This window comes from Brachionichthys hirsutus, unplaced genomic scaffold, assembly GCF_040956055.1.
Source record: "Brachionichthys hirsutus isolate HB-005 unplaced genomic scaffold, CSIRO-AGI_Bhir_v1 contig_1421, whole genome shotgun sequence".
In the NCBI taxonomy this organism is placed as follows: domain Eukaryota; kingdom Metazoa; phylum Chordata; class Actinopteri; order Lophiiformes; family Brachionichthyidae; genus Brachionichthys; species Brachionichthys hirsutus.
Window position 1 is genome coordinate 1 of NW_027180334.1, and position 119265 is coordinate 119265.

The window sequence follows — 119265 nt, forward strand, 5'->3', positions numbered from 1 at the left end:
AGCACGACCCGCGACCAGTAACCAGCAAAGCGGTCAGGAAGATGAATGATTATATGTTTATAATAACGCATTGGCTTTATGTAGCGCTTTTCTGGACATTCAAAGACACTTCACATTGTGCATTATTCATTCACTCCATACTTGGTGGTGGTGAAGCTACTATTGTAGCCACAGCTGCCCCGGGATGAAGTGCCTTGCCCAAGGACACAATGACAGTGTGCACAGTGGGCTCATAACGTTGCCAATCCCACATTTTAGAAAAGTGTTGCTTTATAAAACTAAGAATAAGTAAAATTTAATTGAAATATGTTTTAATAAGGTACAATTTTAGATACATTGTGGATAATTGTTAATAATTAAGTTATTTCCATAAAGCATAAATTCAACTTTATGGACAGTTTGGACAGAACCTATTATGCAATTGGGATCCCTTTATCTGCTTTTAATAAAGTAATCACTCAAATTAAGTGCACTCATTTCCGCGTGTGTGTGTGTGAGAGAGAGAGAGAGAGAGAGAGAGAGAGCGAGAGAGACTCAGGACTACACGCTCACTGGCGCGCAGGGCTGGACCGGACGGGGGGGGGGGGGGACACCCCAACCAATGTGACATTTCTCAGGAGGAACTGATCTGAGATCATCGTCGGTGTCACTGATGGCTTGATGACACCGTTACGGTTTGGGATTCGGCTGCGCGCGTGAACTTTCAATGGTTATTTGGATCTCAATGCTGGAGCGCTCGTTTATTCACACGAGAATGGACGTGGACGGATTTAACCGGGTCGCGTTCCGCAGGAAACAACTGAGCCTGGGCGCCGAGCGGCTGGAAGACGCAGGTCAGTCCCCCCCCCCCCCATAATTAAGCCCACATTAAATAACTAATTAAGAGCCCCTTTCCTCAGCTGCAGATGTTTGAAATTACATTTAATCAGGACTGATCAGTCACGAGTCTTGCTGGTGACTCAGTTTTGTCTTGCAGGCACCGTGTGTGTGTGTGTGTGCGTGTGTGTGTGTGTGTGTGTGTGTGTGTGTGTCCCCTGGAATGACCAGACTAACACACACCTACATTACAACCATTGTTTACACCACTGACTTGCTGGCTCCTCAGCAGGTATGAAGGTTTCACGGCAAGCCCTTGCTTGTTGTGTAACCATCTCCACGCTGGAGGCCACGTCGATTCCATTCTAGAAATCACAACAAACACAGGAAACATCTGGAACCTCCTCAGCTCAGGATGAAGCTGAGGGGGACTCAGTCTCCAGTGTTTGGATCTTTCAGGGGTTTTATTCAAGTCAAGCAACCAGTTTTTTGTTTGGTTTTTAAACTGATTTCCAAACACAAGTCAGCACATACTGGTTCTGTCTGGGCACAACCCGTCCGGGACGGATCCGCCTTATCGTGCAGCTCCACCGACTGCTTGTGCAAACATGCAGCTGAGGCTTCTGTTCTGTACATGCAACTCTAGTTGTGAACTTTGTTCAGGGGTTTATAGCAGGCCTGGTTTTGTATTTAGCTCATAAGGTGTGTCAGCAGTCACCCACGTCTCAGGGCGGGAGCTGCACGGCAGATGTGATTGGTCAACAGTGTTGGGAAAGTAACTAAAGTAACTAGTAACTTAACGTAATAATATTACTTTTTACCAGTAACGAGTAGTGTAACGAATTACTTTTTTCATTTTGAGTAATAATATTACATTTTATTTTAAATTAAATGACATTACATTTAGTTACATTTTTACTGTGTTACGGTTTAGATTTGGCCTTTGGAGGGCAAAAATAATGCTAATGTGGCCCTTGGAGAAAAAGAGTTTGGCACCCCTGTTCTACAGCAAGGAGAGTTAGACAGTCACCAGGGCTGCATGCAAAGACAAAGATTAAACTAGTGAGAAATAAAATCTAAAAGACACAATTAGTGCACTTTATCCACAGAATATGGGGTCTAATTTATACTGAAAAATATATTTATTCTGTATCAGGATTTGCTTTTACAATTTAGACATTTCACATTCAATTTTAGAATACAAAATGTCGATGAACTGGCCCTGCTGTATTTATAGCACCTAACAATGCTGCACCGAGTCCAAGGATGCGGGTTGCTCCATTGGAATGTCCCCGGTTTCCTCCATCCAGCTACTGTAAACATGCCCGATATGTTTTCATGTCATGCACACATTTGTTTTCACCTTGCAATGATCTGTCAGACTGCTGGACAGAAACAGCAGGAATAAGGACAGCCTGTTGTCCTTTCATGCTATTGACGTCTTTAAATGTAATGCATTATTACCCCTAAAGCTCTTGGGTAATAGCGTGAGCTTGCACAATTATTCCCTTGCATCTTCTATCAATGCTTTCTTATTATTATAGCCTGGCGTACATTGAGCTGAGGATTCTGCCGCCGTCTCCAACAATGAAGCTATGTGTGTGTCTTCTGTCTGCTCAGAGTGAATCAATGTGTGGTCTGCTGGCCTCTGGTATTGCAATGAAGTGTCTTCTGCTTTTCACTTACTGTATTTACTGATGCAGGTCAGTTCATAATGTGGATGTTGGATATGATTAGAAATGAGAATAATAGGGACTGTGAAGGTTAGACGTTTTGGAGAGACCAGCCTTTGATGGTTTGGTTGGACATGTCCAGAGGAGAGACAGGGACTATGTCGGTAGAACAGGGCTAGAGGTTGACCCAGGAGAAGATACATGGACGTAGTGAGGGAGCATTTAAATGTCAGTTCATTGATCACTCTTAATGCTCTAAATGTGACAGACACCTCTCTAAGATAAATTTTAACCAATGTGCTCGGTCTCCTTGTTTTTTTGTCTTTTTAATCATTAAATAATTTTAAAATGTTGACAAAAATGGAAACATTCAAGTTTTAAGCTCCTGGCTTTATCTCAAGTAGCTTCATCCTACTGCCTCTACCTCTTAAACCTTATAGTAAATCCTAATAAAAGGGCAAATCCAGGATTTTCGTGTTTCAATTTCTTTAATATTTTAATTTTTGGATGGTGTGTGTGTGGGGGGGGGGGAGGATTCAACATTTCCACATCAGCAGCACAAACATTTCTCACCAAAACTACTGAGGATGCAATTTGAGACACTCCAGTTTGCAAACGTTCCAGTAGGTGGAGGCAGAAGCTCATAAACATCTCACCCGTCCATCAGAGAAGGAACTTCCTGCTAGCTGTGAGACGTGGACGCCCCATGGACATCATGTATTGCTTTCCAACAAAGCAGCCATTCACTTAAACTGCCTCCCGACATCATGGCTGCTCTGCTGCTCCCAAATCAGTTAGAAACCAGGCAACAGTTGCTTCTCTGTTCTGATGTCTCTATAAAAAAAAACAAGTCTTTTTTTTTCCATTTTGAAAGCAGATTATTGTGTCACTCACGGGTGGGTGAGAAACAACGCCTGCTGGCAGGTCCTTTAAGTGTTTGTGCACATGGAGCTTCATGTCGCACGCCGTCCAAGGCCAGATTGCTACTATTTATTTATTTTTACCTCCAAACCTTGTCAGCAGAATGTGCTGCAAAGATGTAAAGCTGCTTCCTGATCTGAATTCTAGTATACTAAATCAGTAGGGGCCGAAATAGTGTTTCCATTTTTTTTGTCTAACCGTGTGTGAGGCAGGGTTTCCTGGCTGCAGTGTGTGTCATTTCCTCCTGAGTGGCACTGAGAGCCTGCACGCTCCATCCCAGATACTTACTGTACTCTGGTTTGATACTTCAGCTCAATCTCAGTTCGGAAAAAGCGGAATTCACACCTGGAGCTCCGGCCTCTGAAGGAGCAAGGGGGGTCTTTTGAGGAAGTAACTTTACAGGGAGGAAGCTGTGAGGCAACCCTTTTTTTTTCTTGTCTCACCTTTTGCGAAAATGAAGACATAATTTGCAACAGAACACAAGCATGAGATGGTGTTGCTGGTCGGATGTCTCGTCTTCCCCTTCTCAGCGCTGCATCCGTCCAGAGGAGCTATTCTGCCTCTTTGTTTTGTTGGTGGAGGTAAAGAAGGAAGGAGGGAAAGTACTAAGAGAGGTGTATTTCAATTTAGACAACAGATGAACGTATGTTTTAAGAGGAGATTCTGGTTCATTTTCCTTTTTCAAAATTCAAACAAACAAAACAAAACACTGGACTGATGATGAAACGACTGCGCAAGTACTGGTTTTGGAGCGGGAAAGGTAAAAACGCAAAGATGTGTCTGCTCTGCTGTTACGGTAAGATTGTAGACTCCGTATTTAGTTTTACACTGAAAGATCAAGCATGAGTTTATGTTAATGTTAAAAATGATTATTTGTACATGAAGCTTTTTTTTTCACCATCCTTTTGCAAACATCATTTGTGACTCCTCTCATCCTCATAAATCATTTCCCTGGCTTGTTTCATTTCTCCCACTCTGTCAGTCTCGTTTGGCATTTAGCTCATCGCTCTTGTTTTCCAACAAGCGGGTTCAAGTTGATGACGATTGTTGGAATTTGCCACAGTGCTGATGCCTTGCTGAAGTGCCACAGCGGTACAAAATGATGTAGCAATGTTCCTCCCTTCTACAGTGCACATCTGTCATTCCTATCTCCACCGGGTTTTGTGTAGAAGTGTTTCTTCCAGTGTTGCTTGATGGATTGTGTTGATTTGAGCTGCACCGCTGGTCTGCCACTGCGAACCGATACAGAGTGTGAGGTGAGCATTTAAATCCACCGTGCTTGAAAGAAGACAGTTTTGTTCTCGGAGGCCTGGGAACTGCCCCCCCCCCCCGCCTCTTAAGACGCTCTTCCAACCACTCCGGCCTTTTTGGCAAAGTCCCTCATGGCCCGACACCCAACTGTGTTTGTGTTGTGTGTATTTACGTATAAGCAGCAAACTGGGTCATTGAGGGTGTGTGTGTGTGTGTGTGTGTGTGTGTGCTGTAACAGTGTAACCCCTCAACTGGGCACCCTTTCGAAGATGGTATGTGATGTGGGCGAGGAGAGGAAACCCTGTGAGGAATTCTGATTTCATTCTCATTGACAGGAAGGAAAAGGCTGGGAACGCCAACAAGCCCAGGACCACGCTCATTGTTTGAACGTGGGAGAGTGTGTCACTCGTGGTTCTTAACCTGCTTGTCAGTATCGACACGTACACACCCGTGCGCATTTGATTTTGAGGGGGGGGGGGTGGCATGTTGCTTTGGGAGTCATTATGACCAGCGTGCGGTGTTTGCGGCTACTATGGCCAGTATTACGTTGTACAGTACAGTACTTTTATGTCTCTCTCTCTATCCTGGACTACAGTAGTCCCTCGTTCACCATGAGTGTTACGTTCCAGGACCCCCCACGATAGGTTAAAATCCACAAAGTATTTTACATGTATTTTTACCTATATGAACCCACCCCTCTACTGTAATCCCTCCCTTTTCTACACTCCTACAAACACTTTTAACTAATACAGTTACAGTAGTGGATATTTATTCTCAATACTATAATAATGATGTTACAAGACTAATATGTGAGAGCAGAGCGGGGTACTCGCCGTTGAAGATACAGCTTGAATGATGACGATGATGATGAATTTGCTGTGCAGTGATGAGAGCATTACAGCTCTTCGGATGGCACCGTCGCCGGTACTTTGTTAAACGATATATGAAAAAGTATTTCCGTGATACAGTGAAAGTGAACCGCGATATAGATCATCAACATAATGGATGATGACATTTTCTGTGAGTACAAATCTTTTCTAAACTTCTGAACCTCTAACGACCACACTACTTTTTTAAGGATAGTATTAATAATAATAATACATTTTATTTATATAGCGCTTTTCTGGACACTCAAAGTCGCTTCACATAGTGTACATAATATAAAAACAGCAAAGAAATACAGAAATACAGACAATAAAAAATGAACACGGTTTTAAATTCAATAAAATGTAAAAAGTAAAATTAGACATTAAAAGCAAAGTTGAACAGATGGGTTTTGAGTTCTTTCTTGAATGTGTTAAGATCAGAGCAGGCTCGTAGCGGTTGTGGTAATGTGTTCCAGAGTGTGGGGACAGCGATGGAGAAGGATAGCCATGTCAGACTATCTGCCTGTGTATGTACTCTAGCACAGAAATTCATCGTCTCCAGATGATGATCCCTCGCAATGACGTTTTACATGCTGTCATCTGCCATGATGAGGATTTGTTGTGGATAATCATTGTCCCAAAATATTTATATATTGTTTTCTGTAACACCATCATCAGATCACCAAAACGTTCCTATTTATAAAATGAATGTCAAAATGTGAGTAAACAAAGACCGAATGCCCGAAACACATTCAACAGACAATAATTAGTCCACAGCAAAAACAATATAATTTGAGACGAATGTTTGAGTGAAGCATTTCTGGTCCCGAGGGGACACACTCTTTTGATATTCAAATTCACTCGAGGTGCCTTGTCCCCTTTTATTAAGAACAAAAATAAGAGAGTGGCACAAATTCATTGTTCATATTAGATCACTTTGTGCGGTTGAGTTGTTAGCTGTTAGGAATAAAAAACATTGGGAACGCAGTCGGTCCTGTTATCCAGCAGGGCTGTGTTAAAGCTTATTGTGTCAGCACAGACCTGCTGAATCATTAACAGATGATAATTACCGCGCGCCATCTACTTGACTGCAAGTTGCTCTAATTGCACTTGACACGATAAACTGGCTTCTTATTTGGTCAGTAAATCAATGACATCTTCCTTATCCTGTGTGTGTGCATTGTCTACACGCACACACACACACACACTGATAGCTCTCAGCTCCTACTTTTAATTCAGGTTGGATTATGGTGGGATTTATTGTGTGTGTTTACTGCGAGGAATGATGAGAAAGAGGACGTGTGCAGTACAGGCCACTGAGCGTCTTCTGCGCTGGAATGGCTTTGCTCTAACTATTCTAATCGTTTAATTGATTTGTTGTTCAGATAGACGATATTATCTGGCGGTGCTATTTTCTAGCTCACAGCTCTGATCAGGCCTGACTCTGCACAGCATTGATTTGTTTTCGGGGGTGTTTGGTGCGGCTGTGTGCGTCCCGGGTTGGGCCCGACCACAGTGGGTTGTTCCTGAGATGTAGGGTCAGATGCTGGACGGTCACCTGCCTCGTCTTCATCACAGATGTGCCCCACTGTTAAAGGCTCGTGTTTGTGCACTTGTGTGTTGTTGTCTTGTCTATGAACGCATGAGTCTGCAGACAATACCTGTCATTCATCAGTGACCTTCATAATGTGAGTGGAGCAGTGGGGGAGGGGCGAGTCAATGAAAACTGCAAAGGCTGTATGTGCATGCCAAGTGTGTGTGTGTGTGTGTGTGGGAGGGCAGTGTGTGAAGACAGAGAAGGATGGTGGAAGGAGAGGTGGAGTGGTGTGGGTAGATGTGTTTGACAGACAGAAGGATTTTTGTAGGTGTGGGGGGGGGGGGGGGTGTCAGCAGCAGTGTTAGGTAGGTAGAGACAAGTGTGAGGTGACAGTGATGCGTAGGAGGAAGGTAGTGAGGAGTGAGAGGACAGGAGAATATATGCACATGTATTATGTTGTTGCATGTTTGAAAGAGGAGTTACAAAAACAATTAATTTGCACTGAGATGAAGTTCAAAGCCAGCGAAATCAGTCAAATGAATCAAGTTGTGGGGGGGGGGTTCCACTAACCTATAGTCCTTACAGAAATACTGATGAGTTCTGGCTGTCTGAATGAGTTTGTTTTAGACTTTGGTTTTGAGTTTACAGAGATTTATTGCGTTTCACCACTTTTGAATTTGAACAAGATAACAACAGTGAGAGTTAAATTAGGCAGTGCTTGCATGTGTGTGTGTGTGTTTGTGTGTGTGTGCAGATATACACAATGATTCTGATGTTCACAGTGTGAGAACAGACTGATCTGGGCTTATCTGCCGCCAAGCATTAAGCCAATTTATTGCTGTGTGCTTGTTTCTGTTTCTGCATTCATTATTTCTGCCTCTGTTGTGTTCTTTGTGCATGTATTTGTGGGTGTGACGGTAATGTATGTTTGCAAATATACATGTGGACACATCATATTGCACATTGCAGGGGGAATACTAAAACAGGCCCATTGATTCACTGTCTGAAAACCGATGCCCCCGATACGTGTCACCATGGAAACAATAAGGCACTCGGTTGATATTAGTCGGTGGATGTTTTTGGCTCAAATGAGGTTTGATTTGTTAGTATAATATTTCAATGTTCACCATATCCCCTTGTAAAATAGAGGTCCTATGGTAAACTCATATTTATGTATATTCTTAATAATAATAATAATAAATACTGTATGTTATTGTTTTGCGTAGGACAGTAATTGCATTGCTTAATTAAGTCCTGGATTAATGCTAATCTCAACTTGTTTGATCTTATTTACTCTCTTACCTTAATAAGGACGGATCTTTATCTGTTGCTGTCAGGACTCCTACAGAGTAAAGACTCTCCGGCCTCACAGTTTGCATGTGTGTGGTGTTTTGGAGTGTTTGCGTGCGTGCGTGCATAGCTGTGGGCTTTCTGACCCTGGAGCAGCAGCACTGACCTCTTGGCGGTAATGACTCTGCAGCAATATTCAGGAGTGTCTGGTAATTTCAGTTGCACCATGATTTCCGCATGTGGTGCACACACACACTCTTATCGTCCACAGGGACAAGCAGGCAGCACATAATGCAGGTCTGGATGTAGTTACTGCTCTCAGTTCTCTGGCCACTAATTAGTGGGTAATGGAATGAGGTTTGCACAGTGTGTCTCAAGGTGTGTGCAACGACGTTAGTGTGTGTATATAATGTACATGTAGGCTGCGTGCAGGTTGTTTCATGCAGCCTCTTTCACATTAATGAGCGTCTGGGTCTTGTTTTAGTTCTGAAGGTTCAACAGTAAAGGCTGCGTTGAACCGTTGCACCAATTATCAGCCGCTCACATGTTTCTGCCTTTGATAAAACCTTGGTTTGGGGAAGTGACAAGGGAAGTGAAGGGAAAAACAGATGGCGACAAGTAGGGAAGAACAGGTTCAAAATGGTGTGAGTGAAAATGAAATGGGATGCCAGACTGAATTGGAAAGCAAATGTGAAGTCAAGCTGCTCGTTATGTTTGCGTTGTGTTTGTGTGCATCAACCAAAATCATATTTTATTCAAGCTACTTGTCAAAGTAGCACTCATCAGAGCCGGGAGCTTATTTTGACAGCTCTGATGAGGATATGAGAACAATGGAGGTCTGTTTCTCACTGCGTGAACACGTCTGCCACGCCAGCCAACCACATCAGAGATCTGTCTGCACTTCAATCTATTGGATTCTTCTGATTACCATAGTTTGAAGTAACAATGGTCAATGGAAATAAAAAATAAAAAAATACATCAACTGCAAATTTACTATTGAACCTTCATTTTATCTATATGTAATTTTTACTTAATAAATAAGTAAAAATGATGGACATTCTGACAACTTCAAGGCTAGAATTCTTCCAGGTCATGGTCAAACCTCAAAAGGTTGAATCTCAAGTGATTGACTCCCATAGAAATCTACTGCAGATTCAGCTCGCAAGGCAAACCATGAATTGTCATTGATCATAAACGAAACTGACAAGTCCATAGATATGAGTCTGTGCTTGTCTGTCTCTGTGTGGCCCCGCGATGTGCTGGCGACGCATTCAGGGTGTACCCCCACCCCGCCTTTCACCCATAGCAAGCTGGGATAGGCTCCAGCAACTCCCGTGAAGTAGTAGATGAGATGATAGTCTTATCTACAAGAAGATGGATGGATGGATGTGAAAGGAGTGGGTGGACCCCAATATGAGTTCTCCCACTAATACCTCCAACCTACAGAATGCAGTGCAAAGCATATCACACAAGATGCCTTTACTTGAAGTATCTATTTCACAACACACACACCTCTTCCTCCGTCCAGGTGCCTTGCCTTTCCCCTCCTCCTCCTCCTCCTCCTTGAGGGGCTTGTTTTATGTCACTCTCAGCACCTCTATCTGCTGCAGCCACCAGCAGCAGCAGCGACAGCAGATGAGTATATGGCCATTGGCTTCTTCCCCTCTCACCGGCCCTCCCCTTGTCCAACACAATGGGACTGATTGTCCATGCCACACACACACACACGCACACACAGAGGGGGCTTTACTCTGGGCGGAGGCTGAGTGTCGCTCCCCTTTACCATATGCCCCCTCTCTCCACTGGAATGTAATTATCTTCACTCACTACTGAGGGGAATGACAAAAGGGTAAAAGACGAGAGGAAGCATCGGGGAGTGAAAGGGCGAGTCAGTGTGTTACAGAGAGAGAGAGAGAGAGAGAGAGGATGCAACCAATGCAGCGAGGCGGCAGCTTAACACTAGCCTGAACCTGCCAGTGCAAGCGACAGAGTGCCGAGAGAGGAGGAGGAGGGAGACGAGGGAGAGGTCTTTCTCTTTAGTCCAGGTTTTCGTCACTGGACTCCACCTTGCTTCCCACGGCAGATGCAACCTCCACTCAGGTTAGTGCTTCTCTCTTTTCAGACCGGTTCACCAAACCGGCAGCAAGGAGGCGCATCCACACAATGCATCCACGGGGCGTTCCACGGTTAACGGAGCTGTGGAAATGTGGGTGGTGCTGGTGGGTCGTGACCACAGAGACACTGGGAAACGCTGTTTGCTGTTCGACACACACACACTGAGACACTGTGTGGCTGACTGAGGCTAATCATTAACAATGGTGAGCTGACAAAACAGAGAGCAAACCATGGGTCCCGCCACAGGATGTTCCTTTGGTGGGTTGTGTATAAGGGTGGTGTTGTTGGTGTGTGTGTGTGTGTGTGTGTGGGTATGAGGAACCTGTGTGTGTTCTAAGCAGTGTGGCTATATGGGCTGACGGTCACTATTCGCTGTCTTTAAGGCGTTGTTGGCGGTTTTTCTGAACCTGCCACTCACACACACACATGAACTCTTACCTGTAGGGGGGGGGCTACGTCTGTGATCAGCCTCATGCATGTTGAGCTGTGAGACTGAGCATATATAGAAGCTGCCATCTGGATGTGCAAGTTTTGTTGCTATGGAAAAACTGTGGTTTTAATTCACCTTGACATCTGTACTACTCCCTCTTGACAAATGTCACCCTGATAGAAGTCATCATACATTTGCAAAATACATTGAGAAAACAGTCAACTCTTGCAGCAGTGTTTTTATCTTTAATTACCAGACAAGTGAAACCCTCGTGTTTTATTTCTCATTGGGCTCGAACTCCTCCTCCATCGCCGTCTACCTCCCGTGTGAGCGCTTTGTAGCGCATTTGGCTCTGCAGTTGAAAATATAACAACAGGAAAATATAAAACAGGAAATGAGCAGGTCAGAGTTCAACACTGGTAATGAAAAGACTCATTGTGGATACTCTGGACTGTCACCTAGATTATTTTGCTGAAAATGGGCGATACTGTTATAAATTGTTCAAAAATAGAACTCCATTCCCAACGGCGAAGCAATCTGTCATCTGAGCCGCAGGGGCCAGGTGCGTTCAAGAATTCAAATAGCTGGTTGTTTCTAGAGGGAAGACGATCATTCACAATGACCTTCTTTGCTCTGCGGCCTGTTTCTGCGTTTGTCTGATGATGCACTCATGCATGGACACATGCACTCGTGCATCATACATGTGGAGAGAAGTCTGTGTCTTGTCAGACTCCCTCATGTGTGGCATCAGAGGCTGCAGCTGTGTCATCCTGAGGTTCGTCCTTGTCGCCTTTCTCTCTTCTTGGACTCATTTTATTTTCACCTTCTCTCTCTTTAACTGCTGCAGGGAAAATGCTGTGTCATTTCCCCCTAGAGGCATTGCTGGCTCAGTTTGTGGCAGCTGATCATCTTGGCACGCTGTCTTCTTTGTGTGCATAGCTTCGTCTTTCTGCTAAGCCCTCCTACAGTCTGCGCTGCAAATGCTGATCCTGCTTGGCATTGATGCGTTCAGCCAGGACGACCGGATTCCGCATTGCGTGCATTTATGAGAGGACATTTGACAAACATGGTGAAAGAAATGAGGAAGGGAGGACATCATTTCAGTCCAAGCGTGACCCGTTAAAGAGGAAGCTTAAATATTAGTGATCAGCGTCAGTCTGTTTCTCCCTCGTTAGCCCCTCGGCCTCAGCTTCACGCTGGCCTTCAGGCCTGCTTCAGGTTTACAAGGTTTTCCTCTGCACTCCGGCTCTGTCCTGAGAATACGGCCTCCAGTGCTTCCCAACCATAGAGCCTCATTCATGCAGGGCACAACGGTCTTGTTTGAGACACATGTTTTACCCACACTGTTTGATTAGCATCATAATCACCATCTATTTGCTACATTCATAATGCAGTGAGTCAGATCTGCGTCGCATTAATATGTGTTGCTTCCTGCTCCTCCAGTTTCATTGGAATCAATAGAGGAGATAAACAACAGAGATGTTTAGGACCGATCAAAATGAATAGTCTGTCCATTAGTGAAATTCAGTGGCTCAATCTGAATTAAATGATGTGTTTATAGTTTATGTCTTACACAAGTAGACAAATGTGCATTTCTAGCTGGATTTCTTGTGTACGTTTCCTGAAGTACCAGCTAATCCTCATGGATTTAATCAGATGGCTAATAAAGCTAAAAGTGGATTTACGAGCAGGTTCATCGACACCGTTGACTTCTGAATGTCATGACCCTTCGCTCTCATACACGTTTCCTGCCTGCTCTTTAGCTGTGTAATGTACCAGTATGCTTAAATTCTGATGTTACGTCAGTATTTGGCCAACACGAAGGTACTGGGTTCGAGTCCTGTCTGTGCTGAGTTTGAATGTTCTCGTCGTGGGTTTTCTCCGGGTTCTCCAGCTTCCTCCCGCCTCCAAAAACATGCAATTTTGGTGAATTGATTACTCAGTGTGGGCGTGGTTGTTTGTCTCTGCGATGCGCTGGCGACGCGTTCGAGGTGTACCCCGCCTCTCGCCCACAGCAAGCTTGGAGAGGCTCCAGCAACTCCCGAGACCCACAAAGTGGAAAAGTGGCTGCAGATGAGGCGATTGAGGGCGTCTCATCCACAAGAAATTGGATGGATGGCTAGACAACAGTATTTAAAGAAATGCAGGGTTACACCACGTGTTTGGAAAATGCAATGCTCTCATTTAACAGTTTTTACTTGACTTGCTGGATTATGCGGCTGTAATTCTCCAAATCCAATAAGAAAGCGGAAGCTGAAAACATTTTAGGTTTGAATATGAGACGCGAGGTGCAACAAGGAACTGGCACTAAAAGGAAGAAACGCACACAACTTAAAACTCCAGGAAGGTGTGAAAGGAAACACAGGTGACGTCTCCAGGGCAACAGCAAGGGAAGGAGACTGGAGAGAATCATGAATGAAGCTTAATGAATATAGTTAGCAGGATAGGCTAATCTTGGAAACTAACATGCAGTTTGATCCATTTCCTGTATTTTTGCACATTGTTCTGGGTTTTTTTTTCTGTATCCTCAGTGTAAACAGTGAAATAGTCAGACTTACTAGCAGAAATCAACTGAGAATGATTTCAAAATGCGTGTCGATTGCAATCTTTTCCAAATTTGTATTGTGACACTTATGCATTTTACTCAAATATTACCAAATGCATTGCCTTTGTTTTCGTCATTGGACAGCATGAGTTGCAGCCAGCATCAGATAAACGATTTACTCATCAGCGTCGGATTGTGAGAGGTTCTCATGAGGCTATTTTGGGGCGGTGGAGCTTTATTTTTAATTTCAGGATGTCGTCTACTTTTGCCAAGATGATGGGAAATGTAAAAGCTATCTTTGTAACTGCTTTGCTTAAATATGCTGCATAGATACTAAATGGACGCTTAGCTAAGTGGGGCATGTGACTCAACATGACTGGATTAATACAAATAGGAGATTGAAGTGGGTGTGTGTGGATGTGGGTGTGTGTGTGTGTGTTGTGTACACACCAAGACCGAAATGATCTTTTAAGCTGAATATAGGTCACATACACTTATCTGTTCTTAAATCGGTGAGACATTTGAAATCCATTCGGGCCGGCCTTATCACAAAGAGCATGCTGTGAATAAGGACTGGCTTGTGAAGGGACCGGTCTGCTGGGTCCCGGTCGGACGTGGTGATTGGGTGGATGGGGATATTGATTGACACATTTGGGAACTCCTGCCTTACAGCTGCGACTTGCCTTTCCAAACTAGAAAGGCAAGTCGCAGGGAAGACAGAGGAGGAGATAGAGGGAGTAGAAAGGTGAAAGAGAAAGAGACGACAGCACAGTCGAGACAAGAATACAGGTACAATGAAAGGGAGGAATGAAGAGAGATAGAGAATGAGATAACGACTCAACGTCAACGTTATCATGGGTTCTGACTCCAACAATCGATGCCCTTTTTCACTGCCCAGGGATCACAGAGCCCACCGTCCCTATGGAAACCAATCATGGGACTCTTATCACTCCTTTTCTCCACCAAAAATACTATCTTTGCACAAATATGTTTAAATGAATGAAATTAAATATGTCTGCCATCTGACACCTAGAACACAGTTTAAGGCATAGCCACGGCGCTTCTCCTCTGGATGCTCGGTATACTGCAGTGAGAATCAATTAGCCTCTTTCATTCTTCCGTTCATTTCCTTCCTCTTTAGGTTTTCCCTGAAGTATATACCGGAAGAGTTAACGGGAGCAGTCGCTCATTTGGTCTCGTTAGGGGTGGGCCAGAAGACAATGTTCAGGTCAATGCTAAAAGCTTACGTTCACATGCCGAGGCGGCGCATGCGCTGTGCTGGGAACCACAACGGAGATGAAGAGCATGTGCACACGATGTGTTAAAGGCTTTTTAAGTCCTTCAATTGAAGATCTGAAATGTTTGAAGGACAATAAAGTTAATTGCATGCTCATGTTTGCTCCCTGAGCCTCATCTGGTGGTCTTGAACGCATTAAAGCTTTACGAGGCCATTTAATTTTCAATCTATTATGTTTGTGACAGGAAACTATAACTCTGATAAATGTATTTCGTTGGAGGAGGAGGAGGAGGTGAAGATGCATCTGGTCTCATTCAGTAGCCAATTTCCATTGGGTTAAGCGTGAAAACCTCAGCTATGTGTTTGCACACAGACACACACACGCACACACTCAGTGTGATTAAAGGGGTGTGCGTATGAATACATTCTTCCCTCTCCATTATTTATGAGTTTCATCTGAATGGCTGTTATCTCAATCTCCAGCAGCCATGCAAATGGAGCTCAGGTCACTTTGAATTATTTTTTCCTGATGGAAGAAAACTTTTTTTTTACTTATATCTATTTATCATAATTATGGGAGGATATGTGCAGATCCTCATCTGTAAATTATGAACCTTGTAATGTTTTTTTTAATATGTGTTGTAGTATATTAGAGCAGACATCAGATCAAAGTTAAGGTTTTGAGTATAATACAGTATGACAAAAATAAATTGGGTATGATAGGAAAAAAAGTTAACATGGCTGGATCACAGGAGAAATTATCTTTAAAGGTGGGTTGTTAGACTGGCAGGTTGGTTTAATATTAACTGTTACGGCTGGTTAATTTTTACTTCCCACTCCTCTCTCTGGTTAAAATGCCCTCCTTCCTTCATGTTTCTGTGCCAGCAATTGATACACACAAGTGTTCCCGCCTCCTCTTCTCAATCTGTTCTCCCATCCTTCAGTGCTGGCCCCTTTGAAACATTATTCTGGACTGTTTAGAGGTGAATAAACATGCACCTTGAACACAATCTTAGCCTCCTCCCACTCAGTCTCGGCCTCACCTGGCGACTCCGGTTTCCAGGAACCGGTTTGTACAGGGGGGAGGCAGCCTTAGAGCTGGATGGATAAATATAGTTTTAATCTGGAATACTATTTCTAACAGGACTGCAGTTAGTTTGGTACAGATGTCGCTAAAACTGAGTTGAAGAGACGTTCAGAAATGGATAACAAGGAGGAGGAAGTCCAGTCGCATTGGCGAGGTCTGTTCACAGGTAAAGTACCGGCAGTCACGTCGAGGCAGCAGTTTTGGTTTTGGTGAAGAGATTCCTGACGATTGAAACCCTCGTCTTGGGGAAAAAAAAAACCCGTTCATATTATTTATATATTGTCTTGCTCATGGTGTGTACGAAAAATAAATAACATGTAAAAAAGTAAAAAAAAAAAACAGTTTTATCTCCACTATGCGAGGAATTCATAATCTATAAGGTTAAATGTCCCAGCTTTTCAGGTGTGAATTGCAAAGCAGCCAGCAGCATTGAGGAGTAGAGAGAATGGGTACAAGGGTGGGTAGTTTAGTTTCTACTGGAGCTGGTGCTTTTCATCAGCCCCCCACCACAATGGTGTGACATCAACCACAAACCGCACATAAAAACCACTTTACGTGACGCCATAATGATGGTGGCGGTTGTTTCAGGTGTTCGTTCATTGGATTTCTGTGAATATAACTGTTAAATTACATTTTTGTTTCTTCTGATGGCCATTGATGTAGGATTTGCTGCTGTTTGCTTCATGCATCGCTGTGCATTGAATTCATATTCAATTGAATAGTATTGAAATACTTTTATTTGTCATTTTTCCTGGGCAACTTGAGTTTCCTGTAAGAAAAGAGGCAAAAATGAAGGAAATCAATCCAACGTTCTCAGTTCTTCATTTTCTATTTTCATAAATGTGTCACAGATACTGTGGACAGAGTTCATCGCTCGGTTTCATTCTCAGTGTTCACATGTTGTCATGAACTGTGGGGTTTGGTCCGTGTTCTGAAAGTTTGTCTTTTGTCCTGAGGTTAGTATAGCAGGATTATTGAATTAGACAAACAGGAAGTAGTATATCAGGAAGAGGAAGTTTAGGGTCAGCCCAGTAGCTTGACCAGTAAACTCTCTCAATCATACCTTGTCATTAAAGCAAGATTCCCCCCCCCCCCCCCCGCACACACACACACACCACCCTTCATGGATGGTGTCACTTCTGCCCCACTGGACGTTTTCTCCTTTGTGTATTTTCACTGCTGACATCATAACACATCCCCCACTTCAGGAAACAAAAGGCATATGATGATTCTGGTCACAAGGCTGGGTGGGGTACTAGGGGCGTGGGGGGGGGGGGGGGGGGGGGGGGTTGTGAAGTGTCTAATATTAACACAAAGCCTTTTATAAGATGCTTATGAAAGTTGTTTTCTGAAGAGGAAACATATACCGGTATAACAGATTGGGGATCAAAGTATGTACATTATACAAATACACACATACTGTATAGCTGTGATGTGCGTGCGTGCGTAAAACAGCAGGCAGGCCTGTCAGGAGGTGGGTCCAGATGGTGGGTGGAGAAAACCCTAATTTAATCCCAGAGCCAGGATATTATACCCCCCCCCCCCCCCCTCATTTTTCTTTTACATGACATTATCAATACTTCAATCTCTTATTACATTTTGGCCAACATGCAATACAGTGGAACCTCGGTTCTCGAACATAATTCGTTCCGTAATATTGCTTGAAAGAAATAAGAAATAATGTAAACTAGATTAATCCATTCCTAAGCACAAGATAAATGCGTACATTTATATCACTATGTAACTACGCGTCTCTGAACAACAGATAACACACAAAAGTGTAAATAGTACAAAAAACAAAAGCATAGTAAAAGTTAATTTAACACAATTCTGTTTTATTTGCATTCTGTTTTGCCTGCGTGTCAGGAAGGACGTGGATCGTTTATTTATCCATAAAGAAGCAAGAATGTTTTTTCCCCCTACATTTTTGATAATTTCCTTCTTTAATTCAAAGGTTGTTCTCGCTGCTTTCCTCTCTCCTTTGCCAGGCGTCTTAGCCTTTGTTTAGATCCATTACTGAGCTCAAAATAATAAATCTGAAAAAAAACAAGCACACGAAGCGAATTCGGTGCACAGTTACTTCCTGTTACAGCAGATCCGCTCAACCTGAACCTACTCCGGTCGACGCCGTCTTTGTTTGCGTGTCTTCGTTGTTGTTTTTTTGTTTGTTTGTTTTTACCTTTATTTAACCAGGTAAGTTGGCCTTGGCTCCTCTCATGTGTTCGAATTCCAAAAATCTGTTCGACTTCCGAGGAATTTTAAACTTTGTTTTTTGGTTTGAGAACCGAGGTGAAATAAGCGTCAGGACATGTGGAGATGAAGAATGATATTTCACTCTGTTGTGATTGGCTGGTGTCATCAAGTGGAAAGACGTTTTGCATGTTGCTACTCCTGTGTGTGTTTCTAATGGCGTCTCAGTCGTACAGCTGTGCGTCGGGGGGGTTCTCTCATGGTCATGCGAGTCAATCATTGCTTTTATGACCGTTTCTGTTTCCCCTTTAATCTTTTATGTGCATATTAAAGGATTGTGTTGAAGGAGTGTCGGCTCTCCCCTCAGACGATACCCTACACTTCACAGACTGGCTAATTCGAGTTTATGTCTCCGGGGACCTCGTATGATTATTTATTCTCTGAACAAGCACAAGCGTAATCCTGAGCTACATAAAAGCAGCTGCCATAAGAATACAACAAAGCCAAAATGTCCTCTTCCGTTCATGTCCAGCTTATTGTCCCAGCTGCTGTTTATCCCAGAGAGCCCGTTGGTATGCCTCTCATTCCCCCTGCCCATCTCCTTAAATAAAACATGGGTTCCCTTGAAACAGATTGAAGCTTATGCCTCAGACGCAGGTCGAATGTTAGAGCATCCTTCTGTTGTTTCGTTTTCTTGTATCGTGAATGATGTGGGTACTTTTTTATGGGGGGGGGGGGGGGGTACAGAAAAGAAAGACAAAGCTTCCTGTTTCCAGTCCAAGAACTCTGATGAAGAGGCCTGCGTGGCACTGAAAATCAAACACTCCATGGGTAGGCAGCCTCACCTTTATTCGCTTTTTGAACTTTAATCTCGCCTCAGTGGGCTGCTGTCGCTGGTTAATGCATCGCTACATAGTGACCACGCAGAGGTTGTTCATTTCCTACAATTCAGTGTTTCATTGATGCGTCATTAGAGCCATTCTGATCCTCATCTTGCAGTATGTGCATCGTTGTAAACTGTATTAACACCCATGCTGTGCAGGCCAGCGTGAACGCACCTCCCTGCTGCTCACAGCGATTCAGAGGTGTGAAAAAAGCTGCTGGTCTCTGCTCTATTTTTATGTCTAACGTGTGTGTGTGTATGTGTGTGTCGCTCTCAGACGGCATGTGTGATGAATGGGTGCTTTCCTCTCGCCCTCAATGTCTTCCTTTTTCCACTTCCTCTCATTTTCTCTCCTCTTCATGGGTATAGTCTCTTATCCCGTATGTCCTTTCACTCCTCTCTCTGTCTTTTCATCGGTCCATCGTCTCTGTCTCTTTCCAGCTCCCTCTCATTCTTCCCTCCTGTTTCATCCTGTTCTTGTTTCCTTCCCAACTTTTGACTGGATATTGGTTGTTGAACACAAACTGATAATACAACATGCCTGGTGATAATGGTTGTCTATGGTCATCCTGTCTACCGCTCTCTCTCTCACACACATTCACACACACACACTACTAGAATGATGGATGTAATGGAAGATTAATATCCAGGACAAAGCCAGATAATCCGGTAATCTCATTCATTGATTCAGGCCAGCAAAAAAAAAGGTTATAAAGGTTATAAACTAGATTGTGTGTTCCTGTGTGTGTGTGTGTGTGTGTCACTTTGTCTCAATGTATCTGCATTTCTTTAAGTACTCTTCCTACTTTTACTGATTCAGCAAAGCGTTTATATATACGTACTTACTTGCTGATGTGTAAACATTTCTTCTTTTTCATGATGTACTCGGTTCTGACCGTCTCCATCGTATAACCAAGAACCGCTGTAACCGCGCTGTGGTGGCGTCTTCTCTCATCTGCATGTGTATATTGACATTGCTGTGCATACATGATGAACGGCTCAAAGGAGAAAAACGTTGATGTCAGAAAAGTGGAAAATGGATCAAACCTGCAGGTGATTCTGCATTACACAATTAAATGTTTTATTTACTCATATGTTGGGAGCATTCGTGGTTCAAGACATAGAGTTGCTTGTTTCATTTCTGAAATCTACTAATGGCATTTTTCTGCAGTGGCATAAGACAACCTCGAAAACATTCTGCACATGGAATTTCTACTGGGCAAACTGGTTTACAGGGAGAGCAAAATGACGCAGGTCCCTTCTTGTAGCCCTGCTGCTTGTGTGAATGTGTACACACGGAAAGTACACATGTGTCTCTCCCATGTTCACAGATACCATTCATTTAGTTATTGTAGACTTGCTGTGTTGGCTCAGGTGGGTGTCTCTGATATATAACTCTACAGATCGAAGGCTCCACACAGACTATAGAGAAGCTCCACTTTTACTTCCCTGTATTTACTTCTGCAAGAAGTTTACCTCATTTGTGGAAATAAGTTGAGTGTTGCTGGAACCACTGGTTTCATTTTCATGTATAAACTCTTAAGTTGTTTGTCACTTTTCACTCAACTCTCTCTTTATTCCCAGTTTTTTTTTCTTCTTGGTTTTCCTGTTTTTAATCTTAACTATTTGCCGAAGAAATAATTAGCCCGAGGAGGAGAAGAGGTCGTGTTGGACTGAAATAATGGTTTTTTTTAAGGCTTTGGGAATCATTTAAATGTCAGGTGATGAGCGAAATCCGGTGCTCAGCTTTAGTGATCCTCCCATTGTGTGAGAGTGTGTGTGTGTGTGTGTGTGTGTGTGCACACCTTTGTACTTGTTGAGCAGCACGAATAGAGGGTGCGTGAACTCGAGTGAAGGAGGAGTCTTCCTCGGCTTTCTCCTGGCTGAGCTGAGTCAGTCAGTGGCAGTTCTATCTGGGAAGATCGCTTGGAACCTAAACTTAGTGCTCTTCAGGGGCCCCACACACACTCTCACACTCACTGCGTGTTCAAACCCTGACCATCCACGTGGGCAATGACAAGGTGAGTTTGGTGGTTTAACCTAAGGGATTGGCCTCATTCCACTGACATGATGCGTTACCTGTTGAACAGGTAACGCTAAACATCGCTAAAACTGTCCGAACGTTTCATGTAATGAACTAGTTGCCTTTCTTAACGGGATCAGATACTCAGCCGAGTGCCATAATGTCTACCCTTTTGCACTTCAACCATAAGGAAGTGCTTACAGGCTGATTTATGGCAGACTGACGACTAAGCACGTGAAGTGTTTTTTGAGATGACGTTCTGAATGGACCTCATCTCAGTCAGATTCTCGGGAGTGTAGAATCCATTCAATTTGCCATTACGTGTGTTGAGAGCAGAATAATCGAAACGCCTGCGCCATTAATTCCTCATCAGGTGAGTGTCATTCCTGTGAGTCTACAAAGCAGGCTTTTAATTTCATGCCATTCCAGACACGCCTCTGCTTGAGGTGATTGAAGTGCTCGCAGGGTGGGAACACATGTCGCATACAGACAGGTGTGCCTTTTGTTTTTCTTTAACCTGTAGCTCTCACACTGGGATATTGGTGCATATTTTCCACAAGGGCATTTTGCGCGGACAAAGAGTGACACGAGGACGTGTAAAAAGAAAAGCCAGGTTGGACCGGCCTCCTATCAGGTGACAGTGCTGCTGGGGGTGTAATGAACAGGTGGTAGAGAAGTGAAGGGGGGATATTTGTGATGCCAAAAGACGCAGCATCCTCTACAGACCAGAACGGGCTGTTCTCTCTGACCCATTCATTCTTTACTTTCACTATGCAGTTTCTCTGAGAAAGAGAAGCAGATGAGGTCAGGCATCGGTTTCACTCTGCAGTGAAATAAATGCTCCGAAGGTAATGTGCTTGTTGCCATAGCAGCAAGGGTCTCCATCGTCCAACAAGGACAGAGTCGATGGTCAGTTTGACGTTTCGCTGGCCAGCGGCGTCTTTCCTTGCATCACTGGCCCAACAGCGTTCACTGTGTAGATGTACTGATCTAAGTCTATCTCTCACCTGTTGCTGAGCCAAGCCAGTTTCCCAGTTTCACTGAAGTTGAGATCATTTAATACACAGTTAACAAGCTGCATATATATTATTTGCAGACATATCAATGTCTGTCTAAAATGGCAGCAAATGTCTTGGTATACGCCTCCAGCACAGAAGTGATGCACATATGGGGGGGGAGGGGGGGGGCGGGTGTGTGATGCAGTTAAAAATGACCCCAGGAGCCAGGCTTTTTGTGCAACCCCTGCAAACTTGCTGCTGAAATGCCATAAGAATCCCGAATACGTTCTGCAGGCAGAGATGGCCAACTGCATGAGAAAAAAAAAAAAAGTTACGGCCTCGTTCAGAATTTGAGGGCCATCTTTAGAAATTCTACATTCCCAAACACAGCGTGGGACCGTTTTCAGTCAGACAGTTGCTGGTTGTTGTCTTTAATTACGGTCAGCCTGACCGTAATTAAAGAGGGTGAATATACGACTCTGTGGTTGTTGTTTGACCTTTCTGTTTCAGAATTGGAACGATAAACATCACTGCTGCTGGGAAAATAAACAAAGGGCCACAAGTTAAACTGTGCCTCGGTCCGTAAACATCGCCTGTGACTTGTTCAGTCTTTACAATGTCAGAAAATCCCTGTCAGCATGTTAGCATTTATAGCATTTAAAAAAAAAAAAGACTATTTCAGTCATTTTTTAGAGATATTCTTAGTGCAATAATGTCTTTTGGTGCTGATTTTTCTACTTATTGGTCACTGAAAGAAACATATGAACTTTATATAATGATGCATTTGTTGCTGGGGTCTGTGCCAAACAAGCATATGGTGCCTTAAATCTGCGGAATGTAATTTATAGGACAGCTGCTACGCAGCACTACAATTTAGAATGGCACGTTGGGATACGTTTTACACGTTTCAAACCAGCGGCCGGTGCTATTTATGTATTGCTCTCGGCCATGTTGTGATTTTTGCAGAATTCTTCGGCCGTATTAGCATGCTAGCTTTTAGTTCAAGGTCTGCCACTTTGCTTCAACACACACAGCACAGCTCCAGACCTTTGCTTAGAAAAAGGTACTGAAACAATGAGTCAATTATAATAATAGATTTCTGCAAGAAATTAATCATGAAATTGATCAAGCAGATATACTATGCTTGATCTATTTTTGAATATGTAAATAGCCCTCTCAATGAAGCTTCATGAATAATTAATACTACAGGAATTAATCGTGTCTCCGTCTTTATTAGCATCACTGAAGAACACACGGTTCTGACTCTATTGTCAACGTGAAACCGGAACAAATACAGACTCTTGTCATAAAGTCTCATTTATGAATCTATCGGCTCCTCCGTGACCGTGTGTTTGTGTGTTTGTGTGTTTGTGTGTGTGTGCGTGTGCGGTGAGGTCAGATTCCGGCTACTATAAACACTGTCAGATTAAATCAGTGTAAATACTTATGCTGTACCAGCTGAGATCAGCTGTTTGGGTAAAAGCCTCGCTGTAACTGATCGACTGGATCATTAGCCAGATAATCGACTGAGCCATCTGACACTGTCGTATATTTAACATGCAGCTACTTATCTTGAATGTATTTGTTAACAATTCATTCATGCAGTGTGTCTTGTGTATAAAATATTCCATGATTACTTGTTTTGATTAATATTGACAAATATTATAATTGATTCATAGGTTTGGGTCTTATAATCCCATTAAGCATTTTGTGGTTCTTAATATTTGAAGTGCTCGCATCCACCTCCAAAATAAGAATAGATGAATCCATACTTGTCAGTATTTGGATTAGATCCGACAACCGAAGGCGTTTTCCTTCGGTGCAACGATAACTAGCATCATGCATTTCATTTGAAACAGAGATGTTGGATCTACCTTGTGATCATCTCTCTGTCTTTCTCTGTGTCCATCAGCTCTAGGCAGCAGCCCATCCTGTGTGGATAGTAACCAACCCAGCGTGCAGGAGTGTCTGAGCCGGGCGGGCGGTGGGTCCTCTATCACCAGCAGGGGCGGGGTCAATGGAACAGACTCTGGCAGCTTTCGGCAGTTACTGTCTAAACCAGAAGGTGAATATAAAAACAACTTTAGAGACAATTGTAAGGGTCTTGTGATTCATAGGGGACAGGACACCGGTATGAACGCCCTGATTGTCTCCCGGTGACCTTTAACCCGCTTCCTTATTGTCCTTCCATGATTGTTTGAGCTCTGTAGAAACATGATATCATTAAAGCTGCCAGCCTGTCAGATGATTTATGATATTCCACACCTAGAGGAAGATTTTGTCTCGGTCTGTAATCCTTTACACTAATCCATACTGCATCAATTATACATGTAACTATCCTGAGATTATTATCGGTCATGCATTAAAGGAAAATTAGTGGCAGTATTACTAATTTTTATTATTTAATTTTTTTCATTGTTTGATTTGTTATGAAAGTTAGAAATTGATGGCAATTTTATTGAGCCCGTCTTATTCAGTCTAAAACTTACAAAGTCATTGAAATAAAATGAGAATGAATGAAAGGTAAAGCAGGAAATACTCACATATTTAAATAGAAGAGAATTTAGTTTTTGAAGAGAGAATTTCGTTTTTGATTTGGTTATGTTATGATGTGTGCCTTAAGCCGTGGGCCTTCTCACGATTTTATTATGTTCGCATAAATAACTCCGGTACTTGTGCAAGTGTAATTGGTTTTATGCTCTACATCGGAGAGTTACATATTAAGCTGTGTTGGGATCAATGAACCCTGTTGCTTCCTTCAGTCCTTCAGTCAGAGTAAATAATTGGAGGCAGATAAGAGGAAGCGTTCCTTTCTCTCTGCAGCTGTTTATCATGCAGACACAATTCCCTGCACATAATTAGAAAACCTAAATGAGAAAACTCCAATTGCTTAGCTCCTATTTTGGTATTACATAGAACACTTGTTAGCATATACCGCCCCCTTCAGGTCCATATCCGGAATTGCAGTGACATTATTGATTTGCATATAGACCATCATGAAGATAACTTAACTCTTCCTCGGTCTTCTCTCCAGTGCCTCCAAAGCCACCGCATCTCCAAAGCCCGGTGACGGAGCTCTCATCTCCTTTAAGCCAAGTCCAGAGATCACCATCCAGATCAAGCATGGAGGAAAGAGGAGGAGGAAGAGGAGGGGGAAGGGGAGTTGTGACCCGAGAGAAGTCCTCCAAAGTTTCAGACCTCATCAGCCGTTTTGAGGGGAACAGGTATAGGTGCTTATTATTCCTGGTGATGGATGTGGTTCCTAGAAAGCAAATCCAGAAAGTAAAAAAAAGGTGAAGCTGATAGGGGACTCATCCAGCAGCAAACTGTTGTCTAACGTTAGCCAATAAAAGTAGCTCTTGAATATTGCTTTTCACAAATTACACTTAATCGCTCTGTCTGTGACCAGTGTGGCAATATTTGTCATGACAAAACGTTAAATTGCCCCATCTCAGTCAGGCTGTTGTAAGCACCATGATGGAAAACTTTTATATTTTCTCACGTTTCCTATGCCGGTTATTTGAAGGGGGGGCAGAAGTCCTTCGATCAAATTCCCCAGCCTGACTCATTGATAGAAGCTCTGATGAGTGCCGTAGACAGAACAAGACGAGATTAGCCCGAGCTTTCCAAGCCAAGGGGATGAAAGCAGATTTGTACGGTCCAGGGGGGGGGGGGACACGGTTCCTCAGTCAGCTGTGGGACGGGACTCAGTGTTGCGAGATGAAGCCCAAGAGAATGAGGTAGGATCTCTTCATAGTGATGTAGTGATCCACGATGGCATGTTGTGCTATTAGAGAATTAAGCGTGAAGTGAAGTGTTTGCAAGCTATTTTAGTGCAATAAATCTGGTTTCATTACAAGACATGTAGGTTTTGAGTGCAGTTGCAGCCGTTTCTGTTCCGGGGAGGCCCTTTGAAAATGCTTGGAGGCACAACAATGAGAGCCCTTGTCCCGATCGCTCGAACGGCAGAGCCCAACAATATTCAATCCACAGCGGTGGCACGTCGACCGAGAGTTCCCTCCGTAACTGTCGTTTCATATTCCGTCTCATCTTTGGTTTGGATCTCTGAAAGCAGAATGAATAAACTCGTATCACATGTTGTAGCGTTGCGGTGGTGAGTTTTAATCTGAGCAAGTGGGTGTATCTGTTTTATTGAGACTGTGCAGGGCTGCTGGGATTATCCCTCTCGTGGCCTCCCAAAAGAGAAAAGAGAAAGGCCCAGCAGCCTCAGAGAATTAACCTACTAATACACTTATCTGGTTCGCATTGGAACTCGGCTGCCTACGAGGTGCAAGTGGAGCCGTTTCCGAAATCTTGTCCAATTTGGCCTGTTTGAAAACACACCGGAAGCCTGTGCTGCTTATATGAAGAGGAGCGTTTTATAAATCAGTATCTGTCAGTAATAGGATTAAGCAGTCTTTATTTTAGGGTCCAAAAACTCTACACCCCAGAAGTGATTCGTCTGTACAGTGTTTCATTTGCCTCTTGTTGTTCCTCTATTTATAAATACTTCCTCTTCTGTCGATGGCGAGTTTAAAAATCTGTGATGTTTTTTTTCTTTTTCTTGCACAGGTTAGATCATGTTCGTGTAATCTTTTATTTCTTTCCTGCTTTATTTCTCGCGTATGATCTGTGGCCAGTTTTACAATAGATGAGGTCAGTCAGCTGGAGCAGCTGCTGACTGTAAGACCGGAAGGAGATTTAGAGCCAAACATCTGGACTGACTGTCGACACAGGATGTCGAGCGTGGTGACAGTTGCACGAGGAGATGTGCATATTTTGTGCGTTTTGTGCAAGCAAATTTCATTCAAGGAGTGAAAGAAGCATTACAGCACAATATCTAATGTGGGTTCTCCATGGAAGTAGGGCAGAATCCTTCTCTGGGGAGCCGTGTTGAACCCCCCCCCCTCCTTCCTCCTGTGCTCCTCATTACCGTACCTCCATTTGCTCGCGCACACACACACACACACACATACACTTCCTCTGCACCGCACCAGCTCTCAGCAGCATCAGGAGAAGTTTGTGCACCTCCACGGTTTTATTTTTAACTCTGGCGCTAATGTGCAAAAGGTCTCTGCTTACTGCCGGCTCCCACCCTCCCTGAGCTGCGTGCCGTCTTTGAGAGACTCCTGCCGTCTTGTACTCTTTATTTTTTGCTCAGCTGAGTCTCTCTGCGCTCTTATCGCACTGGCAGACTTCCTCCTTCACCTTTTCCTCTGTTCCTCCAGCAACACAGACGGCAAGAGAGACGCCTTGCATCTCAAACAGAGCGGCAAGTCGTCCAACTGCAGTCCAGCTCACCTCGCCCACCAGAAGCAGACGGAGACCGGTGGGATTCGGGAGAACCACTCGCCTGCCGCGGCCGTGCTGCAGGATGCCCACGGCCCGGCGTCTAACGGGACGGTGGCACAGACGGAGCAGGACAAACAGGAGACGGACAGCGACGGTGTCGGAATGAAGGCTGCCAAGCTGGTAAACGGAGATATGGAGGAAGGGAGCACGGAACAGAGTGAGGAGCTGTCACCTCCACGCACGAACAGGACGGGCACGGAAAGCGATTCTGAGAACGGGACTCAAAGTCAGCAAGGACACGACGAAGCGGCCGCCGACCATAAGGTTAGTCCGTGTCTCCTGGATTTTTAGTCCGTGTCTGCTGGATGATTGTCGACTTTGTGGCTGCTCCATTCCAGTTTTCTGTGCGCTTACATCCTCTGCGTCATCAGGGAGCTGCCTCGTTGTTTGTCTGATAGACGACCCGTCAGCATTTATTTATAGTCCTGCCTTTCCCTGAGATTACATCCTCAAACTATAATTCAACTCCACTGCCAGGGTAGAATTACAAGGGTGGGTGTCTCAGAGGGGTTGTTATTTGTGAAGCAGATGTCCGACGCTCAAACAGCTGCGTTCAACCCCCCCACTTCCCCTCCCACCCCCGTGGGAGTCTGCTGTTGTCTCCAGGCTATAAATATAGAAATAGATTGTAAATATCTCAGGTTCAGAACTTCAAATACATCGTCCCTATATATATATATATATACAAGAAAGTGCATTTTATCATTCTGGATTAAATTGTTCAGTGGCTGTGGTATTTATCCTGAGTTAACGTCAGTATTTCTTGATTGATCTCCAGTAACAGATTCAGACTTCAGAAAAGGATCAAAAGTGTTGCAGCAGAACCAGAGATGTGATTTTATCTTTTAGGATGTGTAAACCTTAAAGACCTATTTATTTATTTATTTTTTACTTAAAGCGGAATATTGATTGGCATATTTAGCTGTCAGTTCAGTTTAGTGGAATGAGGTGCAGTATGTTCCCACGGCATCTCAGCTGCTGTCATAGTGTCTGTAACTCCTCCCAGAGCGCCACATGTCATCATGCGTTTGAATGAATGAATGAATGAATGAATGAATATATTTATTAGATAGAATGTTAGAGTACAAGTACAGTCACACAGTAGCATTTATTACAGTACAAATAAAGTCAAACATCCTGTCTAAGAGGAGCATTTCAAAGAAGCCCTTGCGGTCTTGTTTCCGTTGAAAGTCCTTAGTACATAAATCATCCACAATTAACAATACAAATTTAACAATACAAATAAAAATAAAACCAATATTCAATAACTCAATTGATGTGTAAAGTCTTTTTGAATTCATTTTGAGGCTGTGCAGTTATTATTTTATTTTACTGATTTGTTGCACACAAAAACAGCTTTTCGTGACACGTCCACGACTCCGTTTCATTTGGTGTCATTTCCCGTATTCTATAATTCCACTTCCTGTTTAGAAAGCCTCTTCAGCCTCTGACGGACACACACATCCTGTGAGGCTGCACAAGCCTCCACTCCTCAGTCATAATACCAGTCATTCATCAATAAAGAAGTATTGGATTGAAAACGGTCGATGGCTTTCACACATCACTGAGCCATTAATGATCAGAGGCAATTTGAGATCTCAGTTGTCCCACTCACACTAACGCACCCTCTGTTTTCAGGAGACCAATGAGCAGAAGCTGTTCAAGATCGCCAGCGAGCTCTTACACACAGAGAAAGCGTACGTGGCGCGACTTAACCTGCTGGACCAGGTGAGGACGGCCTGCTGAGTGTGCAAACGTGTCTCTATTCCCCTCCAGTGAGACCGAATTTCACATTTCAGTCACCTCACAGTTCCGTATTGTATTGACTCCTTAGGAATTCTGCACCAAGTTAACGGAGGAGGCAAATAAAGGAACGTTCCCCGTGGAGGTAGTGAAGAACATCTTCTCCAACATCTCCTCCATCCACATCTTTCACGGCCAGTTTCTTCTTCCGGACCTGCAGAAACGGATGGGAGAATGGTGAGCGTCGGCGTGAAATGGGACGATAGCAGGGTCTTGCATCACTTTGCAGCTACCGTGTCTCTTTGCACTGAAACAAATGCACAAACACCAGTGATTGAAGGTGTGAACGATGGCGGTGCCGGAGTCCCGCACCTGTAAATGCACTAAATAGATGTTTAATAATTAACAACCTTAGGGTATTTGCTTTATAGTTAACAAACACCCTCCTTGCAGGGAGACCACACCTCGCATCGGAGACATCCTGCAGAAACTCACGCCCTTCCTCAAAATGTATGCAGAGTACGTGAGCAATTTCGACCAAGCCATGGAGCTGGTGAAACAGTGGACTGATCGTTCACCTCAATTTAAGGCCATTCTTCAGGAGATACAGGTAAAAACCAAGCAGCATCCAGCCATGAGACGTGCATTTCTGCTGTTCTCAAAGCTTTGAGTTTGTCGGAGGACGTAGACTCATGCAAATTGCTATACAGCATGCTATACGTTCTTTTTTATTATTATTCTGGACAGAGTCAAGAGGCCTGTGGTTTCCTGACACTTCAGCATCACATGTTGGAACCCGTGCAGAGGATTCCCCGCTATGAGATGCTGCTTAAAGACTATTTGAAGAAGCTGCCTCAGGATCACTCGGACCGCCAAGATGCAGAAAGTAAGTCAGAATACCCCCCCCCCCACCCCAAGTCAGCCTATATTAAAATAAACCACGTCCTTCTTTTCCGCAGAATCTTTAAAAATCATCGCCACGGCAGCTACTCACTCCAACAGCGCCATACGAAAAGCTGTAAGTGCAGCGGTTTTAACCAAGGCGAGCGTTATCCTGGTGCATCGCCATCCAACCAGAATGTCCCGTCTCGTTTAGGAGAATTTGAAGAAGCTGGTGGAGATCCACGAGATGCTGGGTGAGGAGGAGAACATCGTCAACCCCTCCAACGAGTTCATCAGAGAGGGACACATCTTGAAGCTTTCGGCCAGGAACGGCTTGGCTATGGAGATATACCTCTTCCTGGTGAGAGAAACCGTTCCGCCTTCTGATCTAATAGAGGGCGCAGCTGGGAAATATGCTGCAGCGAGACTTTGCCTGCAGAAGTTAATTGAAACGAGTGAATCATTGTAAGCCAGGGCCCCCCTCTGCGAGGTTGCTCTGGAGGAACATGAACAAGTCTCTCAATTACTGAGATTGCCAGATGATGTGATTACGTTCTGGCTACGTCTTATTAGCTTCCGGCGGAACGTCTCCCGTCTGAGTCATTCACACTCCCTGCTGTGTGAAAACGGCACCCTTTAGAGGGCGCCGGCGCCGAGAACAAGAATAGCGCTGATCCATACTCTTATGCTGCCAATCCATGCGCTGTTTTGTGTGTTATTGTGATCCTAGTTCAACAACGTGTTGTTGTACTGCGTACCCAAATTCAGCCTGGGAGCCACGAAATACACCGTGAGGACACGGATCGGCATCGACGGCATGAAGGTGGTGGAAACGACAAACGAGGAATACCCTCATACCTTCCAGGTGTCGGGGAAGGAGAGGACGCTGGAGCTGCAGGCCAAGTACGTGTTATGCAGACATATCACACATAATGCAACAACTCCCAGCTCATCCCACATTGAAGCGTGTGCTTGTCTGTCATCTTCATACAATGAATGTACAGTTTAATTTCACATGCAATGACCCAAACAAGTACACGTTTAAATCCTGTAAATCTCTACGTAAAGCCGATGACCACAGCTAAGTGCTGTTTTGGTGTGAGAAGGACAGGAAGATGAAGTTCTGCTTTCCCTCCTCAGGTCAGAGCAGGACAAGGCGGACTGGATTAAGGTACGTGCAGCACCTGCGTGTCTTTTAGATGTGTTTGGATCGGGCAGTGTGGAGGGAGTCACACGTGGGCTTGTATCTCTTTTCCTTTAGGCTTTCCAGAGGACCATCAACACCTTCCAGCAGAGAAACGAATCCTTCAAGAGCGCTTTGAAAGAGGTGGAGGAAGTATCGGTGAGTCGCATCAGGGTTCATCCACGCGCTGGTTACGCCTCTCGACCGTCGTGCTGAGCGTGCGTTTTTTTGGCTTGGACACAGAAAGCAGAGCTGGGAAAGCGTGCCCCCCGCTGGATCCGCGACAACGAAGTGACGATGTGCATGAGGTGTAAAGAGCCGTTCACCGCTCTGACGCGACGGCGACACCACTGCAGAGCCTGCGGCTATGTGAGTCGTGTTGGTGTCTTCTTGTCCGTTTACTTTTGGCCCAAGAGCTCAAATATTGAGAGATGAGTCAACTTTAAAAAAATAAAATAAAAACTCAGGCTTTTGGTTTTTTGGGGACTTTTCTTGCCTTTAAATTGATATTAAAGCCTAAGTTTTCTTGATCAGAATTATGGGCCAGATAGTGAGAGCGACCCGTTCCTTATTCCGCCCTGTCAAAATGCTTCAGCTATAAAACATTGTCTTCTAAAACAGCAATAGTGGCTCAGATATCCACATGAAGCCAAATAATGCTCAAACTGTTTTAGCTTTAATAAGCATAGGTGGTACATCTTATCTCCTCCTCCTCCTTACAGGTAGTGTGCTGGAAGTGCTCAGACTATAAGGTGCCACTTGAATATGACAGCAACAAGATGAACAAAGTCTGCAGGCACTGCTTCTCCATTTTGACAGGAGAAGGGAACACGGAGGGCAAGAAGAAGGGCATCCTGGAGGTGAATGGGATGCGTCGTGCACACAGATACACATGCTGGCGCCCTTAATAAGACATAATTGATGGCGTTGAAATCGTGTTGCTTTATCGATTGCGTTGATCTTACCGTGTGCAGATCGAGGCAGCTCAGTTGACGGGCAGCAGCATCATTTGTAGCTTCCTTCAGTACTGCGAGAAGAACAAGCCATGGCAGAAGGTGTGGTGCGTCATCCCTGAGAAGGAGTCCCTGGTGCTCTACCTCTACGGAGCTCCACAGGTAAAAGCGCCGAGAACAGGAAGCCAAACATGAGAACATCTAAATGAATGGGAAAAGTCTCGCTTCAATCTCCTCTTCCCTGGCGACTCTCCCCAGGATGTGAAGGCCCAGTGTACCATCCCCCTCCTGGGATACTCTGTGGATGACAGCAGCAAGCCCTCGGACCTCCCGGCCAGCTTCCGCCTTTCCCAGTCCAAGTCCCTCCACAGCTTTGCTGCCGAAAGTGAGGAGCTGAAGCAGCGCTGGCTGAAGGCCATTCGAGTCGCAGTGAAGGGAGAGATGCAGGAATGCTTTCAGACCGGCGACAGCAACACTAATGCAGACGACAGCAGCACACAGGAGGCGGCTTCCGATAGCACTTAAGGGTGCGGCGAACTGCTGTTGGGTGTGTACAGTTAAAAAACAATATGAGCAGACGCTCTCTCCGTGTTGTCCTGAAATCCAAGCCGTGAAGTGGAGAAATCATTGCTGGATAAGCTGCCTTGTCTTTCCACCCTCCTGCATCGGTTCCTTCGTGGATGAGCTCAAACCCATAAAAGAGCTTGATGGAGAGTGTGCTGGATTCCTAATGGACCGGCCTGGTGCAATCAGCACTAGAGCACAGTGGCCTCAGGATCGATGAGGACAGGAAGTAGATAGGACAGCTCAAACTCATAACCGTGTCGGCTCCACTTGAGCCTGGGGACGACCACCGATGTGAGGCGGTGCTTTGAGAAGGACAAAACTCAAGTGTCCTGGTGCTGTAAACGCCACTCTGTACCTCTCCCAGAACCCGCTGGAAGGATTATATCTCAGATCCTGTTGGGATTCCCCCGGGAGCCGAAACGTGTTGCTGGGAGACGGGAAGGGATGTGTAGAATAACCTTACTTAGCCTGCTGCCACGGCGACCAGACCCCCCCCCCAGATAGAAAATATTTTCAATGTACAGAAATCCGTCTGAAACGTTTCGATAACATAGAAAGCAAGCAGTATATAAGTATTTAGAGTATTCCTGCTTTTCTTTGCTTGAGGATGCTTTTGATCGGGAAACTATTCAGGTGATTTGATAATGATGGTCTCGCCTCCCTCGGTGAAAAGTCACTCATGCATGTTGGCAGATACGCCTGCAGCAGCTGAAGAAAACTAATGAAAACCAGTTTTATATCTGAAATATGACCACAGGAGCAATAATTGGTCCCATTTCTAAAATACCAGTTTCAGGTGATGCTGCTGTATATGGGTAAAAGTCTTAATTTATTCTATAGCAGAACGGCAACACCTATTGTGATACCAGTTAACGCCTTTAGCTCCATCCAACCGAGGAGCAGCCAGAGCAATTCAAAACGGCCTCCAGGAATTTGATGCTGGTCCCCAACAAAGGATTGGATAGATTTTAGAAACGCAAAAGAAGCCAAATCCAAATATTCAAATGGTTAATCAAGATTCTGCCATATATTTGAACTACCAACCCAACCCTGATGACATCACAATTAAGTTGGTTTCTCCCACGTTATAAGCTCCTACCAGAGGATGTTTATGACAGGCGGAGTCAAGCAAATGGGCCTTCATTTGTAAAAATGAGCAGCGTGCCCCTTAAAAGGTACAAAAAACATGAGAGCGAAATTACACAAGTCTCTGGTTTCACTATAATATAGTACATATAGTGACTATATGTACTGCCATCCGCTCCCGAACCCGCGACCCAGATAGAGCCGTCTGCGATAAAAGCTTGTCCATTTTGTCCGAGGTGAGCGGGGGATCGTCGTTCTCGTGTAACTGCGGTTTTCCATTTAGATGGAAATGCAGCACAATCAGATACAGGAAAGCTGGTGTGACAAATGTAAATGTGTTTCTAATGCTGTATGTAATTGTATTTAAAGTAATTTATGGAGTACGACAAGCACGATTAAAAGTAGCACAAAGTTTTCAAATGAGGTTGTTTTTTTAGTCGTCAAACATGCCACTTGTGATTCAGCCCCATCCCCACACAGCTGGATACTGGTCTCAACCCTCTCCTCAGTATTGAAAAAGCAAGAGCACAAAACTTCCCATTCCTTAAATCTGAACGTAAATCCCGATTGTTTTATAAATTCTCCCATCCTCCTCCCCAACGGTGTAAGAAGACGTGCACTTCAGTCTTTTAAAGTTTACCCTTAAAGAAAATAAAACCAGATGAAGTGGTGTTTTAGTCTGTTTTCATGTCGTACATCACTGCTTGAACGACTTCACCTACAAACTGAGGACACGGCAGCACGTCTGAAAAGAACTTGGAATCAAATCTCTAAACGGAACATTCCCACTCTCTTCTGAACGAGTCCGCAAGAAATAACTCCACATGACTATAATTTGCCGTTACCCACGAAACAATTTATTTTTTATTTATAATTACTGGTGTGAGTTTGGCAGTTGGTTGCGTGTGAGCTATAAAAGTATGTACCAGACTTAGAAAACATTTATTTTCACACAAAAAGAGAGAAATGAAACGAATTATCTTAAGTAAAAAAAATTCCATAAATGTGTGGAACAAGTTATTCTTCTTTGACGAGTGCTCCTTGCAGTGTTGGTCAATTTGTCACACAAACATTCGGAGTGAGCAGTAAATTGAGACTTTTCCAGAGAAAGTCGCTGGCAGAAAGTCCGTGGCAAGTCTTTTGTACTGGTCAAGACCCGCTCAGCTTTTAGGCTGTTGGACGAGGCCACGGATCCTGCGGACCAGGGCCTGGATGAAGGTGTAGCGGGAGCGGACCTGGCTGTACAATCCCTCCACCTCCAGCAGCTTCCTCTGCAGAGCCTCTCCGAAACCTGCGGCCATGTCGCTCTTCAGCTTCTCACGCGTAAAAGGAAAGAGGGATCAGGAACAACTTAGGAGCTAAAAACATGGAAACAGGAGCAGCTGTTTCTCACCAGATCAAGGTCTTGCTGGCTGACCCGAGACAAACCGAGACCACGACCTCCACTTGTCTGCAACCCACCAAAGGATTCTGAAAATAGGGAATCTTTAGATCAAATGATTCCATCAAGTTCAACGGACTAAATTTTAAAACTCGGCTTGAAGGTCTCTCACCGCCAGCGAGTTGCGATTTGTACAAACCGGCTCCAGGTAGCAGAGAATCTTTCAGATCAGTGGGAGTGCAATGCAACAGGTAGAACTCCAGGTGGCGCCACAACACAAACAAACAGGTCTCGATAATGTCTGGGGAATATTCAGGTCAAGGAGATTTCTACAAGAACTCGCAAAGACGAACATAAACTAGCTTATTGAGTAACAATAAATGATTCTTGCTTTCTAATGTGATGAACAGAGGTATAAAAAAAAAAAATGCTTTAATCAAACGCTGAAATCCTCCGACAAGTGTGCAAGCAAGAGGCCAACGGATACAAGAGCACAGCGCCAGCAGCTTGGCTCTGCTGTTGATGAGCTGGACCAGTCGTCTCCTGGCCAGCAAGCTCCTCTGGACGGACGAGATTTTCTCCACTCCCCCGGGGCCCGACACAAATCCTTGGCACAACTACGGACAACAAGTCTGGAGTTGGCATACGAGTTGGATCCAATAGGCTGTTTGTGTCAGACGGAGCAATTTAATCTCCTGGGCCATCCTTACCTCCTTGAGCTCCTCCGGAGGCAGCTGCTCCAGGCCCCGCAGCTTGCCCAAACTCTGTCGGTGACTCTGGTGGAAGCGGAAGAAATCTGCAGCGCTGTTCTTCAGCAGGTACAGGACCAAACCCAGGCTAGGGGCCTGGGAATAGGCCAGCGATGGCAGCGTGGTCGAGAGGTCTGAAATATACACTTCGTATTGGGTTGTGTTTTAACACGCTATAATACAATACTTCTGCTAATTCCCCTTCCTCGTTATTAGCAGAATGCCACTGACCTGCGCGTCCCCCTTCCCTGCCAGCTGGCTCGCTGCCCGACGGGCTGAAGAGGCAGAAGCTGAACTGGGCCTGGGCTGAGCTCTGCAGCAGCAGGGTTTGGCAGTACTCCATGATGTTAGCACACACCTGAGTGAAAGCGGAAACACAACCTCAGACAACGGACTTCCTGATGGATCATCGCGAATGTCGCTAGTCCAAGCAGATTATTTCAGTGCTATTGTTCCAGCCGTTCTCTGAAACCACCGCCGTCTATCGCACGGGAGAGGAAAGACATTCCGTCTTCTTATCCAGGAGAACTCTACTTCATTTACGCAAGCCGCCACGCACCTGTTGCATGGCAACCTCCATCTCCTCTCGTCTGTCTGCCGGGTCCGTCGGTGCAGCGATCTCTGCCTGCTTCAGCAGCCGCTCCCGTTCGCTTCCTGCCAGACGGCCGAGCAGTGACAGACACAGGCGCTAGAAGAGAAGAGCGTTACAATCACAGGTGGAGTCACCACACTGGGATGGATGGGCATTAGATTCAGCCGATGCCAATGACACCAATAAAATAATAATAATAAGATAACTTTAAAGGTGCATAAGGCCATCTACCGTACTAGACAGGGATGTGTAGCTGGTTGATAATGTAAATGCCACATTAATGGTATAATAATTAATCTCTTTATTCCATTAATCTAAAAAAACAAAAAAAAATTCTAGCAATTAAGGAGCTATCAGACCTGGAATCTGTTTATGTGACCCTGGAACTCTGGAAGAGCGCCACTGTTGACCTCCCCGTTCATCTCAAGGGCACCTGAGAGACCAAGCGTGCACGGTGAACACCATCCAGTGTGTATGTGTGTGAAAATGTGGATTGCAATGGGAAATGGTAAAGGTGAGGAGTGGGCTGTTTCTTCATGTACCTGGCAAAGCCGTCTTACTGATGATGCCTGTAAGCAAAGAGAGTTCCTGCAGAACTCCCATGCTGAGATCCTGACAGCGCAGCAACGACTGAATGGTGTCAGCATGAACTACCAGCCATTGGAGAACCTACGCACACACGCACGCGCACGCACGCGCACACACACGCACACGCACACACGCGCACACACACACCAAAATGGAAAGTTAGAATGCAGTTTTCATTTTATGATGAATATACACCATAATATTTATTCATGAAGAGTTGATCTCTTATTATGTAAAAGCTTAATTTTGTGTCATTAGCATTAGTTTTGTTTACCTGCGCCGCCCCCTGCTGGTGGTTCATGATGGTGGATGTAAGGATGACCTGAAAAAGCCTCAAGGTTGGTAAGAGAATCTGCCTGTAGCGGTCCACGGGGCTGGGGATGAAGCCTGATGGATCCCTCATCGTCCTGCAGGCCAAAGAAGGAACAGACACGCGTCTGGTAAAACTACAGTTAGAGCCCAAAAGAATAAACGTCATTTGGACAAGAAGTCTTTAATCTGAACGGTCATTTGTAAAATCATCTGATTTGTCTGAGTGAAAAGAAGAAATGTGCCTATTTTGGGGGAAGATTTTATCAAAATAAGCAGGTCACAAACAAAAGACCAACATTATACTTATAGAATAACTTGGAAGTTACAGCACAATCTCATTCCTCTCTGCACGGCTCTACCTGTGTGCATCGCTGTCCGGTATCATGTCGAACACTTGGCACTCTATCAGCTGCGCCACCAGTCCAGAGCGCAGCAGCTCTACGGCTCCCTGGCCCGTCGTAGCAACACGCGTCAACAGGGCCTGAAAACACGCGTTGTAAAATTATAATAATAACCAGTGCAAAGCGCAAGTGTGTCGGTTTAAGCGCACGCCGTTCTCACCATCTTGCTCTCGTAGATGTAGAGAGCTTTGAGGAGGGGCGGCTGAGGTGTGAGCAGGCTCTGCAGGGCGACGTCATCCTGCCTCAGGCTCTCCACCAGCGACCGCAGGTACCCACTGTTGCAGATGTAGACGAGCCACTGATTCTGCCTGTCTATGGACAGAATCCGGTCCAGCACGGCCAGGGCTAACATCTGACAGACGGGGAGAGGAGGCGGGGATAAAGCGAGCAGTGAAAGTAAAACCGTAAAAGTATCGCCAGGGAGTCCAAAAACAAACACAGGTCTCCACCCCGTAGAATAAATTTTGAAAACTGAACTTTCATGATATTTTTGGAACCTCACTCCACCCCGAACACATCAATGAGGTCCCTACTTTTGTTGTTTAACTCCTTACCCTGCTAATCTCATGGCCGTCGCAGGCGTCCCGACACACCACCTCCATGAGAGCCTTGCCGTAGCTTTCAATGATGGAGAGATTCTCTCTCTGCAGCTTGGAGAAGCCATCCTCGGGGGCCGTGAGGCGCTCCCACATCGCCGTCCCTGCTGGATGGATAAGGACAGAGGTTTTGCTCACGTGACCCCATTTACACATCTGCATAGCTGCGCGTCATGATGCGTCTTTGTTTTACCCGTTTGCAGAGTATCTGGTTCTTCGGGTTTCTGGGAGATTTGAAGGTAGTACAGCAGCGACCCATACAAGTGAGCCCGCAGACGCTGATATCCGCCTCCTTAAAATGTAAAAAAAAGACGTAAAGGTTTCATCAAATATTCAAACCTGGCTTTTCACAAGTCAAAGCGTCTTTAATGTTGCCACTAACCGGTGCAAAGGATGAAGTCCAGCAGTTTACGGAGAACAAGGTGCAGGGCAGAGTTGGCGATGGAAGCGAAGCCTGAAGATGCTTCTAATCCCACCCCCTGCTGCTGCTCAGACGACACCGATTGGCTGAGGTGGGCAGTCAGAGTGAAAACTGCTCCAGCGACGATGGGCATCAGTTCTCCAGCAGCGTCGTCAGACAAGACCTGGATGACACAGCAGATACATTCGCAGTGAATGGAGATAAATTAAAGCTACGGCACCCTTAATGACGTTTCATTAAGGGTGCCTAAAAACTATATATCCCTAATAGGAGTTTCACATTCCGTCTGACCTTATCGTGGAGGTCTAGCAGCAGCTCCCTGATGATGAGCTGCCTGTCCTCGGCAGGTATGAGATCAGAGGGGCAGGCAATCAGCAGCGTCTCTACCAGGCTCCTCCAGGAACGCAGGGCATGTCGCTTCGCACTCAAACTGCGACGCACGCGATTACGCTCCACCACCTGCTGCAGGATGGAGTTCACCTCCTAGATGAATAAACCCCGGGATGGAGAGGAGAGAAGGCAAAAACGTTTTGTATTCCAGCTTTCTATCCAACCATCTAGGAGACAAGATGACCTCAATCGTCTCGTCTGCAGTCACTTTATCCGCCTTCCCTTCTCAAGTTTACTCCCTGGTTAAAGGGAGTAAACTTGAATTTAAATAGCCTGAACTCACATTTCTTCCTTCCGTCCTGCAACACGTTGCTTAATTACAGATCAATTAGTCCCGTCCGTTTTAATTCACGTACCTCCATTAAGAGGGGCCTCTGTCCAATGGCAGCCAATCCTTGCAGCGCATTCACCTCAGCGACCAGGACTCTGTGGAGCAACTTTAAGGAAAATCGAAGGACAATATGAAAAACCGGAGGATGATGAAACGCTAAAGACAACAGCAATGATTGGAAGCCCACCTTAACGTTGCACACGGTGTGTCCTTGCTCGCTGACGTGCTCACAGTTGGCGATCACCTGCTCAATCTGAGTGCGCTCAAAGAAGTCCAGCTGCAGCAGCTCCGGCATGTCCTGGCTGAAGTCGATGGAGTCCAGCACACTCAGCAACTTCCTGCGCACTGTTCACACGAAACAGGAACAAGATGAGAGTAAACGTCAGCAAGTCTGGTACCGGTCGAAGAGAAGGTGAACCGTAATTAACAATTTGAACACATTCCTGAAACTCTGTCAAAAGTGTCCAAGTGTTGTATTTAGGTTACAGAATCTGTCTTAAATGCATAATGAGGCGACAAACCTTTAGACACAGTGTCAAAGTGAAGGAATCCACTGACTGATCTGGTCTCTTCCTCCATGCATAATTCCCCGTTGGCTAAAACAAACAATTATTTAGTTAAATTCATGAGCTCTGTTGTGAAGGCCGCAGGGGGATCAACTCATGTCAGAGCACGGGGGGGGGGGGCGCTTTAATCAAAATGTGTGCATCATTTCAGAGCTTTAGCCAGCGAGGTACCTGTATGCTGAGAGTGTGGCTGGTCATCCAACAGGAGGCCGACGAGGCGTTGTGTATGCGAGCGCTGGCGGTTCAATGAGGTCACTCTCAGTTCAATCGCAGCGGTTTTCATGAGCCAAGACATCTGGGAGAGGGCAGCGATCTGATCACCTGATGGTACAGCAGAAAGAGGAGTCAAGTCAAAGATCAGGGAAGACTACGCTCTTCATTCTATTTCTAACAAACACACATGTTTCCTTTGTAATATTTTCAACTGGAGTGTAGAACCGCTTTACTCATTCCCTAATACTCACTCGGCAGAATGAAGGGCAAGTGCTGCAGGTGAGAGAAGAGGAAGTCCTGGCTGGTCCTCAAATAGCGCATTGCGGGACCGGACGTTTCTAGGCAGGCACACAGCTGGTAGATCACCTGAAAGACAAGAAGCAAGACATCCATCCATCCACCGGAAAAAAGGTAGAAGCAAGATTTGTGTTAAAGGATGCCCCCGCAGGAAAACTTAAATTAAAAAAAAATTACATTCCAAAGGGCCTGAATATATAAAAATAAGCAAAATAAAGAATCTGCTCCTGTTCCGTCTCTCTGTCACTCTCTCCCTCTATTCATTTTGGACTACCTGTCCTTGTCTCTGTCTTTCTACCTCTGTCTCTTTCTCTTTCTCAAACCAACCAGTCTAGACAGATTTAGGTGGCTTCCCACCATGAGGGTTTAGGTTCTGTTCAAGGTTTCTGCCTGTTAAAGGGAAGTTTTCCCTTGCCTCTGTGGCCGAAGTGCTTGCTCTTGTGGGATAAGTTGGGTTCTGTCTTTCCCTGCTACACCCGTGCATTGAGATAACTTTCTATTATAATCCGGTGCCATAGAAATTAAAATGAACTGAATCGAGTATCTTTAAACCTCCATCAAAGTGTCCAGTCTCTGGGTGCGCTTTGATTAGATGACGAAGACTACCTGGTAGCAAAGCTGAGCCAGGTGTGGCGCCTGCCGGATGAGTACAGGTCCAGATCTTTTCTCAGTGCCTCTCTGCAGCAGACTAAGGATGGCGTGCAGGCAGCTCCGTGGACATCCCAACACACCTGAAAGACACCTGTGAGGTCAACTAAAAAGATACCCCCTCAGGGCAACATACCAAACCAGGACCCCAATTTATATTATATTTTATGAAATCACAACAGCCACCAAAATAAGCATGCCGACAACTAAAGTTGTGGTCTGACCGGGGTCCTGGAGATTTGTGGAAGACACCGGCTTCTTGACCTCGTAGCCCAAAAGATAGAGAGCCAAGTTGGGCGTCTTCAGCTCCAAGGAGGTGACGAGCAGGTTCAAGATATGGATCTGGGTTTCGTGTCGGATTCTTGCGACCTTCCTTCGCGGATCGGAGTCTGGACATTTGGAGGGAGAAGGTTCTAACACACAAGCGTAGCTGTGGAAGTGCTGGAGGATCAAGTCAAACGCAGACGGTGTATTCTTGAGCACCAGCATGTAAGTCTCACCATCTGTGTTCTCCGTTCGCTCTTCTGCCTCTTCATTATCCAAACACTCCACAAAGCCTGCCATGAGCTTCTCGCTCACAGTCTGAAGGAGAGACACAAAAATCACACACCGCCACAGTCCAGAGCCCGAATGGAGCCCTTTCTCCTTCCCTACCTTCCTCCACCATCATCATCCAGATTGTAGCATGTAAATTATATTGGTAGAATGTCATAATAAATGGGTACCTGGTCGTGTGTGAAATCTCCCACCAGTCTGTTCTGAATTTTGGGATAGTTGGCGATGTGTCGGAGGATCTTGGCACTCTGGAATGCAGCTTCCGGGTTGGAGCTGCTGTGGTACAGATACCTTCAAGGAACAAACACAGGTCCGTTTCAGTTCTCCCGCTTTGAACACATTAACCTTTGTGTGAGCATCTTTCCTCAAACAGAACCTACGTCATTTGATTTGCATTGAAACCCCGAGTACTGTTACCTAGCAACATTGACGATGTGATCAGCCCTTTTAGTCTGAGGGCTGACCCCTTGGAGGAGCTGCTCCAAAGGTGAAACGAGCAGGGAGGCCTGGCTCTCCCTCAGGAGGTCCATGAACATCACTTCCTTCTGCAAAGCCAAGTCCAGCAGGCCCAGACAGTGCAGCACTGCAGACTCCAAGTGCTTTTTACCTGCGGGGGGGGGGGGGGCAGTGTCACATCAGAGTGTACACAGAGACAATCTGCTTCTGCCTCTGAGAGCAACAGCATGGTTCGCTCACCAGGAAAGGGCGAATAGGTGTCCAGCTGGCGTACACCCTCCTCCAGCAGGCTGAGGCAGAGTGCAAGCACGGGGGAGTCGTTTAGCAAGTGGAACATAATGCTGTGTCCAGGGGGCTTGTGGGCCGGGAGCTGCTCGCCCTGCAGCTCCACCAACTCCTGGACAAAATCTGCTGGCTGGGGCTCGTAGTCCCGCAGCAGCTTGTGGAACACCTCCAGGACAGTTTCAGCGACCTCCCACTAACACATGGAAAAAGGAAACAGCCACATACTCAATGGATGTGGAGTTTAGATTACGCATACACTTCATAAAGACAAGGGGTGGGGGGTGGGTACCCGGCGCTTTACCTTCTCAGCTGGACGGCGATACGCTCTGGTGGGGAAGGGCAGAAACACAGAGTCACGCAAGAAGTTCAGGTAGGGTTCAAAGCCCGGCACTCGCAGCCCTGCACCCAAATTAACAGGCAGGCTGCTCTCAACCAGCGTGCTGATCAGATGGCAGAAGCCTCTAGTCAGGGGGTATTCCTCACAGCTGGACTCGATCTCATTCAGCTCCACCTGACGGCCAAGGACATAAAACGTGAATCTCCTGACAGGTTTTATTAATGCTGAGAAGACTGGATTTCACACAGACGACAGCTGAAAGACATTCCCTTCCAAAAAGTCCTTAAGTGGGTTGAGAAATGAGAATCTTCATATTCACCAACTGCCAAAGACTCACCTCAATTCCAGCCGCCTGCCTCTGCCCCGGCGCTCGCACTGTCTGAAGGATCTACGATAAAAGATAGGAGAACATGCTTACATCACCTCTGATCAAACCTGACAGGCACTCGGATCATTTGGCAGATACTAAATTTACGGCTTTGCAACTACCGGTAGTCTTGCGTAAATACGACCAAGAGAAGACTCTCCTTAATTTAAACATGATCAACTTCATCTGGTTCTGTTCATGAATACGGACTAACCTGCGTGTACTCCAGTGACTGCCAAAGCGTAGCAGCGATCTCTGGTGACTTCCCGAAGGCCGCTAGGCAGTGCAGCACCTCAGCCTTCAGGACGGGAGGAACGCTGCACTGCAGCAGCCCCAACATCACTACGACCGGGGTCCACTGGGGATGCTCACACAAAGCCAATCTGGCATTCTCACTCTTGGGAGAGAAAAGAAAACCACCAAACCACCACAAAATTTCAGCAACATGTAAAAATACAGTTTATTCAAAGACACGTGATGAATACAGAACCAACTGCAACTAACTCGGACGGACGTATCTTTGTGCCATACCCATGTGATAACGGTGGTGAGCAACTGCAAAAATGAGGTGAGTCCTTCCAGCTCTCTTTGGGTGATGCCCCTCAGTGGCGGGTGGCGGTACTGCGTTGCATCTGGATTTGGAACGTCTCGTCGTAGGTTCTCATGATAGAGCATGAGGGAGTGAAAGAAATGTTCCCAAGACACCGGGCTTCCTGACACTCCCTGGATGTTGTCACCTGCACCCATAAACATTCAGTTAGTCGGTATTTGTTGAGATATGGACAGGATTTCCGAGGCCAGTGTTAATATCACCGAAAGTTCAAGCCGTTTTAGGTGGCTTTTGATTCTTTAGTTTATTTAATACAGAACAGCCGCAAAAAATAAACCATACTCTGATTGCAGAGTCTTACAAATTCCAAACAACACAAGCCCAAATTTCAATAATCTGACATTGTGTACACAAATCTGCTCTTACTGTGAGTGGCTCCATTGGTTTTCAGCAGACTGAAGCAGTAGTGGGCACACTGAGGACCATTGGCGAGGCCTTTTAGCATTCGCAGATAGGAGATATAGAGGGTGGAGGGCAGAAGGTCCCCCATCTGACGCACAAACTTGGACAAAACAACCTGCATCAAATCGTGCAGTAAGAATAGTATGAAACATTTTTCTTTTGCACATTAGTTTTCCTTTAACTTTCATTATCATAGAAGAAATAGAACCAATGTACTTCCAAACAACTTACCTGTTTATGTGGAGGCCTTTGCAATGCCATCCCCAGGTAAGATCCTTGCAGGGAGGTGTGCTGGAGTGACTCTGTGGGACACCAGAACTCGAGACCCAACTCGAGCCCAAATGAGTCCTTGCTATAAAACTCTCCAATCTGGAAAGGCAAAGCAGCAGAGTGTAATCCAACATTATCAGTTGAACTCTAAACATATAGAAAGTTGACTTTGATCGATGTGTGTTTATTCAATTTGCTCGTGAAAAGACCGACCAGGATCATGAGGTGGTCCAAATCCTTGCGTAACGATGATGGAAGTTCACTGTCCATCTGCTGAGACATGTGCACCAGACGGGCATCCTCGTCAGCGCGGTTACGGAGCTGTTTCACCTACAAGGAAAGTAAAAAAAACTTTACAGTACAGTATGAACGGTACTGTGTGATCGTATGTAGTAGCAGTGGACTCCTCTGGGCATCTCTTACCTTCATCGGCATGAGAGCCAAGAAGTCTGTGATTAGTGAATGAAGGCGACGGATGTAAAATTCTTCGTGGCTAAAACTCTCACTATCCAGCACCCCTTCCTTCATAAAAAGAAAGACGTCCCCCAGAAGCGCCTGGTCGGCCAGAGCCTCGTCTGCCTCAGTGAACTCTACCAGGCCTGCAAAAAACAAACACACACAGACACAAAAGAAACACACTAATTTAAAATGGCCTTCATCTTTAACAACTCGCTTAGTTCCAAAATGCTTTTTTACGACAGCGAGAGAGCAGTTAATGCACGTCCATATAATAGACTTTACCGCATCCCTGTGGCAGCTGAGAAAGGACCCTCAGAGACAGAGACCAGGCCAGTCGACACACAGCCTGCAGGCCTGGAAGCTTCCATGTCTGACCGTCCATCAGACGGCTATGCACTGCAGATACATACTGCCTCTCGGTCAGCAATGGCAGCGCTTGTAGGAGATCTAGAGGAACACAACACAGAGACAGTCCAACAGGGAGTATAACCAAAGCCACCAAGACAAATAAATATTATATATATACAGTGGTACCTCGACTTACGAATGTCCCTACATCCGAAATTTTCAGGTTACGAATTTTCTGAATGGGAAAATATTGCCTCTTGTTACGGAAGCATTTCAGGATACGAGGTGAACTCTGGGAGCGGCGAATAGCGCTATTCGCCGCTCCCAGAGTTCACCGAACGTAAACAAACTTGTAGCTGCTCTGCCATCTGCCTGGCAACCCGTTGCGTATGCGTGTATCTCAGCATGCTATTCGTGTCCCCCTCGTGTCACCCGGAAAAAGTGTTGACAAGTCGGGCTATTGCTCATTATGATGACGTCTGCCTCGCACATTTCCGACGGATTGTCAAAAGCCGGCAAAAGCAGACGTCATCGGATCAGTTTTTCAAGAAACGCGAGGCAGAAAACACCGCAAAGGACCAGTAAACAAAGAGGACAAAAAGTAACAGCTAACAGGTAGATTAATATTTTAAAAAAATATCATAATGTAGCGTCCGTCGGACGCTGGAATAAGCACACGACGGGTAACTCTCTGTGTGTGTGGGTGCCGCGAGGAGGAGGAGAACGGGAGAGCTGCGTAGCTCCCGCAGCTCTCCCGTTCTCCTCCTCCTCCCCGCGGCACCCACACACACACACCGCCCCTCCTCCCTGGATGCCTTTGCGGACTCTCTGCAGCGTAGGAATAATGAACACTCCTAAAACATGAACCGTTACAATACTTTTGCGGGGCTTGGAACGGATTAGTGCATTTACATTCAAAATGCGTCTCTACTTACGAAGTTTTCACGTTACGAGGTTAGTCCCGGAACGGATTAAATTCGTAAGCTGAGGTACCACTGTATATGTACATTAACAATAATACATCACATGTGTTTGACATGCTCTCACCTTCTCTGTCCTCTGTTCCTTGTTCTATGAAGCTGACGTCCAAGCAATAAAGCAGTGCCATGACCAGAGCCATGTTCACACTGTCCAATGAGCCATCAGCTTGAACCGTTACTGTTTCCAGGTGACCAATAAGAGCCAGAGTGTCATCCTTAGTCAAAGGGGACTGGCAAGTCCATGAAAACAGGCTGTCTGCCAGGGCTTGTCGGGATTCTTTGATGAGATCAGCCACCTTGAGATAAGAGAAGGAATCAAATCCTGCCCATGTTCCACTCTGTGTGCCCCCCCCCCCCTCCATGTTTCTACTACAGTAACAAAACACTGGCTATGCACAAGTCAAGCATGACAGAAACCAAAAAAACTGTGAATATATTAATATATAATATCAATCAGTTTGAAGCCAAAACAAAAGATTTGCTCTCACCTCTTTCCGATGCTTCTCATTGCCCAGGCCACGCTCCTTCTGCAGCTTTTCAAACTCACGTGTCAGATTTATCTCCGACACCAAGGATAGGATGCGCTTGGTTAGACCCTGGTTCATCAATTCATCTGTGTAGCGCATCGTCAAAGCCACCAATTCCCCACTGGGTGAAAAAAAAAAAAAAAAGAGATAAATAAAATGAAAAACAAAAAAGACAATAACACTCATCATGTAGACATTCAGGCACCTGTCATTGGCTGAGCGTACTATTTACATTCAGGCATTTTTACCTCAGGTCGAGGGTGAAAGTCTTGCCGTGTCGTGACTGGATGAGTGTGCGCAAGGAGTTTGCCACACAAAGCTTTCCATCCCAGTAGAGCAGCACAGCAACTAGACCGCGTGTTAGACCAGGGAAATGGGGCTGCTGTTGCTCACCTGGAAAAATTTACATTTAGAGATTTAAAAAAATACGATGCAGATTTATTGTTATCACACATCACAGATACCAAGTAAGACAATGCAGATGGACGAAAGAAATGTATTTCCTTACCTGCTTTAACTATAGATGTTGGATTTAATGAGAGTCAAAAATAGTCACGTAGCTTCCAACATAACGTTCATCAAACATCTTTTACCAACTTAAACTCACTATACCTGCCAACAGAAGCTCCAAAGCTGCCAATTCGCCAATATCAAACAAGTCACTGAGGATGAAGGCTTCTTTGAGGAGTTGCTCTGGAAGGAGTCGCGACCCCTGCTGACCTTGGATAGCAATGCCTTCCGTGCTGGCTTTACGCACCTTTTCTCTCTGCTCAGCACTCTTTGGCTGAAAATGTAGAACGAGAAGGCCTACTATTAATACAAGTTTAGACTTAAAAGTTTATGTAGCAAAATGTTCCTGCATGCACAGAGGAGAGTTATTACAACTTAAAGCGTCTCACCGGATTCCTAAAGAGTGACAGAAAGTGAGCTTTGTGTTTTTTGAGCTGCAGGTCCAAAAGATGGATGCTCTCTGGCTGTCTCCTCAACACCGCCCCATCCACCGTCTCCCACAACTCCTTCAGCGGCCCCCACAGACTGGCTCCTGCGTGGGTCAAAGATTTTTTGAGTATACTTTTAAGCAAAGATGGCACCCGTTTCTCTTCCTTAAAACCTTTATCCAAATCGTATATAATGAGATCTAAATAACTACAAGGACTGTTATTGACCAATGCTCGATGGCCACTGACAGAGGTAACTGTGTCCGTCTGGGCCAGTCACGTTTTCAAATAGTTTAACTGAATTCGTTATCAGATCAGGTTCAAATAGTCATATCGGCCGTAACACACTGGTGATAATGTGACATTACGTCAACATTAAATTATATATAAACGTGTTTGCCAACCAATCGTTCTCACAAACACTAACTCTACTTGGGCTCGGTTAGCCTAGCAATCAGAGGCTGAAACTGAGCGGTCCGTCGCCGTACGGTGATTACAGTGGCAAGAGTTACAAACAGCTCTAAACGCATAAAATACCGAACAAGACAAGCTACTGCCGATTACGGTATAAAAGTTACACTTATTAGAAAATGTAATAAATCATACCCGAATTTACCGCCATCTGCGCCGCCATGATACCCCTGAAGAATTACAGAGGTGTCCACGCTTGTGCCGGTGCGAAATTTAAAATGTTTGATTCTTTATACACGCTTTGTTAACATTGACTGAGAAAAATTACCTTATTCATAATTTAATTCGCATATCATGTAGTTGAAAAGGCATTATACTTTACACACTGTCTTTATTATATGGCATATCTTCAGGCGAGGTCTTCGGCGCATGAAGTCTTTTAGTTAGATGGGGATTGTAGTTTTTTAGCGTAATTTAGTAATTTAATTAGATGTTGTATTCATTTGAATTTAAACTGCGGATTTTTTTCTTCTCTGTCATACAAATGCAATTTATATTAATATTTGGTCAAATCAATTGTTTTAACAAAACTTATGAAACGTTTGAACCATTTGTTTGCACTGCCGTTGGTTCCGAGCTGTGTGTAGACCGGACTGTTTTTGGCGTTGCACCAAAGACACTCGCATAGCTATGAAAACGTGACCGTGGACACACAGACATTTGTGTATCATGGTTTGTAAACTCCCGTGTCTGTGTAAATATAGCGTGATTTTGAGGACGTTTAATTAAAACCATGGCTCGCGTTGTCAGAGTTTTTCAGACTCTACGTAATCACTGGAAGAAGTCTACGTTCGCTGTGTGCGTTTTGTCTTACGGGGGTTACTGGTTCTACGGCAAACATTGGTGAGCGACATTATGGCACGACCGTGGTCTGGATAGCATACGTGTTTACGGGTATTATATTTTCTTTATTTCTTGTATGTTAACAGCGACAGCGTTCTGCGGAGAGAGGCCTGTCTGGTGGCCAGGGTAAGACATTATTTATATGTGCAAATACATTTTAAACTATATGCGGGGGGGAAAGAACCCAGAGCTCCCTTCAAGTGCCTTCTCGCCTCATCTTCATCATGCTTTCTGCTAGGAATTTGGGCGTCAACAGATAGCACCACAGGAGCGGCTGAGGAAAGCGACAGTGATCTTAAACCCCTCAGCCTGCAATGGGTAATAATAAGACCTCCCTGATATTGTTTGTACTGGATTTCAGAAATCAGAATATTTCCAAACTCCTGCCTCAATATTCTCCAGGAAAGCAAATAACTTGTTTGAAAAGAATGCGGCTCCCATTTTACACCTGGCTGGTGTGGACTTTAAAATAGTGAAGGTATGCTTATCCCCCCCCCTTCAGAGTTATTATTTGCTCTTTATCTTATGTGATACAATAATGGCTTATTCCTCTACAGACAGATTATGAAGGTCAGGCCAAAAAACTAATGGAGCTCATTGAGCACACAGACATGCTGATTGTTGCCGGCGGAGACGGGACGTTGCAGGAGGTCGTCACAGGTTTACTGCGGAGGGCAGATCAAGTAGGTGTCACTTATGCTATGGTTTTTGATTAGCTTCTAATTCAAGTATTTCTTTTAATGATGCACTGTCGGATGCTTTATTGCCCCAGGAGACGGTCAGTAACATACCCATTGGGTTCATTCCACTGGGCTCCCAGAATTCCCTGAGTCCAAGTCTTCATCTCATTAGTGACAACAAGGTCAAGTAAGTATCTCATCATCCTCATCATCATATGCAACAATTTATCTGCCATCATGCGCCACCATAATAAACGATGCAGCAACTTTACCTCGCCACCTAAATGACAATTTTCCATCTTATACACTATTTAGAGACATTATTTCAGCAACACTGTCTGTTCTGAAGGGAGAAACGGTGGCGCTGGATGTGCTTCAAATTAAAGTGAGCAAATGTCTTCTTTTTGTATTCTACAAAGATATGAAATTAGAGTTTGGAAGGTAGATACTTTGCTGATCCAGTATTGTCTTTAAGGTCTGATACATTGTATTATTGTACTCTTTATAATGTGTCATTATAACATTGGATAAAAACAAATTGATGTGTCAAAATATGTTATTTTTATTTTTGAAGCACTTAAATAGTACTGTGTGCGTGCGTGCGTGTGTGTGTGTGTGTGTGTGTGCGTGTGTGCGCGTGCGCTAGGGGGAGAAAGATCAGCCAGTCTTTGCTCTGATGGGATTACGATGGGGTGTGTTTCGAGATGTGGCTGCGACGATCAGCAAGTAAGATTACATTTGAGGGGTTGATCATTCAGACACTAATTGTGGGTAAGATCGGACATAACGCCCCATTCAAGGGAGTAATTACGGTAATCGTATGTTTCCATAGATATTGGTATCTTGGACCACTGAAGAGATATGCAGCACACTGGTTTAGCACATTAAGGGTAAGGCAATACGAAGAGTCGTCATTTTCTCAATGAGTCGTATTGATCTCGCATCCTGATGAAACCCATCAGGAGTGGCCCCTGATCAGGGATGTCTCAGTGGCCTATACAGCTCCCACCCTTCGACCTCCGGACCTGCCCCCTCAGAAGCCCCCAAGACCCAACCTGCTCTACCGCATTGCCCGGAGGTTGAGAAACTACTGGCGCCCTCCCGTTAAAGGTAATGTGTGTTGTCATATTAACGCGTGGGAAAACGACAGCCAATCCCGACGCTAGCATGTTTGTGATCTTCGTTTTCATGCGTGTTGCTCAGAGCCTCCAAGAGTAGAAGAGCCGGAGGAGTGGAAGGAGCAACAGCTCTCCACGTTTGAGTTGTTCATTCAAACACGCAACAAAAACCCAGTGGAGAGGGTCAGTTGTAAAATATTGTGTTTTTAAAAACCCACCTATTCTTTTAAAATCTTGAGCTCTGAAATGCTGACATAGCCTTTTTGTTATATATATCCATGTGTTTTTTATTTCTATGTTTATTATCCATTACTTTTTCAGCACAGGAATGATTCCCTGATGATTTGTGCAGAAGCAGAAAATTTCACTGTCAGCGATTTCATCAGCGTCGGGTTCGTAGTTTCAGTTTTCTACCGGTTTACTGGAAACAGAAAAAAAACGTAAAGGTCAAAGGGCACATATGGAAGTTCATGTTTACGTAATCTCAAGTAAAAGAATGTTTCATGATCTTCGTTAGAGATAAAAAAGTGGAGGACCCCACAATATTCACTGGAAACTCTACAAAACTGGAAGCCAGTGCTTGCCGGCTGCAGCTGCCAGAGGTCAGCAGCCCTTCAAACGTTATTGCACCAAAGTCAAATCGAAACGATTCCATTGTTCTAATTGATATTGCACAATCGTACTTTTTTTTAAACCTTCTTTAAATCCTGCTCTCACAGGGTGCTGGTGGCTTTTACAACATAGATAATGAGGAGTATGAGGCGATGCCCGTGGAGATAAGGTTGTTGCCACGGAAACTTCGCTTCTTCATCAGCGCAGAACGCAGAGAGCAGCTTCTCGCAGACGCAGAGGGAAGCAGCAGGAACACAAATGGAGAATAAGAAACGACGAGACAAATCATGGACTCGGATGACTGTTGCAGTGCTTTTAAAAACATCCCAAATGTATTAATGCCGGTTTTACTACTTAACATTACTTTGAAAGGAGTGGGAAGATTAATCCACAAGTCTTTGAATATGAAAGGACCAAGTTGTTTTTCTTTGTCACTAACCCATGTGCGTGTTGTCTGACAAATGTTTACGCAGTGGTTTTCTCTCGCTACCATATTTAAACCTGGTCAATAAAAACGCAGTAATGTGTCCAATTTGTGTGGTTTTTTTTACAATTTGATAGTTGCTATGGAAGTAGCTAGCAGATGCCTGAGTAAGATATTTATTGGAGGAGCTGGATGCACCAATCGACACAGTCAGGTTATCAGATAATCAGTGTTCGTTATAGAACAGTGGCAGTGAAATGAAACTGGACAGTTGCTCATGCAGAGTTTATTTGTACATTTTCTGCAATCTTTTACAATGTGTGAAAATTAGTTAAGGTGAAGACTTTTTTCCCCCCCACCCTTATTTTTACATTATAACCAAGAAACTGCTACTTGGATGCGCTGCTGCATGTGGACAATACTTTTGCTGTGTGACATTCAGAAGTGACACGCAGTACACATGACTTCACTATTGTCGGTACTTATTGGCTCGTCAAAGAATCTATTTCATATCGTGACGTGCATTTTACTGATACACCTGTGAAACAAGTCAATAGACAAGCTGGACGGTCCACTTGAGGTTGAGGTTGAGCTCAAGTGGCCTCCTCTTTCAAACAGTATTCAGGGCAATTTTTTGTTGCGATGTGTTTTGTTTTGTTTTAACTTCAAACCAGGAAATGTCTTTGGGGCGGGGCCATACAAAACAGGGCCAAATGAATAATAAATTATGACCTTTCCTCAAATGTGACCAAAAACCTTCGAAACGAAAGCCATGTTTTGCTGTTTGCATGAAGTCAAACAGCAATCTTGCTTCATGGCTCAGGCCATAAACTATGAAACAGTGCATTCAAAGAAAAACAGGTATAGTTACAAACAGTCAACACGTGCATCAGCATATAATCCAGTGGTAGACGTGGTGCAGGATTATGACGAGTTAGTGTTATAGGCGTAGTTATCGACAATTCAAAATCATGATATGAGAAGGTGGAACATGACAAAATAGTTCCCAAAAATGTCCCCATCACATTTGATCAAACCACAGAAACACATTATTAGATCCGAGGCATAAAACTGAACAAAGTATTCACCAGCTTTTTCATTCAAGTTCAGCAGCATCATAACAAAACCATCCCGGCTAAAACAAAAATGTATTCAAGTTGGGACACAAGCATTAAAAAAAAAAAAAAAAAAAATCTCAATCAAAATATGATACGAGAATTGAATGGTGTTAAAAGCACACTGCCTCCACGGGTCCGATGAGACGCCATCAGAGGAACAACAGACTACCCAGAAGGGAGCAGCCGGCAACAGATGGAAACCCCAGGGCGGAGGTGGTGTCGTTAGTGTCCTGGTGTGTGTGTGTGTCTGCGCCCCTCAAAGGCATAAATATTCAGTGGTTTCCAACGTTCCCATTCGGAGAGGACCTCAGGAGCAGCAGAGGTTGTCTATGACTAGCGTGACGTCAATGCCGTACACCTCCAGCAGGTCAAGCAGGAAGGAGCGGTCGTCCTGGGGATCCAGCCCCATGGCCCTGACGTGATCGGCGGTGAGGGTGGGATCAATGCTCCCCGCCACCTCGGACAAAGTCTGGAAGATGCGGTTATTCAGCTCCATGAAGAACCTAGGACAGGGTTAAAGCCAGCCGGGTCACGCATCGCGTTACAAGGGTCAACACAGCGGCGCCGCACCGTGAGCAATGTTTGCAGAGGACTCACAGAATGAAAAGGTCCTCTTCATTCGATGTGCAATCGCCATCCACCTCTTGAGAGTACAGCAGCATCTGCCTGCGTGGGAAAGATAACAGCAGTCACTTGCATGTGGAAAAACAGAAGCGGGTTTTACGGCGTGCGTTATTCACCTCTGTTCGCTGAGCTTCCTGTACTTCTCCTTATCTGCCGCGTTCAGGCGCAGCAGCGGCTGCAGGTCGCTCTTGTGTGATTTCACGTTTTGGTTGTCAATGTAAACATCGTATAGCTCCTTCTTCTCCTCGAAAATCTTCTCGGTGGTGCCTGAAAAATGTCGAAGGCTCGCTCACATATATAAAAGGACCATTTCTGCAGACTACAAATAGAAAACAGTTCACATTAAATATAAATAAGGCCCCTAAACTTCAAAAGTATCTACAATTAAAACATTTAGGCTGAAGAGACAGAAAAGTTAAACCATAGTGTGTACTAGTAAAACTTTGTTTCGACTCTTGACCCCCCCCAAACCTGTCAGCACGAATACAACGAGGCCTTGTTTGCTTATTTATTGGGACCAGGATGTCTGCATGACGATGAGTCAACCGTCTTCACCACCTGTTCCTATCCTAAAATCTATTCCAACTTTTTTTAAATCGTGCCGCTAAAACAGAAGTCATCTGAAAGTCCCTCGAATAATATTGGACAATAAATGCATGAAACATACTGAGGCCAACATATAAGTGTACAGTATATTATACACGCAGCCTTTATTCATTTAATGAGCCCAGAGTAGAATGTAAGGCTTTGGAGCGCTATAGAGAAGCGCTATAGAGAAGATGGCCAACCTTAAAAATATATTTTCTGTAGAACCCTTAAAAAAAGAAAACTTTAAGAAAAAGGAAAAAAAAACAATATAATGGTTAATTTATGCGTTAAGTTCTAGGAGGCTGGAGTGCAGAGTTTAGTAGATTGACATACTGATGACTCGACCTTTCCTGCGTTAAAAAACTAAAACTAACACCAACACTGAAACTAACAAAAACTGAACTGAAAGGGGCTAACAAAATAAAAACGGCTTTAAAAAGGAAAACTGACTCACAGGCGACGTACGACATTTCCGTTTCCAGGACAGTGATATCTGCTACGTTGATGTAGAAGAAAGGTCGTAATTCAGGCACGGAGACACCGATCCCAGGCAAAGAGACGTTAGCAAGGCAGCAGCAGCAATACACTGAGGGAGGACCAGAACACGGTGGATGAGACATCTCAGAAATGGCCACGGTTGGCTGCAGCGTTGGCACATTTATCACAACCCGAGAGAGAAGGAGACGTCCACGGCCGCAGATTAAAACGCCCTTCAAATCCAATGAGAGGACGGGGTGCGTCGGGGCTTTTTGCATGTGCGTTTCAGATGCTCACCTCTGTAGCAGACCACGCCCACGGGTGGAGGAGAGAAGATGAGCAGACGTTTACGGAGCAGAGCGAACTTCCACAGCAGCATTATCTGCTCGCCAAAAAACTGGATGAACTGGGACATGCAGCCAGCCGGGTGGGTGATCTACAGGGGAGGGGGGAAAAGGGACAAACATGTTGTTGTTGTTGTTGTTGTTGTTGTCTGACTGATCAAACACTCCATCATCCAGTATATAAAAGTCTCTGCTACTTCCACACCTTCATTTCTGGGTGCATACAGCGGTTGATGGTGGTGACACCCCAGGTTGGGCAAGCAGTGACCAAACCATGTCCCGAATGAGGAAGGACGGCCTTCTTGTCCTCGTAGAAGGCCTCTAGTGGGGAATACTGGCCGGGACACTGCAACTGGTGTCTATAGCAGGCGAGGGTGGAGGAGGAACAGGCAAAATCAAATAATGGCAGGTATTTCTGACGCGCGTAATTAAGTGTATTCACGCAAATCACATCTGCCCACCATGTTCAAAGGTCATGCAGCCAGCAGAAAGTAGTGTGGCTTCAGTGAAATGATTGCACAAAATGATTTACTCAATCACTATAAGGAAAGTCTATGCTGAAAAAGAAGGGGAAAAAAAGAACTGAACTAGGCCACACCTTTACTAACTAAGGTGAGCACTCTGCTTTTGGCAGAAATCTGAGCCAAACTGTAGCCGTGTCCAGATGTTTAAACACAATCAGAGAGAAGATGAGGTTTTTGTGAGATGACTGACGTGGAGGAGCAGAACAGGTGAAGAGAAGAGAGGCTGTCAAAGCCTCTGCCCACTTCAGTGCTTAGACGTCCGTCAAAAAGGTACCGTGCATGCCAAACGGCCTCTCATGAGGTCGGCCGTAGCTGGGAGGCTGGGTTCATCTTCAATGGGTGAGGAAAATGCTGAGAGAAAATTTCAAAGCTATACTGTGGGGGGGGGAATGAGGTGGGCAGGATTGAATAGCATGGCGCCGGGGTGTATTGTACCGGTACGCACAAACATACACAGGAAACATCCCACCTGACTTGGTTCTCCAGGAAGTGCATGTACCGGTAAAGCAGCGTGTAGGACGGAGACAGGATCCCCACGGACTTCATTCTGGCGCCGCGCTCCAGCTCGCTCTCTACGGGCATGTTAGCGAAACAAGCCAGCCCAAAGTAGCAGCCTTTACGGAAATATCTAACCAGAGGGGGCAAAACATAGAAGAGGGTGTAAACAAAGAGCGACTTACCTCACTGGGGGCCAAGACCCCCCCCCCCCCCTCTACAGGGAGGAGAATCCATTCACTTTGATTACATACATGAAGTCATTGGTGATCCGATGGGAGCCGCTGGCCATCGACTTGAACTCAACCCCATCTAGGTTGATGTCATGAGGTCGGCACCATTCTATCATATTCCCTGCCACACAGAGAGAGAGCGAGAGAGAGAGAAACAACACAAACTTACTTCCCACACTTTTCACTTTCATCCTGACTGCTTCCCCTAATTCTGAATATCCGTCATGCCGAACCGAAAGAGTCAGAAACTGTGACTGTATGCTGATCTTTTTCATGTTTGTCTTTTCCTCTTTTGTTTGATGACTGTACATTATGGTCTGTTTTCAACTACCGGTACAACACACTATGTTTGACTGCTTAAAATACGATGACGTATTATTATTACACAATATCCATCAGACAGATTAATATTCCAGTAATTAATTTCTGGAATCCCTCAACATCTAATTCACAGCTCTGTCCGGAGGGTAAAAACAAGCCCCCCCCCCCCCCCCCCAATAGGGAAGTCATCTCCACTCTGTGCATTGAGCAGCACGAGTCACCAGTAGCTTTTTCACAACAACTTTCGATGAGGACAAAGTGAACGATCAGAAAGCTCTTGCTTTTGCAGCTGCTTACCGGACCTCGTGTCAAACGTCACCACAAACACAGCCACGATCTGATCCTTCTCCTCCCACTGATCCCGCACCGACAGGCCGTGGAAGGGGACGTGACGGTCCCACTCCCGGCCGACGACAGCTGTCGGGCTGCAGGTGACGGCGGCGGTGCCGCCGCTGCTGCTCCACGCAGGAACCGGAACCGCCGCGGCGCCCTTCGGTGCGCGGTGCGCGACCGGACGCGGACCTTCCTCCGGCCGCGGCGCAGGCGGCGGCGGTGCCGCCTGGTTCGGACCGGGAGGCGGGATCTCCTCCCAGTCCAGCAGCGGGGCTCGATCCGACTGCTTCACCATGACGCGCTGACAAACCAGCGAAGGCGGAAAAGAAAAGCAATAAGCTCCGATGTGAACCGAACCGAACCGAACCCTAAACGCACCGACGGAGCCGGATCATGGCTTCCTGCTGCTCGCTGGGCTGGGTTTTTGTTTCATGTATTTGTAAGCCCGTCACATCCACGGACGGAGCTCTGTTTTGATGACGTCGATGACTTCCGCCCACGTGTCTATTTGACCAGTTATGGTAAATCCTCGTTTGGGATTATGGGCTGTTTAGTTTGCTCATACTATTCAATATTATCATAACATGTAAAGAAACGTTCAGGTTATGACGCGTGCTTTTCAAACAATGTTCTTTTTATTTCGTTTATCATGAATTTGTGTGTTTTTTTCTTGCGACAACAATATAAATCTACAAATGCATCCATTTTATGCTTCGATCCTCACAGATTAATGATAAAACTGTTCAAAGGTTGTTTTTTTACGTACAGTAATTACCATTATCAGGTGTGCGGTTAAGACCAAAGCAGCCGATGGCAGAGCTAGATGTGTCGCCCTGGTGGCGTTGTTCAATTAATAGTCGTTTGCATGCAAGGCGCGGAATCCCAGCGTGGTGGCGGCGTTAGAGGGGAAGGAGATTCGTTCGTGAGTATAAGAGACAAACATTTATTATTTTACAATCTCAAAAGGTCACACTGATGTCCGTGCAACAAATAATGGCCGGTCAGGTGAGTTTGAACATAACATCCTCCAAGCCTGACTGTTGTGCAGATAGTTTTTAAAAGATCAGAGTAAGTAATATTGACTTAACGATTACATTTCATAGAAGTGGAAGTAAAAAAGTGAGTTTAGTTTTCACGGCCCATTCACTTTTAAAGGGACTTGAATACATACCTAAAATAATGACTGAAAGCGGTCCCCAAAATAGAAGATGTTACTGCTGCTCTCCAAAGGCAAGTCATGCAGAATAAAGAAATTACAGGATAACTTTCAACACTCAGGCCCCAATCATGGCGACATTGTTTGATGGGCTCGGCGAGCAGCTGGACTTCACTAGCTGTGGGGAGGAGGGGAGCAGCAGTGAAAACAGCTGTGATGACTTCATTTCCAAGATCCAGAGTCCAAGGTCTGCTTGCAGGACACCCCGGGTGCAACGGCACCGCAGTAGGAGCAGTACCCTCCTTTCCCCTTTACAGTGTACTAGCCCTATACCCTATGCTTTCTGGAAGAAACTGAGGCTATGTGACTCTCCCAACACACCCAAGGTGGGTATTGATTAAGACTGATTATGCATGTGGACCCCCCCCCCCCTCTCTCGTATACTTGTCAAAGTAAGACTGAAATGCCGATCCATCTTATTTTCAGTGTATGTCTTTCACAAGTGCACGTTCACCAGTTTGACTCGCAGCTTTATTGGCTATCTTTGCCCATTTGGAATTTCTCATGTGGCTGTGAGTTAGCCCAATTGTTTGTTTGCACATATCACGTGGAGCCTTGATCCTTGATCTATCGCCCTCACAGAGCCTGCTCACAAAGTCGTCCCAGCCTTGCTCCACCATTAAGATCAGTCGCCATCAGAGGAGGCCGTGCTTCACTTCAGTTCCTGCTACCTCTGTCCGCGCGCCGTCTGTCAATGTCAATCCCTTCACACCTGAAACCGTCCGCAGGAACAGTGAGTTGCAGTGGAGGAGGAACGGTTGTAGAAGCGATGATGAGGATGATAATGGATGCAGGTAAATGCAGTTCTATGCCATGCATTTATTTCCTAAAGTCCTAGGTTGTAAACACAAGTGCACGTTCACCATTTTGGCTCGTGGATTTATTGCCTATCTTTGCCCATTTGGCTACTTTGGAATTTCTCATGTGGCTGTGAATTTAGGCCAATTGTTTGTTTGCACATATCACACGGAGTCAGTTTTTAGTTTTCTGGGGTTTTTCTTCTTCTTCAATGTTCATACATAAAGGCCTGATTTAATAACGTGTATTTGTTCAGGCTATATAAAGACCTTTTTCATCTTTTAGGTTTAAGCACAGCCTCACGTCATCTGAGGAGGACGATGAAGCCTTTCTCCCACCAAAGGTACGCTTATTTTTAGCAACACCTTCTATGGCTCTCGCACTATTTCATCAGTAGGCTTCGTCATCTTGGTCTGCCTCCTCATTTCTTGTTTTGTCCAAAATTACATGCTGCCAGTCTGGGATTTCTCTAAAGAATCTCCAGCGTCAAAAAATCTCCACTCTGATTGTGGGAAGGATGACCATATTTGGTGAAAGACCAATAAAAAATCTAAGATTCTCCATACCCTTGTGACGTTTGTTACTTTATTAGAAATGTCTTTGGATTTTACCACAAGTGTCCTCGTCTGTTTATCTGGCAGAGACAAGCTGTCCAAGCCTTCATGCTGTCGCGCTATGAGAGCGAGTTCCTGGAGCTGGAGTGTATTGGTGTGGGCGAATTCGGGGCAGTTTACAAGTGTGTGAAGCGGCTGGATGGTTGCTTGTACGCAATTAAACGTTCCCATCGACCCCTCGCAGGCTCTGCCAATGAGTGAGTCAGCAAGCATGTCATCTCTTCCGAAGAAGACGTTCACTTTTGTTCTTTGTGTTCCATAACTGATCAAATTTGTTTCCCTCATAGACAACAGGCCTTAAAGGAAGTGTACGCACACGCCGTTCTAGGGCACCACCCACACGTTGTTCGGTATTATTCGGCGTGGGCAGAAGATGATCACATGATTATTCAAAATGAATACTGTGATGGTAGGTTTGACCTTGCTGTTAAAAGCACGATGTATGAACGGTTGACTTGCATTCATGGTGTTTTGCGCCATTTTGTATTTGTTTGAATGCGTGTGCGTGCGCCAGGTGGAAGTCTCAGCGACGCCATCGTTAAGAAGGAGGCGCAGGGAGAGCTGTTCTCCGAAGCGGAGCTGAAAGATGTACTCTTGCAAGTGTCTATGGGACTAAAATATATCCACAGCTCAAGCCTTGCACACCTGGACATCAAACCAAGTATGCCCTGTTGGGTATTTTGCCTTTGTGTTGCATTTGTCTGTTTTTGGATCTGTGCCATTTTTTTTAAACCCCTGTGCAGGTAATATCTTCATTTGCCAGCGCCCCAGCACCGATGCTACAGCTGAAGGAGAGAGTGAGGAGGAAGATGACGGCAGCGTTTCTGCAGGAGTCATCTACAAAATTGGTATCGGATTTTGAACGCATCTGCACCTCAAATATTTGTTTTGTGGTCATCTCTCGTTTTGAGTCTTGCTGTTTTCTGCAGGGGACCTGGGTCACGTGACATCAACCAGCAACCCCCAAGTTGAAGAAGGGGACAGCCGCTTTCTTGCCGCTGAGGTCCTGCAGGAGGTAAAAACTCTGTGTACTCTATACTGAAGGAAAAGTGATTTTTAATTTGGTTGCTGTCTGCTGACCTGACCTGCTCCCCAGGATTACAGCAACCTCCCCAAGGCAGACATCTTTGCTCTGGGCCTCACAGTACTGCTGGCGGCTGGAGCTTCCCCTCTGCCTCTAAATGGAGATGAGTGGCAAAGCCTTAGACGGGGGCAGCTCCCCAAACTGCCAAGAGAGTTATCCCCTCCTTTTAGAGGCCTGCTTCAGGTATGACTCCATCTAGGATGTTTTAAATGTGTAAGTCTAATGTAAATGAAAAGTGTCACCTTTTATAGCTAGCATTTGATTTCACTCTTCTCACTAACATAGCATGCTGAAAATGGTTTTTCGTGTGTGCGTGTGTGACAGCTGTTGTTGGATCCAGACCTGAGTAAGCGTCCATCTGCCAGGGAGCTTTGCAAGCACACTGTTTTAAGACAGGAGAGGACCGGGAGGCTGGCTGCTCAGCTGCGAAAAGAGCTCAATGTAGAGAAATTCAGGACGGCCATGCTGGAAAAGTAAGGAGGTGGTCCTTCATCAGCCTTCATCTATTTTAAGTTAATAGCTGATCCTGCTTAATCCTCACATGGATGCCTGGTAAAAGCAGTACTTTATGTCCATTTTCACCACAGAGCGCTCCAGGAGGCTCGTCGGGCAGCGTTGTCACCCAAACAAAACCTCTCTCCTGGATTGATGTCCCCTGTTAAGATAGGGTCTCAAACCAGGACGGGGAGGAGGCTTGTTGGTAGGAAGACGGCACGATCTATGAGCTTTGGTGGCCCAGGGTGTCTGATGGGACATTGAGGCATCCACATACCTGACCTTTTGCTCTTCTGCGGTGTGGCTCCTTCTGCAATGAGGTTGTGGCCTCATTGTAGTGTTGTCTACAAGTTTCCCTATACGATTTTGTATTATTGTAACTTGCTGAAGTAACTGGACAGTTCTGGAAGTCTCAAGTGAAGTTTGCGTCATTCACATTTTGGGGAGCTGTTGGTTTTAAATAACTTCAAATTTTACGTTTTTTTTCCAAAGCCTGTGATTGCTATAGACCAATGTACTGAAGCAATTATTGACTTTTTTTTTTTTTTTTTAGAAAACTGTAAATAAAAATTTTAAGCTTTATCAGATGCTTTTAATTTTATTTCACTTTCTGATTCATGTCAGTGGTGTAATATACCGATTGTCCCAGAGGGCTCTGGGACAAAACCACAAAACCATAATTCCAGTGCTGGTCTGCTTGTCTATAGCTGCAGTCAACTGACTTTATGTAGATAATTTACAAGTACTGAAATGGAATTGAGTCATACTGTAAATTAAATATGTATACTTTAATTTGTGATAAAATCAATTAAAAGACATAGTTCATTTGTATTTAAAGCCGATCACATAGAACAATAACATGCATTTCTCTTACCAGTTTCGTTCATAAAGTCGAACGTTTTGACTTTAAACGTACCCCGGGGGGGGGGGACGACGACGACACTTGGACATTGGTTTTGCCCGTCAGCGTTTCATTTTACATCTAAATGTTTGAGCTGATCGTGCGTCCGTCCGTGACGTTTTACAATTTCTGGATCGTAACTCAAAGAACGTTTTTCATCTCCACATAATGACTACATTTGTGTAAGTGTTATAGCATATATTTTAGTTTCCATCGTAAAAAAAGTTGAATTTAGTGTCACCGAGCAGAAATCACATTTCTTTAGGCTTTCTTTGACAGCTTCTCAAATACGAAGTTTATTTCTTTTTTTTTTTAAATGCACTTAACAATTACAACTTGACTCTTTTGGTCAATATCATCTTGGTGGAGGCTTGACTATTTGAATCCTATTGATTTATGTTTAGATTCGCCCACCCGTGGCGAATTTCATGAGCGCTAGGTTCAATTGAAATGACATGATTGAACTCTGAACCATCTTTTTTTTTTTGGGGTTACTTGAGTGCATCACAAAGCCCCGCCTCCATCCTGACAGACAAACACAACATGAATCAGGAAGCGCCTTCCTTGCGTCGGACCGAGCGGGCAGGCGCACCACGAACCGAACAGGTATTTATTTAGGGGATAAGTTCAGCAAACTGCAGGAGATGGATGTCTGTCTGTCTGGCTCTCAGTTTTATTTTGCTGTTGTCGAAAGTTCTTCCTAACGAGCAGCTTTCATGGCTGAAAGTCGGCGTTAATTTGGCTAAGCTAAAGTTAGCATTAGCTCATCTTTCCAATAACGCTACCTGTTCGACATCCGGCTGTAATGTAGCATTTCTGTTTAAGTGCGTCAGTCGATTTGGTGTTTTCTCACTCTCAAATTGTGTTTATATATATATGTATGTATGTATGCTTGTTTGTAAGCGTTTAAAAGCGTTATATATTTATATATATATATATATATAATTACAGACAAACTTAAATTTCCCGTTTGATGTTTTAGTATACGAACACAGGGTGACATGTCATCAATGTCCAAATAGGTCGAGATGAGTATCCAGGGGAATCTGTCCAGTGGAGAAAATGGTGCCATGGTAATGTTGGCCTTTCTTCAAGCTGACTGCAGAAATCCAGACTACAGAGAAGAACTCATCTCGTTGGGCCAGGATCTGAATCTTACTTGGGATGTCGATTTCAGCGGCTGGAGGGAAGACATTGAATTTGATGGTTTTTTGTCCAGTAGTATCTCAGCTGGTATCCGTGATATTCAGCCTTCAGTGGAGCTGCAACGACCTGGTGAGTACAGGTCTCTGGATCCATATTCTGAAATCAAAGATGAAATCGGTTTTCTATATTTGATAAAGTCAAATGTCTTGTTTCCGTGTAGAAACCGCTTTCATGTCAGTACTAGGCCGGTATTTACCTGCAGTATCAGTATGTATAATGTGGAAGTTATCTCTCACCGCATTCAGAAGGTCACTGACATGGGGAGACCGAGTCTTCTCCATCGCTGCCCCTGCTCTGACCTCCTCACCTTCAAGAAAGAACTCAAAGCCCATCTGTTCAACATTGCTTTTAATGTCTAATTTTATCATTTATTTTCATGTTTATATTTTATTGTCTGTATTGCTTTGCTGTTTTTATCTTACGTACTTTCTGGAAAGCGACTTTGAACGTCTAGAAAAGCGCTATATAAATGAAATGTATTATTATTATCATCCCTTCTGTTGAATCCAGAAACTGAATGTTTTAAAACTCTTAATTTCCTAGGAGACCGTGTGGTTGACGCAGCAGCCGTCCGTCGGGTCGTGGCGGAGCTGAGAGAAATCGCAGATCACTTCGAACACGACGTCGTCGCTCGGGCTACCCAGAATCTGAGCAGGAGCATCGAGACCTACCCGTTGCATGTGAGAATCCTGAGACCTGTGAAAATTAAATGTATTGATAAAAGAGAAATTATTAGACTACTGCAAGTGCTATGGTAACGTTTTCATCAATGATCTCGCTCCAATATTTTACAAGTTATTAATGTTTATGTAATTATTGTAGACTAAGATTTTGAGATCCTAGTAATAAAATGTGTGAATGTAAAACTGTGATGACCGAATACGCACGCTCTTGAAGCCTATTATTATTTTGTTCATTTCAAGGAGTGGACAAATTCCATTTCCTCTGCGGTGGATAGTGTGAGGCGGGGTATGTATCTGAGCGATCTGCCCCAGGAGCGAGTCGTCATGGCCCTCACGCTCACGCTGGTTCAAGGAGTGTGTGAGCGGAACCCACTGCGTCTGAGGAGCCTGTTTGGCAGCGCGCTGCAGTACATCGGCCGAGCGAGGCCCAGGTGACTCCCGTGTTGGTCCGTCGGCTGAAAGGAGCCGAGTAATGAGAGCACTCAAAATGAAGGATGACGTCGGACTCATTTGGGTTCATCGTGATATTTGAAAGTCTGGTTTGTCTTTAATGGAATGTGAGTCGAATTGCTGTATATTCCATGAAATTTATTTTGTATTGAATTTTTCCTTTGGCATATGCATGTCTGTATTAAATAAATATTTTCACAGCATTTGAGTTTCATTTTTTAAATACTGTGGGATTGTACTTTACGTAACCGCCGCCTTGCAGGTGGTAAAAAAAAAAAAAATCATCGCAGGTGTTTGTCTGTCTGCCCATTACTAGCAAGATAGCAAAAGGATCTGGATGAAATTTCCAGGAAATGTTGTTACTAGGATCAGATTATTACATTTTGGTGATGATCCAGAAGAGATCCAGGATTCTGCATAACTTTGAAATTTTCGTTAACATTGCAGTCAATGAAGCTTCAAAAATCAGTTACAAATAAACATCAACTCTGATTCACTTTAACTTTTCGTGGTAGGTGTAATAAAGATACCAAGAACGATTTAGAACCTTTTGATGATGATCTGGATCACCATGTCGACGTCTAAATCTAATGGAGGGGAATGAGCTGCTTGGCTCAGCGTGAGCGCCAGACAGCTGGGAAGGAATCACCAGCGAGAAGAACGAGACTGAGGGTTATTCCGGCTGTTATTCCGGCTGTTCTGTTTTTGGGGCCGCATATTGTGGCGTACGTGGATGTGTTTGGTGCTCAGACGCCGACCTTCGGGTAACACCTGGTTTTTTACTGTTGGTATTTTTTTATAAAACCATTTTTATTTTTATATGGTATAATTTATCGGTGGGGCACCGATAACTCGGAGGGGGGGGGAGGAATGTAACCGGATGATTGGCTTGGTTGCCCAGACCTTCCTTGCTGGGGGAGGTAATTAGGCAGGCAGGTGTGGGAGGGAGCACCTGTAGCTCATTTGCCACTGATGAGGGGGGGATAATGGGGGCTTCCCCTCTCTCGTTCCCGGCCTCACGCTTTCTTTATTTGCCTCTCCTCTTTTACTAGCCTTAGTGTTTATTTTGTTTGAGACCCGCGGTTATTAGTTTGATAGCTTCCTTTGTTTTAAAGTATTGTATAGTGTTTAAAAGGGAAGCCTATTTTAGGGTGTCAAATAAATCGTGTCAACTAATGCCGTGCTTGTATTCCCTGTGAGCGGACCTGTGGTTGGGAAACCCTCTAGGTCCAGATACATGTGAACCTTGATTGAGCCACATGTGATCTACAGAGCATAGCCTTTCTATGAATCAATCTGACGTCTGTAGTCATTTTTCTATACCGGGTCCGTTCGGACCCTAAAACCACCAATGTAACTTTTTTTCTAGAAGACATTCAGAACATGCTAAAATGGTAAACACTAGTGTTTTTGTGTTTAAATAGCCACCATGAGCACATACTATAAGCCTTGTTCCGATTAAAAAATGTTTGACGCCATTAATTGCATTTTACTTTCTTGAAACGGGTCCGTTCGGGCCCTAACACCACAAAAGGGTTAAATGTTTTAGACCTTCGCAATAGTCAGATTTACATACTCATGGTAGAACAGCAAAGGGCCTTGAGTTTTAGGAGTGTGGTTGATGTGTTATTTCCAAAGATTCCACGGTTCTGCATCCGACACATTTCCACACGTTCAACCATTCTTTAATACGGAAGAAAATAGAACAAGTAAAGTCGTACAAATCCCTTTGCAAGATGGAAATAAGGAACATAAAGCGACACAGGAATCAGATTCCACACATTTGCTTCGTTTGTAAGAGAAGGCATCAGACCAACTGTCAGACAAGGAAAATGAAGCTGTGCAGCCTTTAGTCGCCTCGACAGATGGTTTGGGGTCGTATCACTTTAGCCAAGGGATTGTCAGAGGATTGCACAGATTCAAACGGAAAAAACACAAAGTAGTAGTCAAACTGAAAAATGTACAAGTATTCCTAAGAATTTTAACAAAACTGATTCAGAGAAGAGGAACATTAAAACCAGGGCGAGCAGTGGAGTGCGTCGTGTTCCCTTCTCTGCTGCCGTGAAGCAGGCAGGACCAGCGGAGGTTAGGGATGATGTGAAACTGATTTCAGACCTTAACCATAGCAGACCTATTTATTTGTATTTTATTTTTCTTTGGGGGGGGGGGGGGGTGCAACCTCTGATAAATCCAACACAATTTGCAAGGAGAGCCCCAGCTTGTGTGTACTAATACACCTACTTCTACCTTAAGTGTTTTATTTTTCTTCCTTGACAAAGATACTCTTCTACTTCCTCCTATAGCTAATGACACTGTATGCCATCACGGCAGCGAGGGCCACCAGCGCAGCGCCGCCGTAAAGCAGCACTGGGAGCTCCGATTCTGGTTCCTGCCGCACCGGCGGCTCCTCTCCTTGGGATTCTCGGGGAGCCTCTGGAACAGGGGGTCCAGCTTGTAAGGGCTCCAGCACCGCCACGGTCTCTGGTTCTGGTTCTGGCTCTGGCTGGGGAGGCACTGAAATGGGCTCTGGCTCTGGCTTTGAGACATCTTCCGACTCTGCTGGTGCTGCTACGGCTTCCTTGGCAAGCGATGGGGGTGTCATTTCAGCAGGCACTGGGGCAGGGACTGGTTCTTCTGGCTCAGGCTCCGATTTGAACGCGGGAACAGGTAAAGGTGCTTCAGGTTCTGGATCAGAGGGAGGGGGTGCAGACGCTTCTGGGACTGGCAGAAGCAGCTCTGGTTCTGATGAGATGAGGGAAGACTCTGCTGACGGGACTACAGGCGCCTCTATAACAAATGCCTCCTCTAATGAGAGCAGGGAGGCTGGGGTTGCGGAGTCGTCCTCAGTTGGCCCCGGAACGAGAGGAATCAGGTCCCTAAACTCTTCCCTGAGCTCAGCCAGCTCACTCTCGGTACCCAAAACGCTCATCATGCTTTCTTCTATTGCCCCAACTTCGCCGCCTTCTTCAAGCAGCTCCGCCTCCTCACGCCCGACATGGACAATGTCCGAGTTTGAAGAGTTGTTCTCACTGCGTTCCTCAGCCAGAGCAGCGCCCTCGTTGCTGTCCAGGCTCTTGACGTCCTCGGGGTCCATCAGACCAACCTGTGCCCAAGACTCGTGGCCGGCAAGAGAGACGGGAAAGCTTTCCGTCTGCCAGGAGCTCTGCTCACTGCCGTCGTCTGCAGTGCAGAGAAGTGGCGAGGGCGGGCTGCAGCGGTCCGGATGCTGCTCTCCAGAGAGGATGTATATGTCGTTGCTGTCTTCAGCGATGGTTACACATCGGTCTTCTTCGGACCCAAGGCTGAATATTGCACTCTATGGGACACAGATAGAGATTTGTGAGCAAAATGCATACAATAAAAATGTGATGATGATGATGATGATGATGGCTGAACTTTGAGACGTTAAATGAAGAACTGCTGGGGAGACGGTCTTCTCAAACTGGGCTGTACATATTTTTAAACTTGGTGCAACATGAATAGAGAAAACAAATGAAAAGCTATTTTGTGCTCTAAAAAGAGTAAAGAAAAAAAAAAAACCTCTCTTCAATGCATGTGATCAGGAAACACTGCAGCTGCTGGGCGACAGACGGTGAAGGGGAGCGCTTGGTTTTAGCTCCGTGGCGAGGAGCTGGAAATAACCTTGTGTAAAATAAAGTTTTACAGTACACAAATAAAATTAAATAAAGAGTCTAGTGATGAAAAGGTAGGTAACAAGGTGGTTTATATTTTGTTGTCACTTTAGTTTGATAGGTTTTATATACTCCATTTTAAATGGGCTTGAAAATAATATTGGTCGCTTCTTGCTCACAAACCTTCAAAACAAAGTGCAGTAAAACGCATCACAGACAACCCTGATGACGTCACTGTAACCTGCTTTAAGCGAGGCTCGACTGCCACCTAGTGGAATAGAGCTGCCAACCATCGAGCAATAAGGTCATCTGCAAAGCTCCTATTATATAACAGATGATATAAAGTCATGAAGGGTTACATGGTAGCAGCACCATCAGCTCACTTTGCTTCGTGGTGGGATGCAGAACAAACAGTGTGAGGCTGTAACTAAAGGCCAGTGAGCACAATAACAAATATGTACCGACGTGCTCCGTGTCTGGAGGGTGTCGGCAGGATTACAGGAGGTTACGATAGCAGCAGAAACCAAATGTTTTTATAGGCAGATAGAAATTACAGGAAAAATATTTCTACGGAATTGCATAAAAATAATCTGTCAGCACTATACGAAGAAAAATCTGTGTGTAAATGAATGCAGCAAATAGAGAGAATTACTGCTGAATCCCTGGATTGAGTGTTGCACTTACTTTACATAAGAAGCAAATATACTGCAGCAAAGTAACAACACAGACCTTCACTGCAATTATTAGAGAAATATAAAGTTAGACAGAAATATACACACAAATATATAAATATTGTTTTGGGTAACTCAACCAGCTCACATCAACAAGCTGACTCAGGTACCCGTCTGCTGCTAGAAGTGACAAGCTGTTCCCGCAGTTCTTATCAAAGCATCTTTTCCTCCCTTCTGTGTCATTCTCATCCAACTTAACGACAGTCGGAACGCCAGAAAACACACAAGGTCCCATTTGAGTAAATGAAAATACATCTTGGTCTTTTTATTATGTCTGCTGGCCAAATCTGCTCCATCAGCATACAGTATGTAAACTACTACTGACCTACATCAACATTATATTTAAATGAATATTTAAATATTCCCCCCAAGGACACTGCAATGACAGTTTCATCCTGCCAGGCAGGGAAGAGATTAACTGTAACGGCATTTCATAGTTATCTAACATTCACTTTCTCCTTAAGCTGATTTGCATGCAAGAACAAGAGTTTCACCAAACCCATAACCTGCAGGCTCCCCCTGACAGAAGGGCAGCGTTGTCATGGTATTCAAGATAAACGCTAATCAATCCTTCTGCACATCAAGTCCAGGTTTCTTCTTCTATCTGGTTCTCACATATGTTGCATCTCAACTGAAATCAAACCTCAAAAAGGACGTTAGATTTAAGAGAAGATTATTCACCCAAGAACTGGATGGAGTCACTTTCGTTGCTGGGAACAAGAATGAGCGCCAGCCAATGAGCTATTTCTTACAGATTTTACAAGTCTAACTCTCAAGCAGGACAGTTTTCATGCCACAACCTTTCTGTCTGAAAGTGAAACTGATGGATAAACAATATTGTTTTGCATCAGTGATGTAACAAGGGGAAAAAAATGAAAAGAATTTCACCCGATTGGTAAATCCCATCTGAATCTGTTGTTTCTCCCGTCGTCCTCCAGCGTCCTGACGCTGTGAATCCGATACCAACTCCTCCAGTCCTCAGCTGTCGTATGTTTAACAGATTCTCCACCCTCCGTCGCCTGAAGACAATCCCTCACTGCAAGAATCGCCCTCCTGCTCTAGAGCCGCGTGTCGGTCCCTCTCACACGACCTTCCACCGCATGCAAGGAACGTCCGCCCTCCCCATCATCGGAGGGCGGAGCAACGCACACTGCCCCAAACATTTTGGGAAGCAACAATAGCTGCCATCTTTTGGGGCTGGTTACAAGTTAGCGCTACATTTGTAGAAAAGAAACCGTTAACCCCTCAGTTTACTCGCATACCTCCTCCTGAGGCGGTATGCGAATTTGGATTATTCTCCAAATTCAGCATTTCAATCAGTGATGTAATAAGTGAGGACCTAATGTGTTCACGGAATCTGACAACGTTGGGGAAATTCCATTTTCAGTCAGTCTGCTGTTTGCGTGCAGGTTCATAATCCGTCAACTCCAGTCTCCCGTCAGTACAGCAGAACAGTGATGCATGGACGCATTTCACCCTGGGGGGGGGGCTTATATAACACACAGGACCAGCGTTACACTGTGCAGCGTTGCATGCAAGGCCAGCGCGGAACCTTCGCAGCGTCTAAAATCATCATCATCATCACCGCAGCAGCAAGTCAGTAACCTAGAGGAGCTGATTTATTACTTTTATATTATTTTACTACCAAACATGAGAGTAAAACAATGCAGTTCTTCATTGCGTCTTGCTCAAAGGTCCGGTGCAATTCCATCACACTCATAAAGTCTGTAATATGAAGTGACCATTGTGCACGCTCAGTTCTCACTGGAGGACAACCGTCTGACCGACAAGAGCATGCCATAATCCAAACAGACAGATGGGGGGGGGGCTGTGAACAAACTCAGATTATCCAGAGAGGTTTGATATCATCTTCAAATAAAATTATCTGTAAGCATCAACTTTGTGGTATAAGTCTAATTTTAGAATTGGTTTCAAAGCACACGCCTGTTGGTTCAGATCGTTCATTCACCCCCGCCTCGCCTCCTTGTTCCCTGGCTGCGTTCTCGTCTGCTGCTTTTTGTTCGTGCCAGATGAAGCGTACGTAACATAATAATCCTTATTGTATTCTGATGGAAGCAACAACGGCTTTGTGAGAGTTCCATAAAACACGATGCTTCGTTCAGGCTGCGGTCGCACTGATGTCCTGGAAGAGAAGACATCAGTCTTAATCTGTAAATGTAAGATCTTTTATTTCAACACAAACAACCACCAGAAAGAGTAGAATACGAAATCTAAAGTGACAAATATGATAAAGAACCATCTTTCTGCTCCTCCATTATCCGTTTGTGCCTTCACGGTTCATAGAAAGAGCCGATTGCACGATAACAAAACTCAAAGGGGAGAAAGTATTTACATGCAAACATGTCAGCACTGATGAGACCTGGGAACACTTCCTCCATTAAGAGCTTGCCACTATTGCACGGTCACACACTTGCAAGGTCTCGACGCTCCAACGTGAAAAGTAAAACATGTTTACCTCGGCGAGTCGTCCTGCTCTCCGCTGAACAGACAAACCTCAAATCACAGAATGGCGCGGGTAGACCGGAGGTAGCCGTCTGAGGAGGCCGTGCTCACAAGCAGCCGTCAAACTAGTGGAGATTTCACTTTCCACTCTCTTTCTCTCACCCCCTCCTTCATATGCCCCCCCCCCCCCTTCCCATCGCTGATCCTGACCCGGCCCCCAGCCGACCCATTCTCCGTGACGTAACCCAGAGCAATTATGGCTCTTTTTTCATTCACTAGCTATCGCACGAAACCAGGAAGAGCATCACGGTTATGAAATAACGGTGACCAGAGTGGTGGCTTACACGTCATGTGACCAGCGTGATGACCTCATTGAAATGGGGCCATCTGCGGGAGCAGCGCTCCATTTATTACAGCTCTGGGGTAAATAGTCACACACTTGCTTTTACCTCCGAGCAACTTCAAAATCATTTTGTTGAAATAAAGTCTCAGTTATTTCTACTGTCATGTTTGCATTGCCCACTGACTATACTGCGAGCATCTAGTTCGTATCATGGTTATTGTTTTGTATTTTAGATTTGGCTCATATAGCCTAATACAAATGTATTTTGAAATAAATGTGTAAATTAAGATGGCTATTAGGAAGTATGCCGTCTCCTGTGAGGTTTAAACTACACTACGAAGTGCACTGGAAGGATACTGATGCCCTCATCTGGTTATTTTGAGGTTTGTGGTCATCTCCTGTTAGATTTCGTTCCATCTTCCAACACACAAACGACCCCGGCACACAGTTTAGTTCTTCATCCAACAAAGAAGCCGAGTGAACAGATGAGTCGCTGCCTATGATTATACAAATAACTAAGAAACTTATCCCTCAAAATTATTAATTAACTTCAGTTAGCGTTTTTTTTCTTTTCTTTTCATACCTCAAAAACATATAAAGAGATCTTGAAGTTTTGTGGAGATAGATATTTTTTTATTTTGTAGAATTAAAAGTATGATTAAAATTCTAAAGGCATGTTTTCAAGGTAAGAGTCATATTATGACTATTATGGGACTGGTGACAGTAAGAGGACTCGCTAACGACAGCGTCATTGCATTCTAATCTCATCCTCATCTAACTCAAACTTCTATTAAAAACAAAATTAGTTTTCGACATCCAGGCGATTCAAAAATTAGACATCAGAACATGCATGGAATATTTTTTTGCCACCATGTGCGTAGAGACTCACCCATCCCCCTTGCTGGATGATGTAGCCCGCTTCATCCTCCTCCAGGAGGCGCACCCCCAGGTGTAGCAGCGCAGTGAGGGGCTGGCCCTCGCTTTGTAAAGCCTGCAACAGCACCAACGGTACCAACACCTGGGAGAGAGCGCAGAGCAGATGCAACATGTCCTTGTGCCGAGTCCTAAATCAGGTCTTTGAGCGTCAAAAATAATATAATTAAAACACACTTTACTCCAGCCTCCCTGTGTGTGTGTTGAGAGATCCATCGTTGTGCGTCTAAATGTGTGGTAGTCCAGAGGCCTGAAACAGACACACAAAATCATGCGTGATAAACATGAAGTGTGCACTATTTGTCAGAATGCTGCAAACTGACCCTGTGAGGAGTGTGTGTACGGCTGCTGCTAGGTGTGTGTCCAGATCTCTGGCCACCCCGTCTCCCACTGCAGCAAGGTGGTCCTCAATAGAGGTCTCCGGATTGGTTGGATTGAACACCAGCGACGGGTGTCGGTTAGATCCCGTTGTGGAAAAGGCTGGAAACAACACAGACGCAGGAAAGAGAAATATATCGCACGTGGAGTGAAGACCGTCCAGGTTGGCCCCGAGGAAACCCTGCACGGCTCACGTTGACAAATATTGATCTCCTGACGATGCCTTCGCACAAACAGACCAACGTGATGCAAAGAACGCTGGATAATGTAAAGAATAAAAGAAAGTTCTGAATATGGCTTCCCTTTCTCTTCAGAGTAATGTTCAATAGCAATAGAATAGTTCAAATGTGAACCAATAGAGAACTGAATTTCACTGGCATTTTAAACATTTTACAGAGGGTAACCCTAAGACGCGCACGCGTGTGTGTGTGTGTGTGTGTGTGTGTGTGTCCACTTACAGGCAGTGATTTCATCTTCAAGCCGTCGCAGCTCTTCCTTTATCTGCCCTTTTATCATTGTAATCTTCTCTCTCTCATCCTGGGAACCTCCTGACGGCGATAAAAACACGACGTGTAAAGCCACAGCCAGAATCCTAATAAAGCATCACACGCTTTTCTCAACACATTTAGGCGCTTGTAAAGCATTTTGTGATTAAGATGTTCATCTGCACCTTTATCTACGTTTACAACAATTAAATGTGTCAGGAAACTTTATTAGGTACAAATGTTTGTCAGCAGATTTACGACCAGCTCATGCTTTGTGAATCACAACACCAATAAAAAAAAACTATTTGCGCAACAAATGAGCTACGCGTGTCCATCAATCCTAACGTCCGACAGAAGGGGACACGTCGGCAGGCCACGGTGCAGCTGTCGTAATATTCATTCAATTCCATTGAAGGAAAAAGAGAAAAAGACACATCCTCATTCGTCTACGATTTAGCACCCGACCGGAAATGATTTCATTTCATGTTTTCATGGTGAAAAACGAACTTAGACATTATCGTAACAGGAACAGAAGAGAGGCCCACTCCCTCATTCCGTGTCCAGCAGCGCGCACGTGAACGCCCCCGAGGACCGTGTGGATTTTTGCAGGGATCGTTGCTGTTTTAACTCTAAGCCAGACAGCTAGCCGGCCAACTATTTTACTTTGGTTCGCCGGCGTGTGAGTGATCCTACGCAGATTGCGCATGACAGACTGTCAGACATTGGAAGGGCTCGAGCGGAAAGCAGGGATCAGCCGCTCCTCGGCCATTCTTCACCCAGTCAAAGCAAGCGCGCAACAATAAAACGGACAGGAAATGGAGAGGACATCCCCGTCTCTTTCTTAGCACGCTGCGCCAAAGATATCAGTGCACATCGTAAGAGCCACGAAATGCTGTTGGCTGGTATGGGATGCGGATTCACACAACTGCACACAACACACGTGTGTAAACAACTGTAGGTTAAAAACGGTTCGTAAATATTCCACTGCATGCGTGTTTTTACGTTAGACACAAGAGCAGTACAAAAGACATTTTCAGGACAAGCAATGGCTACTTTAGAAATACTGGAAGGACTGTAGTCCAGTTTAGAGTACCAAATTGCATATATATATACACAAAGGACTACACCCACATAATTATGGTTCTAAACTAATGTCCGAAAAGGTCGAACCATACGAGAGCACTGCTGGCAGCAAGCGTACGCCACCCAGAATGTTACCGTCGCGCTTGCACGCGTGCGCGACTCCATTTTTGTGCTGCGTGAGACGTTTGCCACGACACGCGTCAGACAGTACAAACCACGCCTTCACCGCTTACACAGAATAAAAATAAATCCAGCAGGTTGTGCTAAACTAACATAACAATGAGAAGAAAGGGCTTTCTCCTGACCTGGAGTCTGTGATCTATTGACGGGAAGCATTCCCAGGTAGCTGAGCACAATGAATTTGGTTTCATAATGGAAGTCCTCAGGCACAGTGACGGCGGTGATGGAGGCAGAAGGGGCGGAACCTGAGGTAGCCATCGAACCGACCAGCGTCAGACGCTCAGGCGCATAAGCTCTTCCGGTCAAAGCGGGACGTCTCACCTGAAGAACAACCAAAGGAGCTTGTTTATCTCGCAGTCCAGACAATTCTGGTGAAATTTTGACGAACAGAATTTAAGGAAATCTAATAAGACTCTTGGGGGGAAAAGTCGTGATGACATATTAAACTACAAAGAGGTGTTGGTCATAAAGCAAAGTCATCACAGGCACACATCACGTCAGGTGGCCACTGGCCCATCTGGCAAAGGGACTGTAAACAAACAAAAAAAACTATTTCTAGTGTCATATTTTTTTTGTCGCCTCCCTAAACAAATTTCGTTTAAACTCTTTTTTTTTTTTTTTAAATGAAGCAACTTTCGCGAGAACCACTGGCTAGCAAATTAAATCCGAGTTTATCAGTCCACATCAAGGGGGCCGGTGACGCCAATGCGAACTTTGAGTGAGATTGATCGTCAAGCTTACCAAACAAATTGACTTCCGGCTCTACTTGTCAAAATAAAACCTCTTTCCGACTTGACAAAGCAAGCGTCAGCTACACGTTACAAAGTTCAAATAAAAATTTTTTTATGACCATTACAGTCGCAGGAACTCAACTAAATAGTTGTCACAATTCATTTTCTAAAATGAAAACGGGCTACAAAATACTCCGACGTTGTCCCCGCTCGGGGGTGAATTCATAACCAGACTAGTCTTCCTCGTGAAATAATTAGCTGACGTTAAAACAATACGCCTGCTCCACTGAAAAAGTAGGCAGACAAGCTGTCGCTGGAACATTTCAGCACACGCTGGAGCTATAAACATAAGCTAGCTTGATATTACACCTTTATGTAGCATCCCGGCTAAACACACCTCAATTGGATTTTAAGTTAAACGTGGCTGGAGTCCATTTCTTACCGTCCTTGGTCCAAAGGCAAAACAGGTGTTGACAAACGTCAAGTTGATTGAAATATGCGCCACAGACCCCGGCTGGCAGCAGTAGCTCTAGTAGCAAGCGTGCTTCTGATGCTAAACAGGCTAGCGAGAATACAACCACTTCCGGTCGCGACCTTCAAAATAAATGTATCATTCAGCTCCAAATAGTTAATTTAAATAGTAAGGGGTTATGTGAAAGTATTTGCCCCTGCAGGTTGTCCTACTCTTTTCTGCACCCGTCATGGAACATGCCTGCAGGTAAAGCCATTTAGCCATTAGCTCTGTGTTGTTAAAGGCCCCGACAGCGGGTTCGCGGGTTTGTTAGCAGGATTTGAGTTTTAAATGTTTTGTTATTTTTCTTCTCAGAAGAAAGGGCATTGTGTTGTTGGTTTAAACTGAGCTCTGACTGAGTTGTAGATTAAATTTCCTTTTGAGGGAGTCCTTTCTGTTGAATCTTTGATGATCTATAAATGAACCGTTGACATTTTGACTGCTTGTCTCTTGAGTCTTGTTTCGGCAGCACGGTGTCAGTGTAGAGCAATTAATGTTGCCTCACAGCAAGAAGGTCACAGGTTCAAATCTGGCTTGCGGCCTTTCTGTGAGGAGTTTGAATGTCCTAACCCTAACCCCGTGTCTGCGTGGGTTCTATCAGAGTTCTCCTGCTTGCTACCACAATCAAAAACATGCAAATTAGGTGCATTGGTCGGGGGTGTCAAACTCGAATTCACGGTGGGCCAAAATGTAAAATTAATCAAAGCCACGGGCTAACATTGAATAAATGAACCTTTTAATACAGACCCAAACAAGTTTTGCTTTAACATTGTATATGGAACAAGCAACGCTTTTGTAATTTAATAGTGAAGACATGCAAAATCAAATGGTGATAGAGCTGAAAATGAAGTATTTAGAGCACTAAAGGAAGTTTGACACATTTAGCTGGAGGGGTTACTTAAAAGAGTAATCGTTTTAAGAGTGGGCAAACAATGGATTGTAGATTCTACAAAGGCAGAACTTACTAATTAATCATTTATGGCTATAATTATTTGACACAGGTCATATTAAATGTGTTTTTGAACACTGGGCAAAAAGGGTTTGAGCTTTTAATATAAAGCTAGGGAGAAAGGGGAGAAAGACTGATCTCAAGTTCATCCATCGAGTGCAGCGGCTCGATCTGGGAGGTTGTTGTCTGCAAACATTTGAATTACAAAACCTCTTGTTTTCCAACTGCTGGTTCATTCTGAGTTCCATTTCCATCCATTTCATTTTCCTGCAATCGGACTTTAGTCTCACCAGCAGCCTCGAGTGCATCATGGGAAACATCCCATTTTAAGTCCATACATATGGTTTAATTACTTATTTAATTTGCTATGTCCTTGCAAAATGTTCTCCTTTCAATTGTTCAGGGAAACGTGTTGTTCTACAGCCTGATTGATAAAGTAGTCAAAGCTACAAAGTCACCAAAGATATTCACGTACTTCTTCTACAATTTTTGGACTATAGCCTAAAATGACTATAAACAACAAACCAAAGAAATACATTTCAATGAGAAACCTCAGAGTTTTTGAGACATCTTTATTTACAGCATGTAAATAAGCAGTTTCTTCTTGCTGTGCATTTTGGCGCCACCTAGTGGACTCAGTTATATCAGATGGCAGCCAAGACGAGATGCCATGCTTTCCACAAAGGTCTAAAAAAATAGAACTGTCCTCCCCAAATACCAAATCAAGGTTTCTTAACCGATTTAAAAATGCTTAATTAACTCAACAATGCTTTATTCAAGGCTTTAACTGCATTTTATGTAAATATTGTTGACACGTCAGTTGAAGCAACCTCTTATTTGGGAGGGGAATGGAGGTGTAATTAAGAAGTAAACAAGGCCTTAGGCTTTCCACAAATTATTTAAGACACTAGAAAGATGTCAGGACTACGAGACGGTGACCCAGTAGTCTAACCTGTGGCCATTAAGCAGGAAGTGAGGCATGTGTGTTATATCGTACACTAGTAGGGATTAAAGCATTACCATCAGATTAGCAAATGACTTTAGTTTCTCTGCCAGGTGGCACCTCCTTGTCCAGCAAAGGAATCTAAGATTACAGCTTGACCTCACAGTTTGAGCTTGACCTCACTTGACCTCACAGTTTGAGGGAGACGTATCAAACATCCAACTGATTGGCATTTAACATCAAGCCAAATGCACGCTTCGGGTTTTGCCATCAAACATTTTCAAATATTAGTGTTTAAAAAAAATTTGCTGTGTAATTTTTTAAGACACACCGAATGGTGCACATTTCCTCGTCTGTAGGCATTTTAGGTAATAGCCTCAAACATGCAGAAGCACTTTTCTCAACCTTTATAGAAAAGTGAATGTGATAGACCCGGACATATTGCAGCGAGCACAAAATATTACCCAGAGAACTGGGGACGCACACCCTCAGATTAGTTGCCCATGCACAGGACTCATTTTAACCCACTGAACCCTGCTGACAGCATGCAGAACCCCAGAGAAGCATGATTAGTGTGAACCTGGAAGTCCACATGTTAGTAAATATAGCATATTAATATAGCATCTCCATTTGTTTAGTTGTGGTATTTCCACTCTCTCTGAATCCACTCGGTCATCATTCAACGAGGGTTGGGATGACAAAGCAGCCACCACAGTTATAAAACTTTATGTCAGCAAACCTAGAACCGCCTCCCCTACCCCAAGAAAGTAGACACCCTGTGCAATCCCAAAAAGAGGAGCGATGACCAAAGCACGGCACACTGCACCTTTCAGGAAAGCTGTTGGGCCCTCCCGCGTCATGATGCGCCTGCAAAAAGAAAATATCACAGGACATGATGCATGATCACGTTTATACGTTTATAGGCAAGCAAAAATGTTGTATTGCAGACTGAAAGTCGTACCGGGTGCAGTCAACGATTCCTCTGTACGAATCCTCACCCTCGCCTTTTTGCAAGGTCTGCAGACGAGTCTTAACGACTGTACGGGGTTTTGAAACACAGAATGTGGCGTCGTTACAACTCAGAGCTGACGTCAGCTAAAGCAAACTGCAGCCGCTGTGGCCACAGGACACAATGACAGTCACAGCCTTGCAGCCGATCACTAACATGCCGTAGAATAAAGACCAGCAGTAACGTCACACAATGTGTCTGAATATTATCTTATACTGAGACCAAGTGAGGCTGAATCAGTCAAATCTTTATTGGTTCACTGAACTGAGCGATCGTGTCTTGTATTGGTCACCAATGGTTTGTGGTGTTCCATAATCACTGAGTTGCTTTGAATATTTAATTAAAGGACCAAACCCTGACAGAAACATTGCGGCACTGGGTGTGTATTTTCCACCTGCTTCTATTGTGGCTGCTAAACTCTCCATCCTTACCCCACCTCCTCTCCTATCATCTTTCCTTTTCTCTATCCCCCCCCCCCCCCACTCACCATCCAGCGGCGTTACAGCCACAGCTGCCACCGAGCCGGCAACGCATCCCGCCACAAACGACTGCCAAAACGGCGCCTTGTCTTGCACTTTCCCCGCTCCTTCCTGGCCTAGCGCGTTTAGGTTGGCAAACAGTGGGAAGTAGATCATTGAGAAGGGGACATCCCTGCAAGATGAAATGATATGGAGCGGTTACATGTTAGAAATAGGATGAATTGAAAAGCATGAAGCATTATTAAGTCATAGGAGGTCCTATTCAATAGCTACATAGCAGTCAGACTGACGGAATCTATTGATCGTTGTTGATTGGAAGAAGAGTCAGGAAATTCATCATATGAATTACGCAATGCGAAACCAGCTAATTAAAGCAGTGATGATGGAGACGAGTGAAAGGAGAGGCCAATGAAGTTAAAAACACGGAGTGTGTGTGTGTGTGTGTGTGTGTGTGTGTGTGTGAGAAACCTCATTAAGGTGGCTCCTGCCCCTCTATAGAGACCCGCCAGTCCACGAGTCTTCAGCAGGTCTGCGGTGATGCGGGTGGCTGAGGGCCGAGGTGAAGCACTCGGTCGCACCGGGGCGGGTGCCACTAATGGTGGAGCTGGAGCAGCAGGAGTTGGAGCAGGCCTCTGAGCAGCTGGTGGTCAAACACAGACTGTCGCAGGTTAGACAGCAAAACACGTGTAGTCGTCATTTCCTCCCTGGATAGTATTCTTCAAGATATTTGGAGATTACATCTTTTAGCATCCTTTTGAAACACTGTAACGGTATGTGTACAAATAAAAAAAAAAACTCAAACTCAAGGCATAAAAATCCAATTAACCAACTCACCGAGCCTTCCTGCGTCCTGCAGCTGGATCTTAAGCATCTCCATGGGAGTGGTGACCACCACCTGACAGGTCCCAGCCCCACACCCTGCCAGCACTTCCCCCCACAGGGGCAAATGCCTGGAAACACGATGTTTAAGAGTATTCTCTGTCTCCGAGTGAATCACTAAAGAGCAGCAATCAAATTACCCATCCTTGGATAGCTTCTGTCTGAAAACGTCATTGGCAGCCAGCTTGATGGCTTTTTCCGGCGTGACAAGAGTGAGGTTCACCGCCGCTCCTGGAAAACACAAACAAGGTGGTGACAGTGGTAAATCTGACTTTCCACTGAGGCGCACAAGTAGAACCATCCTACGGCAGCAGTTTATGGCTAAACTGTGGGCTGGTAGCAATACAGTCTGGTTATTAAGATCAAAAGATTAAAGGCCTGCAGGAGAAACAACAGTAATGGTAGCTGGATTAAGTTTACAGTAAAGCGCACTTGTTTGTGACGGGGATGAGAAATGAGAATACCTCTGTAGCATCCAAAATAGCCCTCTGAGCGAATCGTCTTCGTCAGGCAGTCCAGCCTTTAAAGACAAGAATTAAAATTAAGACCTTTTTTTTTTCTGTGTAAACAGAATCTGCCATAAACATGCATATATATAAATATATATTTACATTAAATCTACGGACATACATGAATAACAATGAAATACTGTTCTGCTTCCTTCATTAGATTCATCACCTTTTACAGAGATGCACTGTAATGTCACAAAAGCACACTGAACAGCGTTCATGAACGGAATGAGCCGTTTTGTGGAAAATCTCTTTTTCTTCAAGTTTGAGAAAGAGCATAAACCGCGAGTTTGGCCTTGAGGGGGATAAGTTACCCACACTATTTTTCCATTGCTGACTCACGGTGGAAAACCTCAGTCTGAAACACAGGATGGGTCCGCCCAAATCAGACAGCTGGATTGGTGCCCACCAGATGTGTGCAATTAAGAGTTCTGTGTATTTTGAGCACACAACCTTTTTCTTTTTACATCTGAGATTTACTTTTGATTGTGCTAAAGTAATTTTAAAAAAATTCTAAAGCCCTCTAATGCTAACACTAATGTATTTCAAATGACAACGATGAATGCTACCAATAATTGTAAATCACAAGCCCGTCACAATGCTGTGAAAGCACTGCAGATACTTCTAATATGACCTAATGAGTGACTTTTATTATTTTTACAAACTGACAAAAGCAGACACCAAATAAGGGATGAGTGGGTGTAGCTGTGCTGCCCCCCCCCCCCTCTCTGGGATTCAGTGTGAGTCACTAAGTTCTGTGATATACAAAATAATCAGACTTTGTTATAGCTCAAGTTAGAGCATCATTTAAATCATGATTTAAATGGATGATTTATGTACGAAGGACTTTCAACGGAAACAAGACCGCAAGGGCTTTTTTGAAATGCTCCTCTTAGACAGGATGTTTGACTTTATTTGTACTGTAATACATGCTACTGTGTGACTGTACTTGTAATCTAACATTCTATCTAATAAATATATTCATCATCAAGCACTTATTACACCTTTAAATCAGCAGAACATATTTTGCTTTAGACTTTTTTGATTTGGTTTGAATCGTTCTTGCATACTTTACATGCAGAAAAACATTTGATTGCCATTACCGAACCTTCAAGGCAAGGATACATTTAAAAGATTTTTGTCAATAACAGCAATTGTTTAAAAACAAAAACAAAATCATTCTGAGTTGTGAAGACTAAATCGTCATCATGTAAAAATGACTATTTTATGTGGCAGATCGAGGATGCCAGCAGGTTATCCCGGGTCAGGGGAGCCCAACTCACATTCCTTTGTACGCCAGGATGCCCTGCTGGTTCTGGAGGCGGGTCTTGGCCAGGTCAATAGGAAATACACATGTCACACCAACGAGGCCTGCCACGCCCCCATTAATCAGCTTAGCGGGGAGGCTGTAGAGGGATCAGCAAAGACACGCACACACAGACCGATGAAAATGGGAAACATCCGTTCATGGAGAAAGATACAAATAAAGTGGGCAGTCAGCATTTAACAATCAGACGCACACAGGCAGGTAGTTCATGCTGACCTGCCCGCCGAGCTACTAAAACAAAGACACTTACTGAACTTCTTTCTCTGCCATCCTTCTTGTCTCTTGGCTCAAGGCCCTCTCCTCCTCCACAGCCCCTTCCTACTTGTCTTCCGTTTCCTCTTCCTCTTCTCGCTCACACTTTGGCATGCAGTCCACTGTTGTCACTGTTGTCTGTTGTCACCACCAACCCCTCTCTGACCTGGCCCACCAACAGCTCGCTCTTCTTCTGTTAATATGGCTGCACTGGACTGCCTGGTGCTTTCCTTCTCCTTGGAAATGTCGAGGTGGACGCCCTTTTTGCTGTTGTGGCCAAAACCACCAATGCTACGTCTTCTGGCCAGTTTTCCTTCTTGACTGTACCTCACACCAAAACACAATCTCTCCCCCACTGCTCAGGGGGGAGGAGGGACAGCGAGAGAGAGAGAGAGAGAGAGAGAGACAGAGAAAGCATGCAGTGGATGTGAAATAGATTATTCTTAAGTGAACCTTTGCTTTGCTGCTTTGTGAGGAGTGAGTATTGCTTTTCTGAAAGGCACTGTATAATTATAATGGCTTAATAACTATCATAACATTACAAGATTACCCTTTGGATGGACAAATGCACACCTTACATGAACAGTCAAGGACCTCTACAATCCACACACGAAGGACTGCTACAATGAGATGGAACATAATGAGTTGCGCACGGCTAATAGAAAGGCGGTTCATATTTCTGTTCTTGCTTTTCTACATGTCCTGTTTTTTCCTTTTTTTCTTCCCCTTTCCTTCCTCACCCAAACTCCCTCTTGAATGCTATTCTAAATCTCTCTCTACGCCCATTCCACCTTTATTTTTTTACTGCTTTAAACCCTCACTCTATCCTTGCACGTCTCAGTAGAAGTAGCCAGATTTTGCTTGGTTTATCCCTTTTTTTAGATTCCTATTTTTTGTCTATTTACATTAGCTCAACTTTGCCTCCTCAGAATATTTTTCCATCCATGTCTTCATCATAGTTTTTTTTCCCAGTGCGGGATCCTAGTCACATTCTACACATGCCTTTCAGTGAGCCTCGTTCTGTGAAACTTGGCTCAGCTTCATTCACTCACAGTGGGGACCCTGCCAAAGCTCAAACAATCCAACCTTCAGCTCCCAGATCTCTGTTTCCCCTAAAATCTGCACTAGAATGCACTCGCTTACATAGATCATGAAGCACAATCCCCTCAATGCTTTCAAAAGCCCTAAATTTCCTCCATCACATGAGACATAAAACTGTGTGTGTGTGTGTGTGGGGGGGGGGTCTTACCTCTGTCGGTGCATCCCACAGACAGGATCAGGCTGTCTACATTCCTTTCACTTTAACATTGCATGCAGCAGCGGTGGTGAAGCGAGAGCGATCTAAGAGAGTCAGCCGCCACTCAGGGGCCATTGCACAAACGGCAGCATTGTCCCGCTGCACAAGTCCCTCCCTCTGTCGGTGGACTGTGTGTGCACAGCCCCAGCAACACATCTCTACACTAACACAACTCAATACAAACTTATGCCTGTGGACCTGTTGTGACAACACACACAACATAGACACAGCAGGGATATTCATACACAATGGCAACGCAAGTGTGTATTGTTTCCATGAAAATATACTATTCAACTTGATCTGCAGCCAAAGTGAAGGCTGGCCATCAGTAGTGAACTCACTGTTCAGCAGCCTCAGTATTACATAATACTTCCAGGCATGTTTAATTCTACAAACGTTCACAGCCTTACATCTGTTACCTAGGTAACAGAGTCTTAGCAACATGGTTCTCACTGTTTCGGACTTTTTAATAGTTTGAAATATGTAAAAGAGGCGTTAAATGGACACGACTTTTATGTAAGGATGCCAACAAAGACAACATGTCGCTACCACGACAACCAGCCATTGCCCCAAACCACTTTTTCATAAATATTGATTGAAGAATTGATTCTTCTTGACGGAAATAAGCTAGTAAGCCTATTGGTGATCATTTCTCTCATTGAGCTGGCTTTCATATTTAGATAGAGAGAAGTCAATCCCTTGGGAAGGCTCCCTCAGGGAAAATGAAGGATTTTTAAAAATTTGAGTAATTAGTTAGTCTACTGTTAAAATAAAAAGGTGGTCTTAGTCGTGAAAAAAGACAACTTATTATGACGTAGATACTCAAATATTCTCTGAGGTCCCTGATGTTCCCTGCATGTCAAGTTTAGGGGGTTTAAAAAATGTCTCTTGAATTTTTGTGCACTGAATAATAATAAAAAAAAGCTATAAAAATGTGGCATACATGTGTGAAAGATATCCTCTCTATGCTGCAGTTAAGATTCGAATCATCACTAATTCTTAAGCAGACATTGGTATGGTTTGTCTTATTACTAGCTTACAAAAAAAGCGAATAACAATAAGGTTTAAAGTAACTGTTGGATGGTGGTTGAAAGATCAGTTCAAGCAAAGGTGTAAAGTAAGCCATTGTGATATCTATTTAGAAGAGTTTAAACTGGACAAGAAGAAGAAGAGCTACTTTATTCATCCCTAGTGGGGATATCAAAAACTGTTAAAATTAGGGTTAGGTTAGGGTTACCATGCTCTGAGCAGTCAGGTAGGGTAGCTTTTGCAGTATGTGTTTCATTATAAACTCTCAAACTGGCCCCATAATTCGGTATCGAGATGGATCTACTGATTCGTCATGACAGTTTTCCTATTTCCTATTTCCACACCTGGGATTAAAAAAAAAAGCCTGAGCTTTTTTTCGACATCCATTTTAAATTTGTCTTTGCCGCATGTTTATTACACAGCCGCAATCCAGGACCAATCACATAGTTCAATAAATATTTCATAAAGACCTTCTGTTTGCTCTCCTTGCCTTTCAGACATCGAAGCAAATTACTAACGTTTTTTGCATTTATCTTTTCCACACGCTATCCAGGTAAGTTTTTATTTATTTATTTCAAGTCCATATTTAGGCCCGAGCGCCTATCCTAGGCGTAAGGGGCTATTGCTTTTGCAATGCAGAAGACGACAAGTTGACGAGTCAACCATTGGCATTCAACTTCGCCATGCTGTTGACAACGACTAACACTGGTCCAAGATTTTCGGATCAGGCTAGAGAACGGACGGGCCTGACGGGACACAAGTACACAAAATATCAGGCAAAAATAAAGAATACTGGTGGCACTATGAACATTATTTATTTGATCACATTCAGACTGGCCAGCGCAACATCTTCACCAGTGCATTTGAGTAGAATAGCTAAAAAGACAACTGCTTTTGCATCCTTTGTGTCTGAATGACACTACTGCCCACTGTTGTCAAAAACCATAACACGTCAAGTAATAGTTAACACATTAGTAAATAACTCAAAGCCATTTCGGCAGCATATATCATCATCAAAACAAATATTCACATATAATCAAACAATCAATCGGAAAATTCTCCTGCAATCGAAATAAAATAAGTACAAATAGTTTCATGTTGGCAGAGCTGTGATATCCTGTTCTTTAAATGTCTTGCAGATGTTTTTCCATTGTGAGAAATTACCAGACCCATTATAAGATTATACCGATGAGTTTGTTTGTGGCAGTCCTTAAGATAATAATTAAATAAGTTGCTGCTGTTTTGAGACATTTTACATTCACAGCTAAACACTATCCTGAGGGCAGATTGGTTCACTCAAATATAGTAACCTTCTATAGTTTAATGAATAGAGCAGAGAGAGATTGATGCTCATAGAACGTAGACAGTGCATGCATTTTCTAGATTTTGCCGGCGTCAAACTTGATCACGCAAGGGGCCAAAATTCAAACTATGTTGCAGGCCAAACAGTTTTTTTTTCCACTTATTGAACTGTCAGGTTCCTGCAATATTTTGACCTGAAAGGTTCAATTTGAAAAGATTACAACTACTTTTTCCTCAATAAAATAAATTTGGTGACTCTCCTGGGCTGTGAGTTTGACATGTGATTTATCCAGTCAGAAATGGTTTTAAGAGTTCATTTCTGCAAAGAGAATGGAAAGGCATTCACACAATTTTGTTATGTATGAAGCACAGGCAGGAACCATAATAATTTATATGCCTTGTTTTACACATAGGATTCAAAAACGTGTTTTTTTTTTGCAGGCAGATTAACGGTGAGCAAAAATCCATTTATTTATGAATGGCGCATAAACCTCTTCATAATGTCTGGGCTTTTCAGATATAGTTGTCAGCGGTTTCCGGAGCATGAGCAGACCTGCTACCCAAACCGCAGTCTTCTTTACAAAGCTTAGAACTACATCTGAAACACAGGAGACAAATGCCAACAGCTGTCTTTATTTGGAATTAACAGCAACATTTGTTTCTTTTTTTTTTAAACAAACCCCTTCTGCATCTTTTCACCTCCACCGGGTCACTCTGGGAAACACCGTCTGCAACATCAACACTGTAAAAGTAAAAAAACAACAACAACAATCAAACATTAATACATTCCCCAACACCATAATATCAGCAAATTGAAAACAAATTTGGGCAACTTCATTTAAGTTATATTTGTTTGTGTTCACCTGCTCTGAAAATGTTCAGCCTTGTCCAACACATTTAGGACTGCTGAGTGAGTCAATGAACTCGAACACAGGTTCTGAAACTAAACAGCGTCTTAACAAGCTAGCGGTGCACCAGAATCACGAGCAGCTTCACACAGCTCCACGCAGCATGGAAGAGCATCACTTCACGGTGTTCTATGATCCTGGTTTCGGCTAACTAGCTACAACTTAACCGAGTACTGAAACCCTTGCGAACTTATTGAGCGATTGCTGTCGTGCAGCTAACTTTCCAAGCTGCTATTTAAGCAAAGGACACACCTGTGTAACTCAGGGACAGTTCATTGAACGCATTAGCCATTAGCCCAAACATAATACAGCATAGGGACCGATTGAAGCGTTAACCGACCTCTGCTAGTTCCGTTTAGCCGGTCTGCTGTGGTTCTGCTGTGGTTCTGTTGTGGTTCTGTTGCTGTTGTTCCCCCGCTAACACGCTATGTCGCTGACGTTACCTTTCCTGGGCCACTCGGTGGGATTTTGCCCATGAACGGGCTCAAATAGCGACGAAATCCCGCAAATTATCCATCCATACATCCCAGACACACACGATAAAATTCTACCGAACTCTTTGACGTGGGCCAGAACTATTCCAACAGCGATTAAACAAAATACTACGATCTCCGACACTGTCAGCAGCTGACTTAGCTTAGCTGCTAGCAGAACTGTACAGAAACGCGAAAGATGTGCGTCATTCTACGCGTCATTGACGGATCAGACGCCCATTGGTTGCTGAGCGCGTCAGTGACGGACCAGACGCCCATTGGCTGCTGAGCGGAGCGACGGATCAGACGCCCATTGGCTGCTGAGCGCGTCAGTGACGGACCAGACGCCCATTGGCTGCTGAGCGGAGAGACGGATCAGACGTCCATTGGCTGCTGAGCGCCTCAGTGACGGATCAGACGCCCATTGGCTGCTGAGCGGAGTGACGGATCAGACGCCCATTGGCTGCTGAGCGCGTCAGTGACGGGTCAGACGCCCATTGGGTGCTTAAAAACTGTTGAATCAGCATGATCAATTTGAACGAACTCCTCCTAGGGGGTTTCACCAAGTGAGCTGAAATTCAGTGTACACCATCTAGAGACTTGGGGCATCAAAAGTTATCCAAATTATTTTTATACATTTTAATGTTTCTGTGCGGCAAAGCTCCAAACTTGAGGTAGAATTTTGATAGTTTTTGTACACCAAAAATTGCGCCCGTTTGCACACACACACACACACACTCCAATCAAAACCACATTTTAAACACTTATTGGACCCTTCCTACCTGGACACTTTAAAAGTGAAACTTTGAAAATCGGCCTTACAGCGCCCCCTACAGAACTATAATGAAATGATGCTCCAATATTTTTTACTTCCGTCAATTTGGTGTCAGTTTTTTTTCCTTCTATAATATCCATGCACTTCTCTTATATTGCGACAGGGGGAGAGCGTGTTTCGCGTATCGGCCAAACCTTTTCTCCGCGTTGTTATTGTTTACAAGATTTAAATGTAGCCGGATTTTTTTCTGAGAACGATAAACAAATCCTGCGGTGTTCATGATCTTTCGAAAACTGTTGTAACTAGAATTAAAGTAGTAATAAAGTAAAACATCAACAATTGGAAATTGGAAAATTAACGACGCCTTCACAGAACGAGCCACACATTGTGATTCTACACAAAACCACACATGAAACGAGCCCAGAAACTTCAAATTAATCGCCTCTTTTATACCTGGGTCCACGTTCTCACTTTATTATTTTACTCTCCATTCACACACGCATTCCCTTTAAACGGCGGAGGCGCGGATAGATTCGAAGGTGTACTTGTCGACAACAGACTTTTGGTACACGAACGAATACACAATCTAACTACAAACGTTTTCAAACATTTATAGTTAATAAACATAACGACCAGTATTCTCGGCACTCTGGTGGATTACGACACTCTGTAACGTTTTAAACGACATAAATATTTATAACCCCCACCCCCCTTGGTCTTCGTACGGTGGTGTCGTCCGTCCCATCTGTTCACGTCCGGTGAGTCCCCTGATTGAAACATTGTAGCAATGTCCGGACAAGACGGCGACAGTAAACTCCTTTTCGTGTTGGTAATGTAACGGATAGATTGCAATCCGCGAGGGGGAAACTAACTTTCTAATGTGGAGAAACAAACGTTACACGATTTCAGAAGTCTGAAAATGTCCCAGGGATGTAGAGTTTCTGTGGAAGAGATCCAGTCTTGGTGGGAAGTCCCCGCCATAGCCCACTTCTGTTCACTGTTCAGGACGGCGTTCAACCTTCCAGACTTTGAAATAGAGGTAAATAAGAACTTTGGTTTATTGATTTAACTCCCAACGTAATTTTTAATGAAAAATAAAAGTTGTTTGTGTCAAGTGTTTCCGCTTCCTCGTGGGTTTAAGAAGAGCGCATTTGTGCACTTAGCCTCCTGGTTAACGAGCTTCGCCGTGTGTTCTCTGATCACTTCTCGTTCGTTAGCGTTACTTGGGCAATCCTCTGGCTTTGCATAGCCACGGGCACGCAGACGCTCCCCGGGCATTGTTTGCTCGACACGTCCAGTTTTGTTTGCAGGAATCGAAGGTTTTACGCGTGTAATTCCGATATTTGTTGCATATACCGGTATATATATATATATATATATATATATATATGGCGGTCTCTTCTAAGATCTTCTGCTATCAGTTATGCCCCTGAATAAACGAAAACGAATTCACCAGGTTATATAATGAACTTTATCACTCGATCCCTCTTGCTCTTTAAAATCTATTCGGCGTTCACTAAACAAGTTTATTCAGATATATCCGACAAGCCATCTTGCGACGATTGCACTTAAAGGTCAATATCACGCATCAACAGCCTCCATCACTCATTCATCCCCCACCCCCCCTCCTCAGAGAAACACGCAGGCATCGCTTTGTTATTAAAGGCGGTGCAGGCCAGATGGGGGATCGCAGGCGCCTCGTTTACACAAAGTTGGGGGGGGGGATCCTTGTGCTGTTGTTTTTCTCCATATGACGGTCTTAAATGTAACGGAGATTACTGTTGAAGCCTGTTATAGCTGCAGAGATTAAATTGTGCTCGGTATAATTTTATGTGATAAATAGCGATTCTTCTTCTTCAGATTGGCTTTATTGGCGTTCTGTCATGATTGCTCAATATGAAGAAACTTTCAAACTAGAAAGGGACATGAGGGGTTCTTTAATGCATCTTTTCATTGTGCACATTTAAAACCCTGATGAAGGTTCATTTGAAAAGCAAAGTGCATTCATCAATCCTGCGCATTTGTTCAAAATGCCAAGCATTAGTCTCCCATCTCATTTTATTTTTGTCATCCTGGCAACAAGTGTGCAGAGTGCTTGGAGCTCAGCTTTCCACTCAAGTATACTGCACCATTTGGTGTTTAATGAGGGCTATTGAATAGATTATAATTTCAGGAAGTCATAAAAAAAGAGGTGGTAGAGACCTCCTGAGTCTAAACTTTTGTCTTCTGCCCCACAGATACCAGGAGGATTCTGCACTGTACTTAAACTATGAGACATTAACATAAACCCTTTACATAATCCACTCGTATTTACCTGGGTTCTCCGTCTCTGTGGGTTGTTGTAGCTACGGTAAATGTTCACATTAAGTTTTGATTGTACCAGACTCTGGATAGTTCAATATGCTTACTTTCAGAGGACTTCTGTTTTAGACGAGGAAGCTTTCAGACAGACATATTTGTTCTGCTTAATTGCACATGCCAGCGACAAGACAATCCTGTCTGGGCACTATTGCAGCTCTTTGGATTATCTCTCACTTACCCCTTGACCTGTCTTGACTTGTTAACATTAGTATGTGTTGATTAATATGTTAATGATTTACAAGTGGGCGTGATAGTCATTTATTTGACACCTGACGACATCTTTTGACTTTGCTGACTTGTATCTTTCTTTAGGATACGGTTTTGGCTGTGCATGCTTGAATTAATGAGTAATATTACCTCCAGTTGCTCGTCTGTCTGGATGCATAGGTTGAATTACTTAAGAATTGGGCTTGGAGAAGGGGACAGGAAATTGCTGTCACTGGTCATGACAGAGTGAGATTGGGTGGGGTTGGCGGTGGAGGTGGGTCGAGGCATTTCACAACGTCTAGGATTTTAGTGTCGACATTCTCTGACAAACCATCCTGCCTTCCTTATGGACATGATGTCTTGCATCATTTCCTTTCATCTTTCTTCTCGTCAGCCTTTGCAAACCAACCGTTATATGATTTAAAAAAATGTTGTGTAATTGTTGCGATTAAGCACTGCAGCTCACTTTGCTATTCCCTGCAGTTTCTTGTGAGATCTCTAGTTTGTTTCTGCCCTCTCGCGTAACCCTTGATGGACAAGTATGATGGGCATGGGGTAAATACTTCCACATCATTATCTTTGTACGGATCCTAATGGTGCGGTGTGAATAATCGGGTAGCACAGTGAAATAATATGATTCATGCACCCTACTTTCTTGGCCGATATACGTACTTTGCTGTTGCTTGTTTCCACTTTTCCTCATGTGACTAGTTACGAAAGCTCTTTGTGAGTGTGTGGTTGTGTCGGTGAGATGGCGAGGGGGAACGAATGAATGAGAGCTAATGGTTATGGGGAGTGGGTGAGAGAGTCCCTGAGACTGAGAGGATGCAAAAGCACACAAGTATAATAGAGTGAGAGGGCGATTTCCAGGAAGGAGGCCCAGGGTCAACATGGCTGATCCTTTCGCCTTGGTTTTGTCCCTGTGGCTGATCTGTAAATTATTTTGTATATCTGTGTGATCTGATGGCTGAATCCCACAGTTGACAGATGCTGTCGGCCTCTGTTGCTTAATATTCTGTGATGTGCTGTTTGCTGCATAGTCCTTCATGCCAAGGACCCCCTGTCTGCATCGTCTTCATTATCTGTGCTCTGTGGGTCGCCTGTTTGGCATGCCATCTAATTTATTCTGCATCTTTATTAGCTACCTGTCATTATAGTGGTTGTGCCTTGAACTTGCGTCAACTTTGGGAAATGTACGTTGTTTAATAATTCCTATGTTTAGCAGCATCAGAAGTTTCTCAAATTTCAAATTGGACTACACAACACACAAGTTGCCGATATGCTCGGATTATTTTGCATATGATTATAGTGCAGTGCTGAAAGGGCCCTTTAGTATCGTTTGACAAACGTGATCAATCTGTTTATCATTTCAAAATGTACAAAAGAAACAGTACTGAAAATATTAAACACGAGCTATGATTAAATCAACAAACAATATTATTGACACTGTAATGTAGTTTTAAATCTCATCTTGCTTAAATGGAATCCACATACACCACTGACCTGTTTAAACCCCTCTGTCAGGGTGGTAGCATGTGAGTTCATGCGGTAGAAAGAGAGATGGATAATGGTTAACTATGACCGGGCAGTGTGAAGCCAGAGGTTAGTTTGTGGGACAATCCGACATGCAAATCGGTCACCCTTAGTATCTGGGCTTGTTCCCTCAGGATAACCAGCACCCAGAGAATCGTAGTACTGTCCCTGGCCGATATAACCGCAACCTATCCCTGAGCTTGAAATAGGTGAGAAGCCCTTCTCATTGGCTTTCAGCCTGGCATGCTTCAAAATACATATGCCAATCAGAACATGTCCCATATCTGGATGTTTTCCACTCATTAACATCCCAAATACCAGGCACTTCATGCAGAGCTGCATTCATAATTGGTTTTTCATCAGATAATGATTAAAATAATCTTATGTGAAACACCATTCGTAGGATGGCAAATACTTGAGGATTTAAACCCCTCTGTCAGGGTGCTAGCATGCAAGTTCATGCAGTAGAAAGAAAGATAGATATTGGTTAACTATGACCGGGCAGTGTAAAACATACCTAGCATGCCCTCACTCAATTAGTAAATCCATGATTAACAGTACACGCTAAAACATATGAATAGTTGTGGTGTTTTGATTATGTTAACATGCTGGCCTGAAGATTTGCTAAATCCCCAATCTGCTCAAGAACATTGTAAAATCAGAGCAATGACAACAACGATGCAGATGGTCAAGTTGTTGACGATCTGTTCATGAACAGCTGACAACTTGTTTGCTGTCCTCCAGAGCGAAATGCCAAACTTATTTGCTTCTATTTTGGTTCGAATATTATGGGTTGTCAAAACAAATAACTTGTTAGTTGTTTATTACACATGCCTTATGCAAACATGTATGCATACCGTTTTAATGGACAGACATTCACATTAGAGCTAGACACAATCACTTGAACTTATGAGTTTGAAAGGTCAAGATAGCCAAATCTGATCTTGGCTAAAAATATGAGAATTAAACATGGAAGCTTGTAATGTGGTCGGACATTTTGCTGCTTTTGATAGATTCTGAAATATCTACTTATTGCATTTAAAGTCTGTGAACTTATTATGAAGTACCATGGCCTATTAACAAGGATGAGGTTTGTGGATGCATCATTTATCCCACCATCACGTACCCACTGCCTGTTTGTAATCACTCTACCCAATCCCAATCTCAAGCTCCAGCAGTCTCCTTGTCCTCGAGCCCCAGCCCCTGGCATCACCATGACTAAAACCCAGATGGTGTTCTTTCTTTTCTTTCCCCCTGGAGGGTGGAGGCGCTTCACTCTGGGTACTAGCTGCTGCAGTCCTTTGAGAAGGGAACTCCTATTTTCGAACAGTCCTTATTGTGCTTGGACAAGGAAATTTTGTCCTATTAGATTTGGTAAATAAGTAAAAGCAAGCTATCTGTGAGCATTTCCTTTATTTCAGCATCTCCAGAAAACAAATTAATAAAAAGGAACAACATCAAGGCTTAATTGTTCCATCGCCCAAGTTAAGACGGTCACACAATTTGACTCGCATTGAATGCTAATTAAATTTCACAATCATGGCTTCATTTGGGGAACTTTGATGCCAACGCTATAGGAAGTTTGAGTTGGAAAAAATGCGTCAGGATTTTGAACGCTTGGCCACACTGCAGATGAAGGGAGCTGGTCTTCTGCAGAATCAGTCCTCTGGACAGTAAAAGGAAAAGAAACTGACGTGGATCTTTGGCAAAATCCCAATCCTTGGCAGAGGTTACCTTGTAGTCTTTTGAGCCTAACACCTCCCCAATCTGTCAGAGATAATCAGAGTCACCCCAGTGATTTAAAATACCGTTTGACAGTACATCCAATTTATCCTTTTGGGCTCAGATTAGCTGGAATATACCTCAGAGTGATGCTGAAGCTCTTATTTATTAAGGGTAGAATATTTATGCTGACTTCATCTTCCTGACTGTTTCCTCATCAACATGCGTTTATTCTTCTTGTCTCCTGATCTTAATGTAATTCAGGGCACCTGCCACAAAATCTTCATTTTCTTTTACATTACCAAACTGCGATCGCTTTAAGCACTGTGCTTCAGCTCGCCTCCCTTGTAAATCTAGTCCTTACAATATTATACACTTACGTTTGGCTGTAAAATGTAAGCATGAGCCTATTTTAAGTGTGTATATATATATATATATTAATACCAGAAAGATGGTCTGGCACCACTATGGAACTCATGACGTGGCTGTCCTATGCAACTTAAGTAGTGAATATATATGGTTGCCTCACTCTGGTTAAGGATCTTCCAAAACATTTTGAGAAGTGCCAAAACATTTGGCTCAATTTAAAACTTACAAGCCAGTAGGTGGCCACAGTTTAAGTAATTAGCAGTAAACACTAAAATATGTTTACCTTTGAGTTTTGGCTGCTTTACCGCCTCCATCAATTTGCCAGGGAGACTGGAGCCTACCTCATAATAACAATAGCCCACTCAGATCTACACTGTTTTGCCACCTCTTGCATCCCTTTCTTTTTTCATGGTCCACCCACTGACACTTCCACAGCTCAGCCCATGCTACAGTGTTACACACAACGGCCTCTGACATCCCTTTTCTCCAGCTTAGGCTACAGATAAAGCCTTACAAACGTTTCACTGAGCACCCCTCGAAGATCAAGAACCTTTTTGCTGTCTTGTTTGATTCCACCCTCACATGCACTGTGAGTTGGGGCTTTCTAAGAAGCTGCAGCCCCTCCCCCAATTGTGATTGACAAGTGAGAGCAGCAGTACATGCATCAGATGGATTCACATGGGGAGTGTGTGCTCAGAGGGGGAGGTAGAAGGGCACGTACACCAGGATTTTTTTTGGCTTGTTTCATTGTTGCAGCTCCCCATGGTTCCCTCTCTGTCTCCAGTCTAGGGCGGCATCCCTTCAGTGTGGCTTTCCCACTCTGTGCCTTTACGTCTGATTGTGAAGCTGCAGTGAGCAGAGTGAAGAGAAATCTAGTGATAAGAACTTTGCCAAAACAAGTCTCATCCAGTGAGAGCCAAAGAAGAATTGCTGTTGTCACGGCTAAAAGACGATATGTATTTAGCCTACCTAGAAACAATGTTGGTACATGTACTGCAACATCACATTGATAGGAGGTAATAACATGAGAATGTTTTTTGAGAAATATCTTGCTTTTTTGCTCTTACAAGGAACAGGGCGTGATAATGAGTACTGGGACTAGGAGCAATGGCAACTGGAGAGTTCTCTCAGACCTGGCACAATGCGACACATTATGATGAGTGTAGATTTAAGCAATTTCTCTACTGCCTTGAGATGCAGATGCAGGGGGATATCGACTTACGACCTTCGCGACTGTCCGACTTTGCTGTTTTTACGACATACTGGAAAGTGAGCGAGCGAATCGAGTGTACGACTGCGTTCTCACCCACGATGTCTACCGAGAGGAAATTGTCTCTTTCTACGCCGATATTTTCTGTATCATGACACAGCATCATATACTTACCGTAATTTATGCAGACCATGTTCATGCAATCAGTGGGACGTCAGCCGAATCAGGACACTCCCATTTTAGGGAAGTAGATGTTGTGGTTCCCACAAATGCGACATCGGGGATGCAAGCCTGCAAAGGGAGGCCATCCCATCTCATTGCTTCCACAAAGCCGGCGAGCAAGTCAAGCAAAAGGGCTCTGACTATTGAGAGTGATGTTCATGCACAATTTTCAAAAATGGACATTAAATGAACAGTAGCAGCTAAATAAACGCACATCAACTGAAAATATATGTAAAACACATTAAATGTCGTGCTTCCTGTTCTCTTGGAATGCCGACATGCACCTCATACAATGGAGAAGTGTTCTGGCCTTTTTATTGCTTAGTGTGAACAAGCAAATGCTAAATTGTTGGTACAGTTCTGCGTGAAAGAGGCTCTAGTCTCAGGAAGGAAGGATCTTCCGTATCCCTGCCCTCACTCAAATAGAATTTCTTCTCCATTATCCCTTCATACAGCTAAGCCACAGGTGTCTCACCTGGCCCTGGCAAGTTGTTCATCCTGTTCTCATATTTTCATGAATAAATGGTGTCATTGCCTAAGGGCTCTAATTAGTTAGATCAGTCAAAACCATACATGTGGTGGATATGAAGGACACCACTTTTCACTCTAGGTTGAATAGGCATGTCATAAATCAAGACAACAAAGAAAAATTGGCCAACAAGTTTTTGTTTTGGTGTGTCAGTCAGATGTCTCTGGCAACAAGATGTTGTTGCTTTCCTCTGATGATGAGATGAACAGTACATCCTGAGGATGCGAGGGCGTTTTCCTGTGGTGTTATGACTGTGTGTGCGTGTTTGTCATGTGGCAGGAGGTGGGGGAGGAGGGTGTTGTCAGATGATGGCTCCTGAAGGAGCCATGTGTGAGATGAAAGTGGGAGGGGAGTTGGGGGGGAAGGAATGAAGAAACGCAAAGGAGAGGAAAAGAGGAGCCTTTACACAACAAACAGGCCTCCCTCCCCCCCTCCAGTTAGCCGTGCTCACGTCCTCCAACTGTTGGTGCTATAGACCCCAGCGGAGCTGTTAACAGCAGTGGCATAGAAACAGTGTGCTGTCAGCAGAGCCAGTGAGGCCAAACCCCTTTGCACTTTGCCATAACCTTGGATCTGCTGATGCAAATGCTGCCACTATGTTGATCACAACCCCATCTCTCGGTTCTCATGTGCAACTTTCATTGGCTCTGTCCACATTTTATGTTCCCCGCCCTTTATTTATTTTTTGCTTTGCTTTGCTTTGTATGAATTGTAATTCATGTCTAGGAAGAAAAACACGTCTTTTTTTTTCTTCAAGAAAATGCATGGGAACAACCATGTGGTAACAACCTCAATAAAAAAGAGTGTAACAAATGTGTTGCACATTTCAGAAGATGCGTCCAAACAGTGCAATGGCAATCTGGAAGAAGCAAATTAAAGACCAACTGAAATCTTTGAACTGAAGTGCAGTACCACTTCTGCCAAATACAATCTTATCACAAGCCGAAGCACCAGCAGGAGGAGGTCCGCAGTTCAACAGTCAATAGCTAGTTCTGTCAGCAGTTGCTTGTTTGATGATAGATGTGCAGAACAAACGATAGCCGTCAAAGATTATGGCTGTAGAGCTTTTTCCTATTATCTGTGCTTAACAGGGATGAGTTTAAATTTTTTTGTTAAATCTGAATTTACAGTGTCCTCTAAAAAACCTATGAGTTAAGGACTGGAGAAACTGTGATGACAATACAGCATTTGCCATAAATGTTTTGCAAAGTGTATTAAGTTTGTCTTGATTCAGTAGCTCTAAACATTTTACAACATTTTGGGGATGAAGTGCTTGTTATTTACTTGCTCAGAAATGAAATGCGTTTATGAAACGTGCTGAATCAAAATGGTCACCTTTTTGGTTGATTTTCTTTTTAGAAGTAACTGTCCTGCCTTAAAAGGTTTATGTACCGGTAAATGGTGTTAATACCTAATTGGTTTCAATAGAATTTTACAGTGTAAATGTCCCATATTCCCATTCCCATCGTGTCTATAACTAATTTTGAGGGAACCACTGCTAGTCACATTGACACACGGTTCTTTCTTCAGTTGCAGTGGAGCCAGCCACAAGCTGGAGTAGGGACAATGTGTGGAAAAAGGGTGGAGATAAGGAGGAGAGACAGAGTCAAAGATTGGGTAGGAGATAAGAGGGGGGGGGGGGGGTGTTGTCACGGCAATAATACAATGTCTCAGTGGTGTTCATAGACTAGGCAGCAGGGCGGGGGTAGGGGCTGGGGGGTTGTAGCAAGGAAGAAGAGGTTAAGCCAGAGGGAGCGGCAGAGAGAGGAAAGCATCAGGGAATTGGGTGAAAAAAAGTGCTAAATACCTTCAGGGGGAATTGCTGATAGCAAGCATGGCTCAGAGGGGCTGTGGTGATGGCACCTTTTGACTAAGCATTGACTCGCCCTCCAGTTGTTGCCCCTGTGTGTGAATACGAATAATCTGTTCTCTTCACGGCAGTAGCCACGTGACAAATGTGACAGTTAAGCTCTTTAATTCATACTCTTTTATAGCTTATCACCTATCCAGCTGTTTTATCTTCAAGCCACATTGATAATCAATGTGAAGCAGCCAAAGTACGGAAATGCTTTTTTTTTTTTACTGAGACAAATTCATGAATGAATATCAATTTAAGTGATGAATGTTTCTGTCTGCTTTAAATGTTTGTGGGTTTTGTCCCTTTAGGGCATTAGTTTGGTTGCTACTTTATGTGTATGTGCTTCCAGAGGGGGTAACGTTCCCACAGGACATGGCCAGCATGGCCAGCTGCAGTGCAGTGTCCCTTGCAGCCCTTCATCAAGCTGAGTATTTGTTAGCGCTTGGCCACAGAGTCATTGGGTGGCCAGATTAATAGCTAAAGAAAGGGCACACACACACACACACACCACATTAATTCCCGTTCCCTCTGCCATCTGAGCTGCCGTGTGGCACTTCAAAGGTGAAGCAGGCTGGTGTTAATCCAGGGCCTGTGGGGGCTAGTGTGTCTGAATCTGCTGTGTTGTGCGGCACTCAAATCTCCATTCTTCCCCCGATCATTTCTCCCAACTTTTTCAAAGTGCGATCAAAGTGTTCTCTCTGACGGATGGGCTCTCTCTGGCTCAGAGGTTGCATGACAGAGAGGACCAGGAAGTGGAAAATGAAAATCTCTCTCCGTACGCGTGTGCTTCTACACAGGGATAGAAACCCCGTCTTTCTAGTTTTGGATGATCACACTTCCTGTCCATGATTGGGTCTGCGGCTCCATAGCATACATGCGCAAACAAGCCATAACAACATTGCTTGCTTCAGAAGCCTTTTCTCCTGTTTTCTGTTATATCCTGTATGCAGTATCGCAGTCCAGTCATGGGCAAATACGAGTCCTTTCATATATTGGTGTTCACATTAGGTTGAGAGACATGGTGCGGAATGTTTAGAATGCAAAATGTTTCTTAGTTGTGTTGTGAGATGACCATTATCAGTTCTGTCACTCTTCAAGGTGTGCACAAACAATGGTGTGTCCAGATATTTGTACCACCCAACCACAAGAACACCCAGTTTCTATGTTTCCTGATAGTTGTTTGTGAATATATGAAGCCACAAACATTTCCGCCATTTGCTATGAGATACGATATGAGATATCTTGCTATCTTTTTGGTCCTAGTCTTCTGTCGCGTATAATTTCCTTAAACTCTGATCTTCCAGTTAAAAGTGTAGTTAACTGTATTCAAGTGAATCCTTGAGATTATAATTAACCCATTAGAGTGTCTCATTTGTCATTGTGAGCACGTTGCTCTTCAGGCTGAATTGGTCATTAGAATATAACTCATAAAACTTAATGAACTGCTGCTCCTTTGTGTCGTGAAATATAGCTACATTTTATCTCCTGACGTCAATCTCACTCTCCCGGTTTGTGTCTATAGTAGCACGAGTCAGAAGAAGGAGCAGGTTGTCTTCACTTTACTGTTGAAATCCGTTCTAATCTTAAGCAGGAACATTAATCTTATCCTGTTTCTCAACCTCCTGTCGCTCTCCCCTCCTCCTCCTACGCTGTTTTTCATCGTACTGACTTGTTGGCTCCTATCTTCTCTCATTCGCCATGGCTACGAGGTGTGTAAAGTGACCATTGGTGACCCCCCTGGACTCACAAGGTTGCTCCAGACTAGAGCGAGACGGGCTGAGGAAATGAGTGATCAAACAGTAATTCAAAATGTCTCCTCGTCCTTGAGAAATCTTTTTGCCACTCGGATTGAATCTGCGGTTGTACTTTTGTGGATGTTTGTGAGGGAAAGGCTGCACAAAACAGAGACTTTGTATCTTTTTTTTGTTAGTAATGAGAACAAAGGCGGGAGGGGTAGATTGTGGTCAGTCAGTCATGTTGGACTTCAGTTTGTCGGGGCTACTTTGCATCCTGCAAAAGGGGGCTTAAAGTGAAAAGAACACTTGGGCTGACAGAGCACTTGCATTTGCATTTCTGCCCTCTCAGCCTTATGTTCCCCCCCTCTCCCCACTTGCTCCTCTCCAAAGCTTTTAGCTCTTTTTACAAAGATCACAGAACAATGTCACAGCGAATACCCTTCTCTACGCTGCCTTTGTTTACACGCATTGAACAAAAAAACACTTCTGTAATGCCACCCGAGTGTGTAATTTTAGATCGCTGCTGGTTCCCCGCAAATAAAAAAGGTATGACATTTCAAACCTTATTGCCAGTGTCTACTATGACAGCTGACGTCTAAATCGTTCTATGTTATGGCAAAAAACAATCCATTACCGCCCCTACTTTGTATTTTGGTCTCATCTGTTAAGACGTTAAGAAGTTCTCAGAACTTGCCTCATCTCCTATGTGGGGACCTTGTCAGTTCTGCTTCTCGGCTTTTTGCTAGCGGCTGACCACCACCAGCTGCTTTTTAAATCACAAATAAATTGGTGTCAAAGTGTTAGTTGTTCTTCTGCCTTGCAATATGGCTTCTTATAAACAGATGTAGATTTGGTGCTTTTACTACCTCGTCCAGCTTAAGAGCACAACAACCATAATGATTAGAATGGTGAGGTGCAACAATCTTGTCCTGAACAGATTGTGTAAAATTAAGCATCATGGGGAGAGCAGTGCATTTTGGGAAACCTTCCACGTTCACTTTTCTCGGCTGGTCAGTGGAGGAGAGCAGGGGGGGGCAAGGCTGTGTTGCAGCTCTAGGCCCCTGCTGCCTGCCATCTCGCTCTCTGGTACTTTGAGGTCTCTGCTCTGCTTGTTACTGCTGCTTCATAAACCCTGAATGGATTACACACAATGCCAGGCAGAAGAGAGGTCATGGTTGAACTTGAACCTGAGCTCCAGCTAAATCACCACTGGCAAACCAAGATGCCCTAATCATACAAACTCCAACTATTCCTCCTGCTGTCTTTGACCGGCCTTACACATGTACCCACACATATGGAAAGGTGCAACATCTCACAGCCAAAAATATATTTTTTAACTTGTATAATTACTCTGGCGTCTGTTTTTATAAAATAGTACCTTTCACTTTGCCCTTCTCTTCAGCCTCATTGTTGAGAACTTCTCGAGTTCCAGCAATCAGCTTGCTCTGGCAATATTTAGTAAAACAGCGCGTCATATCTGAAGATTTTTTACTTATTCCCCAGTATCACATCCATTTGGAATTTCCCCTTGCAGGACTAATAAAGGGAATATCTTATCTGACAAAAAGAGTGCACGAGTTCTCCATGTCTACGCTGCTCATACTGTCCTTTGTTTGTCTCCAGGAACTGGAGAAAGCCCTGTCAGTGCAGGACTTGGACTTCCTTGGAGACCTGATTGCTTGTTTGTTGCAGGGATGCTACCAGCGCACTGACATCACGTATGTATGGAACAAAATCTGATATTAGCCATGATTGTTGACACTACTGTTACTGCCAACTACTTTCGTTCTACAACATTAAATAGATGAGCAGGGATTTCCGACATGGTCCAAACATTTACTGTCAAGTTCATATATTTAAAAAAATGTTTAAGACACACCCACCACTGTTGACCCATTGCAGATGACACTGAAGTCTTGTACTATGAATGCATACAATTTAATGTATACATACATCTGGGGACAAGGTCACAATCGTTACCTTTTCAGAACTAGAACAGTGGAACCTCGTTCTGCAATTTTTAATGAAAAGAGAAGCCAAATAGTGGAAAAGATTAGTTAACTTCTTTTTTTTCCCCCGAGTGGCTGCCTGAATGAAACCAGTCTTTCAACCTCCAAATTAGTCATAGCACCCAGGAGCCTTTATGGGAAGTCTGAGTCACCTGCACAATGAGGCGCCGAGGAGTGCCATTTACTCACCATTTGGTCAATGGGCCTGTGGTGCAATCACACTCTACCGCTACCACATTATATAAAAACAGCAGCCACTGGACCTTTTCTCTCCCCCATGAGCTAATGATGCGAGTAAATGAGTTTGTAGCAGGGGTTGCTATTTAAATACACCTAGTATCTTATGGGGCTTCTCCAGTCCATCTCTAGAAAGCAACATAGAGTGAACTGATAAGTTGGGAATCAGGAATGATTTCGTTTTTTTTCTACCCAACTGGTAACAGAAGGACAACCTGCATTGTTTGAGGAGATGGATGCTGGCATCCTGTGTGTGTGTGTGTGTGTGTGTGTGGGGGGGGGCTACTTGGCACTGGCCTTTCACAGTCCTTTTCTTCCACACGTGTTAAATGCTCTGCCGGAGTCAGGAAAAGGGAGGGCGTTGGAGAGAACGAGGGGCCGACAGTAGGAGAGTGAGATGGGGTAGGAAGGAGGAGGCGACCAGCAGCTGTGTGAAAAGTGCACACATCTCTTTCAAGATAAGCCACTATTTTCCCATGACGTTGTGTAGCTGCACACCCCCGCCTGGAGCTCTTGTTCTATTGATCAGAGTTGGAACTGAAACTCATTGATTAATCAACTAGACCTAAACAGTAAACAGCATTTATTCGCGAGCTCCCACTCATAGCTGAGACACAACACTCTCTCTTTCCATCTTTGTTAAGCTCCACCTCCTCTTTCTCACCGGCTGCAGCGGTAGATTGAACTTTGTCCATTTCCTATACGCTACAAAAAGAAGCTGGCTGATCTTGAAACTTGAAGTGTCGACTTTCATGTCACGCCACACGTGCAATTGAGCTGGTTCTATGGACTCATCTTAAATCTCAATAGATCAGAAAACCTTTCTGTTTTATGTGAAACGGGAAGCTTCATATGACATTTATTTGTCGCTTCAAAACAATTTATGCGACAAACTAAAGATACTTTCTAGTAAGTGAGGGGCAACTTTGTCCTTAAATACATTTTAATCATCTGACTTCTCATATTTTGGCCTCCTCTTCTGTTTCTTTTTGTTTACTTTATCATTCAGCCCCCAGGCATTCAGCAGTTACCTGGATGACATCATCAGCTACCGGTGGGAGCTGGAAGAAGGGAAACCCAACCCACTTCGAGAGGGCTCGTTTGAGAATCTCCCCCCTCGAACTCAGGTGGAGCTGCTCCACCGCCTTTGTGACTACCGTCTGGATGCTGCTGATGTCTTTGACCTGCTTAAGGTAGGCATCTATGAGGATCGAAAGTAAAATCTGCATATACTTTGTCTCATGCATGCAATTGGGCTTAATCAATCCGGTGTAGCTACATTAGTTTACGCATTACCAAATATAAGTAAATTATGAGCACTGATTCTCATGAATAAATTATAGTTAATTCCTAAAAATATGCCAAGTCTTTTTAGATTACAGGCAACTTTTTATAACACCTGACCAAGGTAACCTCGTGGACAGTAACATCATATATCCCAGCCTAAATAATGTGCAATTAATAATAACCTGACAGGTTTACCTCCGTTTTGTCTGCCAGTTAATTTCCTGCGAAATATTTTCTCTTGAGATAAGATGTTTTATTAATTTATGTAACTCAATTTATAAAATGTACTTGCTAAGACACTTAAAGCGCTTCATGTCAGTGTGTGATTAACAGCTGCGTAGGCTCACAGGACTGAATGGGCATCACCTTCTAATGACTGATGATTTAAAATCAGCCCCTCAAATGATTTTTAGTAAATGTTATCAACTATCACCTGTCAGGGACTGGATGCAGACAGCCTGAGGGTTGAACCGCTGGGGCAGGATGGAAATGGTGCCCTCTACTGGTACTTTTACGGCACTCGGATGTATAAAGAAGAGCCGGCGAAGAGGAAAGGAGAGAAGCTCAGGTGAATTGAGTTGTCCTCTGTTCAGTACATGTTTCCTCACGGATTGTCTTTTCTGCAGTTCACTAGAACATGTTGTAGGCATGCAGATGCAATATTGGTTAACACTCTTAAAGAAGTGTCAGGGGTTAATTATAGAGGTACAGTAATACCTTGACATACGAGTATAATTCATTTCTGGACCGAGCTTGTAACTCGCACTCGTATGTCAAATCAATTTTTCCCATATAAAATAACTGAAAACAATTTAATCTGTTCCGGCCGTCTAAAAACACTCAAATCAATGCTGATAACAATGGATTGTTTTTTAATTACTATATAGATACACACGCGCACAAAAAACTATATACAATATTATTGTAATCTAAAATGTGGTTTTATTATGAGTTTTAACTTCAAGACAGACGATGGCGCTAAGAGCGTGTGCCATGTGAGGAGGAGAGGAGGGAGAGGGAAGGAGTAATTTTACCTTTACATGTACAATTACACAAACTAAGACATAATGGTTCCGCCTTTGGAATTCTATGTGTTCTTGATAGCATCCTTCTGTTTGAGGATTGTACATATCGTCGATGTTCTCCGCTCGTACTGGCGTGCCAAATCCCTTACGAAGACACCGCGGTCACATTTATAGATACCGGCACTGCCATCCTCACCATTCGCTTTCTTTGGACCCATCACTTATAAGGAATAGTCACAGATGCTGAGAGGCTATCAACTTAAAGAGTTTTCTTCTTGATTTTGGCTTTCCAACAGTGAACACTCTGAACTAATATTACCAGAGAAAAAGAAAAGGGGACGGCCACCAAAGAAAAGAAAACTTGAAGACCCCCGTCTAAGGTAAGAAAAAACTTTTTTGTTTGCCAGTGACGTTAGCCCGTTGCGCAGAAACTTTTACATGCAGTTATTCATATGTTGTAAAGATGTACGAGTTATGTGAAAAATAAAACATGCATTTAACTATCCCATCAGATGCCATGACTGTTCGCCACATGGTCTTAGGTTGTATAGATATTATTCAGGACTTGTTCAATCGTGTTTCAAAGCAAAATCAGCAAAAGATGTTCTAGAATACATACATTTATTGTATAATCCTCACGGTGTGCGTCCTATAATTGTTTTCCTTCATTGGGTAATTTTCAAAGTGTTATGCTCATCTGAAATGTAGTGGCTGATTATGTCATTCTGCTATTGTTTTGTTCTGATGGAGGTTGTAGTCTAACCATATCAGCAAGTATGACCTTTTTCTAGTAGTGGAGGCATCTGTGTACAAAAACAAAAAAAGTGTTTATTATTGTAGGAATATTTTAGATCTATTCTTCAAATGTGTTTTTTTTACTTTGCAGTGAGGTGGAGATTGAAGTAACAGAAGTGAAGACAGAAAATGAAGTGGAAGACGTCCAACCGAGCAGAGGTGAGATGATCTGTTGAATATGATGATAATAATGGATTGGATTTATATAGTGCCTTTCTAAGCAGCCAAAGCACGTCACAATGAAACCATTACTCATTCACTCCACAATGACACCAGTAGTGATAAACTACATCTGTAGGCACAGCTGCCCTGAGGCAGACTGACGGAAACACGAGTTAAATTATGCCTACGGCCTCTCGGACCACCAGTCATGTGAGGGAGCACTGGAGTCATGGTGGGTGAAGTGTCTTGCCCAAGGACACAACAGAGAAATGAGTAGGATGCAGTGGGATTTGAACCACAAACCTTGAGGTTATTGGCTCCGCCATTTAAACCACAGCCTTACTTGCATTTCTGCTTTGTCGTTCTGTTAGTTTCACGGATTTCATCACGACACATTTTTTTCAAGAATTGCTCAGCAACGTCTCCTCTCTTTTTCTTTTATCAGGCCATAAGCGAGGCAGTTGGTCCCTGGTATGTGACACAGAGGAACAATGGGTCAGTCTGGCAGAGAGCATCAAGTACAAAACCTCCCCGCAGGACCGCCACCTCTACCATGTCATCAGCCAGAATTTCTTGCCTGAGATCAGCACCATGATAGAACACAAGGTTGGAAACGGGAGAGGCATTGACTGCTTTTAGTCCCTGTAACAGTAGGAGTCTAGATATCATCTCTCAGCCACTTCGCAAATCCCACCATAACATTACCTATTCTCCTTTTAACATTCTTAACTTGCATAAAATTAATTTATGTTAATTAAAGACCCTATGTAGTTGAAATATTCTGAACGGAATCCCTGTGAAAACGTTTCGGCTGCACCACAGGTGAGATGAAGGAAAGCTGGTCTGTGCTTGCCCTTCATTCAGCACCCAAGCTTGTTCATGAAGTTTGCCCTAGGCCTTTAACTTTTGCTCTTACATTAGCTAGAATGACAGCTCTGTCATCTGCATGCTGGTGTTCACTTATCATTGAGTCATATCTTCCAAGGAATGTGTTTTAAGTAGCTGAAGGAGAGATCATAGACCTATTTTTTTTTTTTGGTCTTGTTCAACTGAGTCAACCCAGCACCACACATTAAAGTTTCCTCCCAACTCATCATGGAATAAATTCTAATTGTTGACTGCAATAGCTAGTCAAAGCTAAAGTATAAGCATTGTTTGAGCCTACCTATTTGAACTTTACACTTCTGTGATGTATAACTAACACTGTTGCTATAGAAACCTCCTTGGCCTTTCTCTATCATCATCAGCAGCAACAAAGAGAAGAATTGGGCTTGCAGTTTGATGTTTTTGAAGAGCTGTCAGTTACCTGTCTTCTTCTCCTCTGTTTTACTATATTATCTATTATATTCTAAACAATTCACTATTTACAGCTTTTATTTTATGACTTTAAAGATTTACATTTTAATCACATCAAATATGTAAATCACAACATTTTGCCTGTTAATTATTTGCCTAATATCAGCACTATTTCATCACTGCATGACCAAAAGAGAAGCATTTTATATCTGTGAAAGACATAATCTTTTTTCAGAAAGAAACTTTGTCACTTGCTTATTTATTCAGGAGCAGGAGCAAAAACAGAAACAACTGGATCCAATGTCACTTCATTCATCCCACTGGTTGTCTGAAAAGCACCTTAGCCAAGAGGAGCAGGTGCGTTCTTGTCTGTGTGCATGTATGTGACATTATAATTGTATTGAAGACTGTGCGTGCACTGTAGCTGTAGACGGAGACATAGTCACAATTCACAAAATCCAAAATGAAGACATGCATACACAAATATGTTTCATTTTTATTACCGATACAAACGCCATCCGCAGTTCTCTTTCGTACTTTTGTGTTTTTAATTCCCACAATACATTTTACAACATGCTTTTGTCTATATATTCAGGACACTCTGAAGGGAATCACGGAGGAGAAGAAGAAAGATGAGGAGCTGGATAGACAGGTCCTGCTGGCTGAGCAGAGACGAGAAGAGGAACAGCTTCTTCTGGAACAACAACAGAGGGAAAGGATGGAAAAGATCAAAGCAGTGGAGGGTAAGATGGTCAGCTACGCAGGGGGATGGAATACAGATAGAAAGATATACGAGTTGTTTGTGAAAAATGTTCCCCATATCCAGATCTGAATAATATTGTTGTGGTCTATGGCAAGCTGAAATAAATCTACTAATGAATGAACACATAATAAAAATTTCAATATCAAAATCAAGCTGGATGCCAAAAGTCAAATATCACAAAGCAGCAATAATAATAACCTCTGGCGTCTGTCTGTTAGTTCTGGATGGATCGGAATGAAATTCTCAGGAAATGTTGGGAATGTTACCAGGAACAGATTTTGGTGCAGTGAATGCAGCTTCAAAATCTGTTCCTCAATATCTCGGTTGACTATTGACTGATGTTTATGGAATTTGATACAGTCGTAAAGGATGGGGGGCCTCTCTCTCACCACCGAATTAGGATTAGAGCCAGAATGGAGGCATTAATTTAATTTTTTTTGCGTTGAACACCCCACTGACGGATTCAAAAATCTCAACTCTACTACAATTCACTTTTACTTTTCATGGTTGCTGTATAAAAACGCCAAGAACAATTTCTAACCTTTTGATGATGATCCAGATCACCGTGTGGACGGTGCAAATCCAATTAGGAAGGGAATGAGCTGCTCGGCGGAGGTCTAGGCTTGCTGAGTGCTTCTCTAGTTTCACATTCTTTCATCAGTGGCCTGTCGGCAGCAGGTAGAAAATGGTCCTTTTCCAGCTCGGGAATGGGGGCCGCAATGGATTGTAAAGCGCGCCCCACGACTTTCACATCACCATTGATGTATTTTTTTCTCTCAGTGGCCCAAAAATCTGCAGTTGCATAGCAGCAGTCAAGCCCTGTGATTTATGTGTAGTACACAGAGAATGTGAGCGAGATTGTAATGGGCCTTTAATGACAGGATCACGTCTCTCTTTCTACCCCCCTCTGATGTCATCTGTCAAGGGTTAATGAACTGCTGATTGTGCTTCCTTGGCAGAGCCTCATTAATGTATTATAGATGAACAGCAGGACCTGGCCTACTCTCTGTGTGCATGGCATATGTGGAATCCACCCTCAAATCACTTCAATCCACACTACAGGGGGCTGTTGAAATATAAAGATGTGATACGTGCATTTTCTCTGAGCTCTGTTTGGCTCTTTTGATCAACTGGGCCCTGAAAACGATGACTGACAAATCATTCTCTTTCTACTAATCTGAGCTAGTGCTGTCTTTGATGGCCAGTGCCTGGTTTTCACTGAGTGTAAATTTAACTGTAAATTTAGATGACAAGACTGAAACTTCATAAATGTTATTTGTGCCCACGTTGACCTCCTTTGTTCATCCTTCTCTCACAGAGCGAGCCAAGAGACGGAAGATGCGAGAGGAAAAAGCGTGGCTGCTGTCTCAAGGGAAAGACCTGCCACCAAATCTCCTGAATCTTGAGCCCTCCTCTCCGATCCACAGAAAACGGAAAAATAAAGAATTGTAAGATACTTTTTACTTCAGATCTCACTTTGTGGTTCAATAAGCAGTTGCTTATCTCAGCTGAAAGGGTGCAGCCTTTCCTATTTTGAGGCTCTACCATGGGACTAGCTGAAATTACATGATTGTGGAAATGGATGTGGTTCTGTGGCGGTTTGGTCCGAGTGCTGTTTGTAACGCATCACCTGTTTGACGTTTCAGCTATGAAATTGATGACGACTACACTGCTCTATACAAAGGTATGCACCCTGAGCACTTGCACAAGGCTGTCGCTTTATTTCCATCTCTGTTATTGTTTGCTGTAATGTCTTATCTGATTTGTCTTCACCAGTGCTTGAGGCCTTGAAAGCCCATAAAGATTCTTGGCCTTTCCTGGAGCCTGTGGATGACTCCTATGCTCCTAATTACCACGAGATCATCAAGGTACGAAGAAAAAGAACGCTATAAACATTTTCATGTATTCATAGTACCGGTAGTTTGTATAATTGTCTATATAAATGTGGTATTTAAACTGTTTCAAATAATTTTCAGACTCCTATGGACTTGGCCACCATAGAAAAGAAGCTCAACGAAGGGGAATACATTACCAAGGAGGAGTTTGTCGCTGACATGAAGCTCATGTTTGAAAACTGTGCCGAGTACAATGGAGAGGCCAGCGGTAAACAAATTTGCTCCACCTCCAAAGATTTTCTGCGTTTTTTTCTTACCTGGATTTTCCGTCTGTATAAAAAATACATCATACTCCATTTCATTTGGTGCATGTTCTGATTTAAAAGCACATGTATTAATGTTTGGGGTGGGAGAGAGAGCAAAAGAAGTGGGCTGGACTTTGTGACGTGTTGGGGCCGGGACCAAGGCGGTCTTGACAGTGATTAATGAGGAGTGATTGAGCTGTGCTCCAGCGCTCGGAGGGATCTGAGCCCTGCAGTGTCAGAGAAACATTCCAGCCCCTAAACCCCCTGTCTGGAGCCATCCATTCAACTGAATACTCTCCCCAGGGATGGGTGGGAGGGGGGCCGGGGTGGAGCAGCAGAATGAGGAATGTGTTGGAGATGTAGATGTCAACCTTTGCCCTCTGACCTGGTCAGCCTTCTAGCACAGGTCTTAGAACGGAGGGGCAAGTGTGTGTCTATGGCTTCAATCCTTCCATATTGTTTTGAGTGCACTGAGGAATGGAGCAGTGTGTTGCTTGTAAGAATGTGTGTGTGAAAGGGATGGGAGTGATTTGCAGCAGGCGGATGAAAAACTATTATTTGAGTGTAAATGAGTGGATGTTCTCATTGTTATGCATTTTAGGGAGCGTGACTGCTACTGCTGCAGAAGATGTAGCTATGTGTAAGAGTTTGTATAATATTTGTTTGCCTTTCTGCAGAATACACCATCATGGCAGAGTCTCTGGAGCGTTGTTTTAACCGGGCCTTACTAAAACATTTCCCATCGGAGGACGGCGACACCGATGAGGAGTTCCACATTAACAGCGAGGAAAAGGAGCGCAAGGAAAAAAAGCGCAATCGCAGCAGTAAACATTTGGGGCCTGAAAGTCTTATCAAGGCCACTGAGCAAGTTCAGGGCAAAAGGAACTCACAGGGAGGCAAGGGCAGCACGCCCTTCAAGGAAAACAAACCCACAAGACCACCACCTCCCTTCCACTGGGTCAATGGCTCCCATCACCCCCACACCTTGACCCCAAGTCAACAGCAAGTCCACGAAGGAGACCTGAGGGGCATGTACCACCCAGGGCAACAGGTCTGTACAGGATAAGTCAACTTGTTTTCCAAAGATTCACTACATATCTAATCATACCGTATTTTTCATTTACCGGTACCCCTCGTAATATATATATTTTTCATATTCTCTAATCAGCGCTATCATCGACCTGGCCCCACTGGTCCTCATGGCCCACACATGTTTGCCCAAGGAATGGCCATGGATCCACGCTTTGCCTACCCAGCTCACATTCCTAGACATGGAGACCCAAGTTTGAACCGCTTGCCTCACAACTTTAACATGCAGGTAATATACAGACTTCTAATTTGAACTTTTCTAAATGTAATTATTACAATGTTTCAATTACTTGCTAAAAGCAATTGTAATTGCTTTTAGCAAGTAAACTCATGGCTGTGCTTACTGAAAATTGGTCTGTCAAATTTATAGTTTGAATCTGCAAAAACAGACTGGTGTGAATGAGTGAAAGTATTTTTATTTTGGTTCATTTTTCAACAAAGCAAGTAAAAGGGACAATCAGACAATCATACAAAGGCATTTTTAACACTGAACCAAAACGGCGTAGTTTGAAGCAAAGGCTTATTTATAACTTACCCCCCCCCCCCCCCCCCCCCATTTTCATCTCTCCCAAGACAATGTAAGTAGACAGACAGATTTTATAAAGGGTCCGAACCCTAACAGTATTACAAAACGTTTTTTTGTCTTAGTTTCCAATGAATATTTCCTGGTCACAGATTTCTTGTACATGTAATGGTGATGATGTAATGACGTACTCACCAAATTTAAACGACTACATTTTTCTTTCCAGCATCGAATGGTTGAAGGACATCAAATACATCCCAGGTATCCCATGGGTCCAGAATCTCACCAGCAACCTCCACACCAGCAGCAGCATCATCCCTACATGGGTCCAACTCATGGTCCGTCTCTGGGCCCACGTCCCACAGCTCTCCAGCATGGGCCTCCTCCTGAAGCCAGCATGTACCCATCACACCACCGTCCGGAAGGCTACAACATTCACACAATGGGGAACAGATTTTCGGGGTCGGAACAAACACCTCAGCACAGCTATCGGGGGTTGAGACCTTCTGCTGTGGGCCCATCTAACATGTGGACCGGTATTAATCACCAGGAGAGACCCAATGGGATTCAAATGCAAGATCCCAACATGGTGAACCAGCGCAACTATAATTACGATGGGATCCCCCCTTCGGTGGGACTTAAACCATGGCCGGAGGCTGCTGGATACCCCCACCCTCCTCCAAATGCCCAGTATCAAATGTCTGCAGCAGTCACATCCCTCGGGCCCAGGTCCACACATCCCCCTGTTCCTCATCTAGACTCCTCTGGCAGGACACGCTTGGCTTCCATGCTTGAAAGCCCAGAGATGCTGGCCCTGCAGCAGCTGTCAGCTCCTTCTGCCCCCCCTGTCGGTCCCCCTCGTCAGCACATAGGCAACTTTCAGCAGCCTGGGCCCCCGTCAGGAATTGGCACCATCCCAGCTCACCCCTCTCATCAGCCTCCTCCTGCCCCTGAGGTTCAGCTGCTGCATCCTGCTAGAGACAATGGGCCAGACAGCCAGCCTTCCCAGCAGACAGACATGCTGCCCAAAGGTAGCCCTGACCTTCTCTCTTAGTATTCTAGCAGCAGCAGCCTTCTGTGTTCTGCATTAAGGAACCCAAGCAGTCTAATCCTTTTCTCCAGAAATATTTTTTCCAGCCTATATTGTCTCATTTGGTTCCTTAGCCCAGCCCCCCCAATTTTGGTCTCTCTGTCAAGTGCTAATTGTAATTAGCGCTGTAATTATTTTTCAGTTTGTGACATATTAAATATTCATTATTTTCATAAATTTGGCAAAAGAGAATATGTCTCTGCACAAGCCTCACCAGTAAGCTCACAAGTATCCTGTATCTAAGCATTCGCACTGCAAAAAAATTTGGAACTGGGCATTGTTACATTTCACTAATTTCCTAGTTTTGCATTATTTCTGTCGATAAAAATATTTGATGATTTTATGAACTTTGACACAGTTTACGGCATAGTTCTGAGATTCTGATTCAATACCTTGTTCATATGTATTCAACGCTAATTTTACTTTCATGATTGTTTGTTCACAGACTCTGCATTAGAGAGAAAAAAGGATGCCAGCAACGTTTCAGATGGGCTGTCGGCACACAAAAGCACTGCTTTAACTGACCAAAAGCACCCAGCCATACTGAGCCCTACACGAGTCCAGGCTGGGCCAGGAGAGGAAACGATGAGCCTCCCGGGTAGATCACAGGAGAATCTTTCTACGCCAGGGCTCTCACAGGGTTCAACGGAAAGCAACAAGCAGGAGACGCATGCCCTGAGGCGATCCGCCAGCCACTGCCATCCTCTACATATCAATACCACTATTGCGTCAAGTCACCTCAACATGATTAAGAACTTCTCCACTGACGCCGCACCAACCAGCGCCTCTCCGCGTGCACGGAATAGTCCACGGCAAAAAGCATCAAGCCCTGAACTTCAGCAAAATTCTCCATCACTGCATGCAGCAGCTTCTCAGAATTCCACTCTGCAAATGTCAGAGAACAATGTGGCACAGGATGAACATAAGCAAAATGGCCACCAGCAGAACATCAAAAAGCAGCAAGAACCTCAGACAATGCGGAGTTCCCCTCCCCAGCAGATGAGCCAGAACATGCAACAACAAAATTCTGTGCCACCTCGCCGTCACGCACCCCAAAACGACTCTCCACGACATTCCGCACAAAACAGTCCAGTCCAGTCTGGACCGACTCAGCCAGCCCATCTCCCCTCTTTGCCACCCAGTCATCCTACCCCATTGTCACTCTCCCAGTCTAGCCCAGCAGACCACGGAGATCAAAGACCCAGTGAACCGACATGTAGGCCAGAAAAAGAGGTCACTGCAGTTCCAACACAGTACATTACAATTAAACCTGGACATCCAAATGGCCTTTACAAACACCAGACAGTTGCCCCCCATCATCTTCAAACCGTGCCAGTAGGTGGTAACCAAAGTATGCAGGCTCAGAGAGGACCAGCGCCGGCTTACAATCCAGCCGTACCACCGCATTCCCAAGGGCAGGTAAATGGGAACATGGGCCAGTTTGGCCAGAGTAACCGTCCGCATTCACACTTGAGCCACACAAACATGACGAGGGCCATGCGTATGCCTGCTCCCCACGCTTATCACAACCAGGCCGTAAACCCTCTCCTCAATTTTGCTCACCACCCCGCCTACCACCAGCAAGGAGGCACTCCCTACTCCTATCACATGCAGGGTCAACAGCACCCTCAGGCCCATCCTAACGCGTGCCCGCCTCATCATCAGTACCAGCAGCAGCACTACTACCCCCAACTTAATCCGCAAGCTTCTGCCCATAACCAGGTCAGCACTAGAGGGATTTATCCTTCAGAGGAGCGGCACGGGTCTAATTACCAGCAAATGTTACCCAATGCATACCTACCTATATCAAGTGCAAGGGGCAATGGTCAATTAAAGGAGAGCAGCGTTTCCCCGTTGGGCTCTGAAGGCTCCAGCAGTGCTAGTTTGGTGTCCCCCGGCCCTTTGCCCGACGTAGGCCTGCAGCCTGGAGGTGCAGACGGGGGGAAGTGTGGAAACGGCTGTGAAAGCCCAACAAAACAGGTTCACTCAGTGACCTCAGAGCAGCCCGACAGCCCGAAGGAAATCCTGGACCTTGACTCTCATAATGCTGCCTCTCGCCACCGTAGAATCCAGCTACCTCAGCAACGCTCTCATGCCACTGCTACACACGTGATGCCCGGCTTCATGTTCGATCCTCGCACCCTGCATCCTGGAATGCAGCAAGGCGGTGTCCCTCCTCCCCACATGATATCTCAGGCTCATAGCGGAGGCAACAGAGCCCCTTATCCTGGCCATCCGTACAACGATCCAGGACGGTGCGCCGTACGAAGCCCTCACCCCCACCTGATGGAGGCTCTGCAGCGGCCCCAGCAGCTTCCCTTCTCTCCAGGTCAGACACGCATGATGATGTACAGGCACGTCCGACCAGCTGGGCATTTCCAGGGCATGATGATTCAGCACAGAGGCCTAATGTCCGAACACTTACTACAGCCAGGGTGAGATTATTCATCCAATCAAGTGTAGTATGTTGTGTTTTTCCTGTGATAGGACAATTTTTTTGTTTTGTATTCTTACTTACTTAGGTTCTTAGAAATTGCATTGAACCTAATCTGAATATTTTACCATATTATCGATAACTTGATAATACTAAATCTAACAATATAAAAATGCATGTTATTGCGGTTTGTCATTGTCCCAGGCAACAGATGTCTGCTCCAGGTGGCTCTAACGGTAAACAAGGAGTGTGACGAGGATCATAGAGTGAGTAAAGACGACTTTAGACACCGTATGTTACAACAAATGTTCAGGTTCCAACAATTTCTTATTTCATCACTCTTTATTCTATATGAATATAACTTAAATAACGTGGGTGTTTATTCTGAGGAATATGAATGGAGAGCCAAAACATAGAAATGTTATTGTGATATTTTCAATTAATGTTTGGTTTTTTTTGGTCAGTCAGAATTGTGCTTTGATCGGCGTTAATTTAAATGTTGTTCTCCTTTCAGGCATCATTTTCATCAAAGAGCATCCAAATTAAGCAGTGAGACAAAAGGAATGAATATACTTTGAGTATGCTTATTTGTTCTACCTACATCTCTTACCAAGTATCCTTCGCTGGGTAAAAATGTTTTCCCTACTTCTGTTCTGGACTTGGCAAACGCCCAGGCAGCTGATGTTACTACGGTCATGGTAATGTGAAACCTGATTGGGCCCTGGAGAACTATTTTGTCTTCGCTTGCCCTTCTGCACGTAGAGCTCGGGCAATTTGCGGAAGTGCTTTGGTGGAAGTGGTCGGCATTCATGGACTTGCCAGACACTTCACCAGGAAGTGGTCACCTCCCAACACGAGTGTTCAAATGAGGATCCTTCACTTTAACCGATGGGTCGACCTGTCAAAAGCAGGGACGCAGCCTGTAAGCACACTGGACAGTCCTCTCTTCTCTGAACCACTGAAATCCAAACGAATGAAAGGTCACTGAATACAAGCCTGCCTGTCATGTCTGCTGACCGTCAGGCTGTACGTGACTTAGCTACTGACAGATCTAAGGAGGACTGTGATGAAGAGGAGACGAATTGTTGATTTTTTACTATTTTCCAGTTTCTGTTTAAACTCAGGTGTAGAAAAGGAGGATTGTCTCCCCAAATCGGTCAACTTCGCAGGCCTCTTACAAATTGCCTTCAATTTCTATGTGAATGTATAAGCAAAAGTGTACATGATAAAGACTGTGCTGCAGATTAGCTGCTTGTCAAAGGATTTGCTAGATGCTAAAACTGTCCATTTCCACCCCGACTCTAACAGCGTCTCTCTGGTTCTGGAGTAGACATACTCTAGTGTATGCATCTTTCAAAGCGGCCTTTATTGTTAAGAATGTCGTCGACTAGCGTAGTGGGACTGGAAACGATGACAAGTTCTATTCAGTAGCACCTAATTCTATAATATGCACTATGGATTTTTAGTCTAGACATCCTCAAATTGAGTGGCCTTGGGTAGTCTTATTTTTAGTCAAGTGTATATGAAAGTATGTCCTTCTAGTCTCAGATGAGGGAGTTCTTAAATGGTCAGATAGTGATGTGTCCTAGCTGGGTATGCACATGCACAGACCAAATGCAAACTCTTTAAATCATGCTGTTTGGATCTAGATTTCTTTTCTTTTTTTTTTTGGAGTGATATTTGTTGCGTTCCATCTCAACGTATGAAGCCTTAGTTCTCTTTGCTTATTCACAGCTCTGCTCTTTGCATGGTTGCTTTGTGAGTACTTCATCTTCCCCATTTATCCTCAGGGTGTATAGTTTCTATATACGGGTATTGTTCTGCCTTTGAAGAAGCGACATAAGGAAAATTGCATTTGTGGCAAATCGATCTGTCATTTGAATCTTTTTAAATGATCTGTGGTAATTGTTCAAAGCAACGTTTGACGATTTATACTGTCAAATTCTTGGATTTATATAAAATACACTGTTTCTAGAAAAAAAAAAAAATGTTGCTAAGAAGTCAAATTGTAATTAGAATTTAAGATTACAATCTACCTCATCTAGACCCTCCAATTGTCTTCCCCTCTGCTAGACTCCTGAGGTCAGTGTTTATGACCAGTAGATGATTTTAGCACCATTCTTACTATTACAGACATGCAAAACTCAATAAAATGGCCTTGCATAGCATTAGCGTCTTGGGGAGAAGGGGGGGTTATTTTAAAGAGCTGTGTCAAATGATGACTGAGTGTCTGACCAAGATGATGATCCAGCTCCGTTAAGGAAGCAGTCCCTGAAAGTGCGAAGTAGTTTGCTAATGGAACAGGACATTCTTAGTTTTTAATTTCATCATTTGAGTATTATGCCTGGTCTTACATCATAACTCTAATAGGACCCTGCAAAGTGGTCTCTCTATTTGTACAGATTACATACCTACGGATTGAAAGTAAATGTCAGCTGTATTCCAACCAATGGCTGCAATGTGATGTAGAAGTTCATTAGTACCTTAGTAGTAGGAACCCAAGGCATGGTAAGGAAATTCTAAAGGAGGGATGATGGATAAGGAAACGGATAGAAATTGTGAGACAACTTCTTAAATTTTTTACACCAGACTTGTCAAGAGTGACTAATTTCCTCATTTTGGGAAAATGAAACTGCATGTAAGCCTGTCAGTGTGATATGAATTTCATATTTATAGGGCTTGAGCATCAGCTCTGTGGATGTCATGTACACTACAAGCTATGGAAACTGTCCAAACGTACTACAGAAAGTGGTACAAACAAAACTACTACACATTCAGCTGTCCATATGGGACTATATTCGGTGTACTAATGGCGCCACTTTGGAGACAGTGTGCTGTTTATTGTATGAAGGACACTGTTTATTTTAAAAGTCGGAGGTTGTAATATGAATTTTTTTTGTTGTACAGATGGTGTGTGTGTGTGTGTGTGTGTGTGTTTGCGTCTGTGCATTTCTGATGTCTAGAAACAACGGTTCATCAGGAGTCTACGTTCAACTCGCGTTTATTCTGCTGTCATCTCTGCACTAGTGAAAACCATTTACAAAAGATTAAATGTGACTCATATTTATTTGTTGTTAAAAGAATTGTTGTACATGTTTGGACTTGTTTTAATTGTAAATGTGGTGTATGTTTCTTTTTTTCTGCATTTTTCATTGCTTTTAAACGGTTGTCTTTTTACCTCAGTAGCATTGTTACATTGGAGAGAAAAAGGCCGGTGTGTTTAATTTTAATTTAGGTTTACAAGTTCTGATCTGACTGACAGATTATTTTGGAAATGAAAAGGAGTATTTTCTACACTGTACATTTCTTATAAATAAATGCCTTTTCTTGGAAGTTATTTTTTGTCATGGTCAATTAAAAACGTATTAGAAAAACAATACTCTCACTACTCTATAAAACTTCACACAAAAAAAATCAACAAATAATTATACCTAGTTTGAATATTTATTTCAAAGAAATTTTGAAAGTATTTCAACTTTTGTTTACATTTAAAAGTCTGATGTTGGATGAATAGAATTAATGTTAGCCAAGGAGCGAGTCCAGGGGTCGGCAACCTGCGGCTCTTTCATCTTCCTGTTGAGGCTCCTTGTGACTTTAGAAAATACATTACGAGTATTTAATCAACTCATTCCAACTGAGATGTTTGATCAAATCGCTGACTATTATCAAAGTCAGCGATCTGCTAGAAATGTTTCTCTGAACAAAATGCTCGCTTCCTCCGTTTTCTGGTGAAAACTGCTGACTTTGGTGAATTCTTGAAGGAACGCACTTTTTTCTGGTGAAAGAAGAGAATTTAATCTTTCATTTGGTAGGTTTGGTGTTTGCGTAGTCATAGTACCCCAATATTCTGTGCATCTTGAAATACAAAATGAGGGGAAGTGGCTGGCACTGAGTGAGTTAAAATATATTTATATTTTCGCTTGTTCATTTCAAAATGTAATTCTAAGTGTGAAGATTATGGTAATTTTGTAACATTAAAACTAAACGTTTTTAATATTTTTCTCGCTCAAACTATGCGTCACAGCGGCTGATGTGCAACACCTGCCACACATCTGGCAGCCCCGACTGCGCAGGCATTGATTTATCTTTAAACTATGGGTTTGGTTTTGTGCATCCGGACGTGGTGAATAAATCATGCCATCTCAGCTGTAGTGTCACTCGATGGAGTGTTTTACTGCCATAATTTTCGTTTATCTATTGTAGTTTTTGTCTCATGCATGTTTACATATTTATAGTTATTTGATATCGGAACTATTGTTCAGGAAATGTTTTCCGTACGTGCGCTAATTAGTGATGCACGCTAGTTTCGGAGAGGATATGGGGAAGTTTTTTGTTTGTTTTTTTTTTTTTAGGATATGGGGAAGTAAGACCATTAAAAGTCAAATTTAAAGTCCTCATTTCTGCCTCTAAGTAAGGGTCAGCCAGCGAGGTATTTATTCACGTTTATATATTTATTTATATGCAATTTGTATACTTTATTGTGTTTTATGTTGCTTTTAGTTCGACGGTGGCCTTGATGGTCGCGTCGTACGGTTGTAAAGTCAAGCCGAGTCCTACAGCCTACATTAAAACATTGCCAGCAGTAAAAAGAACTCTTTATTGACTTTCGAACGGACAAGAAGAGGTGGAAGTGATGGAGTGCTTTCATTTATCTAAAAGATAATCATCCTATTTTTTTCCATTCAGTTTTTGTGTATTTCGCACATAGAAACATGTTTAATCATCGCAAGTTTGTCGATTATAAAAAAGTTATTTGTTATAAAAATTA

The 119265-nt window shown here is 44.0% G+C and overlaps 9 protein-coding genes and 1 long non-coding RNA gene across 10 annotated transcripts; 5 read left to right on the forward strand and 5 right to left on the reverse strand.

Annotated features, from left to right (window-relative positions):
• The first annotated feature begins 754 nt into the window (after window positions 1–754).
• LOC137913561 (FYVE, RhoGEF and PH domain-containing protein 4-like) lies at window positions 755–32500 on the forward strand. Its single transcript, XM_068757204.1, has 19 exons — window positions 755–833; window positions 4066–4206; window positions 18706–18789; window positions 23775–23927; window positions 24897–25086; window positions 27091–27478; window positions 28853–28942; window positions 29049–29194; window positions 29411–29567; window positions 29705–29843; window positions 29917–29975; window positions 30054–30200; window positions 30570–30742; window positions 30980–31010; window positions 31101–31181; window positions 31266–31391; window positions 31745–31882; window positions 31997–32137; window positions 32234–32500. Exons 1-19 carry the CDS (start codon window positions 755–757, stop codon window positions 32498–32500), a joined length of 2730 nt encoding a protein of 909 aa, XP_068613305.1.
• Window positions 32501–34471: 1971 nt separating this feature from the next.
• On the reverse strand, window positions 34472–48281 carry LOC137913548 (nuclear pore complex protein Nup205-like). Its single transcript, XM_068757192.1, has 42 exons — window positions 48254–48281; window positions 47609–47751; window positions 47322–47493; window positions 46958–47102; window positions 46671–46830; window positions 46250–46478; window positions 45137–45301; window positions 44819–44994; window positions 44609–44725; window positions 44357–44494; window positions 44090–44240; window positions 43645–43850; window positions 43328–43510; window positions 43084–43134; window positions 42711–42920; window positions 42365–42602; window positions 42086–42275; window positions 41839–41959; window positions 41614–41695; window positions 41338–41502; window positions 41072–41196; window positions 40420–40534; window positions 40127–40276; window positions 39911–39985; window positions 39577–39734; window positions 39415–39495; window positions 38960–39151; window positions 38630–38831; window positions 38441–38539; window positions 38206–38351; window positions 37812–38003; window positions 37610–37731; window positions 37213–37345; window positions 36893–37019; window positions 36710–36783; window positions 36318–36446; window positions 36011–36116; window positions 35720–35892; window positions 35497–35626; window positions 35182–35310; window positions 35022–35068; window positions 34472–34941 (listed from the first exon to the last, which is right to left on the reverse strand). Exons 1-42 carry the CDS (start codon window positions 48279–48281, stop codon window positions 34789–34791), a joined length of 5928 nt encoding a protein of 1975 aa, XP_068613293.1. The 3' UTR covers window positions 34472–34788.
• Window positions 48282–48818: 537 nt separating this feature from the next.
• Window positions 48819–51883, forward strand: LOC137913554 (acylglycerol kinase, mitochondrial-like). Its single transcript, XM_068757198.1, has 14 exons — window positions 48819–48961; window positions 49048–49087; window positions 49200–49279; window positions 49364–49439; window positions 49519–49644; window positions 49734–49828; window positions 49957–50026; window positions 50288–50367; window positions 50474–50531; window positions 50604–50751; window positions 50845–50942; window positions 51081–51151; window positions 51277–51361; window positions 51479–51883. The coding sequence occupies exons 1-14, from the start codon at window positions 48852–48854 to the stop codon at window positions 51638–51640; spliced, it is 1299 nt and encodes a 432-aa protein (XP_068613299.1). The 5' UTR covers window positions 48819–48851; the 3' UTR covers window positions 51641–51883.
• A 1337-nt stretch (window positions 51884–53220) lies between these two features.
• LOC137913556 (DENN domain-containing protein 11-like) lies at window positions 53221–57147 on the reverse strand. Its single transcript, XM_068757200.1, has 9 exons — window positions 56817–57147; window positions 56220–56319; window positions 55940–56098; window positions 55152–55305; window positions 54900–55038; window positions 54580–54711; window positions 53654–53804; window positions 53511–53579; window positions 53221–53416 (listed from the first exon to the last, which is right to left on the reverse strand). The coding sequence occupies exons 1-9, from the start codon at window positions 57145–57147 to the stop codon at window positions 53221–53223; spliced, it is 1431 nt and encodes a 476-aa protein (XP_068613301.1).
• A 992-nt stretch (window positions 57148–58139) lies between these two features.
• LOC137913551 (wee1-like protein kinase 2) lies at window positions 58140–61426 on the forward strand. Its single transcript, XM_068757195.1, has 11 exons — window positions 58140–58394; window positions 58651–58862; window positions 59152–59209; window positions 59508–59677; window positions 59768–59889; window positions 59995–60141; window positions 60224–60328; window positions 60410–60495; window positions 60577–60747; window positions 60889–61037; window positions 61152–61426. The coding sequence occupies exons 1-11, from the start codon at window positions 58140–58142 to the stop codon at window positions 61321–61323; spliced, it is 1647 nt and encodes a 548-aa protein (XP_068613296.1). The 3' UTR covers window positions 61324–61426.
• Window positions 61427–62444: 1018 nt separating this feature from the next.
• On the forward strand, window positions 62445–64494 carry LOC137913557 (BH3-interacting domain death agonist-like). Its single transcript, XM_068757201.1, has 4 exons — window positions 62445–62566; window positions 62983–63235; window positions 63710–63846; window positions 64090–64494. Exons 1-4 carry the CDS (start codon window positions 62504–62506, stop codon window positions 64282–64284), a joined length of 648 nt encoding a protein of 215 aa, XP_068613302.1. The 5' UTR covers window positions 62445–62503; the 3' UTR covers window positions 64285–64494.
• A 1501-nt stretch (window positions 64495–65995) lies between these two features.
• Window positions 65996–74785, reverse strand: LOC137913559 (bcl-2-like protein 13). Its single transcript, XM_068757203.1, has 6 exons — window positions 74653–74785; window positions 73238–73327; window positions 72725–72881; window positions 72579–72651; window positions 72358–72486; window positions 65996–67615 (listed from the first exon to the last, which is right to left on the reverse strand). Exons 1-6 carry the CDS (start codon window positions 74783–74785, stop codon window positions 66587–66589), a joined length of 1611 nt encoding a protein of 536 aa, XP_068613304.1. The 3' UTR covers window positions 65996–66586.
• Window positions 74786–78386: 3601 nt separating this feature from the next.
• LOC137913546 (mitochondrial glutamate carrier 1-like) lies at window positions 78387–82167 on the reverse strand. Its single transcript, XM_068757189.1, has 9 exons — window positions 82115–82167; window positions 81821–81943; window positions 80493–80548; window positions 80169–80259; window positions 79984–80099; window positions 79618–79789; window positions 79158–79321; window positions 78623–78698; window positions 78387–78528 (listed from the first exon to the last, which is right to left on the reverse strand). Exons 1-9 carry the CDS (start codon window positions 82132–82134, stop codon window positions 78387–78389), a joined length of 960 nt encoding a protein of 319 aa, XP_068613290.1. The 5' UTR covers window positions 82135–82167.
• Window positions 82168–85243: 3076 nt separating this feature from the next.
• LOC137913560 (uncharacterized) lies at window positions 85244–87266 on the reverse strand. Its single transcript, XR_011106374.1, has 3 exons — window positions 86993–87266; window positions 86425–86486; window positions 85244–86342 (listed from the first exon to the last, which is right to left on the reverse strand). It is a non-coding gene; the product is annotated as an uncharacterized lncRNA (long non-coding RNA).
• A 1553-nt stretch (window positions 87267–88819) lies between these two features.
• On the forward strand, window positions 88820–114750 carry LOC137913558 (chromatin remodeling regulator CECR2-like). Its single transcript, XM_068757202.1, has 18 exons — window positions 88820–88939; window positions 101271–101365; window positions 102903–103086; window positions 103621–103748; window positions 104502–104585; window positions 105092–105159; window positions 105608–105768; window positions 106726–106815; window positions 107054–107201; window positions 108540–108669; window positions 108868–108905; window positions 108998–109089; window positions 109198–109324; window positions 110039–110412; window positions 110530–110679; window positions 111200–112004; window positions 112509–114498; window positions 114702–114750. The coding sequence occupies exons 1-18, from the start codon at window positions 88820–88822 to the stop codon at window positions 114748–114750; spliced, it is 4833 nt and encodes a 1610-aa protein (XP_068613303.1).
• Window positions 114751–119265: the final 4515 nt, after the last annotated feature.

Coding starts and splice junctions, on each gene's coding strand:
- LOC137913546 (XM_068757189.1), bottom strand. CDS start 82,134: ATGGCAGAGAAAGAAGTTCA. Junction 80,260..80,492: donor CTATTTTGGATGCTACAGAG/GTATTCTCATTT, acceptor TGTGTTTTCCAG/GAGCGGCGGTGAACCTCACT. Junction 78,699..79,157: donor GGCTGTAACGCCGCTGGATG/GTGAGTGGGGGG, acceptor AACCCCGTACAG/TCGTTAAGACTCGTCTGCAG.
- LOC137913551 (XM_068757195.1), top strand. CDS start 58,140: ATGGCGACATTGTTTGATGGGCTCGGCGAGCAGCTGGACTTCACTAGC. Junction 59,890..59,994: donor TCAAAATGAATACTGTGATG/GTAGGTTTGACC, acceptor TGCGTGCGCCAG/GTGGAAGTCTCAGCGACGCC. Junction 61,038..61,151: donor AGGACGGCCATGCTGGAAAA/GTAAGGAGGTGG, acceptor TTTTCACCACAG/AGCGCTCCAGGAGGCTCGTC.
- LOC137913557 (XM_068757201.1), top strand. CDS start 62,504: ATGAATCAGGAAGCGCCTTCCTTGCGTCGGACCGAGCGGGCAGGCGCA. Junction 62,567..62,982: donor GCGCACCACGAACCGAACAG/GTATTTATTTAG, acceptor ATGTCCAAATAG/GTCGAGATGAGTATCCAGGG. Junction 63,236..63,709: donor AGTGGAGCTGCAACGACCTG/GTGAGTACAGGT, acceptor TTAATTTCCTAG/GAGACCGTGTGGTTGACGCA.
- LOC137913556 (XM_068757200.1), bottom strand. CDS start 57,147: ATGGTGAAGCAGTCGGATCGAGCCCCGCTGCTGGACTGGGAGGAGATC. Junction 56,099..56,219: donor CGGATCACCAATGACTTCAT/GTATGTAATCAA, acceptor CCCTCTGGTTAG/ATATTTCCGTAAAGGCTGCT. Junction 54,712..54,899: donor GGGCGTGGTCTGCTACAGAG/GTGAGCATCTGA, acceptor GTCCTCCCTCAG/TGTATTGCTGCTGCTGCCTT.
- LOC137913558 (XM_068757202.1), top strand. CDS start 88,820: ATGTCCCAGGGATGTAGAGTTTCTGTGGAAGAGATCCAGTCTTGGTGG. Junction 104,586..105,091: donor CTTGAAGACCCCCGTCTAAG/GTAAGAAAAAAC, acceptor TTTACTTTGCAG/TGAGGTGGAGATTGAAGTAA. Junction 107,202..108,539: donor AAAGATCAAAGCAGTGGAGG/GTAAGATGGTCA, acceptor CTTCTCTCACAG/AGCGAGCCAAGAGACGGAAG.
- LOC137913548 (XM_068757192.1), bottom strand. CDS start 48,281: ATGGCGGCGCAGATGGCGGTAAATTCGG. Junction 41,503..41,613: donor GCGAACGGAGAACACAGATG/GTGAGACTTACA, acceptor CCAAATGTCCAG/ACTCCGATCCGCGAAGGAAG. Junction 39,152..39,414: donor AGAGGCCCCTCTTAATGGAG/GTACGTGAATTA, acceptor TTATTCATCTAG/GAGGTGAACTCCATCCTGCA.
- LOC137913561 (XM_068757204.1), top strand. CDS start 755: ATGGACGTGGACGGATTTAACCGGGTCGCGTTCCGCAGGAAACAACTG. Junction 4,207..18,705: donor GTGTCTGCTCTGCTGTTACG/GTAAGATTGTAG, acceptor GGGGGGGTACAG/AAAAGAAAGACAAAGCTTCC. Junction 29,195..29,410: donor CAGAAACGGATGGGAGAATG/GTGAGCGTCGGC, acceptor CCCTCCTTGCAG/GGAGACCACACCTCGCATCG.
- LOC137913559 (XM_068757203.1), bottom strand. CDS start 74,785: ATGGCTACCTCAGGTTCCGCCCCTTCTGCCTCCATCACCGCCGTCACT. Junction 73,328..74,652: donor CAATAGATCACAGACTCCAG/GTCAGGAGAAAG, acceptor TATCGCCGTCAG/GAGGTTCCCAGGATGAGAGA. Junction 72,882..73,237: donor TGAAGATGAAATCACTGCCT/GTAAGTGGACAC, acceptor TGTTGTTTCCAG/CCTTTTCCACAACGGGATCT.
- LOC137913554 (XM_068757198.1), top strand. CDS start 48,852: ATGGCTCGCGTTGTCAGAGTTTTTCAGACTCTACGTAATCACTGGAAG. Junction 50,368..50,473: donor GTGGCTGCGACGATCAGCAA/GTAAGATTACAT, acceptor ATGTTTCCATAG/ATATTGGTATCTTGGACCAC. Junction 51,362..51,478: donor GCCGGCTGCAGCTGCCAGAG/GTCAGCAGCCCT, acceptor CTGCTCTCACAG/GGTGCTGGTGGCTTTTACAA.